The sequence below is a fragment of the Cavia porcellus genome, unplaced genomic scaffold (assembly GCF_034190915.1).
Source record: "Cavia porcellus strain 051 isolate PalLab524CR breed Dunkin Hartley unplaced genomic scaffold, mCavPor4.1 scaffold_22, whole genome shotgun sequence".
Taxonomy (NCBI): Eukaryota; Metazoa; Chordata; class Mammalia; order Rodentia; family Caviidae; genus Cavia; species Cavia porcellus.
Genome location: NW_026947505.1, coordinates 32,959,673 through 33,103,851, shown reverse-complemented (window position 1 = coordinate 33,103,851; position 144,179 = coordinate 32,959,673). Strand labels below are relative to the sequence as shown.

The window sequence follows — 144,179 nt, the reverse complement described above, 5'->3', positions numbered from 1 at the left end:
TCTTTAGTTTTTAGATTGGGCAGGGGACAACCTTCTATTTACCTGAATGGTTCTGGACCTTATTACTCCTGGGCTTGATCTGAAGTTGTATTCTTTATCTACAAAAGCCTCAAGGTTTTCCTTCATTATAGCTGAGTAGTTCTCTACTGCACAAAAGTATCATGTCTTTCCAACCTATCTGCAGGTGCTGGATGAGTTGCCCTGATTTCTCTCTGGTTACCTGTCACATTGTTTTCTCATATTTGACTTTCAGTCCATAAGCCCTCTTTCAGGTTAATTATATTTCCTATACAGAGCATCTTGATGGACTCTATCTCCTGATCTACTCTGCCTGTGTTTCTTTAATGTTACTGTATTGAGGCTATCTATGTCAGAGATTATAGCCAACCTTCTCTGCCTCATCTCTACTATGTTACTTTTCTGCCTTTGGTTGTCTACTTTTCTCCTTCATTCCCCTGTCTGCCTTGATCGTTGAGGCCTCTCTGCCACTGTTCCTGAAATCCTGATATTTTTTTTTCTCTCTCTCTCTCTAGAGTGTTCTTAAGTATTTTTGTAGGGTTGGATTGGTGGTCATAAACTCCCACAGTTCCTCTTTGTCATAGAAGCATCTTGTTTATCCATTAATTTTGAGAGACAGTTTTTCAGGGTACATCAATCTTGGTTGGAGGTTATTTTCTTTCAGGGCTTGAAATACTTCATACTCTTCTTGATTTGATGTTTTGTGTCAAGAAGTCTGTTGTGATTTTGATGGGTTTTCCTCTATAGGTGATCTTTTTCTTCTCTCTGATGGCTTTTAATATTCGGTTCTTGTGTTGAATTTCTGGGATCTTAATTATTATATGTCTGGGTGTAGCTCTGTTTTGGTTGTAAGTGGCTGGAGTTCTGTATGCCTCATATATCTGAATATCATTTCCTTTTCCTATGCTTGGCAAGTTTTCTTTATTTCTGTGAATAGCCTTTGTATATTCTTTCTGTTTACTCCTGCTTCTTCATTCACATTTTTTATTCTTAAGTTACAAATCCTCTTGTCTTCTAGCCTTTGTATTGTTAATTCCTGTTTCCTTGTTATTTTTAAGAGATCTTTCCTTTCATGATCACACATTGCAAACCTATCTTCAAGTTGTGTTAATCTATCTTCAGTTTCTTTCAGACAATTTTGCCAGATTTCAATGGAGTTTTTAATTTCCTGATAATCTCTTTGAATCTATTTCATGTACTGTAGGGTTTTTTTTATATTCTTTATCAAAGGTTTCTCTCCATTTTTTGTGTTCTTTCATTCTCCCATCTGTGTCTTCTTGAGAGGTGCTTAGGACAGTGTAAGCCACAGCAGCTTGACTGACCTGAGGGGAGGCAGCACAAAGAAATGCAGTGCATGTCACAGCAATTTGACTGATCCCCATGCAGCCCCACTCCAGCCACCACCTGCGGCGCCTCTGGGCCACTAGCAAGACCTGTCACCATGGGCCCGGGAGTGATTGGGTACCCACCAGCTGCCCCCACCTCTGACCCTGCTGTGGCTGCCGACCCGTAGGGGAGGCAGCACAAAGTCCACCACTACTGCTGCTGCTGCCACCACCGCCACCACGGTGCTCCAGCCACCGCCACCCGGAGGAGAGCTGACACAAAGAAATAGAGTGCAGGCCACAGCACTTGACTGCTCTGGAGAGGAGGGGCCAACATACACTGTCCCTGTCTTCAACTCACTAGCACACTGCAGTGGGAAGGGTCATCTAGCCAGCACACTTCAGAAAAATTGTAACCAACAAAGAAAGAAACTGGGGCCTCCTGGAAGAAGCAAAAAAAGATGGGAAGAGGAAGCAACAAGAAAAAGTCCCCAGGCCCCAACCCTGAGAACATTGACCCAGGACAGGTAAATACAAAGGAGAACAAAGGAGAACAGCAAATACGCAACATCAGACACAGCACCAGTGGACATAAAGAGATATATTCAGGACCTCATAGATGAGTTCAAAAGTGAAATAGTTAGCCAAATAAAGCAAGATATAAGAAAACTAATTAAAGAGGGATACTAAGCACCCCTCAAGCAGACACAGATAGAAGAAGGGAGGAGCTCAAACAAAGAAGAGAACCATTTGATGAAGAATATAAAAAAAATACATGAAGCAGATTCAAAGAGATCACCAGGAAATTAAAAATTCTATAGAAAGATGGCAAATCAGCTTGAAAGAAACTAAGGATAGATCATCCAAACTGGAGGACAATTTTGCAACATGAGAGTATGAAAGGGAAATTTTTTAAAAATAACAAGGAAACAAGCAGTAACAATACAAAGACTAGAAGATGACAAAAGGATCTGTAACTTGAGAATAAAGAATGTGAATGAGGAAGCTGGGGTACAAACAAAGGAACTACAAAAGCTATTCACAGAAATAAAGGAAAACTTGCCAAACATAGGAAAAGGAAATGATATTCTGACTTATGAGGCAGACAGAACTCCAGCCACCTACAACCAAAACAGAGCTACACCCAGGCATATAATAATCAAGATCCCAGAAACTCAATATAAGAACAAAATATTAAAAGCTGTTAGAGACAAGAAACAGATAGCCTATAGAGGAATGCCCATCAGAATAACAGCAGACTTCTCAACACAAACCATCAAGTCAAGAAGAGCCTGGAGTGAAATATTCCAAAGCCCTGAAAGAAAATAACCTCCAGCACAGATTGATCTACTCTGATAAACTGTCTCTAGAAATTAATGGAGAAACAAGATGCTTCCAAGACAAAGAAGAACTTGGGAAATTCACAACCACCAATCCAACTCTACAGAGAATACTGGAGGGCATTCTAGAGAGAGAGAAAAGTACTAGGATTCCAGAAACAGTGGCTGAGAATCCTCAATGAATGGAGCAGAAAACAAAATGAAGAGGATAAGTAGACAACTGATGGCAAAAAAAGAGCATAACAGAAATGAGGCAGAGAAAGTTGGTTATAATCTCTAATATAGATGGCCATGATACACTAAATTAAAAATAAGAAGAACCACACATGGAGTAGGTCAGGAGGCAGGGTCCACCAAGATGCTATTTATCAGAAATATAATTAACATGAAAAAGAGTATATGGACTGAAAATCAAATATGAGAAAACAATGCTCTATGTGACAGAGAACCAGAGAGTAATAGGGGCAACTAGACCAGTATTTGTGGATAGGTTGGAAAGACAGGCTTCAATAGGTAAATGAATACAATTAGAGATCAAGTCCAGGAGAGAGAAGGTTCAGAAACACTTAGGTAAATAGCAGGTTGCCCCCCACCCCAATTTAAAACCAAGGGACTTGGTGAGCCCCCAAAACGCATGGTGTACCCTGGGGAAGTGAAAGGGGAGGGAGAGTCTTTAAAAAGATGGCAGAAGATATTGTTAATAATGTATCTGGATTAAAACCCACATAACTTCCACCACTCTGCTTAGATAGATTTTATTCTTTTTTATGTATTTTATTCTGTCCCAGCTTGTCTATTTGCATTAGATTTGAGGGCACAGACAGCTATCCCAAAAACATCAGGATATATAGCACAGTAATCATCTTTAATTTCCTATTATCTTAATCTGGAGCCCTGTGTGACTTACACTGTTTTATCATGACTGATCTTAGTTAAATCTGGTTTGTTTGATTGCTGTTTGGTATTGACAGATTTTATTCAAAACTGATATGATTGATAGTACGAAGTCTGAGAGTATAGGCAACTACACTGAAGATGACAAGACTCTACGATATACATTATGGTTTGATTACTGCCTGTTTTTGAAGTTCTATACTACATACAAAGTTGTGTTTTTATTATTACTGTTATGTACTGATATAGTCAATTATACTATGTCTGATGATATAGCAAATTCTACTGGAGATACCAAGAGACAACACAGGAACCATGGTAGAACTCTTTGTACAATGCTCTTATATGTTTATTTCGTTTCATGTGTTTATATGTTTTGTTTTGCCATGCTTTGTTTTGTTTCTCCCTCTAAAATAGAAAGGATAGAAATACATGTTAAGACTCATGCATGTGTAGAATCTGTAAACAGTTTATGAGAACAGATCTTATGACACATGATGAAATGAACAGATACTTCGAAGAAAAAGAGACACCAGTGCTGATCCTGGAGTGTCATAATGTGAAACCCAGCAGTAGTATTATTCTTTGTTCAGAGTGATATTAGCCTGCTTGGGTTTATTCAATGTCAACATAATTGAAGATATGGATAACTGCATGTATGTTTAAGTGTATAGGATTGACAACCATGTTACTAAGTTTTTGTTGGAGAGTTGAATAGAACTGTTTGTAGTCTCACTGTTTGAATTCCCACTTTACATATTCCACTCTTGTACTTTGAACAACTATTTGTAAAATGACAATATGTAAACATCAACTAGTGATTTCTTACTGTTTAATTTTTCTCTGAATGTATGTATTATTTTTACCTATTTTCTGTTTTACTTAGCCTTTCTTTAAATAAAATTTTTAAAAAATTAAAGAGAAGTGCTTAGCATTTCTTTTATTAGTCTTCTTATATCTTGCTTTACTTGTATTAATATTTCAGTTTTGAGATTGTCTATGATGTCACGAAGGTATTTCTTTATGTCAGCTGATGCCGTGTCCAATATTGCATGTTTGCTGCCCTCAATCTCTTCTGTATTTACCTCTCCTGGACCAATATTCCCTGGAATGGGACTAGGGGATTTTTCTTATTTCTTTCTCTTGTCATGTTTCTGGTTTCTTCTGTACAGTTGTACGGTGGCGGTCCCAGCCCCTTTCCTTGTTGGTTATGGTTCTTCTGAAGCATGCTGGCTGGGGATTTTGCCCTCTCCAGCTTGCTATTGGTGATTGAGGTGCAAGCAGGGGTGGTGTAGGCTGGCCCCTCCCTTCAGAGCCATTCAACCAGCAGGGGCCTTCACCACATTAGTGTGTGCCACATGCACAGAACCTACTAGGGACAACTTCTGGGACAATTTCGTCCCTGGCTATTGGGTCCCAGCCAGGGATGTGACCCAGCCCAAGTAGATCCCACTAATCTGCTCTGGGCAGAGAGCAACCAACTGAAGTCACTGCCATTCCTTGTTCAGGACTATCCTGCCCAATACCAACATGTTGTCCACTTGGTCACCCCTTTCCCACGGGAGGGTCAGATTCCAAGCACTCACCACAAGTGGGTTAGTGCAGGTCTCCACATCAGCTCTGTTCTCCGTTGGGCTTACCAACCCCCAATTCAGCATAAATGCAGCTCCCACGGTGATAGCAGTGCAACTGCAAGTCTGAGTGGTCCCAGCTAGAGTGTCACAACTGCAAGTTTGACCAGCTCCTTTCCCTTTAGTTTCTTCCTGGGTCAAGAGGATCTATCTCCCTCTGTCTGGTCTTCTCTAGAATGTTTTATTCCAGCATCTGAGCTGTTTCTCTCAGGGAGGCTCCCTATTTCGCTGCTTACTGATTTGACATCTTTAGTTCTATTCTTGGACTATAGTTTTAAAGAAAATCAATCTAACTCCAAACATTTCACATGTAAAATGAGAAAAGAGTAAAACTAAAAACCATGCAACCATCTAAGGTTTTTCTTGCACAGAAAATCATCACAGTTTGAGTGGTTTGCCACTGAAAAGCAAGCTAAGTTGGGTTTGGTAAAGACTCACCACTCCTCTCAGAAGACATTGTGACTGTGAGGTTTATATCTGTATGACTAGGAATCTCAACTGTGGTGAGCAAAACAATAAAATCATTCAGATGACTTCAAATTCTCAGATTATTTAGACTTAGGAGGAACAGTCGTCTTGGTAGTTGTGTGCATTTTTCATCTTGCTTCTTGAAAGGTGTCCTCAACAGTGAGAACTTGGGCACCAGCATTCTGCACTGACCTGTGTACATAATTGCAATGAACTTTGCCTGCCAGATGGGAAAACTCTCCTAGAAACTAGGGTCCATGTTTCTTTAATGTGACTCTGCTCTTTCCCCCATTGGATACTCGAAGAATGCAGACAACACGCAGCTAAAAGGATCAGGCCCACTGGCCTTTATGTGGTTTCCCAGTTGGGCCAGTCTACATGACCCATCATCTCAGAGTCTTGTCCATAATGCTGTCAGTAACCTCATACTAACAATTTTACCAATAATAATGCTAATAATAGCACCCTTATCAATAACACAGACCTTGGAGTTCACTCCACACCTTCTCAGTCCAAATACATGGGCACAGAGCCTTGGAAGCCATATTGCAAGAACTCCCTTGATAACTTCCTTGAAGTTTGAGCAGCACTGATCTCATAGCTACAAGGATAGACAACCCCAACCAAGGGAAGGTAGCACTATGTTTCTGATTGTGGACCAGGAAAACAGGCATACAATTGCTCTCACAAGCCAATGATAGCCAGCTCCAACACGCAATGTTCATGAGCCTGTATAAACACACACACATATGCACACTTCACATACTAGGGAAGAAGATTGTCTCTCTTGTCCTATAATTAAACGTGACTAGTTTTACTAATCGTGCATCTGTCCATAATGCCCCCCCAAATACATATGCATGCACATACAATACACACAGTGTATCCAGAAACATAAATACATTTAGACATGTACAAACACACACACATGTGTACATAAATCCACTCACATATACACACAAGAAGGGTGAAGCTCTACTAAGCTTAAAGAAACAAATCCACCAACTTTACTCAACTCTTTACTCAGTGTTTTATCCCTTCATTACCCTATTTGGATACCTTAAAACAAGATTGTTAATGTAAAAATAAGTCTAATGCCAACAGCCAGAATTGGCACTTAGCATTACCTGACATATCAAAGGCAAGATATTTAGAAATCTCAAATCTCCAAATTAGGCAACCTGTTTTACAGATGCTTATTAATAAAAAGGTGGAGAAAGCCTTCAAGTATAAAATACACTCCCTTGTAGAGTCTATAATTAACTGATTTTGAAACTTCTCCATGGCACTATGAGGACTATTAGTCAAAATTCTACATTTTCTAGTGGAAATTTCTCTTATTTAAGAGAAATGACTTGAGTGAGTAAGTCATCCTTTTGACTACTGGCAGCAGAACAAATACTACAGCCCAAGACCACTTTGGATTCCCAGCTATTGGATTCCCCACTATAGCCTATGACCTGAATCCTGTGAAGGAAGAAGGGTTCAGACTTAATTCTATATTCAAAGGTCCAAGAACAGATACTGCTTGTTTAAAGAAATACGTGTAAATTTCATAGGATTGCATAAAGCAGGAAGAAACACCCAGTTTCCTTCCCCTTACTTTTGCCTCCTTACCTCCTGCTAAGATTTGAATGTGTCCCCTGAAAAGTTCATGTGTTGGAAATTTGGTCTCCAATGCAACAGTATCGAGAAAAGGGACTTGGAAAGGGAGAATGGAATTATTCATTCATGAATTAATGCATTGGTGGATTGATGGGTTATTACAGGGATGACTTAGTTGTAGAAAGATATCTCTCTGGAGAGCTTCCTCTGTCATGTTATGTGATAACTTCTATTCTGATATGCGGGAAGAAGACCCAGATGCAAACACCATACTTTTGGATCTCTCAGCCTGTAGAATCATGACCTAAATAAGTTCCAATCTTCATAAATTATTCATATTTGTTAAAATAGGCAACATGAAGACACTTATCTTTTTCTCAATCTTCCCAATAAGGAAATTTCAAGATAATTTCACATGCAACCATTGACCAGTCCACATTCACACTGGGGAAGCATAATTGGATTTTAAAACATCAGATCAGGTTATCTTCCGTTGTGGTTTCATTCCCACGTGAAAGAGGGGCAACTGGCCTAGGGCCCACCTCTTTAGATGGGTCCTAGAGTTGCTTTGCTTTGCCTGAGTGCTCCAACCATGGTATCATGTAGCTGGCCACCTGGTAGCAAAATCCAAGATGTGAGTATAAAATGGGAGGAGAGAAGTAAAATAGAAGTCTAACCAGTCATTGCTTTAGCTCAGACTTCTCAGAGCTCTACTTTAAAAAGGAAATGTGGAGAAAGACATTGCACACTTGCATAGTTAATAAAATACAAAGCTGCTTTCTTCCTGCTATTGTTCCTTGTGTGTATTGCTCCCTTTCTCTCTCAGAAGGAAGAGTATTGTACAAACACATTTTTAGGAAGACCACAGGTGGGAGAGCGGGGTGACAAATGAACTATCACTGCATGTGTCATGAACAAATCATCCTACAAACACTGACTAAAAGAAACCAGACTCGAGAGAACACGTGCAATATGTTTCCATGTATATGAAGATTATGAGCAGCTAAAACTGGTCTATGGTGACAAGCATCATAATAATAGTCAGCTGGGAAGATGGCTGGAGAGTGGATTGATGTTGGCTAAGAAGAGGCACACAGAACCAGCCCTCTGGGGTGCCGAAATCTGATCTGTCACAGGTATATGTAAATTAAAGACCTGTGGTTTAAGAGTTGTAAACGTTACTATACTACTCACTTAAAACAAAATCTTCATTTCCCAAATGAAATGTTTAATTTCTAAATAGTTCTGTAAATGAATTATATTTCTATTTTTAGTCAAAATACTTAAAATTAGAAACTTCAGGCTGATGGTTAAATTTTAAAAGGTTTATTTAACTAATATTTAATTATAACTCTGAAAAAATAACTCTAAAATTAAATGTTTTTTCTAACTAGAAAGTTTAATGGAGAGGCTTCATACCCACTTTCTCAAGAGAGGCCTTTTTAGCTTGAAGAGAAACATGGATAGAATAAGATGTTTTAAGAGTGAACACATTTTTGTTCTTCCCTGTTATTCAAAATCTTCACTGGCATTTGAAACTTTTCGATGTTCTCTTTGCTATGTAAATTGTATGTCTGACATCTCTTCTATACAAAGGAAAAATGAAAGGGCATATTAAAGTAGTTCAGGGAGTTGGCTGTGGTATACAAAAAAAAATTTTAATTATCTTGTTGAAGAGTTTAGAGGAGATGCTATAAAATATGCATTTACTGGAATTGGAACAGATGAAAGCACAATATTTTCATTTTTAAAGACGAAAAGATCTATTTTAAAAAGCATGTGTTTTTCATAGCATACTTTATACCAATGATTCTAAGGTTTCTATTAAACAGAAAAACAAATTACAAGTCTGGCAACCGCAAAGATGAAAGGGGACAAAAATCTCCTAAGTGAAAGGGATTTTAACCAATGGTAAAGTGATGACAAAATACCACGGCGTATTGACAGCATTGTTAAATCTCCAAATTATATTTAATGATAGCTAACTAGTGTTTGGGGACACAAGAGCCCATGGATGTCTGACTGTTGACGAAAAAAGGAAAAAGAGAAATGAGGGATGGATGATGTCTCCTCCAAAACACAGCTAAGTTAAACTGATCCAGCTGAGACACAGTAGCTTCCAGGGCAAAGTAACTTTTATTTTAATGAACTGAAAGAAGCAAGTCCAGACCTGCCTTGCACACAGCACCCAGGCTGCTTTATCTGTTCCAACACCCTGGAAATTAAGCTTAGCACCCCAAGAGCAGCTCTGGATCCAAATTTCTGTGACCCCAGTTCAGGCCAAGACTTTGTGTCGGAGCAGGTGAATCTTTGTTTAATGAAGGCCATTTAAATGTGGTATGGGTGAAGTTCAACAAAATCCCTCTTCCTTGAAGAAATAGCACATTGACCAAGAAACTGTGAGCTAAGATGACTCAGTCTGGTAAAATCATGCACATGTTTCATAGCATCTGAATGCTTAATAGAGAAGTTTCATATATGTACAAGCAAAGAGAATTATTATTCTCTGACTGGTGATCTTAACAAATACCAAAGTCAGCAATGACAGGATCTGCTCTTCTGCATAAAAAATCCAAATGCTTGAGTTTTCACCTGGAAAAATAAATTCGGGCTAGTTAGAAGTGACCTTAAGAGGCCTGTACTCTTTGGCTGCGCATAATTCTTTGCCAAATAGGGAAGAGGACAGGATATCAAGAGGTAGTACCAAATCCACATCATTATCTTTCACCTTCAACATCAGCCACTAATTCACCACATGAATTTGTCCCATATGTGAAAGTTAAATCCAAAAGAAATAACTAAATCTAATATTTAAAAGTTAATATTTTCTTCTCTCATTTTAAGCTAAATACTATTTTATGAAAGAATATTCAATTGATCACATTTTAATAATGTATTTTTTTTTCTCTAGGATACAGACTACAATATATTTTTCTTTGGGACTGAGAAATTTTAGTAGTAATGCTTAATTTTCAGACCTGTTAAACTAGTATTGCTTATTAAGAACAATGAGTTATTTTATGGTTGTCATAGAAAACCAGCTATTATTCATTAGAAATAAATCAGAATTATCTATATCAAAACAAAATTTTTTTTACCTAACCTTAACAAATACTTACTACTATCCAGACACAGAAACCTCAATTTAATTTGGCAGCCTCTTGCGCACAAAATATCATGTTGGTGTTGCGGGGAAGCCAAGCTTGACCAGCTACCACGCTACAGGAATTTTCAATATGAAAGTTGTGCATAAGAGGGGTGACGGGAAAAACTGGCAAAGACTTCTAGGAAGAAGTGCCATGTTAAGCAAACCATAAAGGGTTGGTAGGATGTCAACATAGGGAGACTGACAAAATATTCCAAACGATTGGCATGGACAAACTTTTCCCAGATGTGAAAAACAGTCCCTCTTGTGCCCTACAAACGAAGAGTAACTTAATAGGCTTCGTCACTTCTACAACCCAGGCACACAATTTCCCTAAAAGGAATCGCTAAAAACTATTATGGGACAGGCCTGCGGCAGCATTGCCACCCCGTAGCTCTCCCACGCCTTCTGCACCGGACGCACCTCCCACAGGGAGCCCTTGCTGTGGGCTATTTGGTAGGCGAGCTATGCTGGGACACCAGATCACTTCTTGACTTTGGAAACTGGAGAATCTGGCAGGGTTACTGTCTTGTTTCCAGGGCATCTTCCCAGCTTCCCTCCTGCCAGCTTCTAGAAGGATCAGGTGAATGTTTCTCCATACATGGTGAAGGGCATACCTATACTCATGCAGAAACACAAGGACCACCAAGGGTGGTGTTGGGCCAAGAACCCAGCATAACAGGCAAGCAGTACATGGCACAGTCAACAACCATGAGGAATGAAGGCCACACTTTGGCTTCCATGACAGTGTCTACAGCTCCCGGATGTCACAGTGAGGCAGGACTCAAAGCACCCATGCTTGGTTCAGGGACTCTACCTATGAAGACCAATGTATTCCCTTTTCCAGTCTCCCAGGAAATTGTAGGCTAAGTCTTCAACAAAAGGACGTGGTCTAAGACCAAGTCAATGGAGAATTCTGACCTTAGTTGCTAGTAATTAATGGCTGATATATGGGACTAATAGAAAGAACAAAGCTAATCAGGCCCTAAAAAAAGATCTATAACCATGACAGGGAAGGAGTTCTCAGTATAATACTAAACACAAGGGAGCTAGGACACAAAGGAGAGAGGAAAGGAATGACTGAAACACCAGGGCCCCACAAGGATAGTGGGGAGAATACCATCAAGGAGCACAGTCCCTCTGACACAGCAAGGCAAGCCACAGCAGTGTGAAGGTAGATCGGGTACAAGTGGCACTAGCATCAGAGAAAAAGTTTCGTGACCAAGAAGAAAGTATAAGTCACTATAGGAAAGACAGTGTGTCCATAAGTCCAGTGACAACCAACATGGAGGAAGAGTTAGAAAACCCTTTTGGTTACATCTTATTGTTTTTATTCAAACATTTTGCACATGCTGGAGTGACTTGAGATTTTTAAGATATACTCATCTTTGGAGCAGTATCATTGCTAAATCTGATTTAGACAAATTAAGTGAGTTGAAGCCTTAAAAAAATAAAAGAGAGAAGTAGAGTGTTGACTCATTTAAAATGATGCAAAAAAATGCATTTGAAATGACAAGGGTTCAGAAGACATTTCTTAAAGCACAGCAGTTTCCAAGGTTTACAATTTTGTGGGTCTCTAATGGCGAAGACCCTACAAAGCAAACCCTGTTTTGCCAGTATTCTCTTTTAGAATGTTCTTGGAATTCAGTTGAGGTTAAGGATATTTCCATAACGTAAGTCTACACCTTAACTCTTTTCCAACATCTGAACATCACTGTTAAAGCTACTGCTTCTCTTTTATTTTGCTGTGGCCTTCCTTAGCTTCCCACAATTGGGATAGCATTTCATATCCACAGGAATGGAAATAATAACCAATAGCTCACTTTCCTATTCTGCGGTTTGTGTTTGTGTTTTTGCTCCTGCTTCCTTAAGCTTCCTTAGCCCCTCGCCCCCTCCACAACCACTAACTCCTTCAAGCACTATTCCACCCAGCATCTTTGCTGAAAATAAAGTTTTATGAAGAATACAATACAGAGAATGTAACACAGTCCGCGCCTGGAGTCCTAAGGCCAAGATTCAGTGCTAACCCCTCTCCCCCAAGCTACATCGGAAAGTCTGCAGTACTTCCCTAATGTCTATATAAGGTACAAACTCTTCAGCCTGGAATTTGGCGTTTTCCACAATCTAACACTAACCCACATCACTTGCCCACCGCAGGTCCCACATAAATTCTCTTCTCCAGCCAACTGGGAGACTGGCCCCAGCAGGCCTTGCTCATCGTGCCCTCTGTTTCTCTCAGTGCTCCACGTGACTACAGAGCTGGCCCCTGTCTTCCCCTCCAAGGTTCCCATTCCAAAGTATTGCCATGAGTTACCTCATTGAAATTCAGAAATAAGATTATTTCCCGAGGTAAAAGTACTTCGTAAATTTAAATGATATTAACTTGCAGTGAAGGTCACCTTAGACAATAAGTCAAAAAAAAGAAACAGAAAATAACATCTGGGGTGACTGAAAATAAAAGAGAGCGAGTCTACATACAGAAAAGATACAAACAACAAAACAAATAAAGGATTGGGATTGGCCTGAAAGAAATTAAAGAAAAGGAGCCCTGAGCCCTGGATCATTCATTGTCTCTGTCACTTCCCGGAAGAGAGAGCATCCTTACAGGTGAACCCCAGCATATTGCCCCTGCTGACTGTACATGCTGGATAACTGGCAGACTGTCACTAAATAGAGTAATTTGCTACAGCGTCATAACCTGGTCACCTCATTACAAAGACCACCCCACTCTTTCTTTCCCTTTGCTTGGATTTCATGCACACAGAAGACCCTTTGTCACATCCGGATGCTGGATAGGCTTGTCTGCAGGGAAAGGAAGGCTAAAGGAAGCATCAATATCCCAGACCTGTGTCCTCAACAAAGTAGGGGTTGGGTTTGCACTTTGCACCTTCATTCTGTATGAATTTGCTTTGCATGTTTTCAACATTCTGAAGTCCATGCAGTGACCCCAATCTCCTAAAGTGTCTACCACCTCCCAGCAGAGCCAAACTAACAACCAAGATTTTCTTCACAATGGACCTTTAGGAGACCCAACCCACTTTCAAATAAATCACAGCGGTAAGCCTTGAGAAATTCTCTTCTCTGTTACACATATTAAAGAGATGAAGCATATACAATTCACTATGCAGCAGTTCTCTGTGTATGTAAGATACCCTCGTGTTATTATTTAGGGCTACACTGGTATTTCACTAGGTAATAATTGCTCTCCGTGTTTGTGTGATGCAGGAATCTCACAATCAGGGTAGATGCCATTCTCATTTCTACATCCAATTGTTCTTTGAGTCTGTGTCTTGATCTCCCTTTATAGATGTGGTCGATGAAAATGATGGGAATTAGTATAACACAAGGGCATGGGCTCTGGAGTCAGAGAACCTGGGTTCACATTTGACCCAGAAAAAGTTACTTAGCAGATCTGTTTCTTTATATGTAACATGTGGCTAATGATGCTGTCTACATCTCAAGGCAGTTAAAGAGATTGTTGAGCACACACTCAAAAACATATCCTATGGTAGAGCTGGGGATTTAGCTCAGCGGCATAAGTGCCTGCCTGGCAAGTGCAAGGTTGTGAGTTCAACCCCCAGTACCAAAAAAAAAAAAAAAGCACATATCCTATGGTTATCATGTCTAATCGCTCTGTGGCAGTTCTAACCCCTAAACCTATCGCTAATCTCTTCTCTCTTTCCCTTCCCATTAGCAGAGCTTTCATTCAGGCCTTGAGCAGTTCTCTGCTGGATCGGTACTCACTGTCCTCCTGCCTTCATCCTTATCCTCCTATAATCTGTCCTCCACTTACAGCCAAAGAGCTCTCCAAATGATACATATTGGTTATACCCTGTAGTTCCTTAAAAGTCTTCACACGTCCTTTCATGACCTGAGCATTTTGACCTCCCCCATTACCACTTCCCTCCTGACAAAACAGTCCCAACAAAGCATTTATAGTTTTTAGGACACATTCTATCTGGTTTGGGATAAGTTGTTCCCTCTTTGTGGGCTACAGTTTCTTTTCCACAACCTCTATTGAGTGACTTCTCACCTTTTCTATTCAAATGCCACTTTCTCCAGGAAGTCTTCCTTGACCTCCCCAACTACAAAAAAGTTAATGTATGTAATGAATTAGAACCATGCCTGGCACAGTAACTTTTCAATAGATACAGTTTTAATTTCTATCATCTTACTTCTGTGTTTTGTATCAGAACCTTATATTTCATTAGAATGCTATGAAATTTCTGTAACTGTCCTCAAGTGTCTGTTTTTCTCAGTAATTTTCTCTTACCATGTGCCAAAAACTGTCTTACTCCAAGCACTGAACATAATGTCTGGTACATACTAAGCAGTGAATAGATGCAGAGGAGTGTAGGTGACTACATGATGGATACGATGGGTGGCTGGGAGGGGGTGCCCAGGTGGCAGGAAGACAACTCCACTCTAAGTGAACCCAATAGGAACTTTAGAAAAATAGAGAGGGCTACTAAAAGTGTCCCGCAATGTTCTGGTCTCAGAACAAGAGTTCAGAATGAGTTCAGGGGCACTGACTGAGGTGTAACCCTATCTGAGCAAATAGAAAGATGCTAGAGTGATGTTTATCTAATATGGTAGCAACTTTAGGTGATTTTTTTCCCTTTTTGTGTATTTTTGCAACCTTTGAGTGCTTTGTTGTAAGCATATGGTTTTTATTTTTTCAGAGAATCCTGAAAACATACATGATATCTTGTTAATTCTTAGTGGTGAAAACATATGTGATGGAAAATATCTCCTTTATATTTCATGTGGTTTTAAAATTCTTGCCTCCTTTCATTAAACTTTTTTCTTAAGTCTAAGAATTGTATACCTAAATATAAAAAAAGAAAATGTATATTGGATCCCTTCGGAGAATTCTGGTTAAAGAGGCCGGCTCTGGAGCCTGACTATCTGGCCAACAAATTCTGTTTATAACCCCATCACTGTGTTCCTTAAGCAAATTATGTATCCTCTTCCAGTGCTCCCTAGCTTCATCCTGCTGCATAACACTGTTAGGGTGAGTACCTGGCATCCAGGAAGTGAATCCTGAGCACATAGATTAAATCTAGCTGAGATTTCTAGAGGAGTGTGTGTGTGTGTGTGTGTGTGTGTGTGTGTGTGTGTGTAAGATAGAGTATATTTTTTGTGGTGCTTTCTGTGAGCTTCTCCCATGGTTCTGCTTTGCCTCTGTGAAGACACTAGAAAACTAGTCCAAAAGCTTCCTTGACTGCCGCTGGTTAAGGAATGGTTCTCTCTCTCTCTCTCTCTCTCTCTCTCTCTCTCTCTCTCTCTCTCTCTCTCTCTTCTTCTCCCTGAAGAGCCAAAAGGGAGGATCTAATATGGAAAGAAGAGGCAAATGTTCACTTTTCCACCTCTAAAAATGGTTTCCTGGTGCTGATCTGAATGTAGAAAGGAGAATCTCCCATGATGATTGTAAAAACAAATCTTCCCTCTGTACTGAAAAAAAACTACTGTCTCTGCAGTTTCTTATATTTGCTTATCCATGTATGCTAATTTCTCTAGAGTGAACACATATTGCTTGTATAATAAAAGGTTCTTTAAAACATAGTACAATAGTTGTTTTCAGTTCTCCTGGTGACAGAATGAATCCATTTTTTTCACATCAAACTTTTTTTCAGAGTGATCTAGAGCTTGAGCTCATATGAGTCTAGGAGCCTGAAACCTCAAGTCCTTATCAAATCATAAGTCCTTTTGCTGTGGAGCCTTGGAAATTCTGTTAACTTCTCTGCATTTCAGATTCCTTGTGCAAGAAATAAGATATTCAAGGATACTGGGAAGGTAATGCCTAGTAAGAATTAAGCTAAATTAATCAGCTAAAATTCACTGGAATCATAAAGTTCTAACATGTTATTTTTATTTATTTAAGATAGATCAAAACTGAGACATAGTAATACCTAAATAAAAACTGTATTTAGTTTATTTGGACATTTAAAATAGTTAAGAAAAACTGTTTTCATTAGTCCCTGTACTATAAAAAATAAAGCAGATTATGAGCATTAGAATTTCAACAGGACGCTCTCACTATCTGACACCCCACTTCAGTTGACACAGGAAAAAAGATACACTATATTATAATCAAAATAGTGCTACAAATTATGCCATATATGTAATATATAATGCACTCAATTTAATAGTTTCATTAAAAATTCACTGCATTATTCTTTTTTCCATTTTGATATTAAGGTATGGTTTACCAAAAAAAAGTATGGTTTATATGCAATAGACTTTTTTTTTTTTTTTGTACCAGAGATTGAACTCACAACCTCACACTTGCCAGGCAGGTGTTTAAGCTGCTGAGCTAAATTTCTGGCCCAATACAATAGACTTTACAAATTTTAATGTTCAGTTTTTCAACTTCTGGCAAGTACAGAGTTGTATGGCCACCACCACAGTGGGATAAAGTAGCTTACATGAAACAGCTCCATCACCCGGAAAGATTCCTTTTGGTCCCTTTGTAGTTCACCTCTCCTCCCATACCCCACCCAGCTCCCAGCAACCTTAAATCAATTTTGTGCCCTTATAGTTTTGTCTTTGCAACATTATCACATATCATGCATTTCATGACACAAAGTTATAGAGTACGTAGTCATTGATTTCCTTCACTTAGTATAATGTATTTGCAATTTTACCATCTTGTTGCATGTCAGTATTTCATTCCTCTTATTGCTGAGTAGTACTGCACTACATAAATTATCACATTTTGTTTAGCCATTACCCAGTTGGAAAATATTTGGTTTGTTTCTAGAGTTCAATAATTATGAATAAAGCTGCTATTATAAACATTCATGTGTAGGTTTTGGTGGGAACATAGGCTCTCATTTCACTCAGATAAATATCTAGGAGAAACATTGCTAGGTCATGTAGTGAGCACATACTTAACTTTTCAAGAAGCTGCCAAACTGTTTTCCATAGTTCTGCTCCATCTTGCAGTCACATCAGTAGTGGACATGAGTTCCAATTGTTCCTTAACCTAGCTAATGTTTAACAATATATTTTATAGATATTCTAAAAAGTGTTTGATTTACGCTTCTCTAGTGATTCGTGACATTAAACATGTTTTCTATGGGATTATTTGCCATCTACATATCTCTTTGATAAAATGTTGTTTAATTCTTTTGCCTGTTTTTAATTGGATTGTCTGATTTTCCTGTCATGGAGTTTTACAAGTTCTTTATATGTGTGTTTATCATTTATGTCTTTTATCAGATATATATGATATATGATGAAGATGTATGTTGAATGTTTGAATTCTAAACATTATTAAGTAGAGGATACTTTGCCATCAATCCCATTCAGATTACTCCGTCTCATTTTAAACACACGTCATTGTACTGCTTTCTAAAGCAGTTCAGAAGTCCTCTTTTGTCAGAGTCTTTATAAGGTATACTCAAATGTACAGTAAATGCTGCTGCCAAATGCCATCCAATGGAAATATAGACTCATAAAAACCCTACATTGCCATCATCTGCCTCATTCACCAGGTCTGGAGCCACACAACTTCTGGCTCTTCACACAAAATAAAGATGACCATAAAACTGATTCAGGACATGGAGGCAGTTATGACAGAACTACTACACACATCAGGAAAGAACGGATTCAAAGGGGCAAGAACAATGGAAGAAGTGTGTTCAAATAGAGGGGGAGGACTTTGAGAGGGGATTAATGGTAATATACCTTTTACTGTAACAATTTTTTTGATTTAAATATTCATCATCTTTTATCATACTATCTACTCTGTAAATAGCATTGCCTATCCGTGGCTTTTCCCTCATTCTCTTAACCACTGCATTATCATTTTTCTTTAGTTCAAAAAATCTGCTGTGCATCTAGTGACTATCGTTAATGACAATGAAACTAGTAGGAGAAGAGATTTTAAGTGCTCACCACCTATGCACATACAAATGATAATGGAAGTAATGCATGCGTTAGTTTGTTTTAGTCCATCTACAATATACACATATATCAAAACATTGGTGGTACATAGATATATACCATTTTACTTGTTAATTTAAAAAACAAAAATACATTTTTAAAACACTAGTCCAGCTGGGGATGGTGGTGCACATCTGCAATCCCAGCACTTGGGAGACTGAGGCAGGAGAACTGTCATGAGTTCAAGGCCAGTCTAGGCTACATAGCAAGTCCAAGGCCAGCCTGAATTGTATAGTGGGACCCTGTTTTTAAAAAAAGAAAAACACTAGTCCAGGATCCAGACCTTAGAAATTCTCATCATAAATTAATGTCCACTACAGAATGTGGGACCAGCCTTTCGGGTTCAGAGTCCATTGCCCAGTTTCACTTCTGTTTCTCCCACCTACCCTGAATCCAGAGGACTGAAGCAGTACATGCAAGTTCAGAGGACAGCTCTTCTGTGGTTGACTGTGAGCACAGAAGATGTAATGGAGATGCTACTCAAGCCTGGTCTTAAAAGAAGGGCAAGTACTACTGACCATCTGCTATTGCAAAGAACTGGATGGGCATAGGGCTGTGATGGGCAGTAGCATGGTAATGGCCCTGGGGCTGTGACGGATTCAGATCCATCACACTGCACTGCTGCTGTGTCTCTGTGCAGCATATCCTTATATTTTCATTTTAATTTAGTTAAAATAGTGCCAAGAACATCACTGGCATGACAATATTTGGGAAGCTCTACTTCATGGAACGCAAAGAAAGTAAGGTACAGAGTCTGTTTTAGGACTGTGAATAATGTTATTGGTATGACATACAAAGATATAGATAGATATAGATAGAAAAGTTAACATTGCTTAAAATGTGGAGGCAGGCCTCCTCCATGAGGTCATCCAGGGACACAAATTCTTTCTATCTGTGGTTCTATCGGTTTTTTTGTATATTGACCTGATCTACTCCAGCATAACTCTATCTGCTCTGGCCCAAGAGAAAAGAGGAAGTAGAGCACAAGCCATTTCCTTTTTAGGACATGACCTAGAAATTACTAATGTGCTTTTGGCTAAATGTTAGACATTTATCCACTGTCAGTTGTTAGAAAGATTTGAAAGTATACTCTGTAGCTGGGCAGTCACATAGTCTCCCTAGACTCTGTTTCTGTAGAAGACTGGATATTGACTGACAGGCAGCAGGCTATGTGAATAGCAAACAAGATGTTGTAACTAAAATCTGATCTTCTTACTCACAGACAACCAGAAAGCAGAAGTTACTTTTTGCAAGGTGCAAAACAGTTAGTTCTGAGGTTAACCAAAAGTGGACTGATATTCCCCTCCCCCTCCCCACCTTGGAATTAGCAAAAGAAATGGCCATAATTTGAAGACAAAAAGGAACTGCATGGCTGCAAATCTAAAGGAAACTAAACATTAATTGTGCAGACACTCCGAAAGAACCAACATCGTGCAACTTTTAACCCACCCCAAAACTAGCAAAGATTGAGCTAGTAGAGACATCAAAGGAAGTTGTTGAGTAATTACCCTTGTGAAAAACGTAATAGTTTGTGGTTAAGAGAAAATTCCTTTCCCATCCTGACTCTTACTCTCTGGCCTCCCTCATAATGACCCCTTGTGATTACAATGGTCCAGCCCAAATCATCCAGGATGTATCTCTGTGTACCTAATCACTCTGCAAAGTTCTTTTTGCTATGTAAGGCAGCACAAGTGTAGATTTGCAGGGAGAAAAGGAGGGCATTGTATTTAGGAAAATAATCTTTTGAGTAGCACACCAGGGCATGGGACTTTCAGGCCCACCACCAGGAAAATTAGTCACCCTATCATTAATAGGTCTTTGGTAATATCTGAAAACATGTCTGTTGTTGTAACTGTCACCAAGTGGATAGAGAACAGAAATATTTCTAAATGTCTTGCAATGTTCAGGACAGTCCCTTACTGTCCTGTCCAAAATATCAAGAGTGAAAAAGTCAGGGTAAGAGACAAAAGTCAAGAATGGCATTGTCAGGTAGTAAAATGGATGGATTTCTGTTTATCTGAGAAAGGGAAGTAGAAATGGTACTTTTTTGAGAAGGAACGGGAAATGAGAAATGTAAGTTTCTATTCTTGGCATTGACCATACTCAAGTTTCCAGTGGGCTGAGTGGCTCTAGAGGATGGATGCTGGAAGGAAGCTGCCCTGCCAGCATCACAATTTGAAGGTTTGTTCAAGTGGTAAACTCAAGCAATCAGGGCAGGCTGCCAGAGGTGAGTACTGATCATGCTAAAAGAGGCTGGGCCGGAACTAGACCATCCACAAGGGGAACTGTGCTATGGTGAGGCTTCCTGTGGCCTCCCGAGAGCCTGTTCGTATACTGCTTGGGCAATTCAACTTCCAGATGTCCGCGCCAGGGACAGCAATCTCAGTCCATTGTTTTAGCAAAGGAGGCAGCAATGGACAGAAGGAGATTGTAACTGCACCTCCTGCCCTCCTCTTTTGTCACTAATTCCTCAAAATGAAACAAAGAAAGGAACAGAAAGGCAGAACACACTTTTCGTGTTCAATGTCCTTTAAGCCAGAACCTTAGGCTGTGGTAGGGGTGAGGGAAAGCCTTGAATGAGAATGAGGTTAAACTTTAAAATGGCCTATTTGCGATAAATTAGAGAAGTGACTAGAATGGAAGAATATTAGTCTTACCTAAAAAACTAAATGTCTTAAAAGTCTGCTACCTAGTAGACTAAGAAGAGTACACTAAGTAACTGAAAACAGTGATTGGAGGAAATGAAATTTCATCCTCCACCTCTCCAAATTAAATCTTCCAAAAATAATATTGCCATTCACCACTATCATTCTTGGAAACATAAAAGGACCTCAATCCCAAACTCAAAAATGTGGTCGAATCTTGTACCTAAGGCCTGGAACCAGCAACTGTCCATGAGATATGCATAATAGTGTGGGTGGTCTGCCCTCAGCCATTCACAGTACTCACCAAAGCAAGTGACCCAGTTACAGGGTCTGAATGCTGATTATGTCAATACAATCTGATCACTCTGCTCTCAGTAGTGCAAGCACAGACTGTACAATCTCAAAGTAGGAAATGTTTCTTTTGCCTGTAACTCTAACCAAAAGCAGTTACTACTTTGGCATTTTTTTTTCTGTTTTTCTTTCTTCTCTTCCTTCCTCCTTTCATTTTCTTTCTTTCTGTAAGGACATGTATTAAAGTATTTGCTTGACTTTGATTTCCCTTATTATTTTCTTCTTCCATCATTTCAAACAGATACCCAGACCTTTGAGTGCTCCAAGATAAAGGGTCATCTAAGAACTTACAGAGCCTATAGTGAAGGTAATTTCTTTCTTTCTCTCATTTTTTCTTTCTTTCTTTGGAAAATACCTATGTTCTTTAAAGAAGTAGAACTTGTTGTCCTTGAGGGAAAGGGGCTTTCAGAAGTGGTAAAAGGACCAGGGACATAGTTCAGTGCTTATGGCTCAGGCAAGCTGCGGCCGCCCCAGGAGGAGAACCACCAGCATCTCCTGAGATCCATGCCATGTTGGAACTTAGGGCGCTGGGAAACCAAGCAACCAGCTCACCTCCCTGGTAAGCTGCTGTGAGCCTACCATTGCATGGACTGAGAATCAAACATCCCATCTCTCCTCCCCCCATTAGCAAATGGGAGCCAGAGATTTGAGCATCCCCTGGGAGGTTGACCATAAGCAATATAGCAAATAAGGGAGATTTTCTTCTACCATTTCTTTGAAGGCAAATATTTTTATCACTGTTTTGCTTTATTCTGATTAATGGCATTGCTTTATTCAATATTGTATTTTGATAAGTTGTTTAATGTTCTGTATTTTGTTTGATTTTGCTACACCTGATTGAAATCACAACTATTGTGAAGATAACGAGATACACCATGGTACCTATTACTGTTATCCTGGTAACCTGCTGTGAAGTTCTGTACCAGTTTCACTGCACTGTCTCAGTTGGCTTTGTTCCATCTTGTTCTGTTGCATTTTACTACCTTCATAATAATAAAAAATTTTTAAAAAGACTCTAATCTTTGTTTAGCCCTAGGTATGTTCAAATGGAATTTCCCACTACCCTCCACCACAGAGTACAGCACAGAGTTAGATATGAAATGATTTAAAGGAAAATAAAGAAGTTGAGATGTGGACTGACATTCATTTTTATCTCTCTCTGCAATCTTTAAGAGAGGTATATATTTTGAAGTTATACAACTAAAATAATTACTTTCTGTTTTAGAAATCTTACCTTTAAGGAGGCTAGAACAATCCATGTGACAATAGATTAGAGTTGGAGACATCAGTATAAACTCACATTTAGTTTAATATATATAAAGATGGCTACAAAGAAATATTTATAGATATCATGTGTAATCTCAGACTTATTCCATCAATTGAGAGGACCTGAAAGAAACCTTAGCAGAACAGCATTCTCCATCAGAGAAACCAAGCTTCTTGAAGAAATGGCTAATTCTTGTCCTAGAGGAGAAAATAAAGGAGATGATAAAGATTCTAGAGTAAGGAAATGTTTTACACACACACACACACACACACACACACACACACACACGGCAGCATGTCAAAAGGACCCAGAAGCCAACTGAAAGAGCTCCAGTGGACAAAGCTAAAACAATTTGAGTGACAAAATAAAATGTGTATAAAGAATAGTAGCCAAATATAAAATAAAATATTCGTGAATCCATAATAATAGAAGCTAACTATTGAATAAAAAATAAATAGGGGAGAAGAGACAAAATGCCCATACAAAGAATCTTAGACAGTTTCCATAAGTTCTCCATTCCCACAGCAGTAGAATGTAACTCTCTGATCTTTAAGGAAGTCACAGCTGATCTGAAAGACACAGGCAAACTCCTTCCTTAAGTATTGTTAAGTATGTAGAAGTTCAAAGTTATAAGTAGCTGCACATTTGTACATGACTAATTGTACAAGCTGTAACCTTTAAGCAGCCAGTTTGGTTATAACATGTTTTACAAGGGCACATGACACTCAATAGTGTCTTATCTATGAGAGCACAAACTCTGCTGTACATTGCTACATTTCAATTTAAAATTTCTGGATTGGACTGAAATTTTTTAAATCATGTTTATTATGTAAATAAAATAAATGCAAATTTTTAGTATTTATTTTTGCGTTACAACATATGTTAGTAATGGATGTATCTCTTGCATATGAGTCATCCCACTGTAACTTTTTGGAACATGACCCCTGATACAAGTGTGTTGTGCACAATGATGTGCTTCCAAGATCACACTAGGAAAAAGGGAAAAGAGAATTCACAGGAGAAACCTGACAAACACTAGCTCAGCCAGTTGTTCAAATACATCAACAGTCATATTGATAGAATGTCCTCCTGATAAGAGGTGATAAGGTCACATTGACTGTATGGTCTTCTAAAAAAACCTATAACCAGCCTAATCACAAAAAACATAAGACAAATCCCAACAATGGTGCCTTGCAAAATACCTTGCCAGTACTCCTCAAAACTATCAAGGTTACCAAAACAAGGAAAATCTAAGAAACTGAGGACACTAAGAATACATAGTATATAATTGTGATCTGAAATGCTAGACAGGTTCTTGAAATTCAAAAGAACCTTACGCAAAACTAAAGAAATATGAATACAATATGTACTATAGTTAATAATAGTTGTAACAAATATTCCATACTAATATAAAATATTAGTAAAGGAGTTCTGCACTGTCTTTATCATTTTTCTGTGAATCTAAAACTATTTTTAAAAATATAAAGTTTAATTTAAAATATACAATAAAGGGCCAGACATTTACCTCAGTGGCAAAAGTGTTTGCCTGGAAAGTGAAAGGTCTTGAGTTTCGATCCCCAGTATCATGAAAAAATAAGATAAAATAAAAGTTTATTTTAAGCCTTAAAATAAACAATGGACTGAAATTTGGATTTTTCTAAATCACAAAATAGATACAAGAGTGATAAAAATCTCTGAAAAGAGTATTAATGTTAACTATTTCATACACCTAGACATTGGTTTTAATCTACATTGTAATCTTGTAGGTTGGTTTGAATTCTATTTGGAACCAAAAAATGTTGCATAATGTGTGATATTAACAGTGATATTTGACATGGAACTCAATGATCTTAAGAAACATCTGTTCATTTTAATACTAAAAATGTTTAAACTGATTTGAAATTTTCCTTCATTACTTGTTTACTATTGCCAAGTTAATTTCCTAAGTCAACAACATATATTTTTTAAAAATCCTATCCTCATCTTAATAATGTAAGTTAATATAATGCAATAATAGGATGTGAAAACTGGAGGTCATGTTTTCCTAACAAAAGCTGATTTGTCTCTTGCAAGAATATACCAAAAAGAAAATTTTGAGTCCTAAATATGAGTCTCTTTGTCTAATTATGACATTTTCTTTTTATAGTATACAAAACCTTATATATAATTTTATCACTAGGTTACTATAATTACCAACTACCCAACACATGATTTCATACCTGTTATAGTAAGTATGTACATTGAATAAAAGAAAAAATAAAAGCTGTTTCTCTGAAGCTCCCCTGAGTATTAGAGTGCAGAGAAATATGGTAACTTTTGTACACAACATTTTAAGTTCAATTCAAATTTTCAAAGAAATAGTTGAACCATTACTATAAGCTGAGAGTTTTAGTTTGAAAATACAGAAATAAATAGTGTACTATCCCTGTATGCCAAACTATATGCCTGTCTGTACAACTCTAACACAATGTATAATATGAACAATGAGAAAAAATAGTGTTAGTTACTTTTCTCTTGTTGCTGAGATAAAATACCCAACACCCAAAGTTAAAGGAGGAAATGTTTATTTAGCTCACAGTTTGTAGACGTTTCAGTCCATACTCATCTGGCTGCAAAGCAAGGTGACCTGGAAGAGCAACATAGAGAATAGCCAGTACATGGCAAGTACAAGACAGCAAAAGCAAGCAAGCAAAGGGCCTTAGCAGCTTCTTTCCACCGTTTTTGTACTCTAAGCTACTGGGACAGTGCCAAACCAATCATTGGGCTCATACAGTAATCACACACACTTAATCCTAATATCAAACACTCTAGGTTCAGACACCTCTGAAAAAGCCCCACTATGACTGCTTGTGGCTTTGGGAGGACATCTAGATACAAGCCATAACATATAGCTATTCAGAGGGTAAAGAAATCCCATGCAGCTGAGAGAGATTAGGGAAAACTTTGATGAGAAAGGTACTATTTGTGATTGTTCTTGAAGAGTGGCTAGGATTCTGACAATCTGACAGGCAGAGAGGCCTCAAGGTCAAAGGAATCCATAAATCAAATGACGAAATAGTAGGAAATAGTTTTTTTATAGGCCAGTGCCTGCATCTCAAAAAATAAATATCACTGATCTTAACAGAAAAAGGGAATAAAGGAAAGTATTGGGGTGGGAGAGAGAAAAATGAAAGAAAAAGTGTCCTGGACCCCACTTTTCCTTGCTATAGTAGGCCTCATTCATTCCCTTGTGAGCCAAATTCAGAGCACAGTAAGGTTCAGGAACAATAGCAGGATGTGAAGGTGAACTGCATAGTTTAAAAAAAGAAGGGGCTAAAATTTCAGCTTTAGTTTGTATGTCTCTGTTGCTTCTGTTTTGGACAAATTGCCTATATTCTATGAACCTCAGTTTCTCTTCTTTGATGTTATCAGTATTTACTAAATGAGCTGCTTGCAAAGATTAAATGATACGTAAATCACATGCAATGTGGGAGAAAACTTAATAAATCTAGTCATTATTATAATCTAGTATCTTCAGTCTACATGAAACCTGTCAGGGTGACCTTCCTAAATCAATCATTTCTCTGTTTAGCAGCCCTGTATTCCTATACAATAAAATCCAAATTCCTCTGCATGGTGTTTATCTACCTCTTCACCTCACCATTCAATTTTCCACATAATATTACATGCTAGAAGATGTATTAAATTTATCATACTCACATATCAGAGGTGAGAAAATGGGCTCCAAGTTTTCCAAATGTGATAAAAACTATAAAATTATCAATCTAAAATCCTATACCCAGCTAAAATCCGTTTCAAAACCAAAAATAAAACAAAGACTTAGTGGGACACAGAAGACCCGTACTATAAGAAATGCTTAAGTCCTTTAGATAGGGGAATGTTATATCAAAGAGAAATAGAAACCTGCACAAAAGAATGAAAGCATTGGGAATGCTAACTCCAGGAGTAAATAAGTAAATTCTCCTATTTGTACTAAAAATCTCTTTCAGTTAATTGACTGAATAAAATAACAATCTGTAAAAGTATATAAAATTCACTTAAAAGATATAAAATAATAATAATATAAAGGCAAGGAGAGGTAGAAATGGAGATGTACTATTGTAAGGGTCTTATACTATGTATGAAGAGGCCAAATATCACTTGATGGTAGACTGTGGTAAATTAAAGATATATATACTATACCCGAAAGCAACTGCTAAGATAACAAATCAGTTATAACTACTAAGGCAACATAGGACATTAAAATGAAATAATAAAATTCTTAATTAATTCAAAGAAAGCCAAAAAACTAAAAACTGAGTACAAAACAAGTGAAATTAAAAACAAGAAGAACATAATCCTTAATGTTTATGCACCTATAACAAATCTTCAAAATATATGAAACAATATCTGATAGAGGCCAAAGGAAAATACACAAAGCTATAATTCTAGCTGATGAATTTAATAACCCCTCTCAATAATTGATAAAACAAATAGTAAAAATATAAAAGACAAACAAAATTATGATCTATCTGTACAATTCACAAACACACAAGAATGGCTAACTGACTTTATAAAACAGTCTCCTCAACAACAAAATAGTCTAATACTAGAGGGTCTATGGAGCATTTGCCCTGTTAGATTATGATCTGAACCATATTTTTTAAATTTAAAAAATTTTAAAGAATTTAAGTTATTAAAGCATGTTTCCTGATCATAATAGTATTAGATTAGAAATTAATGGAAATTAAAATAGTGAGAAATAATTGGAGGAAAACGTGTTGTAAAAGCAGCATGCACTGAATTTTCAGATTTGTTTTTAGGATGTCAATCCCAACACATATGAATTCAACAGGAATTTACTATATTTTCACAACAAACCCACAAACTATGATTGACTCATGTGAATTAGTCCACACTCAAGAAGTGCTGGTTGCCACTACACATGAGGGCAGCGTCTCTTGCCGTCTACAGACCAAAAGAAAGATCATCTTCCCACTTACCTAAGGCCCTTAATTGCTGGGTCATAATAAATTGCAGCTGGTTGAGACAATTTAAGAGATCAGTATAGGATAAAAGAAGAGAGAGGGACAGGGACCAAGAAAGGAAAGAGCTTTGGTAAATATTTTATTTCTTCCCTTAATAAAAAAATTAAAGATTAAAAAATAGCTAACTGGGAAGAGTGATTTGCTTATTATTTAATAAATTGAACATTGTATAATTGGTTACTGTGAGAATTATAGTGCAGGTCGCCCCCTAAGTAGAGCCTTCTCCACCTGCCTAACACCTAAACCTCCAAGTTTTGTCCTTTAAGTGCAAGCACCTTGGGGCTGGGGGTTTAGCTCAGTGGCATAAGTGCCTGCCTTGTAAGCAGGCAGTCGTGAGTTCGATCCCTGGTACCGATAAAAACGAAAAAGACGAAAAAAAGAAAAAGAAAAAAAAAGTGCAAACACCTCTGAGAGTGGTGAAACTGCACTGTGCTGATTGTTCCCCGGGGGAACACTGTCTTGAGTTCTCCTATACCTAGCATCCCCCACTCTCTCCCCAAGACCATGAAGCAGGAGCATCTCAGATCACAACCTGGGCCAGTGGAAAAGATGTGGAAAGAGCAAGAAGACACATAGAGATGGAGCTGGGACACTGTTACACAGAGGGGAAGATGGGGCACTGTGCCATACTGATGAAAGATATGCATGGCATGTGCACGTGCTTAGGGATCTGGCAGTCTGATCTGAGTTCACCTCTGACCCTTTTATCTCATGATGTTAGGCGGGTAGTTTTACCTCTAATTCTTGTTTCTAAGAGGCCACATTCTTCGGGTATAATTAATGATGCAATATCCACTGAAATTTTCCACTAGGTATAATCACTCAGGGAATGTTAGCTGTCATGTATAATTCCAAAAGTGGCAGACAGAAAACATGGGACCCTCACACACTTCATAATTATGCCTGTAGCCGGGCTTTTGTGTGTTTACCCTTACAGAAGAACAATCAGCCTTATCTTTACTATGCCTATCTGATACAAAGTGATCTACCTCCCATAGATTGTTCTGCATTTTAACTTAGTACCCCTATAACACCACAAAATCTGAGAATGACAAAGAATCCTTTCTTACAAGATGAGAAAGAGGGAAAATCTAAAAATTTGCTTGTATACTTCAAGTCTGTCAATCACTCTCTCTAAAACTTGTGTTTGAACTTAATTATATACCTTGTCACCTATGGCCATGTGCTAAAAATGTTGAGTGACTTCTCCAAATACTTCTGGGTGATAAAAACGTGTAGGGCAGAATGGTCCCCAATATACCTTTAGTTGGTTGCTCTGTAGCCTCGACGTTGGGGTGAGTAAGCAAAACACTTTGTTTTCAAACCTTAAATGAGTGATTTTCAAACTCAGGTAAGCATCAGAATTGTCTGGAGAACTTGTCAAAACATGGACTGCTGGCATCATCCCCAGATTCTCTAACTCTTCAAGCGGTGGGGTGCAAGGGTTTGCATTTCTAGCAAATTCCTGGGGGATGTGTCTGCTTCCAGTTTAAAAAACCCATTTGGAGAAGTAGTACTGTAGATAATACGCTATGTTGCTCAAAACAACTAAATCTGGGGAGACAAAAGGGCAAGGGAGTAGTGGGAGGGTGGAACTGATCGATGTATTCTGTGTAACTAATATGCACTGACTTAAAAAAACTAAATCTCACTTTTGTTTTCAGAGAATAAAAGAACCAAAAGCATGTTTCACAAATTCTTTTAGTATTTCTTTAAAATAAATTATGCTTTTTTTCAAATGCGGAATATACTACCCTAAGAAATTTCTTTTTAATAATCAAGCAGTTCCAGTCAACTTGTTCAAACTTAAATACATACTGCTATTTATTTTATAACACTGTCACAGTTTTGGAAAAATTACAGTTGCTATTAACAGACTTTCGTGCAATGTATGCACAGAACATGAAAAAAATAAATTTCAAATATTATTTATATTGTGCACATCTGTATAAAAATTGTTTCTGTAGGTCCAGAACAATAACTTTTCTTCATTGGCAGTTTAATATTTCTAAATTACTAATAATATTTGATGTTACTTTGTTTTGTTTCTTCAGAACAGGATGAGCACAGCATTTTCGATAATCCTTTAAAACTAAAGCCAGAGTCCATCATGCTTTGAAATCCATTCAAGAACAAAGTGGTTCTGCTTTTTGAAGAGGACTTTACATATATATACATATATATGTATATATATAATTCCTAAAAGTTTTTATAACCTTTGTGCCACCAAATCATCTTCCAGAAAGCAGTCCTGAGAGAATAATCTGATAGGGATTTATGCATAATTATATTCATCACTACATTATTTTTAATAATAAAAATTAGAGAATTGATTATCCACAATGTAGAATTAGTTGAATAGCTATGATACATATCTACACTGGCATATTAGTAGTCCTTAAAATCAATTTTTAGTAGTATAAAATATTATGATATGACATGAAGAGAAAAAGGAAAGTTAAATTTTTTTATATATTGTAGTGGTGCACCTATGGTTCTCTGAAGAAAAAAAAATTACATATTGTTTAACTGCAACTATGCGATCATAAAAATTATACTATAAGAAGATTTGAAGTAAAATAGGTCAGCACAAGTTATCAACGGATGAAAGAACGGTAGGTGAGTTTTCTTTTTACTTTTTGACACTGAGTATGTATTACCTTTATAATAGAAAAAACAACAAACATCATTTTAAAAATAAATAAATAAAACTGGAAGAGTCCTTAAAATGTGCAAATTTATGCCCAAAGTAGAAATGCTCTGAGATATATTAATAGGTTAAAGTAATAAGCTTCTCTTCTACAAAAAGTTGTAAGAGAATGTAACAAACAAACTTTGTTTTCTGGGATTTTTTTTTTTCAAGAGAGCATAGGAAATTGTGAGTTTTTCAAATAGCCAATGAATTCTGCTTTTTGAACATTATTGTAAAGCATTTCTTTTAACACAAACTGTGCTGCATATATTAACTTCCTGGCCAGTAGACAAAATACAGAGCCTCTTGCAATGAGCCTGCAATTGAACTCGTTTTCAATGCAGCACTGTGCCTAGCTTTATTTTTTATATGTGTTAAAAATAAAGACATTGTGCACACTGAAACTGCCAGGTAATACTATTCCCAGCAGAGAGAACTTCAGGAAAAGGCAAGTTAGTACTGAACATTCTAAAGTGGATTAGTAAATAAAAGCCATGAGTGCCTATGTGCTGACTGTATTATTTATAAGATCTTAAGCATTCATCTCAATATTTATGCATTTATACATTTATCACAGCTCCACTAAACAGTTTCTCATTGTAAAGTATTTGCAAGAGAACTTTGATGCTCTCCTAAAAATGTGTAACATGTTTAAATTCAATCACAAAATTATTATTAAGCAAAGAATAAATTGATGGTTATGATAAGCTACTTTGTTTTTTCAAACAGATAAGCAATAGAGAACTAGCATGACTTACAAGTCCTTTTTATGTGCTTGATACTGTGCACACTACCTCATATGGATTATCTTATTAGTCCTCAAATCATTTTATAAGGCAGTACTGCTATGGCCAGATGAAGACTCTTTAGTGATAGCCCCTTAAGGGATTCTTGTGCCATTCGTATCTCACTGTTTAGGAGAGCAGATGTTCTTGTAGAGTAGATGTTCTTCCTGTCTTTTTATCTCAATGCAAAACAGCAGCGAGTAGAATGACCGGACACACAGACTTCTATGAGCTTCCCACCTAGCCTAGGCGCCGCACAGCTCAAAGCTAGGCTGCAAGTGAAACGTAAGACTCCCAGTGTTCCTACCGTCCCCACCAGCTCCTTGTCCTACTCATTGTCCAGGTCCCTGAGGGGAGAACAGGGTAGCCGGTGTGGAGAAGGAGCAGGCCCCCTCTCCATCCCTCAAACTCTCTCCAATCCAAACTGCAGAAAAGAGAATCAAACTAGTAAGCTTGATTTCCAGAATATTTTTAAACATTGCAAATGTATAGTGCAGGAATGAACTTGAAATATACTTTATTTTTAATAAGCAATAATTGATAGTAGAATTTAGAGAATGTCTTATAATAATGTTCCAGTAAGAATAACGTGGATTAGGGCTGAGGATGTAGCTTAGCGGCATAAGTGCTTGCCTTGTAAGTGTGTGGTTGTGTTTGATCCCTGGTACTAACGTGGATTAATACTGCCTCTTTGTTAGCCTGCATCCAGGCTTAAGTTTTATTTGTTAATTGACAGATTCTCATTGTACATATATATGGGTACAATGTGATGTAATACCTGTACACATTGCACAATAATAAAACCAGAATAATTAGCACATTTATAACCTCATTTATCTGTCCTTATCAGTGAAGCAATTCCAAATCTTCTCTTCTAGCTAATTTGAAATATCCAGTATACTAAGGTATCTGTACCAAATGGGCTACTATGCAATAGAACATTCCTCCTATCTAATAGTGATCTTGTTTTATTTTATTTTTTATTAGTACATGTTTGTGGTACATAATTAAATTCATCACAGAGATCAATACATACATATCAACAATTCTTAATTCTTTTTATGCCCATTCCCCATTTTCTGGGTCCTTCTCCCCTTTTCAGAGTAATTTTGTACCTACTGACTGACTTTCCCAATCTCCCTCCTCTTTCCCTTCCTCATCCTCTGGTTACCACTATTCTACTCTCCACTTTTATGAGATAAACCTTTATAGATTCCACACATGAATAAAATAATATTTATCAATCTCACTATTAAATTTATATCCAAAAGAAAGGAAATCAGCACACTGAAGAGATATCTGTGCTCCCACATTATTGAAGTATTATTCACAGTAGCCAAGAAACGAAATCAACCCAGGGTCCATAAATAGATGAATGGATAAGAAAATATGTCACACCATGCATACATGTATAAAAACATTATATTGATGCCCCATAAATGTATATATTGTTTATGTGTTGATTTAAAATTTCTCAAATTTTAAAAATTTTTTCTAAATTTTTAAGAAGAGATCTGGTGTATAAAATATATATGTATAAATAATAATTAGAGACAATATACTCTGAGCTCTCAAAGTGATGAAGTACATATATATATATATATATATATATATATATATATATATAATGGAATACTATTTGGTCACTAAAAATAAACGTTTACCTTTTGTGACAGTAGGGATAAACCTAGAGGACATGATGTCAGTTGACATAAACCATTCACAGAGATACACACAAACACCTTTTCTTGAACCTGTACTTTTCACTGCCTTTTTGCCACTCCAAATTATGTGTCTGCTTAAAACCACCCAAAGGCCTCTGTCTTGCTCAAAGTAAAAGCCCAATTCCTTACTATGATTTCAAGGCATGGGCCACCTGGAATGACTTGTTCCATCCAGAGTCCCTGGGCTTGGACCTGGCTTGAGTCCCTTAAAATCTCCATAGGTGACTGAGATGTACAGCAAGTGTGGGGCGCCCAGTCCTGCGCAAGCTGACCTCATTTCCCCTGCTGTTGTCTTGCTGGGGCAAGGAGACACCTCCTGGCTTTAGCACCTCAAGGCCTCCTTTCTCATGGACCCATGGCTCAGCCCTGACTCTTGCTTGAATGTCACCTTCAATGTCACTCAGCCTTCATGGTCTCCTCCTCTTGATTTATTTTTACCCATAACTAATGTCACCTGCCTTACTCAATTTTGTGCTGCTGTGCTATACCAAAATACCTATCAGTGGACAATTTATAAAGAACAGAAATTTGTTCCTCACATTTCTAGAGGGTGGGAGGTCCAAGATGAAGGTGTCAGCACCTGTTAAGGACTGCTCTGTGCTTCCAAAATGCACTGAGTCGAGTGCTGCACCCTGAAGGGAGGAACACTGTATCTTCACAAGGCAGAAGGTGGCTGCCCATCATGTCTCTGGACACGGCCTCATGGCTCTGTAGACACCTCTTAATATTATCGTAGGAACAACACTTGAATTTTGGAGAGGACACATTCAAGCCATAGGATTGTCAACATATTTGCTAACAGTTGCTTCTGTGCCATCCCTGCTCTGCTAGAAAATAAACTCCACAGGGCAGAAATCTTGTTTTGCTTTCTTATATATCCCAGGAGCATAGAGAAGCATATGACATTTAGTAGATGTTAAATTATTAGCTGTGAAGTGAATGGATGGTTATAAATATCCTCACCTTGTTTACATTAATAATTTACTAGGAAAATCCCCTTTTCAATAGCTAAAACTGAGGTGCAGTTCAATCTAGGATTTGGATGACAATTTGTCCCAAAGTCCAAAGTAATGAAATCTGAATCAAAAAGTTTTTCTTCAGGGGCTGGGGATTTAGCTCAGTGACATAAGCACCTGCCTTGCTAGCAGGCGGTCGTGAGTTCGATCCCTGGTACCGATAAAAATGAAAAAGACAAAAAAAAAATTTAAAAAAAAAAAAAGTTTTTCTTCTATTTTCCCTTTTGGTTCATTTCGTTAAAATTTTACACAATCCCCCCCCCAAGTTTCATCAGATATAAAACACTGCTTAATAAACTATCCATTTAAAGTGGTTTGGGATAATATAATGTGGAATCCATAAGTGGTGAGCACATTTACCATTTAAAGATTACCAAAATTCATTGGATAAAAAGGTGTGTTTTTTCGTATACAATGGAGTACTACTCAGCCATAAGGAAAGATGAAGTTGAGACTTTTACAGGTAAATGGATATAACTTGAGACTATACTAATGCATAAGGTAAATCAGATGTGTAAATGTTGTATTGTCTCCCTAGTGTGAGAAGTTAAGAGTAAATAAGATCCAAAATGTGCAGCAGATATTGTGACCTGGGAAGAAATTGTTCAAAAGGAAAGAGAAGCTGGGATGGGGGAAAGGAGAAAAGAAGGAAGGGGAAAGAGGAAAAAATATATAAATGATATATATATATATATATATATATATCATATATATATATGGAAGATAATTACACTACTAATTTATTTTAGTTCATTGAAAAGAAAGGTTTGTGCTAATATTGTTTAGACAGTATATCTTGTATTCTGAGTAATCAATTTAAAGATAACAATATGCAATGTATTAACCATTATTACCCTCCTATTATCTTGTTTTAAAATTCTGGGGTTTTTTTCTCTTTAAAATACAATTCAAAAATAAATAAAGATTACCAAAATTCACACATGCCTGTAATCCCAGCAGTAGGGAGGCTGAGGCAGGATGGTTGCCATGAATTCAAAGCCATCCTGGGCTACTTAGTGAGTTCAAAGGTCAGCCTTGAGCTACACAGCGGAAACTCTGTCTCAAAAAAAAAATTACCAAAATTTGAAAACTTAGAGCTCAGTGGAAGACTCATTTCAAATGATCCTTGATAATTTAGAAAACATTTCAGAATTTTGCTATGAATGAATGTCTTTATTTGGAATATTGTTTTAGTTTTTTAGGTGAATGAGTATAAATCTTGACTGCTGCTGGTTAGATAAACAGTAGATAACATGGTGCCTACACCTGAAGGCTTATAGTATAAGTACAAAGATCATAAGAAGTAAATAATCAGGAAACAAATTATGAAACATCATACCAAAGAATATCATTTAAATTATACAAATAAACACAGAAATAGGAAACATAAACGGGTAATCTTAGAAACCTTCTAGGAAGAAGTTGGAAGCGGATTTTGCTGAATGTTAAGCAGATAAAGGGCTTGTTTCAGTACGCATTTTAAAGATACATTAATCTCATTTTCCAGTGCCTGGCTGCCAGAGACTGAACTCTAGCAATATTAATATCAGAAAACTGTTTCATGAGCAGAAGTTCATGAAAATTGAACAAGTTATATATGTAACTTGCATATGTATATATACAAGACAGTTAAGATACACTACTAATTTATCTGAGTTCATTCAAAAGAAAGGTTTGTGCTAATATTGTTTGGACTATTAAATGCCTATATCCTGTACTGAGAGTACCCATTTTAAAGATAACAATACTCAATGTATGAACCATTGTTACCCTCCTATTCTCTTGTTTTGAATTTTTTTCTATTTAAAATTTTAAAAAGGAAAAGAAAATTGAAACAGTCAAATAAAAAGAACAATTTTTAAATGAGTAATTGATGCAATTAACATTTATATGCAAGCAAGGGATTGGCTATAAATTGGCAAGTTTAAAGGAAACATTTTTAGAATTTTTGCTTACTTTGAAAAAGAGATTAAAACCAGAATGTAAAATTTTTAAGAGGCAGAATCAGACATTAAATTTATTTCTGAAAATATACTAAAGTATGTTGTCAACAGTGTTCCAACAGGTAAATTAAGAAGCATAAAAGTTACATACTAAAAAATCCAGCATATTTTCAATTTGGAACAAAAGTACCACTAGAAAATCAACAATAAGCTTATTCAAAAGTTAAACTTTTTTTTCATAGCGAACCATATGACCTATTTCCTTAACATTCTTAATCTTAATTAAATTCCTTTGTTTTTCTTTAATAAAAATATCGTATAACCTAAGCTATCAATGTTTTCATTGTTACTCAATATGCAAGGATTGAATTAAATTTTTTGATGAGATGGATAAATTAATTTTTCCAAGTACTTAATCTTCACTATTTTTTTAAAATGTTGGCAAGTTAGGAGTTTCCAACTGAGATGTGCTTCCCATGAAAATAGTCATGTGGACTCCAGAAATTTCCTATCAGATACATTTTCATGACTACAGGCCTTTGGCTAAGGGGCCTAATGATGGCAATGCATTAGAAAACTTTTGGTTTCTTCCTCTGAAAGAGGGAAAGGAGTGAAGGGGAGAGAGAGAAGGAGAGAGGGAGAGAGAGAGAGAGAGAGAAGAGGAATTTGGGATTTGGGATTTGAGATAATGGAATTAGAATTTTTTATTTAGAAAAATCATTGAGTATAAAATATCCTGAATTTTTTTCTTACACATATATATACTATAAGAGACTTTTATATAAATCTATCATCTCATTCAGGATGATTAATGAAATTGTTTTATATAAGTCTACCAACTTAATCAGGATTATTAATAATCTACCTCTTTTAATTGTAGATAGAAGGCTGGAAACTGCAACTGAAGTTTTTTCTTTTTGGGTTATTTCTAGTAAACATATTAATTCATTTTTTATATGTGTTACTGTTATTTATTTGCATGAGTTTTCTGATTTTAATATAAAATTGGTCTCAGATGCAGCTGTCCTGGCTTCTTGTTTGGATCTTTGCACATTCCAATAGCATTTTCCACTGGAATGTTGAGTTTAATGAATGAAAGACCAGATGTTTCAGGTGCATTTAGCCTGGGTAGAGAAGGTATATATAACAGGTCTCTAGTGCCTTTTCAAGTAGTTATGACATTAGTATTCATGTCAACTCTTCAAAATATCACTGTCCACATTTAAGCTCAAGATTCTGTTAAAGAGAAATTTATGATACCTTTCAAAATAGTGTCAGATCACTTCACAGGCAATATGACTTTACTTACATTATCTACTAAATCATCAGAGAAGTGATTTTTCTGCCTTAACATAATAATTTAATTCCTCTAAAACCTCAACCTAATATGGTGTTATAAAAGTAATTGTTTCAGTAATAAAAAGGCACATATAGAGGCAAATGTTTGTCAAATATCAACAGCAATTATTTCCCTGAAAAAATTATTGATAGAAAAATGCTAAAGTAAGGAAAGAGCTATAAAACCTAAGCTTTGCTATTCAAATCCATCAATGCATTATGCTTGCCTTGTGTTCAAGAGTAATAATCTTTTGTTTTCTTTTCTTTTAATTACTTCCTATGTTAGTTTGTTTAAAATACTGGAAAGGGGGCTGGGGATTTAGCTCAGCGGCATAAGCGCCTGCTCATGAGTTCAATTCCTAGTACCAAAAAAATCAAATACCAGAAAAATTTGGGTCAGTGGCGCAGTGCCTGGCTAGTAAGTGTGAGGTCCTGAGTTCAATTCCAGATACACGGAAAAAAAAAAAAAAAAAAAACCTAAAAATGCCAGAAGAGTAACCCAGACTGAATGACTTAACTAAAAATTTATTTTCTCAGGTCCTGGAGTCTAGAAGTCCAAGGTCAATGTAACTGTACAGTGGGATTCCTTAGGACGGTGAGGTAAGGATGTGTCCCCAGGCTCTCCCTCAAGCTTGCAAATCGCTGCCTTTCCCTATCTTCGCATGACCTTCTCTAAATCTGAGTTTCTTCTTACAAGGACAGCAGTGGTATTGGGTTAGGATCCATCCTAATGACCTCATTTTAACTTTACCTCTTTAAAAACCCTTTTTCCAAATACAGTCAGACTGAAATAGTAGGAGCTGTGACATCAACATGCGGATGTGAAGGGAGCGCAATTCAGCCTGTGCCTCTGGCACTGTTGACAGCTTCCAACATGCTTTGCACTCCTTCTCTTTTGATAAGCAAAATAAATCAGCTGCATTGGCTAAATTTTAATTAATCTCTTCCTCCTATCTTTCACAGTCATGCATAATTTGATGTTACTTTATAATTTATGGCAGACCATAGCATGTAAATTATGCTCTTGAACAAGTGAATTTATGGATGAATGTCATTGAAATGGAAAGCACTTACAGAGTCAGTAGACTTCATTTCTGATGCAAATTCTCACAGTTTAATGATTCCTCTTTTCTGAACCTTATTTTGCTCAGAATCAGTGTGCTCAAATAAGACTGTTAACATAAGTCTGCAGGGCAATTTGCAAGCAAACATAAAGACTTTTTTGAAATTTTTAAATTTGAAATTTAGACACAGAATTTTGGATACAGAAAAGTACATGACTGTGTCCTCTAAATTATATTTGTTCCGGAAAAAAAAATTACATTTGTTCCTTTCTTTCCATTTGTTATACTTGAACTTTTCCTTCTTATTTAACTCCACTGCCAAAACCTCTGGTACAAACTTTGATAGACTTTTCACAAAAGGAGATGTTATAGGGACTCTTGAAAGGCACTCAAGAATTTGTGAAACATCTCACTTATTTCTTTCATAAATGTCTCATAGAACTGCCGGTGAGGCCACCTAGCCTTACTTATCAAGCCCCCTTTCCACTGAAGATAATCTTCTTTTTTTTTTGCACATGCTTTTAAGACATTATTTTTGTCTTTGCTTTTCTGTCATTTCACTACTTATGACTAAGTAAGGTCATTTTTTTTTATTTATCTAGTTTGAGATTGAATGACTTATAATTTATGGATTGATGTCTTTTATCAGCTCTAGATGATTCTCACTCAGTATATCTTCAAATATTATTTTTTCCCATTGTCTTTGCCCTCGCATTTTGGGACTTCAATTATACATATTTTCTGCCTTCTTGCAATGTCTCCTGTCTTTCTCATCTTCCTCCTCTGCCCAGAGAACAAGTCTGGACTTCTTCAGTACAGGCAACTATGATGATTATGATTCTTATCTATGACATTTCTCTAAGGGGTTTCTTTGGAATGTTGACATCTTTAAAAAGTCTTCCTTGTTTCTTTTATTTTTTTCTTTTTTAAACCAGGAATGGAACTCAAGACCTCATACTTGCCAGAGAGGCGCTTATGCCGCTGAGCTAAATCCTCAGCCCTTCCTTGTTTCTTTTAAGTGATCAATGTTCCCTTAGGGGAATTAATCCTATAAGAATCTAAATCAGATCTCAGTCTAAGGGGGGGGGGTCTTTAGATAATGGTTCCTTTTCTAATATCATTGGCTGTAGGGCATCCAGGAATGCTGTGTGCCTTGTGGTGGAAACAAACAGCAGGGTGGCCAGATAACCAAAGGAATGTGCTGTGCACAGTGTATAACCTTAAAATGGCATTGTGCTTTGTGAGAGTGCTTTAAATCTGAGACCTAACAAATGATTATAAATATTACACATTGACGTTTTTGTTTAGTTAATTGACAATGCATACTATTTTGGAATCCCAGTTTAGTCCCTCAGGCCTGCTAGTTTATCTGCCTAACATCACTACGTTCCTGTTCAACTGGTCTCCAACTCCAATGCTCAAGCCATCCTTCTGCCTCAGCCTTCCATGTGGCTAGGACTATAGGAGTGCCGAACTTGACTACAGGATCCTGCTTATGGCTTACCTGCAGGCTATAACCCTATGAGCACTTAGTTCACTATGGGGGCATCATGGGCTTGACGTCCCAGCTCCAGCAAGCTCTGGACTTTAGTTCTTGTTCCTCTGGTTCTCTACCTTTTCAAAAAGAAGATTCTAATTTTCTAATTCCTAAAACGACCTCAAGGCTAACGTGACTTCTTGATTTCATCTCTGGATTCTCCTCTTCCTTTTGTGTTTATCTTGAAAATTTCTATTGTATTGTCTCCTTGGTGTTTTCTTGTTTTTAGCTGTGAATGGTGGGGGAGGGGGTAGAGATGATTTGAATAATTTAGCTTACTATTGCTGTAAACAGGAAGTTCTCACATAATTATATAGGGGAAGAAATTCCCAACCTACTAGATATCTGGTACGAGTCTGTGTTCTCTAAAATCAAAGAGTGAATTTTAGGAACAATGGGGGTTAAGATCAGAATATATTTTTTGAGAAAGAAAACTTCTGTCTGAGAGGGACAGAAGGGGTTCTGAGTGGGTTGCTGAGGACCCTGCCTTTTCTAGGGATTTTTATAGAGCAAAAGTCTGAGGTGAGGCTTGTCAACATGGGAAAAAATAGGAACTTACAAGGCAGGCGGGCATAAGGTAGGACAGAACTATGATCAACCAGTAAGATTAGGAGTGTAATTACTCAGGTAAAATTGATTAAATCAGGAACAAATGGGGAAGAAAGTCCGTAGCAAGCAGGCATGAATACAGAACAGGGCATTTGCCTGTAGGAGGCGGGTTAGTGGCTCCTTCTGGCTTCCCCAAGGTGATTGATACCTATTTAGAATCTCAGTCCCTGATGTTTATCCTTAGGGTGCATATGAGTATATTTATCTTTAGTCTTGAGATCTGGCACATGGCAGGAGGTATCTGTCTCCCCCACAGATGCAAGGTATCTGGTCTTCTGCACTGGCTCCTTTGAGGACCCAGCCCTGTCTGACTGCCTATAATATTCTATCTAATTTAGTTGTCCATAACAATACTATTATCAAATTTGAAATCAAATGCAAATATCCAGTTGTCCGAATAAAATCCCTTATATCTGTGTTTTTTTCTTATCCAGGATCTCATAGGGATTGTGCATTTCTTTTAATTGCTATGTCTATGACTTATTATTATTATTTTTTTTTTCTTTTAAACCAGGGATCGAACTCACGACTGCCTGCTTGCAAGGCAGGCGCTTATGCCACTGAGCTAAATCCCCAGCCCCTGACTTATTATTTTTAAAATAAGTGGTTAGAAAGGGAGTTGACAAGTTGTATGTTTACAAATAATGATTTGAGCAAGAAGAACTTAACTTTTTAGTTTATAGGTTTATTATATTGCTTTAAAACATTTTTCAATGAGCATGTATAATGTATGTAATTTTTAAGCTTATATATTTTTGAAAAAATGGTCATATTTTAAAATAATATGATATTCATGACATACTAACTTTTTGGTTGGTCTTCCTTTATTGTAGACTCCTTATTTAAAACTATTTGGCTTTATGTAAATATATATTGGATTATAAAATGCTGAAAACAATTCTTTTTACATTTCACAACATAATTGTCAAATCACTCTATTTTACTTAAAAATAGGACCACCACGCCAAACTTGGTAGTGCATATGTATAATCTCAGCAATCTAGGATGCTGAGTCAGGAGGACCAAAAGTTCAAGACAATCCTAGGCAATTTAGTAACTTAGTTAGACTGTCTCAAAATTTTAAAAAGAGCTGCACTTTGGAGGCTCAAAGTCTAAGTAAAGTGGCCTCATTTTTTGGCCTCTGGTCAGAACCCAATGGTAAATGCCATCAGGGTGGGAGCGCATGTGACAGGGATCTCTTGGCAAGACAGGCCAGTCTTGTCCTCTCATGACAATGCATGGGAACTAACTGGGGTTCCACAAGTACCACATTGATCTCTGCTAGATGCAGCACCTCCTATGCCCTAAGCCCTTCCTGCTAGGTTCCACTGTCACACTGAGGACCAAACTCCCAAAATGTGAACCCTTAAGAAACAAACCACATCCAAATCTTAACAAGCGTTATATTCATAGTAGCTCTAAAATTTTGCCATAATGTGGCTGACATTTTGGATACTCGTGAAAATATATGTGCTATTCCTTGGTAATGATGCATTTTTTTGTGTTAAGGTATAATTTGAAAGAAGACATCATTTCAAGTCAAGAATTCACTACTTAATTCCTGCACCTAAGAGGCTAAGCCAGGAGAATTGCCATGAGTTCAATGTCAGCCTGGATTATATAAGCAAATTCAAGGCCATCCTGTACTACATGGTGAGACCCTGCTCAAAAAAAAAAAAAAAAAAAAAAAATCCACTACTCGCCATACATATAACCTTAAACAAATCACTTAACCTCTTTGAACTTCAATTTTCTCATATACTCTTTTTCAAATATTTACTCTTTAAGGTTATTCTAAGAAAGAATTAAAATATGAGAGATATTTTACAAAGTCTAGGATACAAACAATTGTTAATTTTCTTATTTCAGACACAAACATTATAAAACAATATATTCTACCCCTTGACAGAAATTGTTTAAGAATTTTGAAGATAATCTCAGCTACAGGAATTAATTCTACAAACTCAGTAAGCACATTCCTCTTGCCTATATTATTTTTAAATTTTTAAAACATATCTATTGCTATTATTACTATCAATCATAACTTTCAGTGGGAATTAATTAAGAATCTTTTTAATGTTAAGTGAATTTTGGATTTTTTTCTTCCTTGATGGTAAAATTATTGAAATTTTTATCTATTTCATATATAATAGAAAATGAATAATATTACATCAAAAAGAGTGTTGAGAATCCATCTGATTTTAATGGAGATTTTTCATTTGTGGATATGATATTGGTTTGAAATATTTAGCTCTGGTCAAGAAGAGACTAATTACTACATTGGAATCTATCAGTTAGTCTTACCAGCTCTTATAATTTATGTCAGTAAGAGTAGCCTAATACTGTGGGAAATTTTTTTAAAACCTATTTTTATAATTGAGGTATTATTGGATGAAAATGAAGCTAAATAAAGCAAGGCAAACCAGATGAAGATGAAGCTTCTAGATGAAAACAGAAGGATCTTTTTCTTAATATTTTTGAATAATTTTGTCTCTAAATACTAACAATCTAGGAACAATATCTTGCATGAGAGTGTAAGAATAAACTAGACAAGCCATATAATTCTAGTGACTCTAATTAAAAGAGCCCATCCTAAATGTATACATATTGTTAATAGTTATTCTGATTAAATTTTTTTAAATCCTGATTCTGATTCTAGGGACCTATTTTCATCACATAAAAGAAAAGGTCCAACAGTGGTTTTGACTGACAAGTAGTTTGTGGAACAGAGGGTACAAGACTGACTGGAGTCAGAAGTGGTTCTGCCAACAACTCTGACCTTGAACAAACCATTTCAGTTTCTACACAAAAAAAATAAGAGAGTTTAGCCAATGTAGTGGATTGGTAACCAGTGGTCAATTTAAACACCAATTGAATTGAATCAGTGTGGAAGATTCACCTGAGGACTTGTTACCAGCATATAAAAAGGAGACCTGGAGAGGAAGAGTAGCATTGTGAGTTCTCCTAAGTGTTGTTGTTTGGAGCTGTTGATTCTCCTGGAGAAGCTTGTGGAGCCTCTTCCAGGATAAGAACTTGGTTGTTTTCATTATCAGAGGACTCGGGACCTCGTTGCTGAGGATGGCTGCATTTCACTCTGAAGGAGCTTTGGTCCTTACTTTGAGCAATCTTTCCTGGCTCTAGAGGGAAGATGTGTGCTATTTAATCGCCAGGAGAAGTTTGTCACACTAGCTTCCTGATATGTACTCAGCTGTTCTCATTGTCAGAGGAGCTTGGGGACTTCATTGTCACTGAGGATGGCTGTTGTACTTTTCAGGGTAGTCCTGGTCCTTATTTTGAGCATTGCTTCTTGGCTCCAGTACTGAACCCTCGCGGGCATAGATCCTTCACCTCGCTGGCATAAACTTTCTAGCTTCCTTTCTAGCTTCCACTAACCTTTGGGCCTTCCCAGCACAGATCCATGGGATAGACTTGCATGGGTCATTGTCATGGCCTTTGGGTTTTCAGCTGAACTCTTGCAGGTTTGCCATGGGATCCAGGCCCTCAGCTGAATTTTCTAATTCTTTAGTGTTGTGGACAGACTTCCTGCACCTTCTTTGTATTTGACTCCTTGGGTGACCGTTATAAATAATACTGTAAGTTATATGTCCCTCTATGTAATTGTTCCCCAACTACCACAGCCAGTCTTGGTGATACACACCTGTAATCCCAGAACTCTTAGAGGCTGAAGCAGGAGGATCACAAGTTTGAAACCAACCTGAGAAATTTGGTGACTTTCTAAGACCATATGACAAAATTTTTAAAAAATTAAAAAGGGGTGAGTTTGGGGACATAGGTCAATGCAAAGGCCCGAGTTGGGGTAGGGTGCTGGATGAAACAGTGCTTCAAGTCCCTTACAATTGCAAAATTTTGCAGTACTATGGGTTATTTTTAATTTCAACACTGGCTTAAAAATGGATTTTTGAGATCTTTCTCTTTCCTTCAATTTTGTCCTGATTGAATGTTAATCCTTGAGACCAGTTTAACGTTATACAACAAAAGCTTTTGTCAGGCATAGGGCTAGGACTATCTTTTCCTCATCTCCCCTATCCATACCACTTTCTACAAAGACAACCCAACAGTGGACTGAGGGAATTTATCCAAAAGAGGCAGTGTCAGGAAGTATGAGTTTAAGGTTGCAAGAGGAGGAAGGAAATCAAGGCCCAAAATCTTTAGCTTCAAGGACTAAATCGCTGGAATGGAGCATTCCAGACGTGCATGCCGCTGCGTGGAAAGGAAGGATCCTAACTCAGTTACCCAAGTGCTTTGGATAAATAGGCAAAAAAAGGAAGCTATGTGCAAATTGACATAGTTGCATCAAGTGCTCTACCATTCAAGGATTGGGGAGATTCACTGTGGCATAACCAGTATTACAATTTATGTCTGGGTGCCCCCAAAGGCCTCATATGGTCATTGGAAGGGCAGACATTTTGGATATGGCTGAGTCTAAAGTTTGTAATTGATTCATAAACCAATGCTGGGATTAAGGGTGTGATTGCTACACCTGCCCTAGGCTAGGTAACCTGCATACAATATAAGGGACACAGTGAGGTTTCTCTGTCTGTCTCTCCTCTCTTTCTCTCATTCCTTTTGCTGTCTTCTACTACAATTAACTACCATGTGCCACCCTGCCTTAGAGCCAGCCAATTATGGACTGAAAGTAACTAACACACCAACATAGAATATACATAATAAGAAAATGGAATTTTCCTTCTCACCCTTGAAATCACCTTGAATTGGGCTAATCAGCATATGTCTATGTTGGGGGTGGTGGAAATTACATGTCTGAAAGAGTAGGGTAATACAAAAATTCAAATCATTCAGTTGGCTTCTATGAACATACAGCCTGTGCTGTTTTAATAGTTATTGAAAAATGTCTAAAATAAGCTGAGGAGAAGTTGCAATTATTTTTCAAAATATTAAAAAATTATGATCATATATGTATATATGTGTATATATACAAAAATATATAACCATGCAGATAATATATGCGTGTGTATGCATACTTTCCTTAATCTGAGGAGACATGTATAAAAATATTAATAGTTGTTCATTCTAAGCTTATAATTGTTAGTGAGTTTTATTCTCTTTTAGTATATATTCTAGCTATTCTAAAATAACCATGTCACCCCTCGGGCCTTGCTGAACTTTCCCCAGACTACATGGCTCTCCAGGATACTACAACCCAAAATCCTTTCCTCTTGCTTCACTTAGAGTCAAATTTGATGCCTCTCCCTGCCTCTCCTGATTTTCTCATGGATGGTTTCATGAGGAAATTCCTATACATATAAGAAGTCACTGAACACTGAAGTCAATGTTTAAAGTTTTTAAAAATTTATTGCAGTAAAAGACTCATTGCCATTAATTCCCCCTCAAAATCATCCCTCTCAATTCAAACACATTTATCTTATCATTCCTGGCGCTTACTGAAGCAGTTCAGGAAGTGTTTCCTGAATAGTTTTAGGGTTGTGATACAAAACAAAGTGAATGCTGCTGCTGAATTTTCATTGAACAGAAAGGCGGGCTTGTGAGAACATGATGGTATGTCCTCATTCATCCAGTTCACCGGATCTGGCACCAGGCTACTTTGGCTCTTCCCCAAAACCAAAATGACCATGAAAAGTCAATGTTTTCAATCAGTTCAGGACATGGAGACAACCAAGATGGTAAAACTAAAGATACTCACAAGAGAAGACCTTCACAACTGCTTCAGAAAGTAGCGAGAACAATGGGATATGTGTGTTTGAAGTAAGGGGGACTGTTTTGAGGAGTTTAATGGCAATGTGTCTCTTACAGGCATAACTGTTTTAATTTAAACTTTCACCATATTTTGGCTTATTTATATTTTCTTCAATTTATATGCTACTTATGTATTATTGTGTAGTAAAAATATTAAGCTTTTACATGCTGCTAATTTAATTGATTCCATGAGAGATGTATTAGGTACAAGATGTATATGTACCTAATTTTACATTTTACTAAATTATCTAAAGAATATACTCATCATTCATTTCATCATTGAAACATTTGCTATGACTACTATGGAAAGAGCCTATGCTGGGGACTATGGTGGATACAAAGACCAAAATAAATTCATGAAGTCAAGAACATGGAATCTAAGTGGAAATGAGGGAGTCAGTTTCAGTGCTCTGAGAGAGGCACAAACCAAATACTGAAAAAGTCTGAAAAAAGGAATGAAGGGATTAAGAATTTATGTAAGGCTTCCGGGAGAACATGGCAGACAGATAACAGCAACTACCGGAGGCTCTCTGAAAGACTCGGCTCAGAAGCCAGGAATGGTGCGGACTAAGGAGACATAAGCAGGCGGAGATATGCTCTGCTGACTCAGGAACAAACTGGGCTGAGAGAAACCAACTTGGAATGCATACCTGGTGCTAAAACAGGAACAGAAAAGCCTCGGTGTGGAGGCTGGACCCTGCGCCATTGTAAGCCGCGATTTGGGTTTCCCGCCGCGCGGCGGCTGGCTGCCTCTACAGTGGCTCGGCAAGGAGAGAGACGTGCAGAAGCTCTGAGAACGGCAATCTGCGAATGGCAGGGAGGCGTGCACTGACTTGTGGTGAGGTGAGTGAGAGAAACTGACACTCTACCACAGTTTGACTCCAGCGGAGGACTTTCTGGGCCCAAGCAGTCCTGCGGGAGCAGGGCGCGGTGGCGACTCCAGCCACACATCCCCCTCTCGGGCGGGATTGGTGAAAAGTGCCTGGCCTGCGTGACGCTGCCGGCGGACCTGGTAGACTGTCCCAACCCAGATCCCAGAGCCTGACGGTGGCCAGGAGGGGAGACGCGTAGGCTGCCTGGTCCGTAACTCCCTGGTGCACAGCGGTGAGCGGGAACACCTAACTGGCGCAATTCGATCAGGCTGTGGCTGACTGGGAGAGAAGCTGGGCCTATTATATAAGCTTGCATATATAAGGAACAGAGAAGAAGAGGCAGCATGGGAAGAGGCAGCAACAAGAAAGGCTCCTCGGCCCCCAATTCTGAGAAACAGGCAATAGCAGACACCACACCAATACACATAAGGCACCATATAGAGAGCCTCATAGACCAATTCAGGAATGAAGTTATCAACGACCTGAAGCTAGAAGTATGCAGAATAGTTAGAGAAATGCTAAGTACCACCCAAGAAAAAACAGGTGGTGGAATGGAAGAACAGAAAAAAAGGGGAGAATTGTTTGATGGAGAAAACAGAGAAAGCATAGAATACGTGAAGCAAGTTCAAAGGGACTACCAAGATACTAAGAAGTCTATAGAAGACTGGCATAACAGCTTGAAAGAAACTAAGGACAGACTATCTGAACTGGAGGGCAGACTTGTAATATGGGAGAATGAAATGAAAAACTTCTTAAAAATAACAAAGAAACAAACAGCAATAATACAAAGACAAGAAGATGATAAGAGGATCCATAACTTAAGGATTAAGAACATAAAAGAAGAAGTAGGGACACAAACAAGTGAACTACAAAAGCTATTCACAGAAATAATCCAGGAGAATTTTCCTAATTTAGCAAAAGGTAAAGATACTCAGATGTATGAGGCATACAGGACCCCAGCTACCTACAACCCAAACAGAGCAACACCCAGGCATATAATAATAAAAATTCCAGAAATTCAATACAAGAACAGAATATTAAAAGCTGTAAGAGACAAGAAACAGACCACTTACAAGGGAACACCCCTCAGAATTACAGCAGATTTCTCTGCACAAACCATCAAATCACAAAGAGCGTGGGGGGAAATAATTCAAGCTTTGAAAGATAATAATCTCCAGCCAAGATTGAGATATCCTGCACAACTGTCCCTGGAAATTGATGGGAAAACAAGGTGCTTCCAGGATAAAGAGGAACTGGGGGAATTTGCAACCACCAATTCAACTCTACAGAGAGTATTGCAGGATATTCTAAAAAAAGAAAAATACAAAGAATCCAGAAATAATGGCAGAGAGGCCACAACGAATGGAGCAGAGAACAAAATGAAGAAGACAAACTGACAGCTACTGACAGAAAAAGAGCTCAACAGAAATGAGGCAGAGAAGATTGGATGATAGGAACAGCTATTTTGGAGTAAATGACATCTTAATAGGTAATACTGATTTAGTATCATCTTGTTTTGAAGTCTCATCTAGCTTTTGTCCTTCTGTCTCCAATGGTCTAAACAGGTTGTATCTTATTGGATTTCATTATGTACGATAGTATAAGCAAAAACCTTTTAAAGACAAGGAGATTATACAGAAACCATTGTTCATTTTCTGTTAGTCGATTCTAAATACTCTGTAATGCTGTCATTCTCTTGAATGGTTTTACATTGTTTTGATATACTTAATGCTACAGTATACGAAGTTGTACTCAAGGATTTCAAAGAAAGAGACAATATGGTAACTACTTTTAGGTTAGGATTATCTGGTGGTGAAACACTATTCTGCTTAAATGGTTATGTTTTGATCTGCGCTGTTTCGTTGTTATGCCCTCTTTTATCTCAATCTCCACTCCATTATTTACTTTTTTATCTTTATCCTTTTAATTAAAGGAAAAAAATAACAGGATATATTATAGTAACCCACTTTGACTTTTCATTACCTTGATTTAAAGCCCTGTATTACTCTTACCATCTGGTTTTTAACTGATGTTCCCCTATTCTGTTTTGCTGGATAGTATCAGGTTCGAAAGTTTAGGCATCAGCTGTGAAGATAATGAGATTCATTATGACGCCCATTCTTGTTGACTTTTATCTACTTTTGAAGACCTACAATGTCTCCAATGTTTTGGTTTTGTCGGTTTTATTCTTTACTGTTTTGTTCAATTGTATTATAACTAAGGATATAGGCACTTCTATTAGAGATAGCAGGAGGCATTATGGTAACCATTGTTGATCACCTTGTATTATGTTTTTACATTATCTATTATGTCCACCCTTTTGACTTGACCGATTCTGTTCTGTTATGTCACATTTGGTTTTACTCTCTTCCAAAAAAGTAATAAGAACCGTGGGAGCAATGAAACCCAAAATGTGTAATAGTCATGGTACAAAAGAGAGGAAAAAAAAAGTGCTCCAAACTATATAACTGCATGTATATTTAAGTGTATAAGATAGAAAATGATATCACAGAGTTTTATTGGATCAATGAACAGAACTGTTTGCAGTATCATTGATGGAATGTCCACTTTACAAGCTTTAATTTTGTGACTTGAACAATTATTTCTAAGATGACAATATGTAATCCATTAACTAGTGATTTCCTACTGTTCATTTTTTTTCTGTAAATCTATATAACTTGTACCCTTTCCCTGCTTTTTTCTTTTCTCCTTAAATAAAATTAAAAAAAAAAAAAAGGAATGAAGGTATCTGTTTGGAGGATGGGGGGAGTGACTGCAAAGGTGGCCTTTCAATTTGACACTAAAGGAATGGGTAAGTTTTTTTAATTAATTACATTTATTGGCACATTTTAGGGCTACATAATGATCACATTCATCGTAGGGAATTTGTACCTGTACATGACACAACTTGATTCTTTTTTTCAGCATTTTAATACCAGCATTAGGTGTAGTTTTATTTCTTGATAAGAGCCATTCCTCCCTCCCTTCAGCCCCCTTCCTCTCCCTATTTAAAGTTTTGTTTCCACTTTTTTCTTCTTTTCTCATCATTCTTCCCCTTTCTTCCTTTTCCTCTCCCCATCCCTAGCTCCCCTCCCCATGTGAACATTTTCTTCCTGTTTCACAATATCTTTTATAAATTTTGGTCCTTACTTACACTTCTGGTTTCTCACACCAGAGAAATAATATGGTTCTGATGCATGTGGGTCCAGATTATTTTACTTAAGAGTATGTCCTTAAGGTGCATCCATTTAGCTAGAAAGCTCTAAAGCTTATCCTTCTTTATGACTGAATAGTACTCTGGTGTATAAAGAATCCCACATCTTATTTAGCCATTCATCAGTTCAAGGGCATTTAGACTGTTTCCAAGATGTAGCTATTATAAACTGTGCTACAAACATGGGTATGCATATATTGTTGTGGTATGAGGCTTTTCATTCTCTCAGAAAGATACCAAGAAGAGGAACAGTCAAATGGGACCTCTAGTCCTAGCTTTTTGAGGAATGTTTACACTGATTTCCACTGTGACTGCACCAGTCTACACTCCAACCAACTGTGCAGAAGCATTGTCTTTCCCACCAGCATTTGGCACTGTTTGATTTTTTGGTAATAGCCGTTCTTTCTAGGGTGAGAGGGAATCTCAGTGTTGGTTTAATTTGCATTTCTCGAATGATCAAGGGTACTGAATTTTTTTTCACATACTTATTTGTCATTTCTACTTCTTCAGGAACCGATACATTTTTTTACTGTAGAATTTTGTTAAGCAAACTTGGCAGCTTGGATCTCAGTTCAGGAGTGCTTAGGAGTTTGAGACTCAGTACATTTACCTTCTTCCCAATGTCAGTATTAAGTACATTGTCAGGGCTTCCCATTTCCATTTTCCCATCCACTAACTTTTTCTTGGTGATTGTCTTCCATCCATCCTAGTCCTGAACTTGAATCAGGGAGGTGTTTTCTAAGATATTCAGCCTTGGTTTTATAGCCATCTCATGTGGTTTCCTCATAAGGCAATCTCATTATTTTTAAAGATATTTGTGTTTCTTATAGTGATCACATCTCCATTATTACTGATGATCATAGTGGCTTTTGTCAGACAGCCCAATTTCCTGTGGGTTCTTCCTTACAGCACACTGTGAATCAGTAACAGAACACTGTGAATTCAATCTGGAATGATCTGTTTTAGTTGGATCAACTCTCTTTCTGCAGCTTCAGAAGTGGGACATGTCCACGCTTACCAAAAGAAGGCATACTATAAAACATGTCACATTATAATAGGTAAAAATAGAATAGAGGGAAGACACAATAGCAAAAGGCCAAGTCCTGATAGCCTGGCTTCATGAAGTTCACAGAGCACTCAAAATTATAAATATGTGATATGCACTTCATTTATATATATAAAACAGCACAGGTGTGCACCATGATCAGGATCCCACAGATCTCCATTTTACCTAAGGAACTGGATTCCTTTCTTTAAAAGTAGCTTAGTATTTCAGTCTTCCAAGTTTGGAAACATCACCTGGAAAATGTTGAAAGCTATTTTGTCAAAAATAGAATGTCTTACTTTTCAAATATCTTTGTACTGCTCAAATATCTTTGTGACACGTAAATTTTAAGTATAAATAGTATTGACCTGATGTGTTCATGTGCATTATTAACATAATCTAGTGTCAAATTCTGCTACATAATGTTACTTGGCTCACCAACAAGCTTGAAATTCAAACACTGCCATAGCCTGTCACTTTGAATACGTTTCCGCTTTCTATGGACGCTATCCAATTTCATGGGGACTTGAGAACCATTGAATGTATAAAAGCAGCTTCCAATCATTTCCTTATCTCAAACCTCCCACCTGTTCTCTACTGTTAATAGATGAGTTGTTAGAAACTAAAATTCCTGACATTATCATGTAGAAAGAAAAGCAGTTCAAAGAAAAAAATACAATAGAATACAAAGTTCTTCAGTGAAACGCTGCCTTTGAATGTAACACAGACAAAGCAGTTATTCATAAATCTGATGTACCATTCTTTTAAATTTTATTTAGGAAATGTTATAGTAGCTGAAACTGAAATATACATGTATTTCTACAACATGTCATTTTTTTCTTCCAACTAAGATACACAGACTTACTATTATAAAGTTATTATTATTATTATAAAGAATTTATAAGGTTTTCACTTTACAATAGTAAGCATTTCAACATTTTTTTGAGAGCAAAAAGATGTTTAGAAAATTTTGTGAATTTTTCTAGAGAGGAAACCAATATTTAGGTCTGGAAACATGAAAATTATCCAACCCTTTCCATACCCCTATCTCCAAACAGCATAACAATTAAAATTTGATTTCTTTGTTTTTTTTTTTTTTTAACTTACATGGGCATTTCATTGTATGAAAAAGAAGAGGAAGGGGAAGAAGTATGTGAGGAGTAGGGGGCTAGTCTACAGGTCTGTAAAATTTGGACTAAAATGCTCTTGTTGTAACGTACTGAGTACTGGGCATCACATTCCTGCCTGGCTCACCAGGGCAAGAAAGTCAGAGTGGGAATACGATAAGAAAACCCCTGATACAGAGATAGAAAAGCATGAAAGAACACGCAGTTTATTATCTTAAGTGTATAGTTTATAAACTTTCTGAGAATAAGAATTCTTTTTCATGTAAGTGTTTAAAATGTGGGTCCCTCCGTACAACAGTAATTGTGCTTTTGTCTATGTAATTTCCAAGTCATGCTTGGGACCTATACAAAATTATACATTCTTTACAACAATAAATCCATAGTTCCCAGAGCTTGCCTTCTCTGGCCCCAAGCTCTGAGGCTGGGACATAGTTGTTTTCTGTTCATGGATGGGTAGCATTTTGAATCATAAAGTAATTCTGCCTAAATTATGATAAGCTGTAGGTCCCTGCATCCCACAAAAGACTGGACTGATTGGAGATTTTTTTTCTGCTATCTTAGCATGGTAAAGATTGCAGAGCCAATGTAGTTAATGTTCAGATTAACTAGGCAAACAAGGGTAGGAGAGGACAGGGATGAGGGGAGTTTTTCTTTCGTACCCTAAGGCTTGGTATGTAGAAATTTATGAAGTTTTGAGAGTAGTAATACCAACAGCAAACCAAGGAAGAGGCAAACTACTCAGCTCTCTTCCATTCTACTATCCACCCCTCTGCACAGGCACATAATTCAGAGGCCAGTGCTGCTCAAAATTCTTGTCCATTGTTCCATCAGGATTTCTTTTCCTTCAGTTTTTTTCAACATCGTAGAAATGAGGTCAATCCTCTGTGATTGTCACTTTGTTCCGAATTCTTGAAATATTTTATTATTTACAAAGTTTCCCTACCGACTCAGAACAGGAAAAAATATGAATGTGCAAACATGAGAACTTTAATAATAAAAATTTCAGTTATGGCTTTGATTAAACAATATTCATTCTAAAAGGATTTTGAAAAAATCATTTGAAAATAATTTTAAAATACATTTATTTTGCTTTTTGGTACATAAATAATATATTCATTGCTTAAAATTTAGAAAATGTCACCAAAAGTGGCATAAAGAATAAAACAAAAATCATCTCAAACATTACCTTGAAAGGTGTGCTTTGGAATCCATCTTCCAACCCTTCCCCATACACATCCACCTTCAGACAGATGCCCACATCTTAAGAGAGGATCAGAGTACTATTGTGAAAGCCACCTAACTTTTTCACCTAATATAATATTGTGGCATCTTTTCACATCAATGTATGTATGTAGATCCATGTTCTGCTGTTTCTATGCACCATAATTCAACTTAGCACTTAAGATATATTAGCCTTGTTGTATGTTTTTCTACTTTTAAAAGATGTTGATGGAAATATTCTTCAGCATGTATATTCAAATATATGTCCAATTACTTTTTCCTAGGAGAGGAATTGCTAGGTCAAACAGTTTGCATATTTAAAATTCCAATACATACTGTTAAACTGTCTTGCAGGAAGCTTATGCCAATTATACTCCCACTCCCCAGGATATAAGAATGTCTCTGTTTCTACCAATCCAATATGAGGGCTTTTCTTTCTTTTTAAAAAAATCTTCATCATTAATAAACAAACAAATAAAATTTCATTGGTCTTGTTTGTGTGAAACTGACTACTGAGACTGAATTTATTATCCTGTAATTTTTTTTTACCAAAGCCATATTTTTTTTAAAAAACTTTTCTTTTGACTCTTAGTTGTGGGGTTTTTTTCATAATCTTTGCATAATGGGGCTCTAACTCTTAATCTCTGTAGACTATATATTCCTGAGAACTAAAACCCATGTTCTTCATCACAATTTAGCTTGCCTCTAGTGCAATGCTTGTCCCAGGACAGATAGTCAAAACTACTTGTAAAATGACTGACTTCGCCTATCCATGTATATTAGATAGTATTTTCCTAGTTTGCTATGCGTTTTTTCGTCTTATTGCTTTACTTTCCCCATCCAAAGTTTTTAAACTTCATAGAGCAAAAAACTATCAATATATTCCTTTATGAATACATGACTATAAAATCAAGATTATAAAAAAATAGCAAATATTTATGCAATACTGCACATGCCAAAAGCTGCTGCAAACATTACTTATGTTCATTTACTTAATTCTTCTAACAAGACTTTTGTCTAATAAAGTGTCATATCAATTCCCCCAGGATCCAGGTATTCCTCTTTTAAAAGGCTCTTCTAGCTATTCTTTTTAATTGATTTAATTAACTTGAATTTTCAAAATCAAAAAGAGGAAAAGGGATTAAAGATATTTGTCTTTCCTTCTTATTTTAGTTGTCCCCATTTTCTTTCTCTGTGTATAATTTATACAAATCCTTCCATGCTGTAAACAGTGTTCTGCCTGCTTATTTTACTTAATAAAATGTACAGAAGTTCTTTAAACTCATTTTTAAACTTTTTGTTGCAATGAGTTAAATTTATAAACTTGGGGCCATTTTTTATCTTTAAGATATTCAATATTCTCACTCAAATATATTATTTCTTTTTTTCCTAGCTTTCCTTGTGTCCTTCACCAAATGTTTTCATTTCCTTGTTTAAATTCCATATTTCTCTTAAGCTTATACTGAACAGATTTTTAAAAAAAAACTTTTCTCTACATGATAGACTACAAGACAGTAACTTTTTCTTAACTTGCATTTACATGTTTACCAATGAGATTGAAATCTTTTCATATATTTATTGACATTTGTATTCTCTATAAGTCTAACCTCTCATCTTTACACAACTCAGTAATTCAATATCAAAATCATATAGTCTTTTTTTTTTTTTTGTCTTTTTCCTTTTTATCGGTACCAGGGATGGAACACACGACTGCCTGCTTGCAAGGTGGGCACTTATGCCGCTGAGCTAAATCCCCAACTCCAAAATTGTATAGTCTTGAGCTGGGGTGTAGCTCAGAGGAAGCACACTTGCCTAGTATACACAGAGTCTGGGTTCTATCCCCAGTACTACAAAAAAAAAAAAAATTAAAGTAAAAGAAAAAATGAGTTCTTCATCTTATAGCTTTTTTAATACCTCTTCCCTACTTTCTTTCATTTATCTATAGTGATAAGGAAAAAAATCTACCATGGAAATGTTTCTTTCTACTTACTCTTCCTTTTTATCCCCACCAGTTTGCTCAGGGTCTCCATTCCTTTCCCTACAGACAGGTGACTATCATGTCCCCACTTCCACTTGCTTCCCTCTCTACTTAAACAGAAGACAGCTGAAGTATAAGTCAATATGAAGTACACATATTGCATTGTACATAAGACCAATGGTATCCCGATGCCTGTGAAAAGCAGCTTACATCGTTACCTTTTTCTATCTTGTCTTCCGTCACTACTCTACACTTTTCTCATAGTTCAGTGAAACTAAGCCATTTAATGTTCTGATATGTTCCATGTTTTTATGACCCTATACCCACTTCTCCTGCTATCGTACACCCTGGAATGCCCTACCACTTTTTTCTGTCTCTTGAAATTATAACCTTTTTTAAGGTTCTCCTGGAAAATCATCTCTGAGAAAAGTTTCCTGTCATCTTTGCTTCTGAACTCCCAGAAGAACTTCGTCTTTCTTAAGCTATTTACCCATTTTATTGTTGTCATTGCTAGAAATTTGTAAATTGTTTAAGCATAGAGAATATGTTTTACGTCATGGTGTAGTAAAATGGACTAGTTTGGTCAAGATCTATCAAAAGCCCATTGTTTACTTATTAGTTGTTTTAGATTAAGAAGCTTAACCAAGAATCTCAAGGTCTTCAGTTGTGAATTGGTAGTGGAGTAGTGGTCACTATCAACATTAGGGGTAATGGTTTATAATTAGTAAATTTTGTATGCCCTGAGTTCTTACCACATTTTGTTAATGCATTGATATGCTATATTCCACATCAGATGATAGCAACATTTTCAAAATTCTTGGATCATAATCTGGCCTCAAAAATACAAACAATGCTGGGGATTTAGCTCAGTGGCTCAAGCACTTGCCTCGTAAGCACAAGATTATGAGTTCAATCCCTGGTACAAACAAACAAACAAACACTATCACTGGTCTTTTGGGAAGATAACAGAATTTTTCAAAACATCTTTATACTTACCTAAAAGAGAAGAAGAACCTTAAATTACATTATCTAATTCTAGCTTAAAGATAGATAGCATTATTATAAACTGTAAATTATTGTTAATTTTGCTGATAGAAACCACTGAAAATAAAATATATTTTTATGAGAAAACTAACATGTGGATAAAGAGAGACAATTAGAAAGTTAGTTCCTCTAATTCCTTCAGTCTTCAAATGTAGACCAAGGCAAAGAGTAACTCAATAGGTGAAGAGGACTATTCATTTCTCATTGACCTCACTTCTATTATTCTATAAAGTAAGCTTTAAAATAATTAACAACTTCTGGTGCTTCTCCTCACAGAGATATCACAAGACATAGACATACCATATATTGTATACATATGAGCATGTGCATACAAATCACCTACCTATTCTGGAAAGCAACTAGAAAAGAAGAAATAAATTTCTCTCTTCTTTAATGTCACTGTTTCCTTTCCATAAAATTTTAATCCCCTTCTTAAGACTCTGAGCAAAAGATCTTGCTTTCCACGTAACTGAAACAATGACCTCCCTCCTCCAGTATCTCTGTTATCCCTTTTTCTAAACTTGTTTCTTTACATTATCCACCCTTTCTCCTTTTCTTACATTTTTATTAAAATATAAAAGGCCTTAAAGATACTAGTCTTTAAGTGTGTTGCTCAGGGTTTTTCTACGTTGTAGCATGCACTTCATTTCTTTTTGCCAAATAATAGTTGGCATATACGCATTTTGTTTACCCATGCATCAGCTGATGGACATCTGAACCGTTTGTACCTTTTCCTATTATAAAACATAGTGTTCAAAATTTTACATGGATGTATGTTTTCATTTCTCTTGATGAAAGACCCAAGTTTTTAAATTTTGATGAAATCTAACTTACCAGTCTTTTTCTTTTTTAGCTTGTGTTTCTGATGTAAAATCTAAGATGCTATTGCCTAATCCAGATAATGAAGATTAACTTCTACACTTTTTTTGTAATAATCATATATTTTTAACTTTTGTATTTAGGTCTGTGACTCATTTTGAGTTCATCTGTGTTTGTGGTGACAGAATTTTTTTTTTTTTTTTTTTTTTTGGTACTGGGGATTGAACTCTCATGACCTCGAGCTTGCCAGGCAGGCACTTATGCCACTGAGCTAAATTTCCAGCCCCCAGAATTTTCAATTATTCTTTTGCATGAGAGTATCCAATCGTCTCAACACAATTTGTTGAAACTGCTTCTTTGACTTAACAATCTTTCTGAAATATCAATTGACCACTAACAAAAAGTTGTTCATTCTTTTTATTGCTAACATTTCATTTTATGATATATGACACTTTATTCATCCCTATCTTGACAGATATTTAGGTTGTTGTTAATTGGGGTTTACGATGAATAATAAATCTGCTGTGTATGTTTGGTGTTTATTATGAATAAATGTTATAAATCTTAACGTACATGTTTTACAGAAATATGCACTTATTTCGCAGTAGTATATACTCAGGAGGATTTGAGTTCTTCAGAGAAACATAACTAATAGAATATATATCATATATATGTATACATATATCATATATGATATAATATGATTTTCAAGTATGATTTTTAAGTAATTGACTCACACAATTGTGGAGACTGAGAAATCCAAACTCTGCATAGTAGACTGACAAAACAGGAACTCAAGGGAAGAATATACTACAATTCCAGTCTGAAAACCTTTAGGCTGAAAAACCAGGTAGAGCCAGTTTTTCAGTTCAGCTATAAAAGCTCAAGAATTCCTCCTACACAGGGGAAGTTTATTTTTATTTTGATTCTTTACTTAGACCTCCAACCAATTAGATGAGACCTATCCAATGACAATTTAAATATGAATCCAATCTAAGATCACCCTCACTTAATTACCCTGAACAGTGTTTACCTAAAAATTGAGCATTATAACTCAACTAAGCTGAAACAACATTAACTATTACAGTTGGATCACAGGGTAGGCATATGTTTGGTTTCAGTAGATAATGCCAAAGTTTTCCAAAGTGGTCAGATCACTTACATTCTCATCTGCAGAGTGCAAGAATTTAGATAGCTTTACATCTTTCATTGCCAACACTTGGCACAGTCAGTATCTATAACTTTAGATATATTTGATGAGTATGTACAGTAGTAATATGTCATTTTGATTGAAATTTGAATTTCCCTGATGAGGAATTATATTGAACAGTTTACCCTGTACTTATTGGTCATTTGGAAATCATCTCTGTAGAGTACTTGTCCAAGATTTTCCCATTTTAAAAATTGAACCATTTGGTTTTTCCTATTTATAGAATTTTTTGCATATTCTTGACATGAGTCTTAGACACACATAGTGAAATACATTCTCTTTTCTCTGCCTACTAACCTGATACTGCAGTGTCTTTTGATTAACAGAAGCTTAATTTCCCCCCCCCATTTAGGTCTATGATCCATCTTGAATTAATTATTGTATATGGAGTGAGGTAGGAGTAAAATATCCTTTTTTCCAGATTAGTAGCCAATTGCTCCAGCACCATTTGTTCAAAATATTATCCTTTTCTCACTGAATTGCAGCAGTAACTTTGCCATAAATCAAGTTCTCAAGTTCTATTTCTGGATTCTCTATTATGTTTCTTGGTATATCCAGCTATCCTTCTGCCAATACCATACTGTCTTAATTACTGAGCCTTATAGTAAGTTTTGAAATTCGGTAGAGTGAGTCTTTCAGTTTTGTTCTTCCTCTAAATTGTTTTGGTTATTCTAGGCCTTTACATGTGCATACAAACCTTAGAACCAGACTTCAGTTTGTACACATGCATGTGAACACGCACACACGTTTTTTTCCTCTCTTATATATTTTGTACCCAAAAATATTCTTTCGAAAAACCTTTTCCTTTGTGCCTGCAGTGTTATTCTCAGACACTTCTCTTGGATGTTCAAGAGTCGTCATCTCATCCTCCCAGCCCTCGTCTCCAGCTGGACAGTCCCTGGCATCTCTAACTCAGGACTACTAGAAAAACCATCTCGTTTTCTTATAACTTCTCTTTCTACGTTCCCAAGTCATTTTACTCTAACCTCGCTATCTTTGACTCTTCAATACTTGTTTCACCATGAGAACTAAGGATCAAGTCAACTATGGCCTAGGAGAGGGAAGAAAGTTGATTGAAGGAAGCAGTTTTGGGAAATGTTTTCCCTCTCCTTGGACAACTTTTTGTTCCTCTGCAAATTATAGTTCAGAATGCCTGGAACTAATATCAGAAAAATGATGCCAACACCCAAGATAGCAGAACAGAAATGGGAAGAACCTGGCCCTTGATATCATGGAGCTTGTAATTCTTTCAGATGTGGAATCTATTTAACCTTGGATTTTCTAAATTTGTGAGCTACTAATTTATTTATTACTTAAGGCATTTTAAATTAGGATTTATTATATGACCCGGAAAACACACTTACTAGGAAATCACCCTATATCATGTCTCTCATTTGGGCTGTTACACTGCTATCTGGCCTTTACAGCTTCATATTAATCCATGTCATATACCTGATGATGGGTTGTTCTTAAAGAACTATTAAATCATTCATCTTGAAGATGTTTAGTAACTTCCTGTTGTCTAGAGAACAGTACTGACTCAGCACTTGCGAGCACTACGAAGCTTTACCCTCCTCTATATTTTGTGTTACAAACACATAGAATTAAGTGCCATCTGTCACATCCTTCCCTTCCCCGTTTTGTGTTCTCTCTGCCTGGAGGTCTCTTGCTTCACTTCCCCTTGACTATATGCAATTTTCTCCTCCAAACTTGCTCTGTTGCTTGCACTTCTACCTTCCAGCAAAGTGATCTCTACTCCTTTAAGCTTCTGTGGTATTTATCACTATCTACCTTGCATCCAGGCTATGTGATTTGTTTGACTCCCAGTTTGAACTCTCCCATTTGTTGAGTAGCTTTTCTGTGAAGATGGGACATTTGGTTTGAGCACTTGAAATGTGACTATAGCAACTGAGGGCCTGAATTTTAATTATGCTTCCATTTAAAAGGACGGCATTGTACCAGATTAAAAAGGCTCTTCAATATGGTTTAAGGATTTTACATACACAGAATTATTTTTCTGTAACTACTACAGAAAGTACCTAGAAGGCATTCTTTATTTTCTCCAGAATCTTGTGATTCTGAATATTTCCTAAAGCAATAAATATTGAAATCACATTTACCAAATACATAAATAAAAATTCTTGGTATTTTTTCCTTTTTTTTTTTTTTTTTTTTGGTCTTTCTAGACAGGGTTTCGCTGTGCAGTTCAGTCTGGACTTGAGCTCACTTTGTAGCCCAAACTGACCTCCAACTGACTTGCAATGATCTTCCTGCCTCACCTTCCCAAATGCTAGGATTATTGGTGTGTGTCTGGCTTTTGTTCCAAATTTAAATAAGGAAGAACTACCTGGATGACCCAAATTCCAGTTTGTAATCAAGGAACAGATGACTACTTCAATTTTAAGAGGACCCACCATCAATGACTCTCTGTTCTTCTTAGAGATTTAAAGGAACTCTTTCCTGTTCAAAGCTGTTCTTTGCTTTTTGAGTGCACAGAATGAAACCAAGAACTTTGCATTAGGTTAGTCAAGGACTCTACCACTGTTAAGTCCTCAGTACAAGTCCTATTTTGTTTTATGTTTTGGTTTGGACACAGGATCTTGTGATATATTTCAAACTAGTTCTGAACTCTGCCTGTAGCCCAAGTGGGCCTCCTGCTTCAGCCTACCAAACACTGGTTTTAAAAGCACGTGCCACTCCACTCCACTCTTAAATTCTAGCTTTTAAAATTAGTGAATTTTCAATTGTTTCAAATTTGCTAAAAAAAAAAAAAATTACAAGACAGTAATGACCAAATTAGCCAATTTTTTAAAAATTTAAAAATTTTTATTTAAAAACCTAGAGAAGGAAGGAGACTGGAATTGAAAAGACCAAAATGTGGTATGTATGTGCCAACTCCCACAATGACTACACCAAGTATGACAAACATGCTAAATGATAAAATAACACATTCTGAGTTTTCTATTTTCTCAGTCTCTTTAACACACGATCTAGCAATATATTTCAGACTAGTTCTGAACTCTGCCTGTAGCCCATATGGCCTTGACTTGTGGCAGTTCTTCTGCCTCAGCCTACCAAGTGCTAGGATTACAGGCATGTGCCATTCCACCCAACTTTCAAATTCCAGTTTTTAAAATCAATACATAATTGGAACGTATATGATCAACGTGAACATGAGTATATATTTAATGTATATACATATAAACATGTAAATATAGTTATAACATACATGTAATTTATTTTTGTGAACCATTTGAGAGAAAATTCCATATACTCTGTTTAATCTTTAATAGGGATAAATGGTTTCCTTGCAAACAAGAATATTCTCCAACAGAACATAATCAGGAAAGTTAAGGGGGATACAATATTTATTCATATCTTCCAGTTTCATCAATTATCTTTCCATTTTGTACATCTTAATTTTTTTACTTCTACTTTGAGACAGGGTCTCACTATGTAGTCCAGGTTGGTCTTGAACATACATATGTAGTCCAGGCTGGCACTGAACTCACAGCCATCCTCCTGCCTCAGTTTCCCAAGTGCTGGGATTACAGTCTTGCCCCACTATCCCTGGCTACTTTTACTTCTCTTAACGATTAAAACAAAAAAAATCTTAAATTCTAACTTTGTAAATTTTAACTACTTTTGGCGTTTTATATTCCACTATTACAGGTATTTTTAAAGCACGGGTGAGGAAAAGTGGGAAAACTGTAGGGAATGCTATACTTAAAGGATGCTTTAAAAAATATCTACTAAAATAATATCGCTTATACTGAAAACAGAAAAACAAAGATGGTTTTCCAAGATTTTTCTCAGGAGTAAGAACTGTTTCATGGAAGAAACTGGCAGCGATACGGACGTTTTGGACAGGGACAGAAAAATGCTGTAGTGTTTTGGACACCATGAAAGCGCTAGAGTTTTTAAATAAATATTTTACATCGTGAGAAATGTCTGAGCGTTCAACTTTTTTCTTCTAGGAGGAAATTACACAAATATTTCTTTAAGAAGATAGAAACTTGAAGTCTCTCGCCTTCTCCCCTCAGAACTAAAGTGTCTTTGGCTCTGCTTCTAGGACTTCTAGGAACGTGCAATTAAAATAAAGTCGAAACAACAAACCCCAAGCAGGATTACAATCCCCCCCACTTCACTCCATCCCCACCCGACCCACAACTGCTCCGGAAAAGTCAGAGCCCGACTGCGCGCAGCGCCCCAGTCTAGACGCCGCCCGCGCCCCCGGGGACGGCCCGGCCTCCTCCGGTCACTCGCGCGGCCGGGCTCCAAGGGGGTGTGTCCGCCTCTGCGCCCGCCGCCGCCAGCGACCCACCTGCTCCCCTCCGCCACCCCGGTCCCCACCGAGCCGCGCCGCCGGTCGGCGCGCAACTCCTGCCACTCGCTCCCGGACACGGCAACCCCTTCGCAACGTGCGACGGAGCTGGGGCACAGTTCCTTTCACCCTTCAGCCCAAACCGCTCCTGTCCCCATGTGTGCGCGGGGACCCGCACCCTGTCCCCGCCGGCGGCCACAGCGAGCCCCGCACGGCCTTGCGCCCCGGGACAGCTTTCTGCCTGGGCCTCCGACGGGCGTGGGGACTGCGCGGGCCTGGGAAGGGGTCCAGGGCGGGGAAAGAGCATCCCCGCGGCGCCGCCACCGCCGCCGCTCCCCCGCCAACCGGGCTAAGGGAAGCCTCGTCACGGCCGCCGCCTCAGCGCGGCCGCAGATCTCGCGGTGTTTGCCGCCGCCGCGCCGCCATATTGTGTGACAGTATTTTGGTTTAGACTGGGCTGGAGGAGCGGCGAGAGCGAGAGCGAGCGCGAGCGCGAGCCGGGGGGGTGGGGGGAGGGCAGGCGAGCGTGAGGGGGTGGGGGCAGAGCGAGGCAAGGAGGCCGAGCGAGCCGGAGCCGAGCCGCGGGCACGGCGACGCCGCCCAGCCATCGCTTTTGATCCGCAGCGGCCGGCGGCGGGGCGACCCAGCCCGACCCCCTCCCCTCCCCCTCAGCCGGGAGCGGCGGCGGCCGGAGGGAGTTGGCGGGGCGGAGGAGCGGAGGGGGCTGAGCGGGGAGGGAGGAAGGGCTGAGGTGTCCCCCCTGCCTGGTGGACTCGGAGGCGGCGGCGGCGCTGGCGGCGACGGTGGAGACGGCTGCCCTAGTGGGAGAGGCGGCGGCGGCCGAGGAGGAGGAGGGAGAAGCGGCGGCGAAGGGTAAGCGGACAGCGCTGCCGGGCCTCGGCAGGGTCCCCCCGCGCGGTGCTCCTCTCCGCCCCCCGCACCTCCCCTTCCACTGGTAGGGGCTCTGCGGACTCGCGAGGCCCTCGCGGGGCGCCCGCGCCTTCTTCGCCCTCTTCCTCCCTCCGCCCCTGTCCTTCCCCCAGTGGCGAGGCAGAGAGAGGCCCCCCAAGTCCTCCGCACCGGTGGGGGTGGGGAGCATCGGGCCGGGCCTGGCTCCCGGGGCTTTGGTGTGGCGGGGGAGGGGGTCATGGGAACCGGGCGCCGGGGGAGCTCAGGGCAGGGGGTGTCGGGAGTTGGGGGCCCGCTCTACCCGCCCGCAGGCGTGTGTGCGCTGGCGGCGGGGGAGGCAGAAGTCCTTTTGGGGAGCTGGGATCCGAGTGAAGATGACTTCGGGACTGAGAAATTTAGTGTTGATCTGACATCGTTCCCTTTCCGATTTTGGTTTTCTGCAGCCTGCTTTGAAGTGAGGAGCAAGCCTTACTGTGACTATATGGCCCCTTGGAACTCGCAGTGTGGTTCTAGTTTTCTGTTCGTGTACCCTCCACCCCTGCAATTGTGGTTGACACAGGGAGGTTGAGAGGGTCTCTTGGCCTTGCTGAACAGGTGACAGGTGGATCTTTCTGCCGCTGATGCTGTGGGATTGTTCGGGCACAGTTGTATACCAGGCTGTCAGAGAGCGTGTTAGTTTGTATTTATGTATTTGGCCGTGTTTCATTCCATATATAGTATATTTGCGATGTTAGGGTTCTATTCAAGTCAGCTTAATTGTAGTGCAGAAATTCTTTAAATGTTTCTGATAAGAGGGGTTTCCAGGAGAGTGAAGGGAATTTGCAGCTTCACAGGGGTTCCTCATTAGATCGTGAAATTCATGTCTCCAAAGCAAAGGTTGTTCAGTGCCTTCATTGGAAAGTTCTTGAACGCTAAGGTCGTGTTCACAGCAACAGTAAGGCAGTGTAATTTGCATCCATTTTGTCTGGTTTAGGTTAAGTTTGTACAGTGCAAAATTTTAAGATCAGGTTGATTAATAGTTTATAAAAGGAAGTTGTTTCTTAACTACTCAAAGAAGCTGTTGCTCATTATGCAATTTCAGATTTGGCTGGGAATTTTGGTGGCCATGGGATAGAATATTTGCTTTCAGTTTTTACACTGTTACCGCTTGGTAGTAGAGTCCTGACACCTTTTCAAAAATACCTTTAAATTGTTTGTAACAATGAGACCAAAGTTGATTTTAAAACTTGACAGTTTAAAACTAACTTTTGAAAACAGCATTTTCTAGTAAAGGAAGATTTTCTTTTCATTTGTTGTGTGCTTTGGCTGAGCACTTTAGTTAGGAACTGTGAGAATTGTCAGATAAATGAGCTACAGACTAAATTAGGGCCCAGTTAAAGAAAGATCCTATAACTGTTTAAAAACGTGTGTGGAATGAGTATATTGAACGATGTTCTCGCAGCATGTTAACAGGAAATAGAGCAAAAATTCCAATGATTCAAAACTTCTGTTTGGGTTTTTCCCCTTAAGTCTGATCAGTTTCTTATAGAGGGTGCTTAAGTTTTAAGCCTTGGTAAATCAGAAGAAAAGTGGGTATGTTAATTAGGTCAGTAAGGTTGCCACTAAATGTACTTACTTTATTTTTCTCCTGGCTGCATGGAATTTTAAAGTATTCTCTAAAGAACAGTAGTGAAATGACCACTATGTAGACCCTGGCTCGTGAACTTGGTAGTACAGTGTGTGTTCTTTGTAACTTATTAAGTGGATGCAATGATCAGATGCTTATGATGCATCATGTTTCCTGAAAATATAAACGCTAACATCAGTCAGTCCCATTAGATTAAAATAATGCCAGTTTAGTCCTTTCTTTAGTGGAAAGAAGTACTTGCCTTCAGCTGAAAATGTTGTAAGACTTGTGTACAATTATTACAATGAAATGAGAATTACCAAGATTTATATTATTGAGTATTAGTAACGTATTAGGCTTGGATAAATGTTTTGTGTCTTAACAGAAATAAAACTTTATTCTACTTCTATAATTTTCTCTGTAAAGAAAATTCTTTTCCTAAAGTACTGTTTAGAAAAAAATGTATATACGTATCAGTGAACCTGCTGCAGTTTGAAAAGTAAGTGCAATGTGTAGAGTGTCTTATTCAATGAGTTATATGCTAGAAAAGTCTCTGAGGAATTATCTTGAGTTTTCTAAAATAGGCAATTTTTTAGTTATATAAACAGATCAAGTCAAAATTTATATTTTTATAATTGTTGGTATACTTTAGAAGAAACTGTCTGTGTTACAAATTTTTTTTTTAAAAAAAGAAAGTTCCTTGTAATCTTTACAGTAGATAAATCTTATAAATAGTACTGCAAAGATTGTAATGCCGTTGTATCTATACTTGGCCAGGTTCCCATGATCCAGAAAAAAAGTAGTAACACTTTGTTTCACATATGCCATCTTTATTTGATTTAAGATAAGGACTCTTTAATATAAAAAATTATGAGATAATAAAGACAAGTATGAAAATTAGGGCAAAACAGTAATGAGGAGGAAATGGGGAATAAGATGGTAGTAGAGGAGTAGATGCACAGTTTGAGGCAGCTAAGAATATGAAGATGTGCGTAACAGTGACTGCCAAGTATAGGAAAATGATCATGTTGAACTATACTAAGGACACTAGTTCTGAGTCTTTTGATAGACTCTGATTATAAATGTCAAAATTGTATTAATGATAGAATTCAGAGATGCTGAAACTATGTGATATTTAAATGTATGTGTGGTCATATTTATTTACCTCTGGCTGATATTTCGAAACTACTTACAGTGTTTTAATCTTTTTTTCTAATGATTCATGCAATTCTTAAGTACTCTGGGAATAGTATACATTCTGTATTCTCTTTACTCATTCAGCTTATCTGTGATCTTGATAAAGTGTACTACACAGGATCAGGGAGCGAAATTTTTTGTATTCTGTGTATCCCAACAATCAAAACAGCCTGTATATTAATAAGTTGTAGTCTACCTGTGCTCATTCCTCTAGTTAAAAAAGGATGCATGTGTGGCGCGCACGCCATAACAGTCACAAAATTGCTATACTGAAGTTAGGCATTTCACTTAGATTTTTATTGACTCGTTTTACAGAATGCTTACTTCTTAATTTCCTAATCCTAGAAAGTAAGTAAGCACTGGTGAGAAGTGCCAACAGACAAGTTGATGTTTCAGCAAGAGATCCCAATTAGAATTGCTATGAAGTAAAACTATGGATATTGTAAAAGATCTCTATGGAAAAGTTTTGGCACCTAAAAGTGGATTTGTTAAAAAATAAATCTATAAAGACTCCCATCATCTCTTGATGACGTTTGATAAATGAGACCTTTGCTGAATGTGACTTTTTTTATATCATTCATTTTAAATGTGAAACTTCAATAAGAGAATTTTATTATATTTCTAATCATTGATTCCAGTTCAGAGTTTGGCATCAAAGGAGTGTTACTCTGCATAGTAAAATGCAACAAACTTGATTGAATTCCCACTGTGTTGTAAGCCTTCATTCATTCATTCATTCATTCCACAGATAATTATTAAGCACTTACTGTGTCTTAGGGACTCTTCCAAATGTGTGAGATACAGTACTGAAAAAGCAGACAAAAGTATCTGTTCTCATATAGTTTACATTTTAGTGGTAGAAGACATAATAAATGAGTAATAATAAATCTGGGTGAAAAAGTGCACTGGAGAGAAAACAGGAAAAGGGTTTGGAGAGTGAACATTGCTTATTTGATCTTTGAAAAAATGCATACTAAATATTCTTGATTTCAAAAGTAAAAACTCCATTACATAAAATTTTGTCTTTGAATAAGAGTATACTTCATTACTTAGGATCAAGATTATTTTTGTAGTTAAGAGTTAGAGTTTCAATTAGTAGAGAATTCCTATTGTTAAAGACTTCAGAAAGCTGCTTGGTAAAGAAGAAAATTTTGAAAATTTACTCTCCTCGTGAAAGCATTGGTTGTGCCTTTTACTAAGTTTGCACTGGACTTGGGACCAATTTACAGTTTCTTATTTGAACCTGGTTTCTAAATTATGGTTATTAAATTGTACATTTTATGCAAATTATCGTATCAGTAGAAACTGTATATTGCAGCTCTTTTGTTTACTCCCTAGCTAAGGTTCTATGAAACAAACATGGCTAGAGTCCATGACCCTACAAGAAGCTTTAGTAGCACTACATGGACATTACTTGAGATATGTGTCACTGGGGCAGGGGATTTACCTCAGCCGCATGAGCGTCTGCCTGGCGAGCGCTAGTTTGTGAGTTCAATCCCCATACAAAAAAAAAAAGACCTCTCTTTAAATTAAAGATATATGTCATTAAGACAACTAAAGCAGTCTTGTCTTGATAGGGTAACTTAGTTAAAACACTGCAGTAATGTACAGTCACTGGAAAGTTTGTTATCTAGTCAATGTAATGTTAGAAGTAACTTCACAAACCTTCTGGTGAAGGAAGTTGTCATGTAGATTAATGAGCTACATCTGAGCATTTTTGACAATAGGCAATAAGTATTACATAAATGGAAATTCATGTAAATACTTGTTAAATGTTTAGGTAGTGCCTGGCTCACAAGAAATTTTTAGGAAATGTTCCACCTTTTCTTTATGAAAACCTTTATTATGTGAGCAAAGATACTTCAGAGAATTTACAAAGTACATATTAAGGAATTTACAAAGTAAATGGACACATTATAAATTGTGTATGAGACAATACTTATTTTCATTTTTGTACTGAATGATCACTAAGTTGAGCTTCTCAGGGATAGACCACATCTTATTTTCCTTTCAAGCACTACTTCACAATCTGATCAGTGCTAGGCTGAATAGCTAGCAATTTGGTATATTAAATGTTGAACGGTTCTCATCTGTAAGTTTTTCATATATCAACATCTCCTTTTGGTAATAAACTTCTGGATTTGAAAGATTATAGCTTCATTGAACTTTCTTAAGTCCTTAAAGTACAGACTGAAATATTACACAAAGTATTCTGAATGCCATCTTCTTTTTTAAAAAAAGAAAATATAGCCAAAACTTTGAAAAGATTCTAAGAAATTGAAAGAATCGATAATTTGTAACTAGATTACTGTTCATTATCCTGTTCCTATGATGTTGGCATGTATGTGAAAAAGGGGTATAGCAATTTTTAAAAGCAGAATAGAAAAAACAATTTATGCCTAATTATACATGCCTAATTAAAAGGTCAGGTGTAGTTTATTCCTTTAAGGCAATTTCACTAAAACTATACCTTTCTAAGGCTTTATGAATTAAATGGCTCAGTTATTTACTTACATTCCTGTGATGTGGGAAGTACTGGTATTTCCATTAAAAAATCAAAAACATCCCACTATACACACTTTAACAATAGCTTTCCTCAAATGTTTAAATCTTAGCACCAGTCCTCATTTTCCTGTACTATTGCAAGTCATTCTCTACCTAATTTTACCCTTCCTGAAATGTAAGACTTCTGTCTAGTTCTAAAACCCGCAGCCATTTACACAAAATATTTTCTGAATTTTTAAAAACTACCTGCAAAGCATTAAACATTGCATGGGTTTTCTTATATGAGAAACCTAAAATATAAGTAATTTAGGAGCAAATGAAAGATAATAGGAAACAACCGGGCGTTAGACTATGGCAGTGGAAAGGGAATCTAGAAAAGAGGAAAGCTGGAGAAGAGGATCAAGGTGAGATATATGTGTGTACCAGTTCCCCATGATAAATATATTTATTATGTTTCATAAACATAATATGGGACATAAACATAAAAAGGGACAAAGAAAAAATTAATCATGTATTGCTTTATATGCAAATTAAGCATGTATAGAGTGCTTTATATTTAAATTTGGTATGCCACAGTATTACTTGGGAAATGAGAAGTACCTTATGTACATACAATTGAATATATGCTACTCTTGTGATTTCTTTTTGTATTTCTTTGCTTGTCTTTGTTTTTTGAGACAGAATATTGCTTTGTAAGTTCAGGCTGTCCTCAAACTCGCTCCAGTCATTCTGCCTCAGCTCCTTAGTGTGGGGTAACAGGTATACGTCCCCTCACCCCGCAGTTTTCTTGTTTTTAATAATATATCGCTGTATTAAATAATACTATTATATAATTAAATACTATTATTGTGAGTCTTAGCTTAACATTTTACTCTGAGGTTTATTTACATTAAGGAAAATTTCTTTTGATATTAATACCTTAGTGTGTTAAGCTTTTAGTGTTGGCAAAATTCAGTTTGCTTCCTATCAATTTGTCAGACAGGCAGCCCAAAGATGGTAGTAGTTTCATCAATATAGTCAGTGGTAATTCAACAGAATAACTTTCCTTTCCTCATCATTGAGAGAAAATAATTGCTAATACAAATGGAAACTTGAAATCAGCAACTCAACCTTGCAGAACACTGATCTTGTACCATGCAAGATTTTTTAAGCAGGTAAATCAACAAAAGTGAAACCTGTATGAATTTCAGGGTTAAAGGTAGAAGGAAGGCTACCTGATTTTAATTTTGTTAGCAACTGAAGGAAGTACTGCTTTTGATTTTCTGTCATCAGGTTGTCAATCTTTACTGCTTTAATTAAATATCTTAGTTTTACTGTCTGGGGATCAGTGATACACAGTGCTTAGGCTTGAAACTCATTTAAATCTGAATTCTATTGCTAACTGTAACTAATGTTCAAACTCTGAGCCAAGAATTTTCCTTAAGAAAAATAAGAATTATAATAACTGTCTTGCAGAGTAGTTTTAGCTACATTTTCTACATTTCTTGTGTTACCTAGCATATTATCTACTTGATAACTAGTAGCCATCAATAAGTAGCACTCAAAATGTAAGATGCATTCTGTGAGATCCTGTGCACCCACCTACCAACCCTGTGCTGGGTATTTAAGGTAGCACGTCATGCTTACTAGGCAAGCGCTGTACCACTGAGCTATATCCACAGCCTAACCTGTGCTTTTAAGGCAGTTTTTCTGACTACAGTACAACTCTCACAGTGGCCTCATTTTGATCACAGTTTCATTATAAAATGTAATAGTAATAATCTTTGAAATAGGCCAAGTTGAACTCTTGTTCTAGTTACATTGGGTACGTAGTTTAAATAAGAAGTGATTTCTCACTTGGAATTTTCTTTATTAGGTTTTCTTTTTCTCTGTATCTGTACTCTTTATTTCCTCATCAATTGAAGGAAAAATAATTTCTGTACTTTTCATTGTACTAAAACTTTAGACAAAGGATGAAATAAAGCATCACTGCTTTTTAAAATCAAAATAAGCATGCAGTTTATTCTTTGTATTTTTCATATCTATTCTTAAGGGAAACACTCATTTTCAACTTGAAATTAGTTACAAATGCATGATTTAGTTCTTACATAGAAAAAATCATTTCAAATTGGCATAGATTTGATATTGAGACCTCTACTATGTTAAATATTTATAAAACTATGCTAATTTATATAAAACAATCCTTGTACTTTTGTCTTAAATTGCTAGCTTTTTTCAATTAGTATTTCAGTAATGTGACTGTTTGTATTTCACATTCAAAAGGCAAACAGTGTTATTTGTCCCCTTGTTCATTGCTGGATTAATTATAATTCTTTTGCTTTTATTTTTAAATAAAATTTTTTTGCCTTAATCCATTGAGTAAGCCAATGTGATTGCCATATTTTGCTCATCTAATTAGTGCTATATAATGTTAATAAATAATAATAATATCTTAATGATACCATTTTTTCATTGATTATTCACTAACATTCAGAGTTCTTGCTAGTGTGATTTAACAGTTTGTGGAAATATAAATAATGATATATGCACTTGCATATTTATAAAAGCACAGTTTATAATAACCACACAGTTTGTAATAAGCAAATCTTGGAAACAACCCAAATGCGTATCGGTCAAGGAATGGATAAAGATGTATTTTGTTTTGTTTAATACAATGGAGTACTACTCTGCCATAGAGATGGATAAGCTTGAGACATTCCTAGGTAAATGGATACACCTTAAGATCCTACTGTTAAATAAGTTGGACATGTGTAAATAACACATTGTTTTCTCTGGAAACCAAAAGTGTAAATAAGGGCCAAAATGTATATTAAGTATTGTGAAATCGGAAGAAAATGTTCAAATGGGGAGGAGAACAAGAAGAGGAGGAGGAAACGAAAGAGAAAAACAGTTTAAAAAATGTGAAAAGAAGGAAAAATGGAAGAAAGTTTTTGTAAATGGAGAGAGGAGGAGGGGTTGAAAGAAGGGTAGAGGAACAGAAAAAAAAGAATCAAGTTATATCATGTACAAGTACAGATTCACTATGATGAATGTGATCATTACATATGTTTAAAATGTACCAATAAAATCTGATTGAAGGGGAAAAAGTATGAAACCAGTTGTAGTTAGTTCAGTTCAAACAGTTTAAAGAACTGATTGCATTTTACTAAGTATATTTAGAATATTCTGTAATGATATGAAATCTCTTATCTGTAATTAATACTCTTGAGTCTTATACCTATGTATTTTTGTGCAGCCTGTAAAAGTCAGAAGCACAAATAATGATGGGAAACCAGTTGTCAACCATCAGATAAATGACATTATTGCAGAAAGAATTGTGAGGTACACATTGGTCTTTTCTGTCTCGTTATAGCTGAATAGTTTTGCTGTTAACAGAAGGATTATTTGTGTGCATATGCTTGAAAGTTTCATTTTTGTTTTGATCAAATACCATTATTTTGAAAACTTAACATTTTCAAATTCAGATGGGTCATAATACCAACAATAATTATATTGGCAAATTAATTTAGCAATTTATAATGGTTGTCTTCCATACAACAAAGCCAGTAATAGATTGCACAAAAATTTAAAGTGAAGAAACTTTCCCTTTAAAAATTGATAATATTTAAATATATGGTAAGAAGCTTCATTTGTTTGTTTGTTTTTGGTACTAGGGATTGAACTCGTGATTTCGAGCTTGCTAAGCAGGCAGTTATGCCACTGAGCTAAATCCCCAGCCCCTATGAAGCCTATTGTATAGATACTTGCTTCCATGTTCTTGACATTCTGTGGACTATTTTTTATAATTTTAAAGGTATATTTCCAGATCATAGGTTTTTGCTGGTGCCAGGTCATTAAAGGAAAATAATGGTAGAGAAGATAGCAATATAGACAAGAAGATTTTTACTTAAGAAAAATAATTCAGAACAAAATACATGTTCCATTTCAATCCATTGAGTACAAATTGTGGTATAGTTGCTGTTTGTTTTTTGAGGCAATGTAGTCCAGTGGTCTTGAACTCTTCAACTATCTTCCTGCCTCAGCCTCCCGAGTGCTGAAATTAGAGGAATGTGCCACCATGCTGAGCTTACAGTTGCTTCTTTATGATCTGTTAAATATGAACATCTGCTCTTTAGAACTTAAGCAGATACATGTAGATATCACAGTTAAGCAGATCCTAGAATTGAAGAGAAAATGTACACAAAGAAATAGTTAAGGGCCAGTGTCAAATAAGAGTTGCTAGAAATACGAGTACCGTATATTTGTTGCTGTTTAGTCTGACAAGCATATATGCTTAAATATTGTTGCTACTTTTATGATAATTTCCTAGGAAATAGAAAAATAAAGACACTGAAATGAGAATTTCAAAAGAAATTCCTACTTCCACATATGGTGAGTCTCCCTTTTAACAGATAAAAGTACACTCACCAATGTACGTCGGTTGACTTACTTAGCTGAGGTGATTAGTTGTCCTGAGTGAGACATCCTTATTCTCTTCATGAGATTTTTCTCACATAAACAGTCACATATTGTACTCTGAAGGATTACTGCCAGAACTGTTGTATTATACTTCTGTAAGTGGAATAAGAAGGGCCTGTTTTGAGGGAATATACTGGTTTATGGGGAAATTGAGCTGGTGATCCTAGTCCGACCAAGCTACAGGTCAGTAAGCACTTAACTTTTGTAGGATTATCACATGATTAAAAGAACAAGAAGAGTTTGATGTAAGTTCTGTAGCACATCTGTGCAAGAGAACAACTGGCCTAAGAAATTTGCCTTACTCATTCTTCATGGTGTCTCATCACTATATTCTTTATTATTCTAACGGTAGTTTTGAGTTACTGCTGTGTGCAGGGTACTACATATGGGCAAATTGGTAAGATGACTGTTGTCCTTGATAAATGCTTGCAAGTGAGTGTCTATATTGTGACAAATTTAACAGTAGTGAGTAAAGTATTTTAGGAACTCAGAGGAGAAAATATCCAATTCAATGGGTAATGAAAAGGTATGAGATGGAACTCCTTATAGCAAAGATGACACTTAATGTGAGTGTCAGACAAGGAGGAAATGTACAGACTGAGCATAGAGAAGTCCTTTTGATCAGAGAAAAACAGCATTCCTAAAGCATAGAAGTAGAAAGTCGACAAGTCATTAGTAATTGTGATTATCCTGCAGTGCATTAAGCTCCATTGCTGAGTTAATAAGTAAGATGAAACATTAGAAGACAAATCATGACAGTACTTTTCTTTACTCTGTAAAGAAAATTTTACTTAGTCCTTTTGATGATGAAATTTTTAAGTTTCTAAGTTGATGAAATTTACATTTTCAATGCTCTAGGATGATTGGGTAATGATGAAATTTTAAGTTTTTAATGCTCTAGCAAGACTGGGTATGTAGTGGAGAAAATACTTTCAAAAGAAAATTAAAAGAGGCGAGCCTTAGAACCACCTGTTTGAGAGTTGACAAGGATGGAAATTAAGACTGTGGTAATACGGTAATTAAGGTAAAGGAGAAAGGGATAGGCTTGAGAAAGTAATACTGACTGTAAAGTAAAGGTGAGGCTCACACGTGCCTTGGCTCGAGGTCTAGTGTGCTAAATGGTGACAGTCATCAATACAGAATAGACCAATGGAGTAACAGATGAGAAAGATTGAGTCTTGTTTGGTTTTAAGGTTTCTGTGGAGGGAGAAAGAGAACTAAGACACTGCTTTATATGGCAGGACTCAGAAGGGTTTCTGATTACATTAGATGCTTGAGCAGAGGGTACCTCAATGAAGTGATTCAGGAAAGAGCTTTCCAACTAGAAGGAAATGCAAATGCAGAGCCTTCAAATGGGAATCTGTTTTACCATCTTCCAAAAGCTGGAAAGCCAGTGTACTTTGGAAATGAGTGAGGGAGCAGGAGAAGGGTTGATGAGATTCCGGTAAATGTATGCTTTTTGTTTTAAGTTTACATACAGATTGTGGTAAGATTGTGTTCAAGATGAAGTAGGAAGCCAGTAAGGGTTTTAAGCTATAACTTAATTTGTCCTCCAGTCATTTCTTAGAATATGATTTATTTATTGGTGTTTGTGTGTGTGTAGGAGTATTTATTCTGTGTATTCTATAATATTTATCTTGTGTAGAGATTTATGTAAGCTATAGAAATGCTTATCACAAAAAAGTTTTTTTCTTACCCCTTTATAGTCTCCTTTCCCTTTTAACCTTTCCCTTTATAACCATTCCCTTTATAACCACTTGCAACCACCAATCTGTTCTCTAACCCTATAGTTTTGTAACTTTGAGAATGTTACCTAAAAGGAATCATACATTATATTACCTTTTAGATAACTTTTATAATTTAACATGATGTGCATGAGGTCCAAACGGTTAAATGTATCATAGTTTTAGTCCTTATTAATATTGAGAAATATTCTGTTGTATAGAATATCATACCCCAATTTATGTAAACACCAATTTGAAGACTTTTGTGGGCTACAAAGGTAAATCTTCAGTGAATAGTTTTATAAAAGTTCTTATACGAAAATACATTGTATAAATCCCCAAGTGCACAGTTGTTGCACTATGTTACAAATATTTTATTTAACTTTATAAAAAATGGCCTGGCTTTTCCAGAATGGCTGCACCTTTCTACATTCAAGGAACCAGTAATGTACAACAGATACAGTTTCTCTGCATCCTGACCAGCACTTGGTATTGTCAGTATTTTTCACTTCAGCTAGTCTAATCCATGACATCTCATTACAGCATAATTTGCATTTTGCTAATAGCTAATGATGTTGAACATATTTTTTATGTGCTGCTTCGCCCTCTGTATATCGTCTGATCTAGTATTCAAGTCTTTTGCCCATATTTAAATTGACTTGTTTTCTTCACATGTAGTTTAAAAAGGCATTTTTACATATTATGTGTCCAAGTCCTTTGTTGAACAAGTGATTTACAAATATTTTCTCCTAGGATATGGCTTCTGTTTTACCTCTAACCAATGTCTAATCAATTGTTCTAACATTATTTGTTGAAAAGACAAAACACGGCCCTTCTATTTTTATTGCTTTTTGCATCTATCAAAAATTATGAGTCTTTTCTGGATTCTCTAGTCTTTGCCTTGATGTTTATGTCTATCCCTTCATTTGTACTATATTATATTGATTACCATAAGAAATCTTTAAAATGTTTCTCCAATTTTATTTTTCAGAAATGTTTTTGCCTGTTTTAGTTCTGTGTAAAACTTAGAATTTATAAAAATGTATTGCTGGGATTTGGGTACAAATTGCATTAACTCTGTGGGTCACTTTGGAAGGAATTTGACTTTTATTTTGTTAAATCTTTCAATCCATGAATATGGTATGTCTTCATTTACTTAAGTGATTTCTTTCATCAGCACTTCATAGTTTCCATCTTACAGAGCCTATGCATATTTTGTGAGACCCACACTTAGATTTTTTTTAAAGTGGTTGCGAAAGGGTCATTGTGTTCTTAATTTTGATGGCTGATTGTTCATAGTTAACATGTCAATATGGCTAATTATTATGTGGAGACCATATACCACTGAGACCTTGGTAAATTACCAATTAGTTTTAAATAGATTCTTTTGGTTTCACATATTGTCTTGTCTTGCTGCTCTATTACTTTTAGTTCCATGTTTACTAGAACTGGTGAGATTGATCTTACAGGGAAAATACTTCTCACCATTCAGTATATAATAGCTGTAGATATTCTTGTAGGTACTGCTGACTGGGTTAAAAAATATCCTCCATATTGTTAGTTTGTTAAGAGTTTTTATCATGACTGGTCTTGAATTTTGTCAAATTCTTTTTGTACAGCAATGGATATGATTACCTGGCTTTTTAAAAACTGGTAACTTTTTAAAATATTTGCTGTGTGTAGAATATAGACTGAGAACGAAATAAGAAAAAAGGTAAAGAAGAGGACATTTTGGAAAACTATTGTAATAATCCAGAAGAAAAATGATAGTATCATCAGGGTGGCAACAGGAAAGAGAGAAAAGAGATCAGATTTTGGTTTCAAACCCTGTTTGGGCAGGAATTGTGAATAAATTAGCTATGAGGCATGAAAAAGTATCCAAGGAGGACCCCTCTCCCAGACTTTTTGTCCACGCAGTTGAAATTACGGAGTTGCTGTTGGCGGAGTTGGGGAAAAGTAGGAAAGCAGCAAGTGGAGACTGGACTGGACCAGCAGAAACTGTTTTTGGACATGTTAACTTTGTGATGCTTTAATACATGTGAGTGGTGATACCACTAGGCAATTCATTTGATGCTTGAAGTGGAATTTAGGCAAGAGATTTAGGCTAGAAATACAAATTTGGGAGTCTTTGAGTGCATGTATAATGCAGTATTTGTTAAAAACTTGCGGGACATGGTGGCACATGCCTATAATCCTAGCCCTTGGGAAGCAGAGGTAGGAGGATTGCTGTGGGCCACTCTAGGCTACAAAGTGAGTTCCTAAACTTCACAGTGAGACCCTGCCTGGGGGGGGGGACTATATCTACTATAACTACTTTGCTTTTACTGTATCCTCACTTATTGTTTATTAGCAAAATGTCAGATTCTCCTAGCATAGTAATTATGAACCTTTCAGAAATTCAAATGATAACAAACAGCCAGCTGCAGTGTGTGTATGCCATACATAAATTTGCTACCATTGGCCTGCCATGTGACGAGTCAGTAAAATTTTGGGTCGGTTCTACTTAGCAACAGACTTGTGTAATCGACAGTAAAGTGTACCAGAAAGTATATGATTGGAAGGTAATTTTGGCAATTGTATTTGCTATAATATGTATGTAATCACACTTCTTTGATAGGTGGATGGCTATAATAGTAGTCATTTAAAAGTGTTTTACTAATTTTCAGAGCTTTGTCCTAAACCTTTGTAAAATGAAATAGCTCTATGAGACTCGTAAAAAAAAGTTTGACATTAGGTGCCCAGATAACTTTCTATGACAGCATTTCTCTTGCAGATAAAGCCATTCAGAGGGATAAATCAAAAATGAAATTAAAAACAAAAGTGCAGAGTAGCTAGCAGGCAGATACTTAGAGCTACAAATAAATTGGTGCAAGGAAAGTGAGCCTCAGTCATAGAGACTTGGTGGAAAGATGTATCTTCTGCTTCTCCCATGTAATTGTTTACTTTATGTTGAAGTTTTCTGGGAAATAATTTTAAATATCACAATTTTTTCTATTATAACTGATCATTAATTATATTTTCTCATTGGTAATTTATGTATTTCTAACACTTTGTTTTATTTCTACCTAGCATAAGACTCATCAAATTATAATTATCTGTTTACTTTTCAGTGTTTCACACTAAATGTATATTTTTATAGCATTAGCATAATGCCTTAGCATGTAAACTGTTACTAAATATTTGTGGAGTAAATGAACTCAGACAATCCAAGTTTAGAACTAGATTTGCTTGTTTTTGAAAGCTAATTTTTTAAATTCCAGAGTGTAAATTATGATTTAACATCTTTATATTTGTACTTGGATGCTTTTAAACAAGCATTTCACTCTTGGAGAATGTACTTATAGTACCATTGTTAACCCTAAGGTCACAGAGGCACACATATTACCTTTTGCTGTTTCTCCCCTAGTGGTAGTGAATTTCTGCAAATACATCTGAATTTTGACTCAGATTTCTTAGATGAATGAATACTAGGCCAGGCTTATTGAGACCATAGTAATGGTTCAGGACATTTTCTGTGCACATTTTAAGAGAAACCAATCATCTTCCTTTATCTATTTTCAGTCTAGTCCTTTACCCCATAGATTGTAGAGGTATAGGCCAAGTTTCTCTTCAGTAATATACTTATAAAGGCATTCCATATATCTCTTCAGTTTGAGCATTATAAGATAAAAACACCCCAGGTCTTTATACTAATGTAAATTTAAAGCTGTGGTATTTTCTTTCCAGACCCACTCTTTGTGTGTGTATGTAGGTAGAGATAAATATGGTGTTAGTCCATGACAAATTAATAAGATTTAAAGGAAGATACTGATACAAGCATCATGAGAGGGTTTCGTATTCTGTTTTAAGTATTTTGGGTAGTAAAGAGAAAACTAAGCCTTTCATGAGAGTGTATGTGATCACCAGCATCTAATAAACAGAGTTATCAGTCTTCTGTGATTATTTGAATTCTTAAATATGAATGCATTCCAAATCATTTGGCCCACTGCCTATCACTTATTAAATATAATCTGTTAATAGAATTTTTGTTATAAAATTGTTATTTTAAAGACTTTATCATCTATTCCCTAAGTATTCTCTACTATGAACAGCTCCTAATGCAACTCAGTTCAATATAACTGTCCAAAATCTCTTCCTTAGAAGATTGATAGGATCCAACTTGCTTTTAGACAGCTCATGTTTATTCCCACCATGAAATATAACTTAGAAAGGCTTAAGAATAAGCTATCCTGTAAAAGGTTATTATGTAGTGTGATTGTCCAGGTAACAGCTAAACAAGAACATGGGGGTGTGGGAATAGATGTAAAAGAATGAATGCAAGACATTATTTATTTATTTTTGTGGGAATGATCAGTAAAATTTGCCATTGATTGTACAGGAAAGGAAAACAATTTGCAGACACAATTCTGGCTTCTAGCTTCACACTCATGCTATTAACAATTAACAGAAATTTGTTATTGAGTAGGAGGCAGGAGTTGAATTCTGGATGAGATGAGTTTAGGTTGGTAACATGATATTGTTAGGTTGTCAGTTTACTTGTTCCAGTCCCACCCTTTCTTTCCCCCTCACTGTCTGAATTCCATTGCCATTAGTCTAAGAACTTTCCTTTAGGAAAAAGTTCTTTCTTTTTAGTCATTTTCAACAGTAGAGGTTTAAACATGTGTAGAGCAGTTCCTTGTTTCCTACCCTGTTTACATCTTCCTTTGTTCTACCCTTCCCCACTCAATGAGAAAGGTACTTAAAAATACATTGCCAATACTATCACCCCACACCACCTTCAGGAAACTGGTACATAATTTTACTTGAAATTACTTTCATCTTTATTTGAAATAAGTGATGCAACTGGCAGAGTTCTTTGAGGGAAAATAAAATTTTATGAAGTATTTGTGATTCTATTATTAATCATTAAGTATCACCTCATATAAGTATCAGTAGGTAATAAAATACTTCCATAAGAGAACAGAAACTTCACAAACCTCTTTTTTACATATTTTATATGACGATTTAAAATATCTATATGATGTAGAGTTGCAGATATTTAAGCTCCGAAAGTAATAATGCTTTATATATGTTCTGTTACTTTCTGAAATAGGGGACCTCACACACATACAGCCCAAGCTTGTGTGCTAAACCTTTTTTTTTTTTTTTTTGGAAGATAGAAAGAGCTTTTTGTTTCAGAGTTTGAGAATAAGTCAAGAACACCAGGTTCTAGATCAATGCCTGACACTAAGTTACTATGTGAATATTGAATCCATGTCTAGAACCTGACCTGGCATGTAGTAGGTGCGTAGCAGATTTTTTGTGTGAAACATTGTTTTATGTTTGCTTTACTTCTCTTTCCTTGATTTATGTTACTTTTCTCTCCTGCAGCAGTTCAAGGCTGCAGAAGACAGCAAAAAACAAGAGCAAGGGTGGGGGAAAGGAGCCTGTTTTCCTCCCTTAGGTTGTCATCAGGCTACCACCCTAGGCCTGCTGTAGCACTGAAACCATCTCCCTGCCTTGCTTTTGCACAGGCTCAGGATGTTTAAACAGTGAGGACCTTGACACCCTGCTGAGTCACTTAAACTTGTAAACTTCTCAAGTTGATACAGTGAGTCAGCTATAACTATTATTTGTAATTCATTCCTGTCCAGTAAATACCAGGGTAATTAGTAAGTATGGTTAGAATCTCATACAGATGAACCATAAACTTAATTTTTAATGTTCATGTTAGCGCTTAGTGGACTATTGGGCCTTCTCTTGGTATATTTTCTGGTAGTCAAAGCTGGCAAACAACTGATCTAATAATACTTATTTCTAGACAGTACTTCACTTATGAAGTCTGGTTTACTTGCCTACAGGCAGGTATTTAAGCATATAGCCCATATCCCTAGAGATTGTAAGCCTTTTGAAGAGACACAGTAGGAGGAACTATAAGAGAATAATTAAATACCAAATCATAAACTGTTGACCCATAGGAACATTATTAGTGTACTAGGAAGCAAAGTCCGTATGGTCTAAAGCAAGGGAAAAAGAATTTAAGGAGGTGAAACTGGAGTTGATTTTGAAGAGGTATTTACAATTTTCATAAGCATCAAAGTGTAGAAATGACATTCTAAGCAAGGGCAGTAGGTACTAAGAACTTGAACATGTTCAAACGAGTGACTTGATTCCTAAGGGTATAGGGGCTGATGGGAAATAAAAGGTAGATTTAGTAGAGAGTTTTTAGTCTGCATTGAGTGACCCTGAAGAAATCAGAAGATATAATAGAGGGGTTTCCATTTGATGAGAAGTTATTTTTATTAATTTCTAATTGAATTAGCATTTTGTTTCGATTTTGAGTGGCAGGCCACAGTATTAGCAGGACCTATTTTTATTACTAATAATAAAAGTGCAGATAATTTCCATGTGACTTTGTAATCATGAGTATCTTTAGATATGATTTATGCATATTACTGACTCAAAATTATGGTTGTGTTTAGACTCCTACTCAATTTTGTTGTGTTATGTGTTAATCGGTAAATATATATCCCACATAAGATAACTGTGTTTTGGTATTAATAGGGGGGAGGTAGAAATATTTTCGTTTCAGACATTTAAAATCATTTCTTAAAAAATAACTTTCAGTAAAATTGACTTTCTTTATAATCCAAGGTATTGTTTTTTATGCCTTCAAAACCATTATAAAAAGAAATCTGTAACTTTCTGGAGTCTACCAAAGGTTTCCATAACCCATGATCTAGTAGCAACAAGCTATAGAATATATTGAAAAACTACAGTGAGGAATTTTAGTGCTAATCAAGGAAGATGTCTTACAAATTTTACTTGTTTCAATTACAGGTTAAATACAGTTTAATTTACGAAATTTTAAAGCTTCAAAAAGTTTTTTAGAAGTGAGAGAAGAATGCTTTATAACTTATAGCTGTAGATACACTGTAGTTTGAACACATACCTGAAACTTATCTGTAATTCCAAGATCACTGACCTAACCTTCTTTCATATCTGTTTCAGTTACTTGTTTTGTGTAACTGTGTTGTTTAAGTGACTACATAGAACATTTGTCAGTCTTTTATAAAGTGTAGTTAATATAGATATGCACATTGAAATATATGGAGCTCTATAAGTGTCAAGAAAGGTAAAAAGAATAGGATACCTAAATTAATGTTCTTGAAAGAATATTGCACAAACCTACAGTGCCTTATCTAAAAGCGTGAGGCCTATTTATTTTGGAATTTAAATTTTTTTAAATTTTTATTTTAAAATTTTATATTTTGTAAAATAAAATGTTGCCTATCTTGTATGTCATATAACGCCCCAGCAAGGTCTGAGACATCACCCTACACTTAATATTTTCAGTGAAACATGGAAATCTTCACAGTAAATTGGCTAATTCAAGCCTGTAACTAGTCTTAGATCAATTCAAGTCAGATTTTTACTACCACCAGATGAGTTTTAACATGAACTTCATTTTTTAAAAATCTTTTCTAACTTTTAGACTGAATTATAGAAATGATTTGTTAACTGTATTGACTTTTTGAAAAACGTCAGTTGTGAAATGGATGATATTTAAAGGCTTCTAGAGAAAGGTAAGAAGAGTTTTAAGGTAACTTTGTTTTCAAGCTGAAAAGAAACCCTGCTTCTGACAAAAATGGAAAACTAGTGTGGAAGGGTTTGAGCATGTAGAAGCATGATTTTAAAATGTTCTTGCTTCACTGAGGTTCCCTATGATTCTCATATGTTCTGTATCATGGTTAAATCGGCTTGAAAGCTTAAAAGACTTAGGGTATAACTTTTCTTTTAAAAGGAGCTCTTAATTTTGAGCACCCTACAAGGAGCCTGAAAGACTTGCAGAAATCGTTGTTATTGCATTGGGAGTGGGTGGGAAAGATACAGTATTCCTAGATAAGTGAGGGCTGTGATCCCACTCACTGCAACAAAACCGGAAAGCGACTCTAAAGAGTAGAGTGAGATACTTGACCCTTAACAAGTTTCTGTATGGTCAAATCCTCACTCTAGTCATATTCACAACGTATGAATAGATTTAGAAGTAGTCACTGTTCAGCAGCAGTGGTCACGGTGCAGAATAGCACAAGCCACTGCTATTCTAAATGCTGTAGCAGCTGTCCATGCTTTTTCTACCAGCTGCCTGCTAGGTTGAGTCAAGATACCAACTCAGGTGGAAAGCATAATAGTATGATTTTGCTTCAAAATCTGGAGTGAAGACCATGCATAAATATAAGATTTAATAGATTTTAATTTTATTAGTGTTCTGCACTTTTAAAAATATACTTTGAAAAATGGGCTTATATATTGCATTTGTCATATATAACTAAAATTATTCAAAATAGAATTCTTTAACAAAATGATACAGAACTCAATAATTACCCTTAAAATATTTATTATATATTTATAATTATGATTCAGTAATACATTTTATCTTTATTAAGCTTTGATTTAGATTCTGTTGACTTGTATGACTAGAACTTTGTTTTTCTTATATAAAACAAAGTATTAGACTAGATTATTTAATACTTTCAACATGAAATTCTATGATTCTAAATGTTTTAAGTTTTACGAGATACACAGAATACTTAAACTACAGCTTAGAAGAGATCTTAAGTTACACGTGAGTGTAGGTAAGATGCCAAAGGATAAGGTGGGAGAATGAATGTCAAAATTTTGTATCCCTGTTCATCCTTTTAACAAACTTTAAGAAGTCTAGAACTAAGAATCCTAGGAAACTAGAAAACTGCACAATGTTGACCAGAAAAAGGGATTTTCAAGAGGAAAATTCTCAGTTCATGCCTCTTAAGGACAACATACACATCTCTCTGGCTTTTACTCTACTGCTTATTCCAGTTTTGATAATAAAGTTTCATAATCATCTGAACCTTGCAAAATCAGAGTAATAGCTACTTAGTCTTCCACAATGATTTTCTTGAGGATTTAATGATGTGATGAGTTAGGAAGTACCCAGTAAAACTTAAAATATTCAGTGAGTTAAATGATTACACAAAGGTGGATGAGAATCTTAATGAGATTATTGAATTTGGTAATTTGAATTTGAATTGAAGTATGAAGAGGGAGACCTTGAAGGCAGATTAAAACAAAGTTGGGGCCATGGTATAAATACTGAGTCTAGTCATGTTTGGCAAAATACGCGTGATAAGAGAGAGATGCGCTAGCATGTTTATTTCTTACATTCCCATTATAGTTTCTTCCATTCTTGTTGGTGTTTCCTTCTAAACCAGTAGATATAGGGCAAGATCTACAACAGCAATTTTTTTGTTTTGTTTTGTTTTGTTTTGTTTTGTTTTGTTTTGTTTTGAGACAGGATCTCATTATGTAGTTCAGTCCGGCCTTGAACAGTGGTCCTCTCAAATGCCAAGATTACAGGCATATGCTACCACACTTGGTTACAACAGCAATTTTAATAAGTAACTTTGTGGATAAATACTTGCAGAGTGACTAGAGGATGTAACTGGTCAAGAAAAACTTTGTGGTATGGATGCACACATGGCTGTGTATTTAAGATGTAGGAGACTGATACATGTTCATAGGTTGAAGGGAAAATTTGGAAAGGCTTTGGTTTTTGTAAGGAAATATAAAAGGACAGGATCTAGAGCCACAATTGAAAAAGCTAATCTTATTGGTAAAAGACCCTTCCCTGCAAAAAAAAAAAAAAAAAAATACCAGACCCAGGAGGTTTTTACATTTGAATTTCTTAAAACTTCCGGCCCCATATAACTATTCAGAACGCAGAGAATTATTCCTGGTTCTTTTTACAAAGTCCGCATAACATGATAGCAAAATAGAGTAAAACCACAGATGAGTTTCACACAAAAGTTGTTGCAAACATTGCCTAATAAACTATTAAATAAAATCTAGCATTACATAAACAGAATAACTCCGTGACCAAGTGAGATTCATTCTAGGAAAGCAGTGATCACATTAATTCATATTAGTGGTATACGGGTATGACTATTTTTAAGGATACTAAAAAAGGGAAGAAGAGGATTTCAACATTTATTTCAACCAAAAATGCTTAGTAAAACAAAAATAGAGATACTCCAAAGATTTTATTATCTCATGCTAGAGGCCAACATTTTCTTACTAGAAATGATAAAATACTAAAATACCTTATTTTAATATTTAGTAACATGTTGAACTCCTATTAAAAAGTTATAAATTAAAAAAGATACGGCCAAATATATGTAGTGTATTTGTTTTATTCTCACTTTCAGGCTGGCCTTGAACTCATTGTGTACCCCAACCTGGCCTCAAACTCACAGCAGTCCTCCTGCCTCAGCCTCCCAAAGTATGTGGGATTACAGGCATGCACTACCACATTAGCCTTTTTCAATATATGTTTGTGAAACACAGTGATTCATTGAGCTTGGAGTTTGATGTATATACATAAAGTATCTTGACCATTTTTATTCCCCTGCCCTTCTTCATGCCCTTTTTCCTCTCCAGATCTTATTCCATCTTTATTTGAATCTTCCTCTCTAACATGGGTCTTTTATTTTGCATGTTCACTTTTTTATATTTTGGGTCTCTCGTGTGATAATCAAACCATGTGATATTTAAGCCTTTGTGACTAATTTATTTCATTTAACAGTATGGGTCTCAGTAGCCATCCATTTTCCTACAAATGACTCAAATTTATCCTTCTTTATGGCTGAGTAGTACTCCATTGTGTACATTTACCACATTGTTCATTCATTTGTGGATGGGGGTTTAGACTGATTCTGTGTTTTGGCTGTTGTGAGTTGTGCTGTTACAAACATGGATGTGCATGTATTACTGTAGAATGATAAATTTAGCTATTTTGGGAAGATACTAAGAGAGATATAGCTGGGTCAAATGAAATTTCTGTTTTTAGTGTTTTGAGAAATTTTCAAACTGTTATCCAAAGTGGTTAATACTGGTTTATATCCCCACCAATAATGTAGTATGACATTGTCTTGGGAATGCTGACAAATATAATTAGACAAAAACCAAAACATTTACATAATGATCTTTTGAAAAAGAGGAGGCAAACATTATTATTCATTGATGACATTGTGTATCTGGAAAAACCAAAATAACTTGTTACTATAGTGAAATAGTGAAATTTTAGTATGAAGGCTAGCTACAAATTTAAAATACATAATAATATTTTCTGTGAAGTGTTTTGTTTGCTTTCTGAACAGTACACCAGTTTAATCATACCTCTTCATTTGGAATGAAAAGAATTTTCAAAGTTGTAGAGCGAATACATTTAGGAAATAATTTTTTAAAAATTCCTTAGGCTTGTGATACTTGTATTACTTAGTAATGTCAGGGAACATGTAATATGATCTTTGAGCCATATTTGGTAAATAATAATTTTGTGTGGAACCCACTGTTCTATCAGTAAGAGGATAATTACTGCCCATATATAAGGCTTTTCTTTGCTGTTAAAGCATTTCCTGATGTACCAAGTTATGGCATGTATTGACTGCTTTTTTGTATTTTAAGATGCTGTCTTCTAGTATTTGTAACAGTTTAATAAGAAGTGTGTTGAAACAAGTATTTTCTTCTTAACCCCAGGAGAAAAGTAATCTGTCTTCTGGTTTAGGATGAATTATCTTTATATCTTAAATGTAAATTTTTGTATTTTTATCATCTGCTCTCAGAATTGAGCAGTCTCATGTACTAACTTATGTAGCTGTTCTGAAGTCAGTATTATATCTATCAGGATATGATGTAGTTGACTTAGTTAAATCTTAAGCATAGTTGTTCTTTTAGCATTTATAAAAATGAAAACATGAATACTCACATGTTAAAACAACAGGTGAGTGGATTTCATTGTTTTATAGTGGAGAGAAATGTATTTTGGATACCCATTATGTGCCAGGCTGGTAGGTGCTTTATGTACTTCCTTTAAAATCTCATGATGGTCCATTGAGATGAGCAGTAATTCGTCACTTCTAGAAAGGAAATCTCTGTAGAGTATAATTGAAAGCAATGCCAAAATCAGATTTAAACCTAGGTCTCTTTTCTTCTTGAATTCTTTTCTGTACATGTCATCAAGGTGGAAAGTTTACATTTTTCAGAAAAAAAAATTTTTAGTCTCTTGTTGTATTGCTAGTACTACAAAAACAGGAAGTTAAATTCTTTGAATCCCTGTCGTTGCTGTGTGTGTGTTTTGTCCTGTTGTACTTTTCACATTTGACAACAGCAAAGAATTTAGTTTATTTTGACTGCTATAGAATTTGTTTCTTAGAAAAACTCATAAGGGTACCAATCTGCAAGCATAAGGACCTCATTTCCAGACCCTAGAAACCTAATTAGTACAGCAGTTTACCACTTTTAGGGTTCTGCAATTGGTTTTTGTTTTTATATGGGCCTAACAATTTTTTTTAAAGTCATTGAATCTATTTTGGTAATGGAAAAAAGAATTTCCAGTGTGGTTGAAAACCACATCTTATGAGCTGTTCTTTGCCTCCCTCTTTAAGAATTGCCAAGGACTTTTTTAAAAATTGAAACTTGAAGTTCATTTCATTTCTTGGATTTATCTAAAGCATTTAAGAAAACCCTGAGAATTGATCATAGAAAATTATGAAAGTGGTTAAAAAATAACAAGTACAATAGCAAAATAGCTGTAATATAACCAGAAAATTAGGACTTTATAATTCCAGTTTTACCAATGAAAACAGATTTTGTTGTTTTTCTCTGATAGTTACTCTGATATTCTGTTAGACAAGCTGTTGTTAAAAGCCATTAGAAACTGCATAAAAGCTAATTTCTAGAACTGAGAATCTAAACTAGATTTGGGTAGATTAAGAGAATGCCATAACTAAAGCTATTTGCTTTTTCTCTGGTACTTGTCATTTAAGAAACCCTTTTTTTCTTCACAGTATTTTATGTTAGAGAATTTAGTTGCTACTTCATTGCTGTTAGATCTTAACCATGTTATCTGGTCACATTTCCTACTTTGCCTACCTGTAGTTTACTCTAGTTTCTCTTCTGCTTTCAAGGCTCCAGACCCAGTTCCTGGACCTGCCCTGGAAAAGAAGTATCCGGTAGAGATGAGCTCACTGCAGTTACTTAATTAAAAATTTGTAAGCTGCAAAAATGGCAGTGGGCCAGCCAAGAACAGCTACAATTTGAATTTTTCTATTTCCAGGTATGCTAAAGTTCATGGCACCATTCAAGATTAGCTTTGTAACTGCGGTACTATGAAATCTATAGTAACTACAACTTTACTTTTAAAACTGTATAGTCTTCTTGCTTTAAACATAGTAGCATTCTTAACATTTAGGTCATTAGTTGATAGTATTAACTTTAACATAACTTTTGCCTGAATATTTCTAATTTAATTCATTTGCAAAAGCAGTTTTCAAAAAATAAATTTGAAATTCTATTGTTAACCCTTCTAAATGTACAAAATGTATTCTGGTCCTAACTGAAAAGTAAGCATTAACATCAGCAACAGTCTTCCTTTAGGAAGTTTATATGTGATATAAGTAATAATAGAGGGAATAAAATGAAATCAAAATCTCCTTTCCACAATTCTCATCTGTTCTGTGCTACTGATGTCTTCATGTAAAAAGCTAATATATTCTTCAGTAATTGGAAGTCATAACTAATGTTTCTGGATAGAGCCAAAGAATATATTACATGTCTTTTATGTGAAGAATTTAACTATATTTTTAAAGCATATAATTAATATTACCTAATTTTTAAACCTGATTGCTTAAAAGAAGCCAGATAAGAGACTCACATAGTTGAAATTTTCCTAGAGGTAACACAAAAACTAACAACTGAGAGTTTCCAGTGCCTTAGATTTTTAACCAAGGAAAATGACTTGTGAATGATCAGATGAACAGTCTGTTAGCTTTTAAGGGTATTGAGTGCTTTTATCAGTTTACATAGCTTTAGAGACAGAATTAACATATAAAAGATCACTTTATCTACTAAATGGGTAATCATATATATCTTTTGATTATAAAATTCAGTTCCTAGGTTACAAATTACCTAAAATTGAAGAAAAGAATTGTGTATCTCATAATTAATTTTGACAGATGATCCTAATAATCTAGCATATCCTAGCTCCTTTACCTTTCTTCACTATTGGTGCATGATGACTTTAACATAAAAGCACTCTAATTAGCATTAGGTCACTGATGATTTACCACATTATTTGTTTGGTATTGAAAGATTTGTGTCTTATAGATGTTGAATTAAGACTGGAAAAGGGGCAGTTAGTAGAGTTATTACCACTGGTAGGCTACATAGAAGGGGAAATTGAAGAAGGAATTTTATATGAATATTAAGTCTTGGGGCTGGGGATTTAGCTCAGTGGCCTAAGAGCTTGCCTGGCAAGTGCAAGGTTGTGGGTTCAATCCCCAGTACCAAAAAATACCCCACGAATATTAAGTCTTATTTTCTCAGTGGTAAAATTTTTCTATATTATTGAGTGTAAATTATGTGTAAAATACTACTAGGCACCATAGTGATGTAGAAATAAATAAACTTTAATTTTTTGTGAACTTATAGACCCACATAGTTGGTCATCCGTGGCCATGGGTTGATCCTGCACCACCACAGATTGAAAATTATAGTTAGGCATAGTGGCACACGCCTGGATCCCAGCACTCTAAGAGACTAGGGCAAGAAGATGGAAGGTTCAGTCCTATCCTAGGCAGTTAAGCAAGACCCTCTCTTAGAATTTAAAAAGTCAAAAGAGCTGGGAATGTAGCTTTGTATGAAGGCCCTAGATTCAGTGCCCGGCATTGGGGGAAAAAATTGGACCTAATGTGATTGTATCTGTATTAAACATACAGAAAACTTTTTTTTTCTTCTCATTATTTTCTAAATACTATATTACAACAACTATTTAGAGGACTTACCTTGCATTTGGTGTCATAAGTAATCTAGAGATGAAGTATGTAAGAGAATGTGTGTACATTATCTACAGACACATCACCATTTGAGGGGTGGGGTGCATTGAGACAGGGACTCACTATGTAGTTCAGGCTGGCCTTGAACTTGCTTATGTAGCCCAGGCTGGCCTCGAACTCACAGTGATCCTTCTGCCTCAGCCTCCCAAGTGCAGGGATTACAGGCATGTGCCATCATACCCAGGACGTCACCATTTTATAAATTAGCTTCTCTTCGTTCTTATATTTTTGCAGGGCCCTAGTACTGATCATCTTTTAATACTAAAGGACACCGACAGTATCAGAGAATCAGCTTTCTGAAGGATGTAGTATTTCTACTGAGCCTTGAAGGATAAGATTCTTCAGAGAAAGTGGCAGGAATATTTCTGTTACATGTTCGAAAGCCATTCTCTAAGGATCCTCTGTGCTTAGAGAATAGTGAGGATTTGCAGGGAAATGGAGTTATGTCACAGCATGTTTTCCAATGATAGGTAGAGGAGTTTGCACTTAATTTAGTAGGCAGTAGGAATCCTTTGAAGATTTCTTGGCACTAGTGCCTATAAAAGTTAGTGAGTCTTTTTGAAAAATGCTAGCTGAAGTAGAGTGAATAGTAGAGTTGAGATTAGGCAGTAGTAATTTGTAATAATATTTATTGTTCTATTTTAATGCCAGATAAGAGTTTTACCTATAATTTTTCCTTAATCTTCACTACAGGAAAATTGAAAGAAGTAACCAAACTAATGTAACTAAACATTTAGCACAGGACTTGGGCATCATGAATTTCTGAACCAGACTGATTATAATACAAGCTTGGAGAAAATAGTGTCTTTTTTTTTTTTTTAGTTGGTGCCGGGGACCGAACTCATGACCGCCTGCTTGCAAGGCAGGTGCTTATGCCACTGAGCTAAATCCCCAGCCCCAGAAAATAGTATCTTGTCTGCCTTTGTGTACAGTAACTTTTTGTAAGGCTGTAGTGTTTATTGGGAACTCACAAGTTTAATAGAGTAAACCTACTTTTAAATTTTATTTCTTCCTTATATTTCTTTCTTATAATTGGTTAAACTTTAATGGGTGGGTGAATGCAGCTTACTTAATTTAAGGGCTTGAGAAAATAGTTTACCTTGAATAGTTCGCCTTGGGTAAAAAAAATGATCTGCTTTTTTTTGTTGGTATTGTTTCAGTTATGGGTTATAAATTAGGAATCCGTAAGTTTAAAGACCGTTAGTTGTATACATAATCATATGAGCGTATAAGTAACATTTAAATCAAAACATAACTAGGTGTTATCGTTCATATATCCTCATAACTCAACTTTTTAACAGTTTCAACATAAACAACATAGACTTTTGAGTTACTTGAAAATAGCTATGGTTGGCTAAGTGTAGATGCTTTGAAATAGCATTCTCTTGTACTGTGACTTTCCTCTCCTGCATATCAGAATGCAAGTAATGTTATGGGAAAATATACAGAGAATAATAATAGAGAAACATTTAGTCTGCCTTTATTCTCTTTCAGTTGCTTATGCTTATTCAGGTAATGTATTAACATACCGTATTTTTTAAGAAGTGGAATAGGACAGAATTGGACCTAATTCCTTTGAAACCCTTTCCTATGCATTCATATAAAAATGTCTCTTTTAAAATCTTTTTGTCTTTTTTTGTTATTTCATACATGGAAACTACATTTTGGTTTTTAATCAAAAATGCCATATAGGTCTTTGATATAATTATTTGGATATCTTACTCTGCAAATTAAAATAAAAGATGCATGTGTTCCTTCATATGACTATGCAGTGATTTGTTTATTCCTCATTGGATATTCAGGATGTTTTGATAGTATACAGTAAGGTGATTATCCTTGTATGTACCTCGTCATACATGTGTGTTTTTATCTTTTTAGGTGTTGAAAGTTTTATGGATACATAGATAAAAAACTCACAGTACTTTATTATTGGTAACAACTACCCACTTATACTATGTCTAACCCATGAATTTAAACATCACACTGACAGTGCTATCATATATGCGCGCATGCGCGCGCGCACACACACACACACACACACACACACACGTCTTGGCAACTGGCCAACAGTCCACTTGAGAAAATGCTAGTGAGTAGCCATGATATTAGAAAAAGAATAAATAGTTATGTGAGATGAACAGAAAAAATGGTAATCGGAGAAAGAGATTGAACCCACATGGGGATCAGCTGGTGAAACTTCTCATAACTTTCTGTAAATCTTCATATTGAGTTGCCCTTTATTAACCAGATTATTAAAATTTTTACCAGATTATTAAAATTTTCCTTGTATTAATAGGTTCATTATAAATACGAATGGTAGAAAGTGAATACTGGTTCTTTCAAGGGGTTTCATTTCTTTTCTCCTTTACCTTTTGCCTCTAAGAACATACTAACATTTAACTCCTTTTTAAAAATATTTATGTGCAGATTAGATTATACCAAAATTACAGTAAAGAGGGGCACTAAAAGGTAGCAGTTTCCATCCTAAAGCCTTAATTTATTGGAAAATAATTATAAGATATGAATTGGAAAATATATACTAGGTAGTCAATTATGTAATGTTTTGTCTCAGACTTATTGCACTTTTCTTAATTCTTAAAAAATGGTAGCACCCACCACAAAAACCACAATGCATAAGTTGCCAAGTGTGGCTGACTTGCACATTCCTTGTAGAAGAACTTAAGCCTGGTAAAGACTGGTAAACCTTTAACAATAAGAAATGATCAACATTTGTAGTCCTGAGGCAATGCATTAAATGAGAAAATCAGAAAATTTTCTTAAGAGGAGATAGTGTGGATCATTACATTACTTCAGCTAGTAAGGTTTACTAGTAAAAAGATATTTCTTTAGAAAGTAAGTTATTCCAGGTGCATAATGGTGAGGTAATCTATTTTTTGGTATCATAATCTTTTGCTATTTTCAAGCTTTTAAATAACACTAAAACTGAACATAATAGAGAATTAATGTTTGGATGACTGATTTGGTATGATTCTTTTACTTTAGTTTTGCAAATATAAGTAACATGATTCTATGAAGTTTATGCTAAAAGTTTACTATAATTCTTTTCTTTTTATCTTAAATGGTAATACTTGAACTTTAGGTTTTACTTACTAGATATAATTTGTTCATTTTGTCTTAGAAAAATAATTTGATATTACACATTTCTTTGAAAGTGCTTTTTGCCTTATTAGAATTATAATGGTCATACTTTAAGAGATATAATTCTAGTAATTTTCTGTAAAAAATGTTGTTTGTAGGTTAAATTAATAGCATTGGTAAATTCTTTTAAAGTTAGTCAAATGTGAAGTGCACTAAATACTACCTAACTGGCAAATGATGTGATACTTGCATTAATTTTAAAAATATTTAAAATAGTATATATACTAAGGTAATTTGATTCTTCTACATTTAAATTTTAAATCTTAATTGAAATCAAAAGATTTCAAAACCTGCTTTAATTAAAAAATTGTAAAATCAGCCGACACTATATTAATTCTTCTGTTTCTGTTGAAGGTAATTCAAAATAACTTATCTGATAATGTTGGCCAATTCACAGAGGCAACATGAATTATAATTGGTACTAAGAAACTGTTAATGCTGAGCATAGTGGCATAGTCCTATAATTCCAGCACTTGGGAGGCTGAGGCAGGACAATTGTTTGCAAGTTTGAGACCAGCCTGGGCTACAAAGTGAGCCCAAAGCCAACCTGAACTGCATAGGGAGACCTTGTCTCAAAAAGACCAAAAAACCAAAATAAAACTGTTAAGACTATATTGGCAACTAGAAAGGTAGAAACATTTCTGCCTTTGCGTTGGTCATCCTAGAGAGGTCATTGTTAACAATTGTTAAGTTCAGAGGAGCTTTGACAGACAACCAATTCAGTTAAAATTTGAGATATGTATTCCTAAAATAGTTATGATGTACACAAAAATCGGCCTACCAAAACAACATAGAGTTTGCAGAAAAATAGCATAGATTATAAGCACACAAAAACTTCATCTGTGAATGTAAAAAATAAAGATGGACTGGAGATGTGGCTCAGAGATAGGGTACTTGCCTAGGGCTAGCAGGGACCTAGCACTGCAAAATAAAGATAAGAGCCTTAGGTAGGTGTATTGGCACACACCTGTAATCCCCACACTTAGGAGTCTGGGGCAAGAGGATCATCAGGAATTCAAGACCAGCCTGGGCTCCGTACTGAGGTTGAGGTAGCCTGAACTGAATTTATAGAATGAGACCCTGTCTCAAAAAACCTTGAAGAAAGAACCTGAAAGAAAAAAAAAAAAAAGATAGTACTTGTTATATGGTTAAAATTTGTAAATACTAGAGTAAAATATTGTAGTTTGCCTTTAACAAGACCTAAAGTTTGCACAGGAAGGGTTGCATCTTATGGCAAACAAGTTTTCTGAAATCAGAAGGAAAGTTGTAACATAGGATGTGGCTGTAACATAAGATGTGGGTATATAATTCTTCACAAGTAAATGAAATAGTTGATAGATGATAAAAATACAATTTTTGTGTATTTATATGTAGGTTATTTCAGCTGGATATGATTTCCTGTATTCATCTAGTGTTTCCCCCAAATGAAGTAGTAGCAAAATTTACTTATTGCTCAATTTAATCTCTAGTGTATCAGTTGTATTGAAACAAATTTATCATTTCAAAACCGATGCAGTGGTGGAACTGACAGCTAAAAGTAAGGGAAATGCTTGAGTTTGAGTGACTACTATTTTTTATAGTAGTCTTTAAAAGCTAGATGTATTCAGATGTTTATTTAGAGATTTATTGCAACAAATATGTACTGAACATCTCCTTGCCGTATACTATTTAGAATACAACAATGAACAAAATAGTCTCACCACTTTAGCGCTAACATAATTTATATAAAGAATTTTGCTTGTGTTCAGGGGTTGGTTAGAAGAAGTAAAATTGGATTGCTAGATAGATGAAGTATAGCAAAGACTTACCTTCTAACCTTTTAAATGATACACTTTCATAAAAATATAACCTTTCTAGGATACTGATAACTCCAGTTTCATGGTTTACAGGAAATATTATCATCTCTAATAGGAATTATGAAAACCAGGATTTAATTTTAGGTTATATATTAAAATGAAAGATATTCTCTTTACCTTGTCCAAAAACTGAGAAAGAACGCAGGTGAGCAATGCTTCCTATTTTATTTGCTCATACTATTCTTTAATATTAAACATGAGCTATATTTTTCTTTCTTAAAATAAATTTGAGTAAAACAGCAAATAATGATGGAACAAAGATAAAATGATAAACGTGTAGCCTTACAGAAGAATATTAAAATTTAGTGTATTCCAGACCTTCTGTTAAAAAAGCAAATCACCATACACTGTGAGCTTTCATTGGCTTTCCTCATCTTCTGGAACAACTCCCTACCACCAATATCTTTGTAATCCTCTGCTTTCCTCTTGCCCCAAACATGACTGACTCATTTTCTCCAAAATGTATCTGCTATTTGGTTCCCTTGCTTTATTGTTATTTAAATACCTGCTTCAGTGCTCAGCCATTCCATCCCTTAGTCCAGAGAGATCCTTAACATATCTGCAGCACAATTTATACTACTAATATTATTAGGCTTTTCAAGTAGGTTTCTGTAGCTCCCCATTTACAATAGTTATTTGTCTCATTTGCACTGAAAAAGAATTTTTCAAAGGTTCAGTCAGCTTCACAATTAGGCAGCCAGTATAACATACAGCCCTATTTGCTAAAGGTTTTTTTTTTTTTCTGCTTTTTAAATCTATACTGTTTAAAATAAATAATTAGTACTACTATTGCCTCTTTTTTTTTTTTTTTTTTTTTTGGTCAGGCGTGTGTATTACAATTAACCTTCACTGATCTTTGAAACTTTTGAATTGCTTTTTCCATTTTCCATAGAGCAAAATGGTAATATCACCATTTTATTGGGATATATGTTTATTCATTGTATACTTTGTTATCTTACATGGGTTACCCATCACCCTGTAATATAGCTACTTTCCTTAATCGTCATTTTAGAGTGGAAACTGGAGCACAAAGAAATTAAATAATTTGCCCAAGAAGACATAGTGGCATACTATGTGCTTTATATATCTGGAATCCTAGAATTTCTACTGAACTAGCTATCACTACATATCAAATGTATGTATTTTTTTTTTTTTACATTATTTCATTTAGTTGTGAATGAGGCAATGTCCATGTCTTGGATACTTTTTTCTCATTGCTGAGACAAAATACTTGATGCCCAAAGTGAAGGAAGGAAAGGTTTTTAGTTTACAGTGTTTGGAGGCTTGAGTCCGTACTCAGCTGGCTCCAGGGTAGGTGGAGTGACTAAGGGGCAGCTATTCATGGCACTTCAAGCTGCCATGCAAGAGTAAAAGCACACCTCCTTCCCTCCTTTATGTTGTGTGCTGACTACTGCCTTGGGTGTTGCTCACCCTCAGTCCCAGCACTAGACTGTGAACGAATCACAAACACTAGACTCAGTGCCTTCAAAGTGCCCACCCCCATGACCACATGAGGCTGTGGGGAGACTTTTAAACACAAACCATAACAGTCCATTTATATGGAATTGAGGTTGAAATGTTTAGCAATGGGGAATTCTGTTTGTTTTTAACTGTTAGCATTTTTCCATCAAAAAATTTTAGAAACACAAATGGCTAAAGTAGAATATTGTTCCTCTGCACTTAGGAAATTCTCCTCTTTAGGAAAATTTATGCCTGTCTCAGAGTGGCTAACTTACTCATAAATTTCTTTTTCTATAAGAATTTCAAATAATAAGGCCAGGAATAGCTTAGTGGTAGGACACTTGCATGGATACATGGGACCTTCGATTCAGTAATGCAAATCGGTACTTAATTTAAAGTTTTGTAAATCTGAGTAGTTTATACAAAGAACACTATTATTCTTTTTATTTTAAAAGATGAATTTTACTGAACATAGTGGCCCACGCCTGTAATCCCAGCACTATGGAAGCTGAGGCAGGAGGATCACCATGAGTTTAAGGCCAACCTGGGCTAGGTAGTGAGTTCAAGACCAGCCTAAATTACATAGCAGGACTATGTCTCAAAACATTTAAAAAAAAAAAAAAAAGAATTAGGTTACCTGCTAGTTAGCTTTGCTCTACCATTTACTTCTTTATGGTACTCCTTGGTATTAGACAAATAGTTTGTATTTACAGTATATAATCTTCATTTTTAGTTGAGATAAAGTTAACATATGTTTATTGTATGTTTGTCCTGAGCTACTACATATGTATTTGCAGAACCCGTTTGTGTATACTTACAGAGGCAATTTTCTCTTCTACCAGTTATTTCTTTCTAGTAGCATCAAATTACAGAAAAAAGTCTAACCATTCCTATTAGAGGCTTGTTAGTATTTGACTTAGTTTAATAATCTCCCTTAATTCCACTACTTCTAGCCCATTTGTTTTTTTAAACTCACAAAATTCCACAGTGCTTCTCATCAGTCTTCCTTCTTTATATTAGTGCTACAAACTCCTCTTAGAAGTAGTCTTTTGCTTATAGTAACTTAGCTTTTGATTAGTCTCTTCCCTGTCTTCCACTTTCTGTATTATCAACTAGAACCCCTACAGGAACAAGAGTAAACTTTACTTGTAAAAAACATTTGTCCGACCAGTTGTCACTTTACAGCAATCATAGTGGGTTCATAGCGGAGTCAGTAAAGTGTCAGGATCTTGTTCTCACAGCCTGATATAGGTGCTTCACAGACCAGACTGGAATATGTTACCCTAAGAAGCACCTTTTTCTGATAAGGAAAGTCACTTTTTTGTACAAAAATACACATCTTTTAAGGTTTGGCATTCCTTTCCATCTATTAAAACACCTAATGGGTAATTTGGTGTTTTGTCATTACAGTACTGTAGTAAATACATGCAAATTTTCTGTGCAGCTATATCTACATCAGATTAATAAAAATAATTATGAAATCAAATGACATACACAGTTTTCATTTTTATAGTGATTGCCAAAGTGGTATCTGTAGAGATTGCACTATTGTTACTTTACCATGCCTATTTTATCTTCACCATAAAATGTATTAATGTACATTTTGATATTTATTAATCATTGTTTTTCTATGGTGCTGGTCATCAAAAGTGGGGGTTCACATATATTAGCCAAGCATTGTACCACGAAGCTGTATCTTTGGTCTTTCATTTTTTAATAGATCAATTTTCCATGCCCTACCACTCTTATGTGGATTTTTTTCTGTTTTTATCCTCTTGTCTTAATTTTTCTGCCACAAAAATGACTTACAGTATGTTTTTGGTTTTTGCCAAAAATCATACAGCCGTTTCCTTCAATTCTTTTAGGTTTTATGTTTCAGTGACTGTGTAATAGTCAAGAATTGACGGATTGAAGCAGCTCTCCCAAAAGATAGGCTTTTTGGTTCTTTCCAGGTGTTTGGTATTAGAAAGCTGTCTTGAACTTTCTTTTCCATAAATTTTAAATATGTCATTATTTCCTTAGACAAATTCCTAAGTCAGAAGGTACCACTATGTTTTGATTACCTTCTTTATGTGACAGCATTTCCCCTGTTTTCTACGTTAAGATGTTTACAGATAAATGGAATGGTGCACAATTAAGTTTGAGAAATACTGCATTTGCCACTATTACCCAAGAATGGCAATGCACAGTAAAGGCCAAGAGTAAATAAACTTTAAGCACTAGCATTTCTCAAACATTACTTCAAAAAACTTGATTTTCCATGATTTTCTTAATGACATACCTTGTAATGAATTTAGAGAAATGATAAATGACAAAGTGAATGATTTGTTGAATCTGCACATAGATTTCTTTAAATTGGAATTCTGAATTTGTTCTTCTACCTTTTATTTAGTAGTATTCCAGTGTTTTAAAGAATACCAAATGTTCATTTCTTACTAATGAGATCATGATAATTCTACTTTATTCCATAGAAATATAGTAACTGTCTCTAACAGATATTTATAGAAAACTTATAATGGCCTTACAAAAAGTAGAATTGGAATTATGTTATGACTAAAATTGAGAATTGACTGAAATTAAGGCTCAGCTTTTTTCTATGTACATACGGATCATTGAAATAATTGATGGTTAAAATGAATCTGCAGAAGGGTGATGCCTTATTCTAGTGAGACTACTATAACAAAATATTATAAACTGAACAGCTTATACCCAACATTTTTATTTCTCTCGTACTGATGGCCAGGAATTCTAAGACCAAGATGTTGGTCTATAGTGGACCAGCTTTCTGGCTCATAGTTTACACCTGTCAGCTATATCCTCACATGCTAAAAAGGTCAAACTCCTCTGGCCTCTTATAAAGACACTAATTCCACCTGCATACCTATTGCTTCCCATTAAATCCATATTATATGCCCCTGTTCTAGTAATTACTGCCCCACTCCTGGCCAGCTTTTCCTTGGTATACAGTGCAACAAAGCATTTTGACTGCAACTCATGTGGCATTGGCTTTTAATCCCATCTTTGTTTTGAGCACGAGAGAATTTTTAAATATCAAATGCTGCTGTGTATTGAAATAAATTTAGTTATTTTTTTCAGTAGTTTTTATTCTTTATGATAGAAGAGATTCTGAATTGGCTTACTTTACACTAAACCAAAGCTGAGTCCCCCCCCCCCCGAAAGCAAGAATGAATTTTTCTAAATAACGTATTCAGCACATTTAGATACTAGTGCAAATGTTCCCCTTTACTGTACAATATTAATAAAATGGACATATAATGAATATGCTAAACTGTCTTAGAGACCACAATAAAGCCAACTGTATAACTGGTATATTTCATTTTTTAATACTGTCAAATCTTAGATTTCAGGTAACTTGGTCAGTGAGTGTTCTACAAGACAAGCACACATTTCTAAGAAATTTTAATTTGATTTAAAAAAAAGAAATTTTAACTTGATAAACAAGCGATGTCTAGCAATGAGTAGTAAGTACTTATGTTAAATGTCATATGATCACAACTCATTTCTTTTTCTCTGTTTCGGTATACAAGTGCTTTGGGTTAAGAGCAGAACAAATTATTCTGTCAAACCAAGATTTACTATGTTTAAAAATTGTGCACCAATTCTCTTAAGCAGATGCTAGTAATATTTAGGTGTTTCCTATGTGTGTACCAGATTTTTGTGTCAAAAGGTTAAAGTAAATGGCAAAACTGTAACTTACCTAGACTTTGAAACAACTTAGCACAATTCAGTGGTGCCTCTGTTTATGAATTTCATTCAGTTCACTGTTCTGGGAAAGAATCAGCCATGGTTGTGTTCGTCACCCAATACAGGTTTCACAAACAAAAACAAAATTTTGCCAGATGCTTCTATTTGCAAACCAAATTGTTCACAAAATGTTTGTGGACCAAAGTACCACAAATGTTATGAAAATTTTATGAAACCCATCCTGTCTGGCTTGATGGACTAGGGAAGGGGCAAATGGTCAGGCATAATCACTTCTAGGTATTCATAGTAGGTGGAAATTTAGGTACCAGAATTGCACCTAATGCTGAAAACGTTTTCTAAGTATGATTTCTTTGTTCCTTGCTCCAGAATAGTCATTTTGTATGTTAACTATAAAAAATATGTTTCTTTTTACTATGAGACATATTTTCCAAAATATATTTGTTAAGGTACTTTATGGTTTCTTTTGAAAATTGAGTACTAGTACTGTATTTAGGTTGTCCTTACAAGTCATTTATTTCTCCACAAGTTCTGTTTTAAAAGTTACCTAGCATTTATCCTTAAAGTTTACTCTTGTTAGATATAGCATTTGAGTTGACAGGTTAGTGTTTTTTCAACACTTAAATTATGGCATTTTACTATCTGCTGGTCTCCATTTATTTCTAATGAGAAGTCAGTTTTCACTCAAAGTATTCTTCTCTTGTACATTAGATACCATTTCTTCAGCTGTGTTTACGATTTTGTCTTGCTTTAGTTTTCAGCAGTTTGACTATAATGTGCCTCTGTAGTTAATTTGTTTGTTTTAGGGTTTGTTGTTGTGGTTTTTGTTTTTGACGTGTATGGGATCTTTTGGGTTGTTTGCTTGTTTGAGATTTGTTGATCTTAAACTTGTACATTTATCTTTTACTAAGTGGAGGAAATTTTTAACCATTACTACTTCAGATTTTTTCATACCTTATTGTCTACCCTCCTTCTAATCTCTAATTACAGATACATTAGGTTTTTTTATACTTTCCAACAGGACTATAAGGTTCTGTACCTTTTTTCCCCCAGTAATATTTTTTTCCACCCTTTAGATTGCTTTTCTTCAGATTCACTGACTTCTCTGTCATTTCCAGGCTAGGTTTAAGTTTATCCAGTGAATTTTTCATTTCAGGTATTTTTTAGTTCTTGAATTTCCATTTGATTCTTCAAAGTTTGTTTCCTTGCTGAGAAGTCTAAACATATTCATCCTTACATCCATGAGCATAGTTAAAATAATTGCTTTAAAATTATTTTTATTTTACCTCTTTTAAATATTTCTTTTGTTTTATAGTACATGTTTACGTTCTTTGTGTGAAGTTGGTACATGTGCTTAACATATCTGAATTCCTTTCATCACCCCCTTTCCCTTCCCTCTTTTATTCTTTCATCTCTTGCTCCCCTTTCCATTAAAATTATCCAAGATCTTTCCATGAAAGATCTGTCCCCCCCCTTATTGTCTTTTATTTTGATCTTTATTTATAATTTAAGTTTTACATAGAAGAGAAACTATGCAACAGTTAAGTTTGTGTGTCTGATTTATTTCACTTATTATTATGGTCTCAAGGTATATTCAGTTTCCTACAAATAACGCGTTTATCTTTCTTTGTGACAGTACCAGTCCATTGTGTATAAATACCACATTTTCTTTACCCACTCATCTATTGACTAAGGTAAAGGATGCTTCCAAGGTTTAGCTATTCTACACAATGTATCAACTATTGTAACGGTTCAACTAACCTGTTTTGAAATTTGGTTTTCATTGTTATGTTTTTATCTGTTTTTCTTTCTTTACAATAAAAATTCTTTAAAAAGAAACTTTAAAAAGTTTTAGCTTTTCTGAATTGTGTTACTGTAAACATGGATATTCATTTATCCACTGTAGTGTGATGTCTAATTCTTTCAGGGCGATACCATGAAGGGGAATAGCTGTATCAAATAGGATTTCCAAAATTCTTATGTCCCATTTCTACCGGTTGAGTCATCTTGGGTTTGTTCTTTGTTGATTTTCTTCTCTTGAATATGAATCAGTCTTTCCTGTTGTTTAGTTCATTTTAGTGGACAATAAACTTGACTGAACCCAAACTACAAATTCTGGAATCTCAGATCAGTTATTTTAACCTTAGCATGTCTACTTAGAATCTATCTTAAGTTTAGAGCTCAGATGTGTGCAAAGGATTTAGGGCTTCCTCTTTATGGTTCTTCCCTTTCAGCCTTTTTGGTCATGTCAAAGCCTGTCATTTGGTTCAACAAGCAAATAACAACTACATCTTCTGGGTCTGCTTTGTGACTAAAAGCCATGTAAAAATGGAAGATCATCCTTGTTATTCTCTTCTTTCAAATATTGGCCTCCTTGTTATTCTCTTCTTTCAAATATTTCTGTTTCTGCCTTCTACTTTCCAATCAGTGTTTTTTATACTTTGTCTTGTATATATAATTTTTATTCATTAAGAGTTAGTCTACAGGAGCTGTTTAGCCAATATAGGAAGTCTACCAAATTACAGTGGTAGCTGGGCAACAGTTACATACAGTTGTAATCACAGCTATTGAGGTGACTGAAGCAAGAGGATTGAGAGTTAACCCAACCTGGTCAACTTAGCCTGGACTCTTTCTTTAAAAAATGGGGGGGGGGGGCCAAGAAAATGTAGCTCATTTGAAGACCCTGAATTCAATCCTCAGTGTGGATTGGAGTGGAAAGAAGAGGTATGAAGATGCGATGGTGGAAGAGAGACAGAGAAGCCTTTTTGATGGAAAAGTTGGCCAGGGAAGTAGTCACTAGGAAGTACCATATGATCAGAGACCTTAATGAAATAAGAGGGAGAGCCATGCAAGTATCTAGGAAGAATGTTCCAAGCAATAGGACTAATAAGTCTGAAAGCCCAGTGGAAGGAGTTTCATTGGCTTCTTTGAGATGTCTCCAGGAGATCATTTAGAACCAAGGAACAAAGAGAACGGTAAGAGATAAAGTAGGGTAGTGGTGGTTAGTAAGAGGCCTTATGAAGCCCAGTTTTGAACAGAAAGGGTGATCACTCTGATTTCTTTTCACAAAGTTAACTCTGGTCACTAGAGAAAAGACTGGGAGCCAGATGAAAGAATAAAAGCAAGAAAACCATTTAGGAGACTTGTAGAGTAAGGAATAAGTATTCTAAGTGAATTATGGTGGCTCATACAAAAGCAGTTAATGGGTGAAAAAAGTGATCAGATGTAAAATACACTTTGTAGGTAATAGTCTTGATACTAGAGTAAATGTGGGATAGAATAAAAACCAACTAGATGAATGATGAAATAGAAAAGGCTGGAGAGGAGTTAGCTTAGATATAGGGGAATTAAAATCTGAATTTTGGGTGAGCCAGCAGCGACCACGCATCTCTGGAAGAGAACCAAGAAGAAGCCAACCCCTTCCTATAAGCCAGCAGCGACCATGTATCCCAGGAAGAGAACCAAAAAGAAGCCAACCCCTTCTTGTGAGCCAGTGGTATTCATGGGCCAGGGCAACCCCTTCCTGTGAGCCAGCAGAGGGCAGGTTTGGAGACAAGAAGTGCCCCACCCCAACCCGAAACATCTGACGGATTTGAGACACACAGGCTTGAAATGATAGCCACTGAAGTTAAAAAAAAACCCACACCCTTAATGTCTATATTGTTTGACTTTGCAAACCTAAAGGTTGTAGTCTGAGCATTTGTTTAGAGGATAACAATGTGCAGTATAGCAACTACAGGGGATTTCCTTCTGAAAATGGTAGCCATTGTTAATTCCCTATTATCTTGTTTTAAAGTCCTGTATCATTTTCATTGTTTTGTTTTGTTTGACTTTATTATATCTGATGGAATGGGGAACTGTTTTGAAGATAACAAGATATATTATGGTAGCCATTGTTGATTTCCTGTTATCTTGTTTTGAAGTTCTATATAACTTACATTTGTTTTGATTGGTTTTATTCTGTTTTGTTTCATTTTGCTATGCCTGATGATATGGGCAGTTATTTTGAAGATAACAAGAGGCATTATGGTAGCCATTGTTGATTTCCTGTTATCTTGTTTTGAAGTTCTATATAATTTTCATTGTTTTGTTTTGATTGGTTTTATTCTGTTTTGTTTCATTTTGCTATGCCTGATGGTATGGGCAGTTATTTTGAAGATAACAAGAGGCATTATGGTAGCCATTGTTGATTTCCTATTACCTTGTTGTAAAGTCCTGTATCACTCTCACTGTTTTGTTTTGATTGGCTTTATTCTGTTTTATTTTGTTCAGTTTTATTCTCTTTAAGATTTCTTTTTAAAGCTTGATTTTGGACATGGTAAATTTGAAATGAATTTTAGATAGCCAAAGGAAATGTCAAATAACCAATTGGATATATTATTCTGGAGTTCAAGGAAAAGATTAGGTTTGAGACAGTAATTTTGTCAGGTCTTAGTGTATATTTCCTTAAAGAGGAATGTAGATGAATTTGAAAAGAAACCTATTTCTAAAGTCCATTTGTGAGCCAGGGATTTAGCTCAGCAACATAAGCGCCTGCATGGCAAGCAGGAGGTCATGCGTTTGAACCCAGTACCAAAAATAAAAATAAAATAAAAGTCCATTTGCATGGTCAACAATTAGATATAAAGAAAAAAAAGAAGATTTGGCAAAGAAAACTGAAAAGATGCTGCGAGTGGATAGAAGAAAAAACAGGAATATAAATCTCAGAAGCCAAATGAAGAAATTGTTGAAAGAATGAGAGAGTAGTTGTTTCAAGGAGTTCTAGCCCAAAATGGGAGAAATTCAGAGAAATGGGCTGATATCTGGAAAGAAATCACGAGAGGCTTTCTGAAGATGAGCAGCTCTATAGCATGTTTATCACTGTCTTAATTATTTTAAAGTATTATTTATTAATTTCCAGTATTTCTCAAATCTCCTGCAAAACATTTATAGAACAGTACTTTGAATGCTAAAAGGTGTGTGTGTGTTGGTATGTGTGTTTTACATAGAAACACTGTTAGGAAATTGTACTGCAAATAGCTTGGTTTGGCAATGATTTTTACCTGTGAGATGTAATTGACCTGAAGTCACATCAGCAAAGTAATTTAGTAAAATTCAATTGAATGATAAAATATCTGAATGACTTTTTATTCTCTGGGGGACTTGGTACTTCAGCTGTAAGCAAATGTACTTTTAAAATGCTGTCATTTATTATTCTGAAGACTATAAGGTAATTAGCTACCCAGTAATGAACTAAAGATCTAAATTTACAGGCTTGTATTTTTTAAACTAATGTTTTTGAAGTTAAAAGAAATACTATAAATAAGAAAATAGTTTTAAGGAGATTGTGTCTTTAAATTTATTCTAAATTATATTTTAATTAAATAATATGGTTTAAAGTTATTTCATTCTAATATATTTATATTCTTTTATGTCCTAAAGAGATTTTCTAGATTAAACCTAGTTTACATTAGACACATGAGTTTAGGGAATAGTTCTTTTTTTGTGGGGAGGATTGAGATAGGATCTCACTGTGGGGTTCAGGCTAGACTTGACTTCACTGTGTAGCCCAAGCAGGCCTTAATTTCATGGAGATCCCCCTGCCTCCAATTCCTCAATAATCCAGACATGCGCCACCATGCCAGCTCAGAGTTGCTTTTTTTATAGTAGCCTGGGAGTAATTCTTGACACTGGTTACACATTAGTCACCTAGGGAACTTTAGAAAATTCATATGCCCAGGCTGCTAATTAAATGAGAACTACTATGGTTGAGGCCCTAGTATTTTTTAAGTACTGATTTAATAGACAAAGCAAAAATGAAATGCTCCAAAGGCCATGAGAATGAATTGATTATACACTAAAAGGTTAACATGCCTGAAAAAACATGAGATATTAGATTATCAATTATTAAATTTTAGGCAGCTTGCAATATTTTTATAGAACACTAAGAATTTTAAGTAGAGCTAGTAAAAATTTTTACCTCCATCACCCTTAAGAAAAAAACCAGTAGTCATTCATTCTCATTCTTCTCTTAGAAGAGTAATAGAGGAAACCATGAAAGTAATTTCTTTCTTATTTGAATGCCTTTTGGCACTGTATTTATGGAACAAGCACATCCAAAGGAGTTAGACATTGTAAAAGTTTGCCCTCAGGCGTTATACTGAAGACAGTTTTAACCATATTGAAAGCATTATAGGTCTGAGTAATATTTTCATAGTTCATGTTGTTGGATGCTAATAAGGCACATGGCTTTTCATACTAAATTTTTAAGTCCACAGCAATTTTTAGTCTATAATCAATTCTCATTAAAATTTTTTTGTTTCTTTCACAGAAAATGCTTGGACAGAAGAGATGAGTACTAATTTCACTAAGGCCTAAAATTGCCTGCTGTACAGATAGTCCTGATTAGGCAATATACGAATGGCCCAAGGAAGCCACCAAATTGATTTTCAGGTTTTACGTGACCTGCGACAGAAATTCCCTGAAGTACCTGAAGTTGTTGTATCCAGGTGCATGTTACAGGTCAGTGTTCAGTGATTTTTTAATTTATTATTACAAATTTGGTGTCTTTCAAACATTGGAAGAAAACATTAAGTTATCTTTATGTTCGTGTTGTTATGCTGTGATAAAACGAGATGAACTTTGGTGTCCAATAGCCATGTGACCTTTGGCAAGATTCAGCTCTATTGCATATGCTGTGTGGGTCATATCATGTAAATATAAAGATTAATGAATTCTGAATATAAAACACTAATATATTATCCCATCTTACTAGCGATTAGCGTGCTTCATTGTCCCCCCTCTTGTTTTATCAGAACTTGTTTAAAAATTTCAGGTCTTTGTATAAAAGTGAAAAAAATTACTAAATTAAGGAGTCAAAAAACAGATCTAATATTAATTGATACTGCAATCATACTTGGGAAAACTGTATTGTCTCTTTGTATTTGTAAAATGAAAGAGTTGGAGTTGTCAGTGGCAAAAGATTTTTTTTTTTAATTTTTAATACGTAAGTTTTCCAACGAATGTCAGTAACAACTATTTCCTGTGTCTTGACTGATATACACAATTTAGAAGTCCATAATTTTGAATATTTGTAGTCATTCCTTTCCATTTGATTAGACTAGAAATCTTTGTATCAAAAAGTGTTTTAAGCTTGGATTTATTAACCTTGGCAAATAACTTTTAATGCTTAAAAGGAAAGCTGATAAGGAAATTTTTATCAAATCTGTACTTGATATCAAATGATTATATACATTTTGTTCACTAACCTTATGTTGTATCTATACTTTTAATTGATCTACCTGCCTTTATCCTAACTGACTTTTGGTCTTTCCAATCAATCCTCTTCTGCCAGAGTGTCTTTTTAAAAGAAAATTTTGTTGTGTTTATACACTTAAAACTTTCTGATTGTTCACCTACACTTTAGAATGGATTTCCTATGTCTTAACTAGTCTGTACTAGTCTGTGATCTGAAATCCTGGCTGTTTCTACAACCTGAAGCTTTATCCAATTCCTTCGTATACGTTTAGCTACATGACATTCTCCAAAATATCTTACCTTTCTATAATGATTAAGAACACAAGTTTTGGTGATATATACATTTGATCACATTTTGGCACCGTCAGTAGTTTAGTTAACCTCTCTGACTCATCTTCTGACTTTCTTTTCCTCAACTTTGTATATCAATAACGGCAGGAGAAATCTACATATTATAAATACATAAAAATATGTATATTTTCATATTCCTGCTAGCCTAACTGCTGCAGGAATTAAAAACACAGTTCATAAAAAAGTCACCCAAGTACCAGGCATTTAGCTCAGCTGCACAAGTGCCTCCCTGGCAAGCATGAGGTCTTGAGTGAGACCCCTGGTACCAAAAAAAACAGTCACCCATAGAGAATAAAAGCTAAGAGAGAATAGGCCAGAAGGGGAAAGAGTTAGAATTGAGATTTTTATATTATTATTTTGATCTTTGTAAATATCCTGCTTAAAAATACAATAATTCAACATGTTTTTCAACTTCACCAAAAATCAGAAAATAGGTAATTTTGGATTTCCTCTGGGCACCCAGGAGTTTCACAAAAAAAAAACACTTCTGTTTGCCATGCTTTCCAACAGTTAGTGCAAACTAAAATGAAACCTGTTTGCTTGGAACTTGCTTGTGAAACAGACCATACTTTTTAGAGGTTAATTGATAGCAATTCTCTGTATCTAGGCAGGTTTTTTTTTTAGCTGATGAAACAAAAAATGAGACAAGAAAGAAAAAAAAAAACAGTTTCTCTGGGGATAGCAAGAGTGACAATCTCCCAAATTTAAGAAAATACTTCTGTTAAAGTAAAAAGGCAAATTAAATGACCTCTAATGTAATACAAACATCTCTTGTTTGGAAGTAGCCTCTCCTTGGGGAGCTGTTTGCCCTTTCTTAGTTGAGCATTCTCGGGAGGAGATCCTCCCTATAGTATACTCGTCCACAACTTTTAAAGAAAAGGGTCATGCCATATTGCTTCCCTGTGTAACTGTTCTTAATTTATGTCCTGATTCTTAGAACCTAAGAATCCCTCTTCTGTTTTCTTCTTGACTGTATGCTTAGATCTTTTTTTTTTTTTTTTTTTTTTTTTTTTGTCTTTTTCTTTTTTATCGGTACCAGGGATCAAACTCAGGACTGCCTGCTTGCAAGGCAGGCGCTTATGCCACTGAGCTACATCTCCAGCCCCCTGCTTAGATCTTTTTAGAGCTACTGTACTCATACCTCATATTCTCTGAGGTAGCTATGTTATCAGCAGTATGATTTGTAACTTTAAAATTTGTTTTTATATTTTACAGTTGAATCATAGCATAAAATAGTGTGAAAATTTTACATGATTGGCACTTTCATTTTAAACTGAATTTTTTACTATTTGAAAATTTCCCTATGAGAAACTTGTTTAAGAATGTTGTTTTTAAAATAATTCATTAAGAACTACTGATTCAGTATTATGTACTACTTAGTATTTAAATTGTATCTACTTAGCTGAAGCCTTTTCACATGGCCTCCATCCATAGACCTTTATCTGTATTTCTAACTTCCTCCATTCTGCATTGTATTTACATATGTACATTAATCTGATCCATTAGGCTGAGATCAGCTGTTTTATGGGTTTCTACCTGCCAAGTAGATAGCAGTAAATGTTTGAAGGAATGAATCAGAATGTGAGTGTTGTCAGTGGGTTTCCTTTGATACTATCTGAGAAGTTCGGGGAAAATGAAAGAGAAACTGGAAGTTATGATTCAGACTTTTTTGTAGCTTTGAAGAGAATACTGATTTCTGGCTTGTACACACAAAAAAGCAAGAATTTTTAAAAACTCATATCCCACTCATTCTAATACACTTTAAACTGAAGGTTCCCACAGTTTCCCACTAAAAAATAATCAAAGATCTTTTAGGAAATGGTTGATTTCAAAATGGGGCATGTACAAGATGAGCTTATGTATCTTGTCATATCAGAAAGCAAGGAAGCTAATAAAAGACTACTCAGCTCATGTCATAAGTACACAGGAGTCAACACAAAGCTCTTTCTACTGGCCTACACATATGGTATGATAAACACAAAACATTACAGTAAATCTTAGCCGGCTTTGGAAATTTCTAGGGTACCAACTTTAAAAATTACCCTGCCTCCTCTTTGCAAAGAGTAACCAACTAGTTGATAGCAAACCTTCAAGAAGAATTGATGCTAATAAATAAAGATATCTTACAGTTAACATATGAACAATATCACCATTTTTCAACCCCTAATGAATTAGTATTTCTGAACAGTAGTTACCAATAGCTGCTTAAAATCTTTAGCAGTGTGAAGTTGATAACATAAGATTGCACCGAGAATGTGATGTCCATAGAGAATAAGTAGCGGAAAACCACGAATGACTGCATAGCTGGGACTGAGCTGTTGCTACTTAATAAATACTTACAAAGGATTGAAAGGAGTTTTGAGAACCTCAGAATTTCAGAGGAAGACTTTGTAAAAATGAGTATGAAGCATTTACAAGAAGAATATAGAATTGGATTTGGGAATGTAAAATTAGATTTCAACTTGGGAACAATGACAAGTTGAAAAAAAGGTAAGGTCTGTCTCTGTGAGCTTTGGCTTGGTAGGAAGAATTTACTAGGCATGGCAATAAAGTTGTTAACTTTAAAAGCTCCCATTAGATTCAGCAAAAGATAAAAGTCTTGTTTAAATGACTATTTTGTATCAGTTAATAAGGATTATAATCATTTTTCCAACTTTACTTGAAAAACTAGTAGGTGGATATCAATTCAGAGTTATGAGTAGAATAAAATGATTTCATGAATATCATGAAAGATACAAATTGTTGGTTCTGGGAGGAAAGAAAGTCAACCATTGCTCTCTAACCTTTTCTTTCGTGTTTCTGTTCATTGTGAACTACCATTTCTTAATAAAACTTCAGGACATCTTTGTTGTCTAGTGCTTTTTTACATGCTTTTATCTGTTATCAGACTACTTGTCAACATTTTAACATCATTTCCTTTTTTATCTTTTTGAGACATGGTCATTCTGGCTGGCCTGTAGATCACTTTGTGGCCCAGGCTGGTCTCTAACTCTGACTCACAATGATTCTCCTGCCTCAGCCTCTGGGTGCTGGGATGACAGGCATGTGCCACCATGCCCAGCTTCTTTTTTATTTTTAAATGTTTAAAACTCTCCCCTTCCTCTCAGGTTCCTAGTCTTTCAGTTCTCTTTGAATTTTTTTTCTCACTTAATGTCCAGATGGTGTTGTGCTCATGTCTTCTGTTGTTTTGTTAAAAGGATAGTCATTTCTTTTCATCCTAAGTATGAAAAAATTATCTACCACAAATACCCTTTGTGTGTCTACTTTCCTGTTTATCTACCTTCAGTAGCTCTTTCCATAGTTTGTATTAAAAACCAAACTCTAGTATGATTTGATTTTCAAAATCCTTCATTATTAAATCCCAGCCTGCTTTTGCAGTAATTTGTTTCACAAAACTTCTGATACAAACTTTTAACTCCAGTGAAATCTATTCTAGTCACCTTGTTTGGAACTTGCTTTTGTCTACTTTTACACTTACGTCTTTTACTCATTCTATAATCTTCACGAATCCACCTCCCAAGAAGTCCTATGATACCATCAGGCCATACCTCCACCATTAACCGAGTCCTTTTTTACAATAGTATTAACAGTGTCAAACTTGAGTTCCACCTGTTGTTTGGCACACTCACGTAAAAATGTCACTGTTTCAAAAGTTATGATTTATCTTCCAAATTGAGTTGAAGGCTATTTTAAAGGAAAAATTCAGTCTTAACAATGCTGTGCATATGATAGCTGTTCAGTTAATATTTTTGTGGATGATTTATGACTAATGGTTAGTCTGTTTCTTTGGAGCATTCTCTAAAAACAGTCTGGTTTTGTTTCTTGGGTTTTTTTGTTTGTTTATTTCTCTGGAATGGGTTTTTTTCTTAGTACATGTTTATAACTCATACAGTTTACAGTCATCTTGGGTAGTGGTTACATGTGCATACTACTCCTTTTCAGTCTCTCCCCCTAACCCGGCTTCCTCTGGATTCTCTGAGGAGTAACTGGCAAAAAATTTTTCCCATTCTGTAGGGTGTCTCTTCACACTACTTATTGATTCTTTTGCTGTACAGAAGCTTTTTGTTTTTTAAGAGCAGGATATATTTATTGAGAGAAAGAAAGCTTCCATCTAAGAGAGAGACAAAAGGGTTCTGTAGGTTGCCCTATAGAAGCTTTTTGACTGATACCATCCCATTGTTGATTTGTGCTTTTACTTCTTGGGCTATCAAACTTTTGTTTAGAAACTCTTTTCTCAGAAGTATTTTTGTATGATACTCTGTAAAGGTAGAGATATGAATTCACTCCAGCACTTAGCTCCTACAGGCTATCTTGCACTTGTAATTTATATATACATACAGTGGTGCCTCAGTTCACAAACGTAATTTGTTCCATGATTTCTGAAAAGATGGTCACAGTCATGTTCGTCACCTAATGTAGAGTTTGTAAACAAAAACAAAATTTTGTCTAATGTTTTGCCTAACGTATTTGTAAGCTGAGATACTGCTGTGTTTTACACAAGAGGAAGCATGTGAATTCAGATTACTTTGATATGCATTTTATAACATTTTTATTTAAATATCAATTTATTTAAAGGGTCATTAATTTTAAAAATACGTGTAGCACTTGAATACACATGCATTGGTAGAAGTTTTCTTCCAAATAGTTTGAGAAACTTTAAAATTATTAACTTTTTAAAAACGATTTAATCATACAATATTATATACTTAAGTGGAATGATTACCTTAGTCAGTATTGAAATTGTATTTTAATTAGATTGTAATTTTACTGCATTTGTGTGGTACATTTTACTAAATAGCACCTCCTAAAATAATAATGATTTGATTCATTTTTGTTACTAGTAACAGTTTTTCCATTACATTAGCAGTGAGGATTTTTCGTTCAGCTATTTGCATAAAAAGTAGTGCTTCTCACAAAGTTTCCATTGTATCTGTTATTATATAGAATTTTTGGTGATTATAGTCTTTATTTTCTTTTAATTATTAACATGAAGTTTTTTTTTTAATAGAATAATAATAACCTGGATGCCTGCTGTGCTGTTCTCTCTCAAGAGAGTACAAGATATCTTTATGGTGAAGGAGACTTGAATTTTTCGGATGATTCTGAAATTTCTGGTCTACGCAATCACATGACTTCTCTCAATTTAGACTTGCAGTCAGAGAATGTTTATCACCATGGAAGAGAAGGAAATAGAATGAATGGAAGTAGAACTCTAATGCACAGCATTAGTGATGGACAACTTCAAGGTGGTCAGTCCAATAATGAACTGTTTCAGCAGGAGCCACAAACAGCACCAGCTCAAGTTCCTCAAGGCTTTAATGTTTTTGGACTGTCCAGTACATCTGGTGCTTCAAATTCAACACCACATCTTGGATTTCACTTAGGCAGCAAAGGAACATCAAACCTTTCTCAGCAAACTCCCAGATTTAATCCCATTATGGTAACCTTAGCCCCAAATATTCAGACTGGTCGTAATACTCCTACATCTTTGCACATACATGGTGTACCTCCGCCTGTACTTAACAGTCCACAGGGAAATTCTATCTACATTAGGCCTTACATTACAACTCCTAGTGGTACAACTCGACAGACACAGCAGCATTCTGGCTGGGTATCTCAGTTTAATCCAATGAACTCTCAAGTTTATCAGCCTTCACAACCTGGTCCCTGGACTACTTATCCTGCATCTAATCCTCTGTCACATACCTCAACCCAACAGTCAAGTCAGCAAGGCCACCAGACCTCTCACGTCTACATGCCCATCAGTTCACCTACTACTCCACAACCGCCGACAATTCATTCATCTGGTAGTTCACAGTCTTCTGCTCATAGCCAGTATAACATTCAGAATATTTCAACAGGACCTCGAAAAAATCAGATTGAAATCAAACTTGAACCCCCACAAAGGAACAGTTCTTCAAAATTGCGTTCTTCTGGACCTCGAACCTCCAGCACTTCCACTTCAGTCAACAGCCAGACCTTAAGTAGAAATCAGCCCACTGTTTACATAGCTGCCAGTCCCCCAAACACTGATGAGATGATCTCCCGTAGTCAACCTAAGGTTTATATTTCAGCTAATGCCACCACAGGAGATGAACCAGGCATGCGGAATCAGCCCACAGTCTTCATATCCACAAACTCTGGAGCATCTGCTGCCTCCAGGAATATGTCTGGGCAAGTGAGCATGGGTCCTACCTTTATTCATCACCACCCTCCCAAAAGTCGAACAATAGGCAGTAACTCTGTAACTTCTCCTCGAGTGGTGGTCACTCAACCCAATACAAAATATACTTTCAAAATTACAGTTTCTCCCAATAAACCCCCTGCTGTTTCACCAGGAGTTGTTTCCCCTACCTTTGAACTTACAAATCTTCTGAATCATCCTGATCATTATGTAGAAACAGAAAATATTCAGCACCTCACAGACCCTACGTTAGCACATGTGGATAGAATAAGTGAAGCACGGAAATTGAGCATGGGATCTGATGATGCTGCCTACACACAAGGTAATATTGGCACTAAGGGAAGGATAATTCCTGTGCTGGACTTACTGGATTTTATAGCAGTAATGGCTGTCAGCATTACTTTATCTTTTATGGGTTATCCCAGATAACATAATATTTGGAAGCATTCCTATAAATTTACATTACAGTTTTATTATATATTGGATACAGTTATCAGTTCTTCAGAATAGTCAGCTGTACTTTCTTTGGTTTTTGGATTTTTATTGATTTTGATGAGTTTTTTGTTTTGTTTTGTTTTTTGGAGTTTGGAGGTTTTTTGTTTTTAACGGTTTGTGATACATTCTTTTCAGTTTTTCTTGTATCTGTGGTAATACTGGCTTCCCATTAAAGCATCTACAAATGAAAACTCATAAAAACACACGTTTATGAGAGTGGTTGAAACTTCTTTGACCACATATTTTAAAAATAAAAAATTTTTCTTCTGATAAAAGTTACAGTCTTATCAAAAGTCTATTTGAATAATTTAACTCAAAAAATGAATCTTGTTCCTGATCCTTCTCTTTCAGTCTCAAACGTCATACATATGTGTGTGCATACACGTGCATGTATGTTTCAGAGTTCCCTAGCTGTTTTAATTATACTAGAAACTGTGTTAAAAATGGTGTTAAAGTTTACATTTCCCACATATCTGTAGCTAACTGGAACCATCTTTTGTTTCATTTGAGTAGTGCATGAATTTTAATATACCTTTATTTTTCTTCTTTCTTAAAGATTATTTTTCTCCTTTCCTGTTGTCAAAATAGCAGGCTTCCTGTGTTTGACTGCTTGCTGATATTTAAATGGATAGCAAATTTTAAAAAAATAGTTCGATAAGAGAAATTATCAAGTGAAATAGTCATTTACATTGAACTGAATATTACAGTTATATTAAGTTACTTGTATTTTCACCATAATTCACATTTTAACTCAAATGTTGATAAAAACATATTACTTAAACATGCCATCTACAGTTTTTTCTCCCATTCTTTCTTGTATCTACTGTACTCAGGATTTTTCCACTGCAGTCAACCAGAACTTCTGTTAAGGTCATCTGTGATAAGATTATTGCTATATCCAGTAGACATCTTTCAGCCATCATTTTCCTTGATGTGTGGATAACAGTATTTTAGTCAGTCAGTCATCTTGTTCTCTGTGAAACACTCTGCTTATTTAGTTTCAGGCAGATTATTGCAGTAGCCTTCTTGCTCTTAGCCTTGCCTCCTGTGATTTTTTGACGCAGCTACCGTCGAGACACTATTCCAAGCATACGTCAGATCCTGTGCCTGTGGGAGCATCTGATCCATTTGGAATAAAAGCCGTGAAGCGTACATGCTCTGCTTTCCTTTTCCCCACCAGCTCTTTTCCCTTTACGCACCATCTTGCTCACACTGTTCCAGCTTTACTGACCTTATTCTTCATTAATCATGGGAGCCATATCTCAGAGCCTTTTGTATTTGTTCTTCCTACTGTCTGAATTTTCTCCTCAGAAATCCACAGGTACCTTTCTCTCACACTTCAGTTCCTTACTTAAAGTCACCTTTTCAATGAGACATTCTTTGTCTCACTAACTAAACTTAACCCAGAACTCCCTGTGTCTCCCATTTCTCCAATAGGATGAATAATGAATAATATTAAGATACTTAATAATGAATACTTGCTGAAAGTTGCTATGAATTAATCACTTTTGCATATGCATTTGTTTCCCATGAGCACTATAAAGTAGACACTAACTTTTTTTTTCAGACTGAAACACTTAGGAGCAAATAGGTTAAATAACTTGCCGAAGTACAAGTGGTAAGAGTGAAGATTCTAACTAGAAAATTGACAGAACCCACACTGCACTATATCGTATTTTTATTCAAATTTTCAAAATAATCTTTTTTCAGATGTGTCTTGTTGCTTCATATAGCCGTGGCACACCACTTTGGGGCCTACATATGTCACAATTTGAGAAACATGGAGCTGAAAGATCATTCAGTAAACAACAAAAAGAAACAAATGAGCCAGGCCTGGTGGCACATGTTTGTAACCCAGCTGCTCAGGACACTAAGGCAGGGTAGTGAGTTCAGGGCTAGTCTGGACAATCTAAGAAAACCCTACAAAATAGGACTTGAGTGTAAGTTACAGAGTACCAAAAACAAATACAGCGGGGAGAAGTCACAATAAGCAGCTAAAACTAGAAATAACTTGAGACAATCCTCAAGGTTATAGAATACCTTCTGAAGCACCTGAAAATTAAAAAAAAAAAAACTTTCAGGTGTGAAGGCTCAAAAGCATTAAAGCTTACCAAAAAGTTTCCCAGAATGCACCACTCAGATTGCTTAGCAACAGCCTTCAGACGGCTATCACAACCTTCATCACTTCTTCTAAACATGTTTACATATGTATGAAATGTTGTAACAGTGGTGTGACTGTGTGGCTCTTGTATTGAGTGTTCATGCATGTTTTATCGGAATGCGTGCTATTCTGCACCCTTTTACCTGCTTGTTTATTTTATTACAAAAACGACATTGACCCGGGTTTACATATTAAGTGACAGTCTTAATCTAGTGTTTTATTAATCTGTTTCAAGATATATCATAGGACTGTTCTTTTCTTTAAATCTTTCATGCTTTTGCTCTACACATGGATAATACTTTATAACTCACACAGTGCTATCTATAGTATTAAATGGTGTGATCTAATACTGATCTTTAAGCAAAGGTCTTTTCAGAATTCTGATTTCAATAGTACGGGAGAAAAAAGTAGCTTTGCCTCCTGCAGTGAACTTGCTCTTTATAAGATTTTGAAACATACAGTGTCAGAGTAAAAAGATAAATCTAACCAGGTACTGGAATGAGGACAGTATTTTTCCCCAAATGGAGCAGGGGCCAAAGTTGGTAATCAAAATGTATTGTTTTTCTTATAGTCTACCATTTTAAATCCAAAAAGACTATAATAAATTCAGAAATGAAAATTTATTTTGAAAAGATATATTTAATATGTTCTCTGTTATAGTGGTCAGAAGAAAAAAAAAAAAGTAGATAATAGGAAGTAAGGAAATAGATCTTTCCTAAAGGGGAAGGTGGTCAAAAGAGGGAGAAACAGTGGAGAAAGGTAATAAAATTAAGGTGTTATATACATGTACCAACTCCACATTGTATATTACATCTATACTGCAAACATATGCTAATTAATGCTGTGACAGAGCCACCAGGCATGATGATTTGTACACACAGTCCCAGCTACTAGGCAATCTGTTGAGCCCAGATACTCAAGGTCAGGCTGGACAACAGAATAAGACCCTGCTTCTTTAAAAAATTATATATGTATTTGCCTTTCTAAATTTTAAGTTAAGTACTCCAAAAGCAAAAAAGGGAAGTAAAATTTATGAAATTTGACTACCTCCCTTATATCAGCACTAAACCTAAAACTACCACGAACACTACCATCCCTAAAGGAAGTAAATTAAACTTGAGTCTTTAAAGCATTACAGGACTCTAAGACAAAAACGAGTGCCAGATAGAAAACCTTGTTGAAGAGAAATTTAAGTTTAAAATTCCCAGATATAAAGAACACTCTTCTTCCATTTGTTAGGGAAAACAAATGTAGAAACAAAATTGCTTATCAGTAATCCTGTCACCCATCAGATAGTTATACCCCTCTCTCAAGATTCAAACCACCTAACTTCTGAAAAGTAGCAGAAGTATTCCATCACTTACTGTATTCTGAGGCTTTCTAGAGACCTCTTCCATTCATAATGGCATGTGTTTTATAGTGCTGGCAACTTTTACAGCTATGAAAAACAAATTGCTTTACTCATTAAGACTAGTTTTCATGGTAAAAGGAAGATCTATTTTGTATATTTTGTTACAAAACCAGCAAACCTAGCAAACTAACCCAACTGCCAAAAATGTTTTCTCATTCGGTCTTTTCAAGAAATCCGTCAGTAGTGTTGACCTAGCTGATAAACTTTTTTCAAGTTACATGTGTAAAATCATAAATACTCTTATTGATACTTTAACACCATTTTTTTCACAGTTACATTTGTGGTTTCATTATGCTATTAACTAGTAACTCTGACTTTGAACCTAAAATAGAAATGCAAGTAAAAAAATTGTGGGTCAAAAATCATTTTTTTGGACTTCATTTCTTTCATTTTAGTTTCTCACCAGTGCTTTCCTCCAAATCACAGTGACCTATGTATGAGATTTAATGGGGCACAAGTTCAATGAATTAGCTACTCTTTTCAAAAAGATATAATTTACTTCAAACCTTTACATTTGTACCTGGTTAAACTTAATGTATCTGCTGGTTGAAAAATGCCTTCTGTAGTGTTCTGAAGGATCAACTGATTATATAATCCCACAGTCCTATGCACCATATATGTGTTCTGTGTTGGCATTGAAATCACATTATTAAATAACTCAGTAATTAAAATTAATTAACATACTGGGTGTGATGGTGTATTGCCCATATTTCCAGCACCCAGGAGGCTGAAGCAGGAGGATCACTGCATGTTCAAGGACAGCCTCAGCTACATAATGAGTTCAAGGCCAGCCTGAACTTCATAGTGATATTTTTTTCTCAAAAAACTGAAAAAATAAACAAAAAGATTAATTGACATTAAGCTGTTTAAATTTTTTGTTTAAACTTTTTTTTTGTTTTCAGATTCTCAAATTAGCCCTATTGACTGTCAGTTCTTCCCAGTCTTAAATCTAACAACTTTTTAAAACTGTGTTAAATCCTAGGGTTGGAAGAGATTTTAAGGTTCACATAGAATTCTGCATAAAAAGTTACCCAGTCTACTTAACCAAACAGCATGTAGTCCTACAGGATATAAATATAAATCCATTCGCTACTTGAATACCTGTGTGTGTGATAACACAGGTATTCAAGATAACACATTCCATTTTTGGAGAGGCTTACCTACTAACAAGTTATTTCTTAAGTTATTAAACCAGTATGTAAAAAGCAATATGAAGCAACATGTACATGGGTAAGAAATTCTACCAAAAATGAGAGCTAAAATATATCTCCAACCTTGACCCAGCCCTCCCACCATTTAACTATCCCTCCCACTATTTAACTATCAGAGCTGATCTCTATTAACATTTTTAATCCTCTTTATGTTCATTCACAAATACCTACCTGTGTATATAGCTATGTATATAGACATAAACATGCACACTTTTTTTAGTGGGAACATACTATACATATATGGGTATACATAAACACATATATGGTGCATAGGACTGTGGGATTATATAATCAGTTGATCCTTCATATCTGTATTGCCTCCAATCTGTAGATTCAGCCAGTTGCAGATTGAAAATTAGGCTAGAAGTCATTGTCCCTATACTGTACCTGTATAGACTCTTCTCTTGTCATTTACTGACAGTGCAGTATAACTATGTTGAATTTACTTCGTATTATGTGTTACAAATAATCTAGAGAATTTAAAGTATATAGAAGGATGTTCATAGATTATGTACAAATACTGTACCATTTTAAACAAGGGACTTGAGCATTCTCAAATTTTGGTGGGGAATGTGCATCCTGGAACCCATCCTCCACAGATTGCAATATAGGGAGAGTTTATAGAGAGAGTGTCCGCCAACAAAATGTATACACAGTTCAGTTCACCATACTAAGAAATGTCTGGAAGCTAATGAGCTTCCACTTTGGAACTTTAAGTATCTTTTAGAGGATAAAGGTAACTTGTATTAATCTCATGATGTCTCAATAAACTCAGTATTAAAATATACAAGTTCTTTTCCTGGTGTATACTTTTTTTGGCAGACTATATACATATACATATATATATATACTGTACAATATGTCTGACATACCTTAAGTCATACTTTAATTATGGTAATATGTCATACACTTTTTGCTTAATATATTTTATAACATATTTCAGCATGTTCGAATCTATTCATTTTTTAGAATTCTAATCATTTTAATAGCTTATTGAGGTATAAGTAATATACCATACAGTCCATTCATTCATAGCCCACAATTCAGTGGTCTTTAGTAAAGACACTATGTGCATCATACCCACAGCTAGTAGTAGAATACTTCCATCAACTCAAAACAATGTCATACCTATAAGCTTTTACTTACTTTCCTATCCCCAACACTACTGTCAGTGATAGGCAACTACTTGTCTACTTAGATCTGTGTAGATTTATATAGTCTGGTCACTTCATTTAAATGGAGTCATATACACTGTGATCTTTTGTGACCAGCTTTTTTCATTTTAAAATTCATGTAGTAGTAAATATTAGTAATAATTCTGTCTTGTAACCAAATGTGCTATTATATAGGTATACTGCATTTTATTTATTCATCAGTTAATGGGAATTTTGAGGGTTTTTTTCTGTCTTTCGGCTGTTACTAGTGTTTGTGCACAAGCTTTTGTTATGGATAGGTGTATTTATTTCCCTTCAGTGTACTCAGAAGTAGAATTGCTGGGTCATAGTAATCCTGTATCTAACCATTGAGGAATTGCCACGCTGTTTTCCAGGGGGCCTGAACAATTTTGCATTCCCACTAGCAGTATAAGAGGGGTCTGATTTCTCCACATTCTCACCAGTGCTCGCTGTTACCTGACTTTGTGGATGCTTGTCTTCTTAGTGCCTGTGAAGTACGTATTAATTACATTGCAGTTTTAATTTACATTCCTCTTAATGGCTAATAGCCTCAAGCATCCTTTCATGTGCCTGTTGGCTGTGTATTTTCTTTGGAGAAATGTCCATTTACATTCTTTATGTCTTTTTTTACATTCTTTTACACTCAAACATGTACCAAAAAAAGAGTTGTTTGTCCTTATTAAGTTGTGTGAGCTTTTTGTGTATTCTAAAAGTAAGTTCTATACGTAATTTGCAATTATTTTCTCCTGTTCTGTGAGTTATCTTCACTTCTTGATGGTTTCCTTTAAGCCCAAAAGTTGTTTAACTTATGGAAATCCCATTTGTATACTTTCATTGTTCATACTTTTTGTGTTGTATGTTAGAATCAATCTACAAATACAAGGTCATAGAGATTAACCCATAATTCCAGTTTCAGCTCTAATATTTTGGTCTTTAATCTGAGTTCATTTCTTCATAATGGTGTAAATTAAAAATCCAACTTTATCATTTTCTATGTGACTTCCTAGGTATCCTAACATTATTTGTTGAAACAATTTACTTGTGCATTTAATGATTTTTGGCACTGTTGGAAAAAAACCAACTGACTATCAGTGATATGTGTGTTATTTCTGGACTCTCTTTTCCAGTTATCTATGTTCCTTATGCCAATATTAACACCATCTTAATTACACTTGCTTTGTATTAAGTTTTAAAATTGGGACCTGAGTCCTATTTTGTTCAAACTGGTTGGTTTGAGATCTGATAATTCCATGTAATTTTAGAAGCAGTATATCAGTATCTACAAAGTTATCTTAAATTCTGATTGAAATGGCTTTAAAATATTTTTCTGCAGATTTGATTTTTTAATGTAAACAGAATTAAAGTATATATGATGAAAAGTTCTCACAAGACTGTTCACAAGCAGTTAATTTTTTATTTTTGAAATTGTACATCAAGCCATTTCTGTGTGTGTGTGTGTGTGTGTGTGTGTGTGTGTGTGTGTGTGTCTGTGTCTAGAAAATTTTTCCCATTCCAAGATTTTGAAGAAACAACAGAAACTTTGTGCTGTGTTTTCTCTTTTGTTATAATGATACCCTTGAAACCACATTGAACTGATTTCCTGTGACCGCCATCATAAACTTGAAAATAGTTACCATGGTCCCTTTTAATCTATAAACTTTATCAAGCTATAAACATTACTAATCTGTAAAATAAATTGTTTTTAGACAGTGTCTGTATCTTAATGATTAAAGATTGCATGTAAAATCTTAAACATGTACCAAAAATGCCAGCAAATTATTACCTAGTCAAAAGTCACACCAGTTGTTAAAGTGACTAAGTCATGTCTTATTAATGCATAAATAAACGTCTTCAAAAGAGTAACAGATTAAACAATATTCCTCAGACATTTGTTCTCCAACCCAGAGGTCCATTCATAGCACTGTTAGAATATCTGTCTGTAACTTGCTTTTTAAAATGGCAAAATGGGGCCAGGGATTTAGGTCAGTGGTGTAAACACCTGCCTGTTAAGCGTGAAGTTGGGAGTTTGATTCAGTACAAAAAAAAAAAGCCAAAATAGATGAAAACAGGATTCTTTGTTTTGAAGAGTAATTTCCATCTTACAGTGTTGTGATTTAGCCACCAAATAAACAACTTCAGTTTATAAAGTAAGTACAATACCTGCTGTCAACAAAATTAAGTCTAGAAAATTTTGGATAAGTTTTAGAAGCTGACATACTTTTTTAAATACAGTGATTAGTGTGACTTAAGCATTTAGGCATATAAAGTCAGAACAGACAAAATCTCAGACACTGAACAAGGTCCCTTTATTTTTTTATTGGTACTAAGAATCAAGCCCACAAGATCTTCTAAATGTTAGGCAAGTGTTCTACCTCTGAGCTATATATATCCCCAGTCTCCTATTATAGTTTTTAATAGCAAAATTCCCCCCACCCTTCTTTAAGTAAACCTAAAGTTTTTGTATCCATAAATGTCTGGTACATTTTACAGTGGCATAAGTATTTCTTTAATAAACATATTTGATTCTCTCACATTTTCGTTTTTAACCTTTTGGAGAAATTAGGCATTGTTTACACTGTTAGAGTACCTAAAATTGTTAACACCATCTGGAACTTCAAGTGTCTTTTTCTAATTTCAGATTAAATTGAGTAATGTTCATCTCTGTTGTTCATCAGAAGCTGGCAAAGTTGGTTCAAAGCCTAAACAAGCAATTTAAAAGATTCGGTACTTAAAAGTTTACAAGCACTCAGTTATCTTAACAACCACAAGAGGGAGTTCGATGCTTAAATTGCTTTTATCCATTAATTTAATTTGGATTTAAAGAGGCATATAAAAGTATTAAATTATTTTTTTCTGCCTATAATACCTGCTTTTTTTCCACTTACTTAGGAAGACCAGACAGGTTAGTTTATAAAACTAAATAAATATGTGTTTGAAATGTTAAATATACACCATTTATTCTATTTCCTTTGTAGAACAGGCCTATTTTAAAAAGCCAGCTATATCTACTATCAGCAACCTAAAAGTCTTGCCATATATCATAGTGAATTAAATCTTGCTAAGTGAAAAACATTAAAGCTAAACATTTGAGACTTTAAATCTCAAGTTTTTTTATCAGTTATTCATATTTAAATTTAAGTCTATTTTGGCCTTAAAATTAGTATTTTTATTCTGTGCTTTAAAAGTCAAATTGTTGTCGTTATGTAACATTTAATAAATATATTGACTACAAGTCTAAATGTAAGCTCTTAAAGTTTCCCTGACTTTTTGTCCTTAACATTTTACTCATAATGATAATTAAATACCTCTTAAACAAGGAGTACAAAATAAATTGTGTCCTCATGTGGTAGAAGGGGCAGGAAGACCAAGTACCATCAAGTCTCTCTGAAAAGGATGCTAATGCCATTCATGAAAGCATAGCCCCTCCTGACCTAATCACTTTCCAGAGGCCATACCTCTTAATGCTACTATAATGAGAATTAGGTGTCAGCATATAAATTTGAGGGGAGCATAAACGTTCAGACCGTAGCAGTTATGTCTCATGCCTTGTCGACAGGTTAATTAATAACCCTGAAACTTACACACATACACAATAAACTTGTTAAAGAACCAAGTCATTTATCTATGTTAAAGTTCTTAGATATAGCTTTGTTTTGCTTGGAATTTTTAGAGGGTTTTTTTTTTTTTTTTTTTTTCCCTGCCTTTATCTTGAAATACGGAGTCTCACTATGCAGTTCAGGCTGGCCTTGCGCTCACTTTGTAGCCCAGGCTGGACTCGAACTCGCAAGGATCCTCCCACCTCAGCCTCCTGAGTGCTGGGATTACAGGTGTGAGCCACCACGCCTGGCTTGAAATCTTAACAAGGTACCTTTTATTCCTTTTTTCAGTATTTTCCCAGTATATATTTTTCTAATATTAACTAGTCATTTGCTAAGCTTAAGCATAGCCGTCAACAAAGGGTTTCTTTTATCATTATTAATTAGCATTTCTTGGGTTTTGTATTATCTTCTCGATTTATGCCTTCAGTTTTCTAGAGTATCTTTTCAAATAAAAGACTTGAAAAGTTCTCTTAAGTCCTTGAAGTCAGAAAATACCCTCATACATTTTAGTTTGTTACAGAAATCTTGGATAAAAATCATTTTTTTCGTAGAACTTGTCACTGAGAGTCCCATGTCACTGAGGAAATCTTATATCAATATGATTCTTGTGCCTTTGTGTGTGACCTGTTTTTTCCTTTCTGAAAAAATCTAAGCTCTTCTTTTGTCTTTAGTTTGAAGTTTTATAATTGTATGCCTGAGTATATGTCTTTTTTTTATGTATGTGTGTAATTATCCTTGTTGTATGCTTAGTGGACACCTCCAGTTTAAAGGCTTTGGCCTTATAAAATTCTCTTCTGAACTCATTAGTTTCCACATTTTCTATAATTTCTGAGCTGGGGTTGTAGCTCAGCAATAGAACATTTGCCTAGCATGGAAAAGGCCCCGGATTCAATCCATAGCACCATCAGAAAACAAAACAAAAAAACCCATACAGAACCACTGCTAAACCAACTTCCTTTTCTTTCTTTTTTTTCTTTACATTCTCATATCCTCAGAATATTGCACCTCCTTATGTTTCTGTTTTACATATTAAAGAGATTTTGCTTAGTGTGCATTTGAACTCATGTATGAAATTTTCATGTTAGTGATTTAATTTCTTACAGCTAGTTTTCTTTTTCATGGCAGTTTGCTCCTTTATTGATACAGTATTTCTTTAGTCTTTTAATGATGTTGGTTGGAATATAAATTCTTCTCTCACCTAGCTTATTTCCACTTATTCTAAGTTTAGTTTTGCCCATTGTTTATCCAGTTTTTTCATGTGTTAGATGTTCCTCAAATGAGAGGTAATCCTTGGCCAATGGTTCATACTCCAGAAGTGTAATAAAGACTAGCTGAAAGCCTTTTATGTGAAAGTGAGACTTACCACTTGACAGGCTTTGCTTTTGGTGAGTAGGTGAGCAGTCAGCTGCTCTAGGAGAGCAGTGCATCTGACCACTTCATGTTCTGTGTGTGTGGAGGCCAGAGTGGAGATGCGTGTTGAGGATGAGGGGCTTGAAAATAAATATGTGTCTATACGTGGCCTGGCTCTCTCGGGATAGGGAAAGGCTGACCATTCCAGCAAGCTAATTTGGCTGCTGTTTTCTGTCTCATTCCTCACTTCTGTCTCCAATTTTTAACCTACATTCTCTAAAGTCAAGAGCCGTCTCTTAGTCTGCAATACCCAATCCATCCGCGAGACTACAACTTTCTCTACTCTTCATTAGTCTTTGTAGTTTCAGAAATTCATTGAATTTCTTAGTCTTTAGTGTTCCAGAAATTCATTGAATTAGACTGTACATTAATTGCTTTCTTCATTCTTTATTGTTATATTGTACCAGTTGTTTTCCTCTTTTATTTTTTGTGGGTCTTTTGGAGACAAGTACAATGCTGTGTCAACCATGTTTAGATTACTGGATAATATAATTGAATATAGCTTAGCTTTTTAAGTCAGTGTTAATTTGTATGTAAATAAATAATAAGAATGGAAAAATTTTTCCTTGAAGTCTGTGTAACAAATCACTATTTCTGGATTGTACATGATTCTAATTCATCGATATGTGTGGTTGATATGATTTTGTTTAAAACTGCTTGCATGCCAAAAAAAAAGAAACAGAAAACCAATATAAGTAATTTATTCAAGTGCCTGTTCAAAATAATTTTCCGTAACAGTAGAAAATTCCTAGCCTCCCCCAACAAGCCCAATCAATTTGAAAGCTTTCCAGCCATCCCCTTCCTTTGGAACCTGGAGGTATAATTGCTATGCTTCTTGCTATCTGTTCACCATTCCATTTAGTAGAAGCTGGTGAGAGCAAAAACAACTTTCTGTAATTATCCTTCAGGGTCAGTGTGACAGTGTTGTTGCATAGTGCACAAGTATTTTGAACTGTTTTATACAACAAAAATTAAATTTGCAGAAACCACAGCTAGAGAAAAGTTTAGCCTTAACTGAATTTTCAGTAATTTTTTTTAGAAATTAATTTGACTTTTTTTCACTGTAATTCAGTGTCCTCAGATTCCTATCTAAAAGTTCCAAAGCGTAATTGAAAAGTCAACTAAAGATAAACAAAGAATTGCTAAGAAATTCTTTTCTTACTATTTTCTGAGCATTTTTAAGGTTATTTATAACTAGAAAACACACCTGAGAGATCTAAGTAACTAGGTCACTTCTAAACAACATAATTATAAATAATTCTAAAATTTTATTTAAACTAGAAAAAAACACTTCTTGAATTGTAAGTATATTTACAGTAGAGTCCTAGTCCTATGATAGCTACTTCTCCAACCACTACAAAACTCCTTTCTTTATAAATTATCAAGGATGCAGTATTTTACTTTGTCTGAAAAACTAACTAACTTTAAAAACATCTCAGAGCTAATTAATTAACTAAATTAACTTTAAAAACATCTCAGAGCCATACTCAGCAACTGTGGCTCTGTTGATTATAAATTTTTAAATTATATTTTTGCCTCATGTTGAAAGTTGTTCCTATTACTTGGCCTTTTGTGTAGCTTAGTCTTACAGCTTACTTTCCTATTTAAATAGAAACAAAGGAATATCAGGTTAGGAGTTACTAGTGGAGAGCTATGACTGAAGAATCCTAGAATGTGCTCTCATGGTGCATTCATTGAAAAACAGAGCATCTTCTATGATTTTCTGTACAGAATGAGAATTATTTACTAGTATTTTTCCTTTATGTCATTAAGAACCTCTTTGTCTCATAACATGTTGGGCCTTAAAGTTTTTTGGTTTTTTGTTTGTATTTTTTCCTGTAAGAGGTATTTCAGAAATGAATACAATGGCTTTCTTTTTTTTTACTTCATATATCTATATTAAAATTTCTCTAGCTGCCTTCAAGCTTTTTTTTTTCTCTATCTGGTTTTGAGCAGTTCGACTGTGATGTATGTAGGTATTTTAATACTATTTGAAAATTTCTGGACTTCTTGGACGTGTGATTCATTGTGTTTCGGTAATTTTTTATCATTTCCTCAAATATTTTTCTGCTTTGTTTTTGTCATCTTTGTTACATCATGCTGTTTAGAACATGTTACCCCACTATTCACGAATTCTTTATTCTTTTCCACCATTTTCTTTGTGTTTAATTTGTGTAATTTTCTATCTTCAAGTTTACTCATCTTTGTGTGTCCAGGGTGCTGATCAGCCTAAAGAAATTCTTTATCTTTCATCCTATATTATTCATTTCCAGCATCTGACTTATTTGTAATTTCTACATGCTCAAATTACCGATCTATTTCTGCATCTGTCCACTTTTTCACTTAAATCCTTTAACATATAAATTACAGTTGTTCTTAACTTCCCTGTCAGGTACCTTGGGCATCTAAGTTATTCCTGAATATGGTTTTGTTCTCTATTTTATTTCTATGTGACTTTCTCTTACTTTTAAGTGTGTCTCCTAATTCTTTTTATTGAATGCCAGATACTGTGTGAAAAAGAACTGAAATAAATAATAATATTTACACCCAGAAATAAAGGTACGTTCTCTCTCTCTCTCTCTCTCTCTCTCTCTCTCTCTCTCTCTCTCTCTCTCTCTCTCTGTCTGATTGTTAAGTATGAAGAGCTGAGTTAGTTTAATCAGGAGCTGGGTTTGGGTTTTGTCATTTCGTTCATTGTGCATAGTCTTTAGATAGCACCAGCCAAATGTCTGCTATTACTTTGTGCCTCTGAGAATGGACAAGATATTTATTTTAAATTTAGTCATGTTCATTTGAACTTTTCTGTACTGAGATTAGCCCCTATTTAATTCAGAATCCTTAATATGGTCAAAAAACTTGACACAGTTTGATACAGTAACTCACTTTGTATTTCATAGGTCACATAGTTTCTTCATAACTACTCAACTCTGCTGATGAAACATGAAAACAGCTATAGACCAGTAAACAAATGAACAAAGTTGTATTTCAGTAAAACTTTATACAACAGACTGGTTTGGTTTGGCTCATGAGCCGTAGTTTTAGTGGCCACCAATTCAGAGTTTTGTTCTTGCCCTCCTCCCCTGCCTCGCTTTCTCCGGCCATTGTCATATAAGCTCCACAAAAGCAGATTTTTCTTTTTTTGTTCACTGACTTCCCAAGTCACTTGCAAAATACCTAACACTGAGTGGACTCTGAATCCATCAGTGCTTACTAGAAAAACAAATTCAAGATATACAAATATGTAAGAATTTATAAGATTGGCTTACAGTACAGGTGATGGTCACCTGCAGTCAGGTGTGAAAGAATGCAAGAAATCTATCTGTGCATGGAGATCCAAAAGGTCTCTCACATAAGGCTGAAGAGTCTGTGCCAGAAGCCAGGAAGTGATGCCCAAGGTAAAGGTGAACACTGGAGCTCCTCTGAAAAAACAGAACCAAGCCTTCCTTCTTCATTTCCCTGTTACTCCATTCAGGTGACAAGCCTATTGGTTGCTGTCCCTCACACCAAAGTTGGATCTTCTGTTTTAAGTAAATCCCTTCAACCACACTCAGAACTATGTTGATCCAATTTAGTTGGGCATTTCTTACTCAAATTGATACAGTTAACAGACTCTCAGCGTATTAAAAGCATGGGTGAGGGAACAACATTTGGAATGTGTTTCTTAACAGCATGTAGCTAAATTTTTAAGTCTTTGCTGATCTCTTGTGTCAGTAAATACATTTAATTACATTATGTTTATTATGATTATTGATATATTTGGAATTGTTCCTGTTGGGGTGCTTTGTTTAATTTTATATTTCTTAATTTCTTCACTTTGCCCTCTAGGTTAGTCATGTTGTCTTTAATTCTTTTTAGTCTAATATGGGGTCTGATGTGAATTAGACAGCAATAAGTAGGTTAAATAAGTAGACTAAGACCTTCAGAAAATTAATAGGCCAAAAATATTGTTTGCTAGAAAGTAAATTTAAACCCTAAAACAATTATAACGTCAGTAACATTTGCTTAATTAATTGAAACATTCTAAAATTTTTGGAATTGTAAATGTTTATACTTATAGTATTTTCTTGTAGCTTTGGGATTCTTGGAAAATTATGTTTATCACAGAAATACTTACTTATTTTCTTTTTTCAAATTTACCTAACAGTTAATTGACTAAAGTGGGTGGGTGCTCACGTTTACTAATAATGTGTTGCAGCTCTGTTGGTACACCAGAAGGCCAGAATGGAACGACTTCAAAGAGAACTTGAGATTCAAAAGAAAAAGCTGGATAAACTAAAATCTGAGGTCAATGAAATGGAAAATAATCTAACTCGAAGGCGCCTAAAAAGATCAAATTCCATATCCCAAATACCTTCAGTAAGTCTTATGTAACTGTTGTGACCTCTGTGCTTGAATATGAGAATAAGCCGTCTGCCATAGTGTAAAAGCTTGATCTAGTTTCGGTGAATACTTAATTCATATTTGTTTTTCTGACCTTATCTCCCCCTGCCAAACTCTTCTTTCTTAACTAATGACATGAGAATTCAATGCAAATCTTTCTTACATGAAATTATTTTTCAGCTTGAAGAAATGCAGCAGTTGAGAAGTTGTAATAGACAACTCCAGATTGACATTGACTGCTTAACCAAAGAAATTGATCTTTTTCAAGCCCGAGGTAAAGTTCAGTGCATACTCAGCTGAAATTAATAGAATTAATCTGCCAGCTCTTCCTGTGGCTGAAAACAGACTTACCAGTCGTGAACTTACTATCTCAGAACTTTTGGCTTTGGAGCCAAATAGTGTTAAAGAACTGTCTCCTCTTCCCCCCAAATTAACTATGTATGTAGTTCAGACATTCTTTGACATTTCATATATCCTTCATATCTATTTTAATCACATGTTAAGGAACAGTAGTGATCAGTATGTCAGATGTATTACTTTTATGTGTATAGAACTTGTTGCACAATATTTGCTAATATAGATGTATTCATATAACTGTATTCCTTTTTTCCTTTTACATTTCAAGAATTGTGGCCCCATATCTCAGTGGCACTGTTCTAATGGATAAAATAGAGAAGAAAACAAAAGTGTGATTATTTGTTCTTTGGACCATGATAAGTTTTTTTTAATACTTAAACTGTTAATAAGCAATAATTTCGTACTGTAGTAAAAAATATTTACAGTTTAATTCAGTTCTTTAGAAAACTAAAAAGAATTTTTATGATCTAAATGTAATTCTGAAGTTGGAAAAATGTTAGACATATATAAAGAAGAAAAGATAGAAAAAAGGAAGGAAATGAGTAAAAAAACAAAGTCTTGAGTCACACTTTTGAATGTGTTCCAGCATCCACTAAAGTGAATTTTATTTAAATTTCTTTTAAAATGTTGGTAAGCCATTTATCTTGAAACATTCACAGAAAAATGCCATAGTTCAAACTTTGGAAAGAAAAGAAAGTTACTGCTTTTTTAGAAAGTATAGTCCTTAAACGTAATCCTTTAGTATAAAATCTAAATCAGTATATCACATTAGCACAAAGCTCATAGACAGACTTCCTTGGGTCCAGGCTATGCTTTTCCTGAAGTCTAGGTTTGATAATTTGATATTAATTTTTAAATTGCAAAATTTTAAGTTAATCATGTAGGAGTCTACTCATAATTGTTTCTCACCAGCATTAATTTGACTTCCCCAATTTACCATTTACTTCTGTTTCTGAATACTATATTATACCTATATTTTGAAATATGTTTTTGAGATCTAACCTATAATTTGAGAATAGAGGTAAAATTGAAGAGCATTTCTTCTGTTTATACAATAGTATTTTTAGAAAGAAATGCTTGCTTTTTTAAAAAAACAGTATTTTTGAGCTACAAACATTGATATATTTACTTTTTATATATTTCAGGACCACATTTTAATCCCAGCGCTATTCATAACTTTTATGACAATATTGGATTTGTAGGTCCTGTGCCACCAAAACCCAAAGGTTAGTGTATCCATTAAGTATGAAAACTGTTACATTTTTAAAAGCAAGATTTTAGAAAATTTTTATATTTAGCAAAGTTCCACTCTAGAAGTGCTTCAAACTTTGGCATTCTTAGATGGATTCATTAGACAGATGTTTATTTTGATTTACATGCTGGGGATTCGGGAGGATACAAAGGTATAATGTATTCATCTTTTTAAAAGTAAATTGTGTGACCTGAGGAATGACTGTGTACTCCCAAAATAATTAGTCTTGGTTTAAAAACAAAATCAAGGGCAAAAATCTGTTATTCCTTAAAACTTAGGCAAGTGATAAGGAAGATACTTTAGAAAAGTTTATTTCTTCATGCATATACTATTTTAATTTATATATAACTTTTTTATATATTATATAATCAAAATATGCTGAATTCCAAATCAGTGGTGCTCAAAAAGTGTTACCTGTTATCATTCTATCTCGTTGATATTCTCAGAATATATGTATACCAAATTAACACATATCAGAATATGTCTATGTTTTTGAGCAAGGCATTAAAATGTGTAAAGAAGTGGAATCAAATATGTAAATCTCACTAGTGAAGGTCAATATAGAGGTGCAGGTTACTAGAGCACTGTAACCAGGGTATGTAATCTACTTTTAACTAGAAAGTTAAACTATTTAAAAATGTGTTAATGAACACATAATCAAAATATGGCAGGGTGGGAATGGTAAATATATGCAATTGAACTTAAGTTGTTATCAATAACTTAAGTGAAATAATAACAGAAGATACTGGAAATAATCAAAATAAATCACTATTTTAAAAAGTTATATTAAGGCATGATGGAAAATATTCCTAGCACTCTGCAAAACTAAGGCAGGAGGATCACAAGTTCAAGCCCAGTCTGAGCAACTTAGTGAAACCCTGTTTAAAAATTTTAAAGTAAAAAAAAAAAGGACGGGACATGCAGTTGAGTATGAAGGCCCTGAGTTCAATCCTCAGTACCACAGAAAGAAAAATCAAATCATCCTATAACAAAAGAAGAGGAAAAGAAGAGCAAGAAAACTGCCAAGTATACTGAAGCAACAAAATGGTAAGGTCCTAAAGATACTTGCTTTAAATATAAATGGATTAAACTCAGCAGTCAAAAAGCATAAAGTATACTTTCTAAATGAGACCCTTTTTGGAGGAGGGGTTTTTGTTTGTTTTGAGGCGAGGTATCACTGTGCAGTTCAGGTTGACCTTGAACTCGCTATGTAGCCAAGGCTGACCTCAACTTGCAGTGATCATCCTGCCTCAGCCTCCTGAATGCTGGATTACAGATGTGCACCACAGCACTCAGTTTAAATGAAACATACATAGGCTGAAATTTGAAAGGATAAAAAAGATATTTCATGTAAATGATAACTAAAATCATGAATGGCTATAGTTTTATAGGACTATAGATTTTTAACTCTAAGCATATGTATGATAAAAAGATCAATAGGAGGATACAGGCATACACAGAAGGGTCTACCTGACAGCAGAAAAATGCATATTCTCAAGTATATATAGAATATTCTCTAGGACATATCTTATGTTCACAGAACAATTCATAGCATAATTTAAGATGATCTAGATCATTCCAGATATCTTTCTTGACTGTAGTGGAATGAACTAGAAATCAGTATAACAAGAAAACCATAAAAATGAATGGAAACTAACAACACACTTCTGAATATCCATTGGATATTTGAGTAAATCACAAGGAAATCTAAAGTATCTTTTGAAAAACAAAAACAGCATACTAAAATCTATGGAATGCAACAAATGCAGTACAAACAGTATGTTTACAGAGATCAATGCCTGTATTAAGGAAGAAGAAATATCTCAAATAACCTAACTTTACACTTTAAAGAATTACAGCCATTAAACTAAGCCCAAAGTTAATAGAAGAAAGAACATAACAAAGAATGGAGCAAAAGTAGATTAGATAGAACTGGGCATAGTGGCTCACACCTGTAATTATAGAGCTAAGGAAACTGGGGCAGAAGAATTGTTGTGAGTTCAAAACCAGGCAGGGCTACATAGTGAGTTGAAGGTCAACCTGAACTACCTAGTGAGACTCTGTCTCAAGAAAAGAGAAAGTAAATCAGATAATTTTAAACAGTAGGAAAGTCAACAAAGCAATTGTTTTTGTTTTTAAGATAAAATAGACAAACCATTAGCTAGACAATTAATAAAAAACAAGATCCAGCCAGACATGGTATCACACACCTGTAATCTCAGCACTTGGGAGGCTAAGGCAGGTGGATTACTTACAAAGTGATCTCAAGGTCAGCCTGAACTGCACAGTGAGACCCTGTCTCAAAAAGACAAAAATTTTTTTTTAATTTTAAAAAACAAGATTCACAGAAAATCATAACTAAAATAGAAGACATGACACTAGATGCCTCAATAATAGAGATCAAAAGAAACTAATAGGAACAGTTATTGTCCCAAAAAGTGAATAACCTAGAAGAAATAGATAAATTCTTAGAAATGTAACAACCTATCAGGACTCAATCAAGAAGAAATAGCTCAGATGTACCAGTAATAAATAAGGAAATTGAATCAGTGATCAAAAGTGTCCCGATAAAGACAAACCTAGGACCAGATGGTTTCATGAATGAATTCTGCCAAATATTCCAGAAATAATTAATTGTTTATTACTTTCCAAAAAAAAAAAGAAGAATCATTCTATAAGGCCAGCATTACCTTGCAAGCAAAACCAGACAAAGTACAAGTAAGAAAAGTATAGGCCAATAAGCATAGATAGTACTTCATTAAAATACTAACAAATTGAATTCAGCAACACACTATAAAAGATCATACACCATGACCAAATGAAATGTCTTCTAAGAAAGCAAGAATGGTTCAATATATGTGGATTGATCAGTATGGTAAAACAGGGGAAAAAATACTATTATCTCAGTAGGTGCATTAAAAACATTTTGACAATGTTTTGAGAGTTAAAACTCAACAAAATAGGAATAAATGGAACTAATATCAAAATAATGAAGGTCATATATCAAACCCACACAGACAATGTCATAATAAATGGCAGGGAACTTAAAACTCTCCCTATAAAATCTGGTACAAGGCAAGAATGGCTGCCACTGAGTATAGAGTGGTGCATGCCCAGTCTTTTTTGAAATTATTATTTTGAGTCAGATTCTCACTAAGTTCCTTGGGCTGTTTGAACGTATGTTTCCCCTGCCTCAGCCTCCTGAGTAGTCACCATTTCTTTTCAGTGTGGTACACAGACCAACCGTGCAGTCTTTGGTAAAGGGAAAAATCATAGTGTTTGTAGGGTTCAGTACTATCCTTTCTCACTGCTGAAACAAAATACTTGACACTCAGAATTAAAGGGGGAAAGGTTTATTAAGCTCAGAGTTTGTAGACATTTCAATCCATAAATTGTCTCACTCCAAGGCAGGGTAGCATATAGCAGAAGGACAACAGTTCATAGTGGCAGAAGATAGCAAAAGCAACCAGAGAGTGAGGGGAGGCAAGCCTCTTCTGTCCCTTACAACATATCCAGTCTACCAGGATAAGGGTGGTGCCCATCCAGTCAGTGAACTGAGCCACCAGTCACCCACCCTTGATCCCAGTACCCTTTATTTCCAGCGTTGCACAACCAGTCACACACTCAGGATTCTGCCACATCCAAAAAAGTGCTGTGACTGCATGAGACTTTAGTGGGACATCTAACACAAACCATAACAAGTACAGTCTATAGAGTTTCACTAGGGGGATCTTAACACGATTTCCTTATCCCAGAAGAAGACTGCAGTATATATAGAAAATCCTAAGACTTAAAAGAAAAGAACTTTATTAAAAGAATTTAGTAAAGTTGTAGGATACAAAATCAATATACAAAACCAGTTGTTTCTTTATGTAATGAGCCAAACAAAGAAATCAAGACCAAGAAAAATGTTCCACTTACAGTAGCAACAAAAAGAATAAAATACTTAGGAATAAACCTAACCAAAGAGGTAGAAGACTTGTACACCAAAATTACAAAGATTGATGAAAGAAATTAAAGATTAATGAAATACTTCTGTGTTCATGGACTGGAGAAATCATTATTATTCAAACGACCTTATTACTCGTGTTCTACAGAGCCTATGCAATCATGTTCAAAATCTCAGTGGCATTCTCTATAGAAACAGAAAAAAAAATCCAGAAATTCAAATGAAGCCACAAAAGACCCCAAATAACCAAAGCAATCTTGAATAAGAACAAAACTGGAGACATCACACTCGCTTGTTTCAGAAGCCACAGTAATTAAAACAATATGCTACCAGCATAAAAGTAGATATGGAATAAAGAGCCCGAAGTAAATGCATGCATCTATTGGCAACTTACCATTGGCCAAGTTGCCAACACCACAATGGAGAAGTGACCGTTTCTTTAATAGATGACATTGGAAAAATCAAGTATCTACATGGATACAAGTGAATGAGAATCCTTATACACAGTGCACAAAGATCATCTTAAAAAGGATTAAAGATTTAAACAAAATGTGGAAACAAAAACTAGAAGGAAACGTCAGATAAAACTTCCTTGAAATTGTTCTGGACAATGATTTTTTGGATATGGCAACGAGCAAAAATAGACAAATGGGATTGCATTGAACTAAAAAGCTTCTACACAACAAAGAAAACATTCAAAAAGGCTACTTACTGTTCTTTCTCTTCTATTAGATGTGATTTTAAACAGTAAAACAAATACATCTGATAAATTTTTACACTGATTTACCTCTTCATGGTCTATTGTTACTATGTAGTTAAACTTTAGAAATCAGTTTTGTTTTTTGTTTTTTTTATGATTTATGTTTTTAGCAAAGAACACTTAATGGAAATTTCATTCCTAGCTTAAAAAACAAATATAAACACTGTTTTGGTGGGCAGTGAAAACTGTTAAGACTCAAATACACTTACAGTATTGTTTTTCACTTTGCACAGTCTTAAATGACATAGAAATGTTCACAATTTGCTCCCTTCTCTTGTGCTGTAAGACAGAGATGCTTAAGACAGTCATATGTTGTTTCCTCCCTTAAGGAGGTGTGAAAGTGATTCATGCCTTGCTGCCCTTCCCAGAAAACAAGCTGGATGGAGGCTGGTGATGGTCAAGCGTGTGTGGCAGTTTCAGCTAGTGTCTTCCTTTGGTTTACAGGGTGCGTCATGCTACACAGTACAAATGGTATTTAGTGTTACAGTGATTTATCGTACTCGTTTTTACTTGTAAAATATTTTTTTTACTTCCTTCCAGATCAAAGATCCACCATCAAAACACCAAAGACTCAAGACACAGAAGATGATGAGGGGGCTCAGTGGAATTGCACTGCCTGTACTTTTTTGAACCATCCAGCCTTAATCCGCTGTGAACAATGTGAGATGCCACGGCATTTCTGAGCCAGAAACCCCTATGTCTTCACTAAAACCACATCTAAAGTTCAAGAAATCAATCTGTCATCGGGGAAAAGTTTCACTGCTACATAGGATTTTGTCAGTTTGAAGGTGTGACAAGATGGTGTTGTGCTAATGTTAAATGTCAGCCCACAGAGCTAATAATACCTCAGTCTAATGTCATGGGCAGTGGAAATTCATCACATGAAAGGTAATCTGCTGAAAGACTTGGTTGCCTGCTGCCTAACCATGTACAGTGTTACCATTATCCCGTTACGGATAATTCTCACTATGTTATTGCCTAGGTGTTCCCAGTAATTTTCCCCCTCCTGTCACTACTGAATTTTGACAGGAGGAAGGAATAGAACAGTAGCTTTTTTTTTTAAAAGCTTTCAGTGAAACACTACATACATGAAGAGAAGGAACAAGGTATAACTATTTAAAAACTGTTTGCCTCTAACAGATGCCAATGGATAGGGGAAGAACTTCACAAATCTGTGGTACTCTTGGCCTTGTCTTTGTCTTCCCTGAAAATGTCTCTGTGAAGCCAGCATCTAGGACCTGAAGATAAAAAGAGAGCAGCATGCATTGTTTGTACAAACAATACAGTGAAATACCCCAAAGCTTTTCCTACTGTACAGATCTCTCAAGTCTGCTTTAAGTGATTTCTTTATTATTCTTATATTTCTGTATGTATAGTGTAATAGCCTTTTGTTAACTAATTTTCTTTTTTCCTTTTAGTGATTAAGCACGATCATGTCCCTTTTTAAGCCTTACTGAAAGAAACAATGCCATAAAAATAAAAAAGCATTAATGAAATGAAACTATGCACAAAATAACTTTCCTCTACTTATTCTGTACTTTGCCCTCATGGGTGCCAATGTTCTGTGAAGATATACAAATGCTGCACAATGAATTGCAGAAAACATAAGAATTACGTGGATAGATCATACTGTGTACTGACTGGAGCAGTGGGTAGCACAAAACAGTGTCTTGTCTTCCATAAGGAAGCTTAAAAGATATTTTTAACCCACTGACAGCTTGCTTCAACTGCTTGGTGTCCCACAGAATTTTCACAAGAGATTATTTTGGGGAAAGTACAGTTTCAAAACCAGCAACATCAGCAGTACCGACAGCCTCCCCACCCCCACCCCTTTTAAGAAGTTTAAATGCCTTACTGTTGGGACAATCTGTTTCTAAACCTGACTTGGTGGCAGTATCATGTGTATTTATAAAACAAGGCTAGTCATATTTAGGACAACTGAAGAAAAGCTGGAAAAAATAAAACAAGCAAACTTGAACACTGAAGCAACCTCAAGCATCTCTTTATGTTGATGATATATTTTTATAAGGAAAATAAATATTCAGATGATCAGGAATGTATATACCTAAATGAAATCAAGAAAAAATAACAGTATGCATTTAAAAAGAATTATGAAATTATATATCAGTGCTTAGAATGGGGCTAAGGGAAGTGCTGAAATATAGCAAAAGTAGGAAATAATGTAGACTGTCCCACTGTAAATGTATGCAAGTGGCTGTGTTTTAAAGAAACAGGATTATTACAGGTGATCTCTATGAATGTAAAAGCCTTGGCGTCCTCCGGGCTTTGCATTATGTATATGAAAAGAAATACGACAATCCTAGATAAACAGACATAAACCCAAAGCCCTTATATTTGATACATTTTGTTTTAAAAATAGACCTTGTTTTTCAGCTTCATCTGCAGTTCTATGTGAAGATTGATAAATCAGTTTTTACTTGTTTTATTAATAAAATGTAATTTGGATATCTTGAGTTGATGGTTTTGTGATTTAGCTGGGTAAACTATCTTTGTAACAGATAAGTTATTTATAAAAATTAAAAAACTTATATTCTAAAGTGAATTTTGTGGCTTATTTTTAAAGTTTGTAGTGCAGGAAATAATTTGTACCCCAGCAGAACATTTAATTGTTAATTGGTTCAGGGAAAAAAGTCTTCTCCAGAGTCTTCATGACATCATGGCATAAAACTGTTTTTCTTGGATTATTTTTATCAGTTTCCCCAGGTTTCATTCTAAAAGCAGTAACTAGATTTTAACTGAGCCCCCCTCCAATATTGTTTTTATTTTATGGTGTGTTGAAACTTTCCTTCCATTTCTTTTTAAATTTTGAAAAATGTTGCTGCATTATTGAGAACAAACGTGATTTCATAGGCTGTTTAAGCCTAGGTAGTCACTTACACTTTCCTCCACGTTACTGGTGTTGGGCATGGGGGCATTTCTCTTGAAGAGGACTTTTGTATTGCCAGTTTTCAAAAAAATTATGGCTCAGCATTTTTCTGAGTTTGAAAAGAATGAAACAGCATGTGCTGACCTCAGATTCTAGCTATAAAATGTCTACTTTGAGTTGTCTTTTAAACCTACTAGGAAAAGATACTCTTTGTCACAGAATATGAGGTGTGTAGGCTGTGTTGGTGGTCAGGAGTCTACCTTTGGTGATTGCTATAATGACACATGATTAAGAGCCTCATGGAAAGATGAACCTTTAAGTGTTTGTTGTCACTCATTTTTCTTGGGTGCTAACATTCTCTGTGTTCAAAGGGGTAGAGTAGTTGTCTGTTCATGTGAAACTGGATTTTACAAGAAAACTTAACAATGTCAACTAGTAACTTCTATCATAACTAATATACAGAGATGCTATTCCAAGTTTTTTTATGAGCAAAATATGAAAATTTTGTTTTTCTTTTAAAGTCTCTGTTTTTTTGTTTGTTTGTTTGTTTGTTTGTTTTTAATACTAAGGATCAAACTCAACCTTGGCGCTTGCCAGGCAGGCACTATGCCACTGAATCTCTGACCCAGTCTTCATTTTTCTAAGTGAACAACCAGAATCAGCTAAAACCTAAAATTGATTTTACTTGGTGAATTAAAATCATGCTGAAAATTATGTCAACAGAGTCCAAAACTACAGTAGCATCAGTGCATTTATAAATAAAATTGACATTTTATCAGTTTCCTCTTTCCAGTTTTAATGTCGATAGCAAATTCTAAGAGCAATGATAGATTCAAGAGGTGAGTAGTGTAGGATACAACATTCAATCTGAGGGCAGGGGATTTAGCTCAGTGGCGTAAGGGCCGCCTGGCAGGTGGCAGGTCATGATTTCGACCCCCAGTACCAAAAACAAACAAAAGACAAAACATCAGTCTGTGAACGATTGAAGTTGACTTTGTTACCCTAGAAAATAATACTAAATCTACTGGCACCAAAGCCCATACCAGATTTAATATCTGTATGCTGGCTATTAGTATAGTTTCTCATTTAATAATACGAGACGTGAACACAGTACATTTGAATCGTTTTTTGAAGGTACACTTGTGTGTCCATTTTACTTGAAGTGACTCCACTTTATTTGTACTGCTTCCTTCTGAAAATACAATTAGACAATGGAAAGAAAAATCTATTCAAAAACACACTTTTTTTTAAAGGCTAGTATTTGTTAAATTAGGTCTTTGCTCCCTAGTGTGTGTAGAGACTGATTTGTGAGGTTAAACCCACCTTGAAGTGCTGTGAAGATTTGAGGGAAGACAGCCAGCGTCTCCTGTCTGAAACAGTGAACCATGGTTTTGTATGAACAAGTTTTGAGGCATTTTTCTCAGCAGTAATTAATTAGCAGGTAAGTGTGCTATTCATTTTTCTGAATTGTTCCAGTGGACATCTCAGTGGAATAGAATTTGGTGTTTTAATCACTAGTAATTGTGATTAAAACTTTTTAAAGTTCAAGGTAGGTTGCTGTGTAAAGATCATAAAAATGTCAAAAATTTACCTGAAGATCAGTATGTTATATTTCTGTTGTTTGTCCAGCCAAATGTACATTTTATGACAGAGTATAAAAAAGCATTCCTCCAGGAAAATAAATGCTTTATTGGAAGGACCTTAAATTCCAGTGTTTGCACGTCTGCATGTTTGTATTGTCTATACTGACCCAAGGTTACTGACTTCCTCTTCTAGATCTTCTTGTTCCAGCTTCATCATACACATTACAGAACCATTTTAACTGATCCTCACAGCACAGTAAACAAATACTTCAGTATTTTCACCGTGAAGGCTTTTTAAAATTAGTTTATTTATTTTTGGTCTTTTTGAGACAGGGTCTCTCTATGTAGTTCAGGCTGGCCTTCAGTTCACTTTGTAGCTCAGGCTGGTCTCAAACTCACAATCCTCCCGCCTCAGCCTCCCGAGTACTAGGATTACAGGAATGCCCAACTATGCCCAGCTCACGAACATACTTTAAAAAGAAAAAAGATTAACCACTTTCGAGGCCAACAGTTGGTTCTTGGTAGGCTTTTCTCTATTGACACCGATTGATTCTCCTCCCTCCAGGTTTTTCAAACTTTCTTGCACATTGCAGCAGTGTTGTAATACATCACACACCCTTGTCCAGAAATTTTTGTTGTTCCCGCATTGTTCACTGGGCTTGCCTCATCTGCCTCTTTAGGATTGTTACTTTGCAGCAGAATACTTAGAACTAAATTGGCCCAACCATGTCACTTTGTAGGCCTTGCATATCCCCACCATTGTACTTTTGTTCACCCAGTTTGCCCTCTCTCCTTAAATTTTTTTTTCCTTGAAGGAAAACTTTGTTTTTTGATCCTCAATGAGTTTCACAACAGTATCAGACAAAACATTCATATTCAAGGCAACCAATTCTTTCACAAGAGCTGTACCTAATAATCCCTGCACTTAGGAGGCTGAGGCAGGAGGATTGTTACGAGTTCGAGACCAGCCTGAGCTACAAAGTGAGCTCAAGGCCAGTCTGAACTGCATAGCGAGACCCTGTCTCAAAAAGACAAAAAAAAAAAAAAAAAAAAAAAAAAAAACCAAAAAAAAAAAAAAAAACTGTACCTAAGTTCATACTAAAAGAACAGCAAATAATTACTACAAGATAGAAACAGGCAAAAAAACTGAGAGAAGACATCTACTTTAAACAGAAGAAAACTAAATCTCACTCAGAGCCACAAGCTGCATAAGTGACTTCAAAGGCCAGAATTCTTAATCACGGTGTTGTACAGTTCTGTGCTAATTGGAAAACCTTGCAGAAAGGCATCATCTAGAGAAAGAGAAGCTACTTGGAATTTTGGTTTGTACCCTTCAGATGCCCATGGAACAAACAATTCTGAGTATACACAAAACAACCAAGGGCATTAAAAAAGAAGCCATGTTAATCCTTTGCAGCATTACAAAATGGGTTTTCAAAAATATTTCTTACAATGAAGATGTCACAAGAATAGATAACTTGTATTGGGGACTGGCTATTTTCCAGGGCCTGGGGAACTTCACAAAAGGTCCCAGTGCCACTTGAAAGTCAGTTCTACAGGTTTTCTTTTCTTTTTTTTTTTTCAATATTTTTTAATTTTAAAAAAAGATGCAGAACTTCAAAACAGTAGGAAATTAGTTAATATATTGCATATTATCTTAAAAGTAGTTGTTTGGATTACAAGATTTAGGCATGAAAACACTTTGATGATCAATCTCAGTTCTTTCATTCTGAGCACTTTTATTTTCAGTGTCTTGTACATTTTGGATCTTACTCATTCAGGTTTTTTACACTAGGGAACTATATTTACACATGTGAGTCTGATTTATCTCATTTAAGAGTGTGGTCTCGGGTTGCATCCATTTACCTATAAAATCCTCAAGTTTATCCTTCTTTGTAGCTGAGTAGTACTCCATTGTGTAAAAATACTGCATCTTTTTTATCCTGTGGCTGATGAGCATTTGGATTCTTTCTAAGATTTAGCTATTACAAATTGTGCTGCTATAAACATGGGTGCACATAGATAGCTGTGGTATGATGTTTTCAATTCTTCTGAGAAATTATCCATAAGGGAAATAGCTGGACTGAATGGGACTTCGAATCCTAATTTTTTGAGGAATCTCCACACTGATTTCCAAAGTGATTGTACCATTCTCTACTCCCACTAACGTTGGAGAAGGGTTCCTTTTTCCCCAAAGTCCCACAAGCATTTCTTACTGATATTTTGATGAAAGCTAGTCTTTCTGGAGTGCCTAAGTTTGATTTTTAAGGATCCAGTCAAAGGCCACGATCATAAGACCTTTCCAAACCACCTTCTCTGATACAACTTGCGTTGTTTTCTGCCCGCCTGACATTCCTTGCAGCTTTGGACACAACATATGTATCCTGACAAGGTAAGTTGTGCACTCTTGTGTCCCCATAGTAAATACTCATGTATAGTAAGAGCTTACTAATTAGTGGTGATAATGACAGCTTCAAAGATAAGTAATTCCTGGCACTTACTCAGATTACCTAAGGGATATAGCCTGTTTAAGCTTCATACATGTTTTCTTACAGGACTAATACTACAAATGATAGGCCCCAGGCTAGAGGACCAGTTACACTGTTTTATATTTGAAATACTGAAATAAAGTACCATATTCCTGGAACCTTTAAATGTAATAACTAAGAAGTAATGTTTTATTATCCTCTCTAGTGCTACGGGAGGAGAGAGAAGAATTAGAATATTCTGGCAAATTCAGAAATTGGCATTTGAAATTGAGGTCCCTGATTCTGTTAGATCTGGTTAACTTTAGTGCTTAAAAGTTTGTCTTGGATACAAGTGTTTGAATAGCTTATCTTGGAGACAATTTCAATATTTTTTATTTTTTGTTGTCATTGTTTATTTTACAAAAGTTGAAGCAGCAGGGAAAATGAGAGAAATTTTTACAAAGAACAAATATGAAAGAAATAATTTGAATGCAAAGTGTCTAATAGCCCTCCCTGTCTTCCTCTTTCTCAAGAAAAGTGGAAATGCAGGCTCCAAGCAAGAGTTAAGTAAACGCAGGGATTGTTTGTGAATTGGGCCCACATAGCCGAGACACTGTCTGTAATAATGAATGACATGAAACAAGCCTACATGTAATTACATGAGTTGGCTTGAAGTCTTATTACCTTTCAATAAGTTTTTAATAAGTCTTTTACATGTCCTTTCACTGAAGTGCCAGACCCTTCTTCAGTAACAACAGCATGTACACACTAGAAACTAATTTATTAATCCAGACATCCAAACTCTGCTAATGAGAAGCACTCTATGCAATTTTGTTTCA

General features: G+C 35.6%; 1 protein-coding gene across 5 annotated transcripts; it reads left to right on the top strand.

Moving 5' to 3' along the window:
- Positions 1–63,685: 63,685 nt before the first annotated feature.
- Tab2 (TGF-beta activated kinase 1 (MAP3K7) binding protein 2) lies at positions 63,686–138,965 on the top strand. Of its 5 annotated transcripts, XR_010041944.1 has the most exons (9): positions 63,688–63,837; positions 88,347–88,495; positions 106,782–106,972; positions 113,067–114,564; positions 129,900–130,060; positions 130,265–130,358; positions 131,587–131,667; positions 132,591–136,847; positions 136,943–138,965. XR_010041944.1 is itself a non-coding variant. In XM_063233020.1 (8 exons), the coding sequence occupies exons 3-8, from the start codon at positions 106,871–106,873 to the stop codon at positions 137,083–137,085; spliced, it is 2,079 nt and encodes a 692-aa protein (XP_063089090.1). In that variant the 5' UTR covers positions 63,688–63,837; positions 88,347–88,495; positions 106,782–106,870; the 3' UTR covers positions 137,086–138,965. The 5 variants fall into 5 exon arrangements, 4 of the variants coding, with proteins under 4 accessions (XP_063089091.1, XP_063089090.1, XP_063089093.1 ...); XM_063233020.1 differs by lacking the exon at positions 132,591–136,847; XM_063233021.1 differs by lacking the exons at positions 88,347–88,495; positions 132,591–136,847 and having other exon boundaries at positions 63,686–63,837.
- The last annotated feature ends 5,214 nt before the right edge of the window (positions 138,966–144,179 follow it).

What these genes read in the sequence shown, in the direction of transcription:
- Tab2 (XM_063233021.1), top strand. Translation starts at nt 106,871, where the DNA reads ATGGCCCAAGGAAGCCACCAAATTGATTTTCAGGTTTTACGTGACCTG. An exon ending in CCATATCCCAAATACCTTCA is followed by an intron (nt 130,061 to 130,264) that starts GTAAGTCTTATG and finishes ATTATTTTTCAG; the next exon opens with CTTGAAGAAATGCAGCAGTT. An exon ending in TGATCTTTTTCAAGCCCGAG is followed by an intron (nt 130,359 to 131,586) that starts GTAAAGTTCAGT and finishes TATATATTTCAG; the next exon opens with GACCACATTTTAATCCCAGC.